The sequence below is a fragment of the Pongo pygmaeus genome, chromosome 23, assembly GCF_028885625.2.
Source record: "Pongo pygmaeus isolate AG05252 chromosome 23, NHGRI_mPonPyg2-v2.0_pri, whole genome shotgun sequence".
Taxonomy (NCBI): domain Eukaryota; kingdom Metazoa; phylum Chordata; class Mammalia; order Primates; family Hominidae; genus Pongo; species Pongo pygmaeus.
The window spans coordinates 31,069,641-31,202,416 of NC_085931.1; the positions used below are offsets into that span (position 1 = coordinate 31,069,641).

At 44.6% G+C, this 132,776-nt stretch overlaps 1 protein-coding gene across 1 annotated transcript; it reads left to right on the top strand.

The window, feature by feature from the left end:
* The first annotated feature begins 1,706 nt into the window (after positions 1–1,706).
* Positions 1,707–108,533, top strand: MAPK1 (mitogen-activated protein kinase 1). The gene is made up of 9 exons (XM_054469062.2): positions 1,707–2,071; positions 60,383–60,565; positions 62,170–62,359; positions 69,076–69,192; positions 78,826–78,940; positions 79,244–79,375; positions 94,674–94,783; positions 98,377–98,502; positions 104,618–108,533. Exons 1-8 carry the CDS (start codon positions 1,941–1,943, stop codon positions 98,491–98,493), a joined length of 1,095 nt encoding a protein of 364 aa, XP_054325037.2. The 5' UTR covers positions 1,707–1,940; the 3' UTR covers positions 98,494–98,502; positions 104,618–108,533.
* Positions 108,534–132,776: the final 24,243 nt, after the last annotated feature.

Sequence of the window (132,776 nt, forward strand, 5' to 3'; positions counted from 1 at the left end):
TCTCCTTTGAGATTGACTAATTAATCTTTGTTGATGTCTAGAAGTCAAAAGTTGATGGTTTTAAACTTGGAAGTGTTGAACAAAGAGGATATAGGGTCTGTCGCTCTTCCTTCTCCCTCCAAAGATGGCAGGGGAAATGGTTCACAAGCAGTGCCTGGGTCATTGTCCGTCTCGTTGTCTTAGCTTTCCTTGGTATCCACCTGCTTCAGGACTCTAATTTTTATTTTTTCAACCTCTGTTGTTTGTGACTGTTTCTCAGCCTAGTGTGTCTCTTTTTCTCTAAATCTCGATGTTTTGGTTTTAGTGACTCCATCTTTGCATTTCTATTTCAGTACCTGCTCTGTCAGCATTTCTGCCTATCTGTACCAATCTGGGTCTGTCTCTGAACGCAAATGTATCTCTCGTGTTTCGACCCACCACCCCTTAATCCCTTACTCTCTGCTTTATATTTCTTTTTTTTTTTGGAAACGGAGTCTTGCTCTGTTGCCCAGGCTGGAGTGCAGTGGCGTGGCTCACTGCAACCTCCTCCTCCCCGGTTCAAGCGATTCTCCTGCCTCAGCCTCCCGTGTAGCTGGGATTACAGGTGCCCGCCACCACGCCTAGCTAATTTTTGTATTATTATTATTTTTTTTTGAGACGGAGTCTTGCTCTGTCACCCAGGCTGGAGTTCAGTGGGGCGATCTCGGCTCACTGCAACCACCGCCTCCCGGGTTCAAGCAGTCCTCCTGCCTCAGCCTCCCAAGTAGCTGGGATGACAGGAGCCCGCCACTGCGCCCGGCTAATTTTTGTATTTTTAGTAGAGACAGGGTTTCACCATGTTGGCCAGGCTGGTCTTGAACTCCTGACCTCGTGATCCGCCCGCCTCGGCCTCCCAAAGTGCTGGGATTACAGGCGTGAGCCACCTCGCCCGGACTTAATTTTTGTATTTTTAGTAAAGACCTGGTCTCAAACTCCTGACCTCAGGTGATCCGCCCGCCTCGGCCTCCCAAAGTGCTGGGATGATAGGCGTGAGACACCGCGCCCTCCCTTCTGCTTTGTACTTCTTCATCGTACTTATCACAACTTGAGTATTACACGTATTTGTCCGTCCCCTCTCTCTAAAAAGTAACTTCTATGAGGTTGGATCCCCAGGAACATGGAGTGTGCTTAAGAAACATCTAAACTAACCTGATTCGCGTATCTTCTCAGTGTCTCCTTTTAGTCTCGACAATGTGTTTCACACTTTCTCAGTATGCAAATATCTTTCTCGGTCTGGGTCATGCCTTTCGGTTTCTGCCCCAGTGCCGAGGCCTCTAAATTTATCAGCGTGTGGACCACAGATTCGCAGAGGCCTGAGCTGTGGCGCTGCCGGGCTATGGCGCGTTGTCGGGCCTCAAGCACAGCCCGGGGTCCCTCGCTGGCTCTGTCCGGACCCTGCTCGGGCGCTCGCCCGGGCCCCAGCCATCTCTCACTTCAGCCCATGGGTTCTCCCCCACGTCTGTCTCCCTGGGTGTCTCAAGAGACGCGACCCGCGCCGACGCCCCCGCGAATGCACGTGACCGCGCCTGGTGGCGCCCCCTCAGTAAAAGCCGCCGCAGTGCCCCTCCCGAAACCCGCCGCTTCCTCCGGCCCGCGCGGCCCCGCCCCCAGCCGCGAGGAACCAATCCGCATGCACGCTGCTTGCCCCCGCCCCGGCACCCTCCTCGGCGCGCGCCCCTCCCTCCGCCCGCCCGCCAGCCCGCCGGCCCGCCCGTCAGTCTGGCAGGCAGGCAGGCAATCGGTCCGAGTGGCTGTTGGCTCTTCAGCTCTCCCGCTCGGCATCTTCCTTCCTCCTCCCGGTCAGCGTCGGGCGGCTGCACCGGCGGCGGCGCAGTCCCTGCGGGAGGGGCGACAAGAGCTGAGCGGCGGCCGCCGAGCGTCGAGCTCAGCGCGGCGGAGGCGGCGGCGGCCCGGCAGCCAACATGGCGGCGGCGGCGGCGGCGGCGGCGGCGGCGGGCGCGGGCCCGGAGATGGTCCGCGGGCAGGTGTTCGACGTGGGGCCGCGCTACACCAACCTCTCGTACATCGGCGAAGGCGCCTACGGCATGGTGTGGTGAGTGTCCGCGACCGGCCACGCCCGCCCCCGCCCCCACCGCCCGGGGCCGCAGCGGACGCAGCCTCGGCCTCGCCCGCGCCTCGGCCTCAGGCGCCGCGGCGACCTCGAACCCGGACTTCACCGCGGTCCGCGCGGCAGGACTCGGGCGCGGCCCCGGGCAGGTTGAGGTTTAGGTGTTGTTGCTCTCGCGCTTCCCGGGCCGGCGATCGCTCGGGAAGAAGCGCAGGGAGTAGTGCGGGGGGCGTAGGCCGGGACTAGTGGACCCTTGGCCCCGGGCGCAGCGCGGCCTTTAAAGTCTGGACCATCGGGAAGGCAACGGAAGCGTCCCCACCCCTCAATTTGCTAGTATCATGGCCTTCTTTTGGACTTTCGATTGTAAAACCGGGAATTCCATCAGATGCTTGTCGGTGTTGGCGGCAGTAGCTGCTGAGGTCCTGAAAGCGGTTCGCCTCCGCGTGTGTGCAGAACACCGAAATAATCGTTTTTCTCTCCTTGCCTCTGTTTGCAGCTAACGGCTTTCATTAAATGTCCTCAGCGGTGCTAATGGTGGTCTCCGCGCAGGCTTTCTAAAATGGATTACTGACGCCAGTGTTGGTGGAATATTTCCGTCTTGAAGTTTTTACTTTTAAGTGGATTTTAATATCGTACTGCTGGCGTTTCAGGAAGGATAAACTAACATTACTCTCTTGATTTATTAAAGATCCGTTTAGAGTTGGGCCTAATTTGACTTTTTTTTTTTGGCCCCCAAGTGAGCTCTTTTACCAGCATAAATGCTCCCAGATGTTTTAGCCCAATTGCTATGGACTCCTGTTAATGATTTAGTGGTCATTATGTATGCAGCCTTAATGGAGTTCTTGCGGAATCACATGTAGGCTCCCTCATCTTGAATCAGGTCCCTTTGAAAAGTGAAATGATAGTGATGGTTTTTTTTTGTTTTGTTTTGTTTTGTTTTGTTTTTTTTTTTTCTTGACGGTGTCTCGCTCTGTCTCCAGGCTGAAGTGCAGTGGCGCGACCTTGGTTCACTTCAACCTCCGCCTCCTGGGTTCAAGCGATTCTCCTTCCTCAGCCTCCCCAGTAGCTGGGACTACAGGCGCGCGCCACCACGCCCGGCTCATTTTTGTATTTTTTAGTAGAGACAGGGTTTCACCATGTTGGCCAGGATGGTCTCGATCTATTGACCTCGTGATTCGCCCATCTCGGCCTCCCAAAGTGCTGGGATTACAGGCGTGAGCCACCGCGCCCGGCTGACAGTATTGTTTTTATTAGAGCAAACTAATGGTAGCATTTTGTGCTGGTGAAGACTTGTGGAGATAGATTTCCTTAAATCTGAATCTTGTGAATGTGTCTTTTGTGTTGACTGAAGAAAGTAAACTAATAATTTATTGAGCCCTTCGTGGCAGGTACTGTGCTACATATATTATTTCATTTTATTTGAACAGCCACATTGAGGGAGGAAAAGATGGTGTTATTCCTTTTTTCAGGTGAGAAAGTATTTCGAGGTGAAGCCAATTCTTGAGGTCATAGAACTAGAGCTATTAAGATTGTAGACTGAGATTCTACTAGACACACAGCTCTTTTCAGCTGTTTTTAGGAAAACACTCTGCGTTCCTTAGTGTAATTAATACTTGCAGAGTTTTCTGTGTCTTACTGTTATAAAGTAAATATAAGTCTGTTTTGGAAATGCATTCAAATTGCAATCATCATAATTTTAGAAATGCCATAGAAGGCATGTTTTACCAAGTATTGTAGCTAGATAGAAAGATTAGTTAAAATTCTTTTTAAAGGGACTTTAATTGAATCTTTAATGTTTTCACTTTCTTTAGGAGCAAAATGCTGAATACAACTGTGAAAATTAGTATGAACTCACAGGCTTAGGAGCCAAGACAGAATTTAAATTAGGTCGAGCCTAAAAGAAATAAGGCCCTAAAAAGTAATGGAGAGAAAGTATTGCCAGTAGCATCATTTCTCCACCACACATCTCATTGCTGTTGCACTCACTGGGAAGTGTGCCAGTGAACATGTCTCATTATGAGAGGCTCAGAATTTCCCGTCACATCCTTGGCCCTTTTAACAAGATTAGCTTATCTAAAATGTGGACTGAAAAAAGTGTTTTATGTTTAGGACATGTCAATTGAAAAGCTACCCCCATCTGATAAGATTTCTCCTGTCTGATAAGGTTTTTACTAGTCTGAAGTTGTTTAGATGTGGGAACTACTTCTGTCACTGCTGTAGGCTTGTTTGACCTTCTGACTCTCCATTTGAAATGCTAAGTCCTCTTTTTGTGATTTTCCTTTCCTAAGTGAAATACAAATATAATTGGAATTTGAATCCAAGATCCAGATTATAGCCTTTTATCAGGTTGATGACATATCCTGCTATTAGCCTTCTCCATTGCACATTATTAGCATTTAATAAATATTGGCTAACGGTGCTGGGTTTATGGAGGGCTTGTTGAAATATTCACTAATACTTGAATGGTGATCTTTAAAAAATGCTTCCAGAAGGATTTATGGATTTCTAGCCATTTTTTAGATTTACCCCCCTCTGTTTCCTTATCAGTTCATTAGGAATTGTGACTATTTTGTTTAGAGTCCTTTCCTAATGATTATGTAGAGGATGTAAAGATGAAGAGTGGGGTTTGAGTTGGGCCTTTAAGAGTGGGTGTGATTTTGATATGCAGATAATAGGAGCAAGTGACAGCTTGAGCTGTGGAATCTAATCTTGGAAATGTACTTAGGTGGCAAACTGTAGAGGACTCCAAAGGCAAAACTAAGTGACTGTATATTTGTTCAGTGGAGGAAGCATCTTTTTATTTATTTATATATATATTTTTTTGAGATGGAGTCTCACTCTTGTTGCCTAGGCTGTAGTGCAGTGGCATGATCTCGGCTCACTGCAACCTCTGCCTCCTAGGTTCAAGCGATTCTCCTGCCTCAGCCTCCTGAGTAGCTGGGACTACAGGCGCGTGCCACCATGCTCAGCTAATTTTTTTTGTATTTTTATAGAGACGGGATTTTGCCATGTTGGCCAAGATGGTCTCAAACTCCTGACCTCAGGTGGTCCCCCTGACCTCAACCTCCCAAAGTGCTGTGATTACAGTCTTGAGTCACCGTGCCTGGCCTTTTTTTGAAAGAGGCAGTCATACATGGTCAATTTTGAAATTTTTTGGGAAGACAAATCAACACTAGTGGGAATGAAGGAAGAAGAACTGGAGTGGAGGAATAAATTAGGAAAGCCTAACCACCTAGAGGTGCAGTAATACAGTGGCAGTGGAAGGTAGCAGATGGAGGTGAGGAGTTTTGTATTGACAGAAATAGTAACAGGGACCCTTGTGGGAAGAGTGGTAAAAAGACTTTTAATCATGGCAAGTCTGGGTGGAATCAAAGGATTATGAGACCTTAAAGGGTAAGAGACCAAGAGAGGTGGGATTTGGATTTGGAGGGATTTCTGAGGTAGAACAAGGCTTGCTGGTTGATTGGCCATGGGCGGTTGTTCATTCTGAGGCTTCTAGGTTGGGAGCCTGGGAGATGGTGGTGCCATTATTGAATTAAAGGAATACTGTTAGGCAGAGCAGATTTGTCAGGGGGAAATAGTTCTGGTTTGAACTTGTTTGTAATGCCTGTAGGCCATTCAGGCTATATCCAGAAGCCATCTTAAAATTTGTAAGAGGGGAGCAGGAGCTGGAGATGAAAATTTGTGTAAATGGTAGTTAAAATCTTGAGTGGATGAGCACAGATTCTTATTTGGGTCATTGATTAGGTGAAATTGCAATCATGGCCAGGTGCAGTGGCTCACGCCTGTAATCCCAGCACTTTGGGAGGCCGAGGCGGGCGGATCACGAGGTTAGGAGATCGAGACCATCCTGGCTAACATGGTGAAACCCTATCTCTACTAAAAATACAAAAAAAAAAAAAAAGTAGCCGGGTGTGGCGGGCGCCTGTAGTCCCAGCTGCTGGGGAGGCTGAGGCAGTAGAATGGCGTGAACCCGGGAGGCGAAGCTTGCAGTGAGCCAAGATCGCGCCACTGTACTCCAGCCTGGGTGACAGAGCAAGACTGGGTCTCAAAAAAAGAAAAAAAAAAGAAATTGCAATCATGTTTTCTATATTTATCTTTTTGGTTAAAAAATACATAGCATTTGATAGATTTTCAAAGGAGTCCATTATCCCGGAAACATTAAGAACCACTGAAGTAGAACAGAGGACCAACCAGGTAACTCTGGCAAAGAAGAGGAAACTGATGACTGGTCAGATGTTTAAGAGAACAGTGTAGACGGGGAGGAAGGAGAGGAGGAGAGATTGAAACACTCTTAGTATGCTTGGTCATCTTAGACTAAGATAGCAAGTGTCTATTTTGGATAAATTGAGTTTGAAATGCTGTTTCTGAATGCAACCAGAGAGCTCATGGGGTCATCTTCATAGAGATATTAATTGAAGCCTTAAGAGTGGATAAGACATCTGAGAACTGAGAACTAAGCCAAAGGAATGCCTGCCTTTACTGTGTCAATAAAGGTCAAGTTATGGAAGAGGACAGAGGAAATGTGGCCAGAGAGACTAAAGAACTGGGAGTGCGCATTATCAAAGGAGCCAAGGGAGATGGTACTCCGTAAGGGATTGGTATCGAGTACTATAGAAGGGAAACAGAATGCAGCTGACAAGCCATTATATTTGTTGACTTTCAGCTCTTTTTTTTTTTTTTTTTTGAAACAGAGTCTCGTTCTGTCCCCCAGGCTGGAGTGCAGTTGCACAATCTCGGCTCACTGCAACCTCCGCCTCCTGAGTTCAAGTGATTCTCTTGCCTCAGCCTCCCGAGTAGCTGGGATTACAGGTGTGTGCCACCATACCCGGCTAATTTTTGTATTTTTATTTTATTTATTTATTTATTTATTTATTTATTTATTTATTTTTAGTAGAGACAGGGTATTGCCATGTTGGCCAGGCTGGTCTCAAACCCCTGACCTCAGGTGATCCCCCCGCCTCAGCCTCCCAAAGTGCTGGGATTACAGTGTGAGCCACTGTGCCTGGCCTTTTTTTTTTTTTAAAGCGGGGATGTTCAACTTGGGAAAGCTGAATGAATAAAAGAAAAAAGAGGGGTATGGTTTCAACTAAAATTTCATCGTGATCACATTCCTGATGGTACAATGTCCTGTCTTGTTAAGGTTATTGTGATTATAGCAGACTAGTAGAACTACCACTTTTTCAGCACTCTTGTTTTGTATTTTACGTACATTAATGCTAAGCCATATAACTGTACAGCAAAGTGGTAACTTCTGTTTGTTTTTTACCTCACAAGTGAAGAAACTTGAGGCACACAGAGGTTAGTTAACTTGCCCAATGACACACAGTTAGGAACTGATGAAGCAACCCCAGTTTGTCTGGTTCCTAAATAGTGCTCCACCAAAGATCAGAGTTGAGAAAATAGATTATTTCAGTAACAAGAAATATCTGTTGTCTGCTTTTGCTTGTATCACTTTTTAGCCTTTAAAACCTTTCATGTAGAGTTATTTACTCAGAAAATGTTTATTGAACTCTTCATCCAAATAATGGGATGGAATTGGGGAATAATACAGAGAAGATACCAGTGTTATCCAGGAGTTTGTGAAGTGCTGAGAGAAAGAGAAGAGCTGAGTGACTTGGAGCTGTCTTTCTATGGCTTCCCAGAGTTCTGAGCTAGGTGTTGATGTGTGAGTAGGAGTTTGCCTTGAGAAGTGCCTTCTAGGCAAAGCAAAGTGTGCATGTAATTTGGCACAGAGCATGAACACAGTGCATCAGGACAGGAAAACCACAAATTACTCGGGATGGCTGGAGTATAGGGTGCCTTAGTCAGAAGGTGGGAGTTGAGACAGCTGGGGGTAGGCAGGACCAAATCCTGAAGGGCATTATTGGTAAGGACTTTGGATTTGATCTTGTAGGTGACAGAGTCATTAAAGAATGGCCCTCTTTCTGTCTGCCAGTTCCACCCCCACTTTGTCTCTTACGCTTTCTGCCCATTGTGCCTACTTTCTTTCTTTCTTTTTTTTTTGAGACGGAATTTTGCTTGGAGGCTCACTGCAACCTCGCCTCCTGGGTTCAAGCAATTCTGCCTCAGCCACCTGAGTGGCTGGGATTACAGGTGTGTGCTGCATGCCTGGCTAATTTTTGTATTTTTAGTAGAGACAGGATTTCACCATGTCGGCCAGGCTGGTCTCAAACTTCTGACCTCAGGTGATCCACCCGCCTCGGCCTCCCAAAGTGCTGGGATTACAGGTGTGAGCCATTGCACCTGGCCGCATTGTGCCTACTTTATCTCGTGGTACTCAGTGGGGGTGACTTTATCTCCCTGCTACAGAGGCATTTGGAAATGTATGGGGGGCAGCTTTTTGTTGTGTTGTCACGTTGATTAGGGGGTGTTATTGGCCGTCAGTAGGCATGTCAAGGGCAGACATGCTAAATGGTCTGGATTGCACGGTACACTCCCTCCACTGGAGAATCATCCTACCAAGATGCCCATAGTACAGCACCCCAGCCCGCCCCAAGAAACAGCAGGCTCTATTTAAGTCCCGCTTTTCTCTAAAGATCATCTCTATGAACTTTGCCCTATTGCTTCCTGTTAATGCGCTCTCTTCATGGATCTCTGCTGGGTGTTTGTACCACCTGTTTGAAAGGCAGGAACGGCAATAACATATCATATATAAAAACTCTAGACCTGGAGACAGAGATCTTGACTGAGATTCTTAATTTTGCTTGCTCATTGTTTACTTAACTTTTAATCAAGAAGTCTCTTGTACACTTTTGGAGCTCAAAGATGCAAGGAGAGCAGCTTACATGAGTAACAGAAGAATCTAGTGTTTCTGAGCAGAGTTTAGAGTAAAAGGATAACTCAAAACAAAATTAATTTTTATATTAATAGCATCCCTAATGATGTATTCCTGGTAGTTAGCTATAACCATTACACCATTCCCATAATTTGATTTGTATAAATTCAAGTTGACTTTTCTCAAAAACTGTATGTAATTTATTCCTCACCTTGCTCACAATTTATATACCTATTAATTGAAAAACACCTGATTCCCCAACAAACATCCAGAGCTCCTTGCCTCCAGCCTACTCCACCCACCCTCTTACCTAATCCTGAGATGCTGTTTTGCTCCCCTTTAGATTTGCTTTTTTTCTTTCACTTCTTGAGGCTCCCACACTGAAAGGTGCCTAGGAGCTCATCCAGTAGCTGCGCTGCCTCTGCTCCCTCTAGGAAAGGCCACCTACCTGAGCTTTGAAATGGCCCACACCGTACCAGAAGGAAGAAGAGAGATTCCAGGAGGATTCAGACGTTACCCAGACTTTTTGGAAACTGAGCAGAACCACAGGAGGAGAAAGCTATAGGCAGCTGAACAAAATTTATGTGTTTCTATTTCCCCTGCTATAAAATGGAAGGATTGGGCTCTGTCTGTGGTTTTCAAATCTCCTCCTCTCTTAGGGGCTTCAGGCCTCACCCCAAATAGGGAAACTTCACATACAGCATTCTCTCCCCAATCCCTGTTTTTTCTGTTCTTTGCTCTTCTCTTATCTACCTCCTTCCCCTCCCCTTTCCCTTTTTCCTCTGCCCTTAGTCTTTTTTCTTTTTCTTAATTTCCTTTTAGTCATTATCATCTTCAGTTCACATAGGTAGTAACTATTAGGGTTAGCAGGGTAAGATTCCATTTGGAAAAAGGATTTGATTGCTTTGAAAATGATGTTGGGCAACTCACAGGATAGATGCTCTCCAAGGTCCCTCCCAGATTCTCAGACTCAAGGCAGGCCCTGGGGTTTGAACCTATGGCCAGTAGGAGCTGGATAGCAGGTGTCTGCATGGGATATGCCATGATCGACTGACTAATGTTAGTTGCAAGCCTGCCTTGCTGGTTTAAGCTTCATTCTCATTCTTTTTTTTTTTTTTTTTTTTTTTTTTTGAGACAGAGTCTCACTCTGTCACCCAGGCTGGAGTACAGTGGCGCAATCTTGGCTCACTGCAACCTCTGCCCCCAGGTTCAAGCAGTTCTCCTGCCTCAGCCTCCTGAGTAGCTGGGATTACAGGCGCCTGCCACTGTGCCCGGCTATTTTTTTTTTTTTTTTTTTTTTTTTTTTTTTTTGTAGTTTTTAGTAGAGATGGGCTTTCACCGTGTTGCCCAGGCTGGTCTTGAACTCCTGACCTCGTGATCCATTTGCCTTGGCCTCCCAAAATGCTGGGATTACAGGTGTGAGCCACCACACCTGACCGTCATCCTTGTCTTTGAGGTATTATATTTTGCACTTTACACATAAGAGAACTGGGTGTCAGGTAACTCGTTCAGGGTTCACAGCCAGTAAGTATATTGCAGAACTGAGATGTAAATTGAGATTTATGTAGACCCCAAATCCTGTGACCTTTTTTCTTTTAACTACTATAGGCTTTTCTCTGTTATACCGAGTTACCTAGAAACGTTCTTCCTACAGCCTGGATTCCTGAATGGATTAGCCCTAAAGTATAAAATGATTATGCCATTGCAGACAGACCTGAAGAAGAGGCTAGAAAGGATTAGAGTTAAAATAACTTTGTTTTTTGTTTTTGTTTTTTCTTTATCTCCAAAGGCTCTGTCATTAAGCAACTTAATTTTTATCAGGAAGCAGTGTTGATTTCTTCCCATTCCTTCTAGTTACCTCTACCAGTTTCTTGATTTTCATTCATTTAATATTATTAAACACGTACCAGATTATGTGCTAGGCAGTAGGAACAAAGTAGTGAACAAAAGTTGTTCTTACTCTTTGGTGTTTACAGTCCAACAGGGCAGTAATAACATTTAGTGAGTGTGGTGAGGTGTGGAGTGCCACTGGATGATATAAGATATTCTGAGTAGTCATAAAGGGTTTCCGGGAGGAAGTGGTGTTTAAGCTGGGACCTGAAGGAAGACTTAGAGCTAGCTGGGTAAAAGGTAGGGTAGAGTGCTGAAATGTTTTAGGCACTACCTTGTAGAGACTGCATTATAGAAAATGAAAAGTTTATGATTAAGATCTGGGGGCCTTTGTCATATTACTGCAAGGATAGAAAGTGCAGTTAAAGCTTTAGGAAAGTAGACCAACGTAGCTACCTCCCTCCCTCTTTACAGTTACAAAAGCTTCTTGTGCCCTACATCTCTCAGCAGCTGGGGTTTTTTTCCCCTCTTTTCTCTTTTGTCACTTCCCCATGCACTCAGCAGAGGAGAGCTGACCCTAGCTCCCTGAAGGTGTGTGTCTTCAGGTTTTTTGATGACCAGAGGCTGACAACACTCTGAATCCAATTCCAAGTGAAACAGAATGTGTAAAAAACACTGTTAGGGAGATCATTCTGCACAGAACAGCTAACTCCACCTGTCGTTTCCAGCCTGGGAGAGTGTCTGCCTCTGGTCTAGTCAGCTGAGGCCCAAGGTGGGGTCATTTATTAAATAAAACTGCATATCTCGGAAGGTCTGAAGGGCAAGGTGGGAATTGTCAAAAGGGGTCTCTCATTGATTTCTGACTTGTTAGGTTAAAGTTCTTGGTACTGTTTTCCCTGCCATTCTCCAGGGAGTGTGTATCACTCTCCAGTTTTTACAGATGAGGAAAATAAAACAAAAGTTGGATAACTTGCCAGTCACAAGTAAGGGGTCAAAGGATTGTCATGAGTATTAAATAAAACAGTATAGTTGAAGTCCTGAGCACTTGGTACCTAGTTAATGCTCTGTTATTCTTTTGAAGTAAACAGGGTTGACAAGATGTGAATCCCCCTTTGCCTCAGTCTCTATGTAAAGCAGCATGTGCAGAAGTACAAATATTCGGCTTGGTGGTCAGATGACTTTACAATGGTATGGAAGTGATACACATTCAGTAGAAACCTTACTTCCGAGTACCCACGCAACTGTTCTGTTTTTCATTTTCAGTATAGTATTTCATATATCATATGAGTTATTCAACACTTTTATTATAAAATGGGCTTTGCGTTAGATGATTTTGCCCAACTGTAGGCTAATGTAAGTGTTCTGAACATGTTTAAGGTAGGCTAAGCTAAGCTGTGATGTTTGGTAGGTTAGGTGTATTAAATGTATTTTCAGCTAGGCTGGGCGCAGGACTCATGCGTATAATCCCAGGACTTTGGGAGACCGAGGTGTGAGGATTCCTTGAGCTTAGGAGTTTGAGACCAATCTAGGCAACATAGTGAGGCCTTGTCTGTACTAAAGGTACTAAAAATTAAAAAAAAAAAAAAATTAGCCAGGTGTGGTGGTATGTGCCTATAGTCCCAGCTACTTGGGAGCCTGAGGCTGAGGATCACTTGAACCTGAGTGGTCAAGGCTACAGTGAGCTGTCGTCGTGTCACCGCATTCCCGCCTGGCAACAGAGCAAGAAACTTTCCAAAAAAAAAAAAAAAAGCATTTCACTTTATGAGGTTTTCCATTTATGATGGGTTTATTGGGATGTAAGTCCATAGTAAGTCGAGGAACATCTTTATGTAGTTAGAATAGGGACAGTCAGGTGTTCCGTGCATAATCCAAATCTTCAGGAGGCAACATCAGGGTAACCCAAGTTTAGGAATATTCTGCAAAATAACTGGTCTGTAAACCTCAAAATTAAGTCAAGATCATGGAACCAAGAAAACACTGAGGAATTGTTCCACACTAAAGAAGTGTACAGAAACATGGCAACTCCGTGTGGTTCATGATTCTGAATCGGCATGATTGGCAAAACTAGAATGAGGTCTGAAGATTAGATTGTAGTCGTGTATCTGTGTTAATGATTTTATTTTTATCTTCTTTTTTTTTTTAACTCTTCTTTTTTTTGGTATTTTCTTTTTTATTTTGATTTGTCCTTCTTTTTTTTGTTGTTTTTTGTTTTTTGTTTTTTGTTACAAACCCTTGTGTCGATAGCTGACTGCTCTGCTGTATACAAAACCCTGACCCAGAAACAGGTTGTCTGTGAATGGTTTAGCACAGGTCCCCCGTGAATGTGCATTGTGTGTCAGGCGAAAGTGTGGCCGCCTTTCTACTGTGCCAGGTTTTCCAGCATGAGAGGCTTTCCATAGCTGGTCCTCAGATATGTGATGTGAATGAAGGGGGACCAGCTATCCAAGGCCAACTGAGGCTCCACAGTTGGCTGCCCTATCATTTTGCCTGGGCGGGATTCTGACTTAGAGGCCTTTGGTCATAATCTGACAGATGAGCGTTGATGATTTTGATGGTAGCATTTTGTTTGTATGGGAGAATGGTCTTGTTTTGTTTGTAGGAAATAGTCACTAAAGTATTGGGGGATAATGAGAGAAATACTGGCAAACTTACTCTCACATGCTTCTGAGACTAAAAGTTTGATAAGCTAGATGTAGAACTTTTTCTATGGTTTGAGATATAGTTCCTTTTCTCTAAAGAGTTGTTGGTGAGTCCCTTTCAGAAACGTACTTGAGTGAGGATGTGTTGAAATTTGTGGGAAGCTGTGAAAGGCAGCTTTTAGCCTACCGAAAGAGGACTGGCCTGGAAGGCAAGAGACCTGAGTCTTGGTCCCTGCTTCTGATGACATGTCACATGGGCATGTGCTCGTCACTCTGCTTCTGCAAGTTTTTGTTTTTCTCATCTGTGGAGTTAAGGGATTGGGATGGTCTCTAGGGTCTCGTACAGCTCTAATGTTGTCACCGCCCTCAGGAACATTACATGAAATTAGCATATATACAGTATATTAAGAAGATTCATGTGTGGATTGTTTCCCAGTTACTAGAGCTGTCTTTAATGTAACTTACCTCAGAAATCTCTGGATAATCATTATTGAGATATAATGAAATAGGAAAAAACTTGAGGTTAAAAACTAGTAAATTGATTTACTTCAACATTAAAAGCCCACAGTTAAACCCTTGAGGAAAATGACTTTTTATTTTTTATTTTTTGCTCTGCAAGTAAGGTTGGAACTTCGTAATACTGTATGACAGTAGTCGTTTACCTCACGAATTAGATTATTCATGTGTGTTTGACTGAAGAAAGTTTTTACCTAGTGACTGGAATGAATGTTAATGCTGCTATTTTGGCATTGGAAAAAAAAAGATGTAATGAAAAATGTCAAGTTTGAGAGATAGAGAAATACTTAAATAGAACTGATTTGAAAGCAATTCTGAAAAAGAAAGAACTTCGTACAATCTTTCTATGAAAGAAAGACTTTACTGCACAGCTAAAGAAAATAAAGCAACAACAATACATTGCCCCAATTAATGTTTGAATTCACTGAACACAAGGCAGGCTAGCAAAGTAGAGAGTAATATCTTTGCCTAACCTTGGCCACAAGGATTTATTTTGTCAGTAACCAAGTTCAGTGTACTGCTATTTAGCTTTTTCACTACAGATGTGAAAATATTTCTTTTTGGGGTTTGTTTGAAATTTTCTTTCCCTTTTCAATTTAGCAGTGTTGAACCTATCCTCAAATTACATTTTTCCCAGTAAATCAACTTTGTTTCTGTTCCATGGTTGAAGCAAATACTTTATAAGGAAAAAAATCAGTGTGGACCTTTCACAAGTTAATTATTACTGCAGGGCTATATAGGCATATAAAAATATTAGATGTTATGTTTTAGACCAGTGAAAAAACAGTTGGTAGTAATGCTAGATTAAGACTTGCCAGAATGTTCATCCCCTTAGTGAGCCATTCTGCTTATGATAACATTTTGTAATGTTTTCAGGCATTCTTTTGGGACAGCCCTGATCACTTATCATTCAAGGGGATGATAAAAGTCACAGTCTTTAGACGTGTTGTAAATTCTTTCTCTCTTTCGTTCAAAGGGAGCTAGAAAGAAAAGACATTTGTGATTCTCTGTCTACTTGAACACAACTGCTAGAAAGAGCTATTTGATTATTGCCAACAAGGCAGTGTGAGAGTTTATAGTAACATTAGGAGTGTTTCCAGTTATCCCAGCAGGGCAGGATTCAGCATTCAAGAACTGGTAAATTTTGGCCGGACGCAGTGGCTCACACCTGTAATCCCAGCACTTTTGGGAGTCCAAGGCAGGCGGATCACCTGAGGTCAGGAGTTCGAGACCAGCCTGACCAACATGGAGAAACCCCGTCTCTACTAAAAATACAAAATTAGCTGGGTGTGGTGGCACATGCCTGTAATCCCAGCTACTTGAGAGGCTGAAGCAGGAGAATTGCTTGAACCTGGGAGGCGGAGCTTGTGGTGAGACGAGATTGCGCGCCATTGCACTCCAGCCTGAGCAATAAGAGTGAAACTCTATCACAAAAAAAAAAAAAAGATCTGGTAAATGTTTGTCTGGCATCATAGAATTTAATGCTTACCTCTAAAAATGTAAATTGGAAAATATTTTAGCCTTATGTGGTGTGTGATGTTAGCAGGGAAGTCTCTAATGTTTTCACGTGAAGTTAGATGCTGGCTTTGGACTGAGGTGTATTTTGTTTACTTAAGGCAGTATCCGTCACTTCCTATTTTAGTTTTTTGTTTCTTTTTGTTTATTTGTTTGTTGAGATGGAGTTTTGCTCTGTCTCTCAGGCTGGAGTGCACTGGTGCCATCTCAGCTCACTGCTACCTCCACCTCCTGGTTTCAAGCAATTCTTCTGCCTCAGCCTCCCAAGTAGCTGGGGCTACAAGTGCACATTGCCACCCCCAGGTAATTTTTTGTATTTTAGTAGAGACAGGGTTTCACCCTGTTGCCCATGCTGGTCACGAACTCCTGAGCTCAGGCAGTCCACCTGCCTCGGCCTCCCAAAGTGCTGGGATTACAAGCGTGAGCCACCGCACCCAGCTGTCAAATGTCTTTACTGCCTCCGTGAAGATTATATGATATTGTCACATTTAACATTGTTAATGTGAAGATAATGTCAATAGATTTCCTTATATGGAACCTCTCTCATACCTGGGATAAACTGTGCTTGTTTATTTGTATTCCTTTTTATAATGTGCCATTGGATTCTGTTTGCTAATATTCAGAGATTTTGTGTTGATATGCATAAGTAGTATTCATCTGTAGTATCTTTAGTGCAGTCTTTGTCAGGTTGGGGTTACCATTACACTTGCTTCATAAAATGAGTGTGAAAGTTTTCTTTCCTTTTCTGTGTTCTGAAATAGCATTAGGACTACTTTGTCTTTTTTTTTTTTTTTTTTTTTTTTTTTGACACAGAGTCTTACTCTGTCACCCAGGCTGGAATGCAGTGGCATGATCTCGGTTGACTGCAACCTCCTCCTCCCAGGTTCAAGTGATTCTCCTGCCTCAGCCTCCCAAGTAGTTGGGACTACAGGTGCACACCACCACGTGTAACTAATTTTTATATTTTTAGTAGAGATGCAGTTTCACTATGTTGGCCAGACTGGTCTCAAACTCCTGACCTCAGGTGATCTACCCACCTCGGCCTCCCAAAGTGCTGGGATTACAGGCGCCAGCCACCCCTTATCTTAAAAATGGTAGAATTTTCCTTTGAAACTATTTGCCTGGTATTTTTTTGGTTTTCCTTAGACTGGTTTCTGCCACCACTCTTATTCCCCTCCAGTTGTTCTCTGCAACCACCACCGTGACTGCCATTTCCTTGAGCACTTATTATCCATTAAGCACCTTTACATGTGGTAATTAATGACTATTATGTGTTTTGATACAAAGTCTCACTGTCGCCCAGGCTGGACTGCAGTGGCACTGTCACTTGAATCCAACCTCCACCTCCCGGGTTCAAGCAGTTCTCCAGCCTCAGCCTCCCAAGTAGCTGGGATTACAGGCATGTGCCACCACACCTGGCTAATTTTTGTATTTTTAGTAGAGACAGGGTTTCACCACCTTGGCCAGGGTGGTCTCTAAGTCCTGAGCCCCGCCTGTTATGTGTTTTTGTCTTTTGTTTTCTTTAAGACAGGGTGTCAGTCTGTCACTCAGGCTTGAGTGCAGTGGCATGATCACGGCTCGATGTGTTTATTCTTGTTTTTCTGTTTTTTTTTTTTTTTTTTTGAGATGAAGTTTCACTCTTGTTGCCCAGGCTGGAGTGCAGTGGTGCGATCTTGACTCACTGCAACCTCCACCTTCCAGATTCAAGCGGTTCTCCTGCCTCAGCCTCCCAAGTAGCTGGAATTACAGGCATGTGCCACTACACCCAGCTAGTTTTGTATTTTTAGTAGAGATGGGGTTTCTCCATGTTGGTCAGGCTGGTCTCAAACTCCCGACCTCAGGTGATCCGCCCGCCTCAGCCTCCCAAAGTGCTGGGATTACAGGCTTGAGTCACCGCACCCGGGCTGGACTATTATCTTTCTATTAAACAATACAGTACTTAGTATTTCCAGGTTTTGAATTTCATATAAGTGAAATCATACTGTGTGTATTCTTCAACTAGCTTTTTTCATTCATCATTATGTTTTTGAGTATAGTATAGTTACTTGTTTTCACTGCTTTATATACCATTGTATAAATATACCACAATTTATCCATTCTAGTATTAATAACTGTTGTTATTACAGTGTTCCTGCAAGTAACCTTGTACATTTCTCCTGATACACAGGAGTTTCACAGATCTTTAGACAGATCCCCAGTAGTGGAATTGCTGGATGGTAGGGCATATGTACATTCACTGGGTATTCCACATTATTTTCCCAGTAAAGTTTTGTGTTATTATTCTTGCACATCATGTGTTTAATTGATTCCTTGATACTTTATGTTTGTTGTTGCTATTCTAAGTGATATCTTTTTTTTTTTTTTGAGACAGAGTCTCGCCCTGTGGCCCAGGCTGGAGTGCAGTGGCAATCTCAGCTCACTACAAGCTCCGCCTCCTGGGTTCACGCCATTCTCCTGCCTCAGCCTCCCTAGTAGCTGGGATTACAGGTGCCCACCACCACGCCCGGCTATTTTCTAAGTGATATTTGTAGATGGTTTATAGAAATGCATTTGACTTTTGTAAACTGATGAATTACTGGAATAAAAAGATTGTCCAACAAACTCTTATTCCAGTAATCCCTCTTTAAGTTTTTTTTAGGACAAACATATCATCTGAAAATCACGCTATTTTGTTTCTTTTCATGACTTAGATATATTTTATCTTGTCTTAACTGTGCTGGCCGGACTCTCCATTACAAAGTTGAAGAGCAGTGGTGATACAGGGGGCATCCCTGTCTTGTTCTGATGTTAAAAGGAAAGCTTTTATTGAGTGATAGGGGCTGCTGGTTTTTCATAAGGCTTACTTCCCGCCCACCCCCTCCCCGGAAACAGGGTCTTGCTGTGTTGCTCAGACTGGTCTCAAACTCCTGGGCTCAAGTGATCATCCCACCTCAGCCTCCTGAATAGCTGGGATCACAGGCACGTGCCACAGCACCTGGCTTCATAAAGCTTTCTTTGTCAAGATTTTTTAAACTTAAAGAAAAAAAGAATCCTGAATGATTGAATTTCTACAGATGCTTTTTAATTGCATATATAGAAATTTTCTTTTTTTTTTTTTTTTTTAAGTTTCATGTTACCCTAATAGATTTTCTAATATTGAACCAATTTTGCATTCCTGGGATTAAACCCAACTTGGTCATGATGTATTATTATTATATATTGCTGGATTTGGCTTGCTAATAAATAATAGGGTTTTTCTCATGTGGTTTGGTATGAAAATTAGACTACCCTTACAAAGTGAATTAGGAAGTGTTTCTTTTCCTATTCTTCTGTTTTTATTTCTGTAAAATTAGAATGATTCCTTCAAAGTTTGGTAGAACTTGCCTGTACAACTCTGGACCTGGGTGGTTTTTTGGTTTTGGTATGTGTTTGGTTTTTTGTTGAAAACATGTTAAGCTGATTCAAAATTATTTTTAAAATGGTTATACTACTGTTCCTACTTTGAATTTCTTCTTGGTAATTATATTTTTCTTGGCATTTATTCTTCTCAGTTATTTCTACATTTACTAGAGTATTGTATTTTCTTACCTCTTTAATCTTATTTTGAAATATCCATTTAAACATACGTAAGATACAAGTACTGTTTGTGGCTGGGCACGGTGGCTCATGCCTGTAATCCTAGCACTTTGGAAGGCCAAGGCGGGCAGATCACTTGAGGTCAGGAGTTCAAGACCAGCCTGGCCAACATGGCAAAATCCTGTCTCTACTAAAAATACAAAAATTAGCTGGGCATGGTGGCGCCTGCCTGTAATCTTAGCTACTCCAGAGGCTGAGGCGTGAGAATCACGTCACCCCAGGAGGCAGAGGCTGCAGTGAGCTGAGATCGCGCCACTGTGCTCTAGCCTGGGCGACAGAGCAAGACTCTGTCTCAAAAAAAAAAAAAAAAGTACTGTTTACAGAATAAGTTAAATACTTGTCATCACTGTGCAAATTGCAAAATGGAACATTGCTAGTACCTTAGAAACACCTTCTCAAATCTCCTTTAAGAGTTGAGTACGTTCCTTAATTTTGTGATAATTGTTCTTTTCAGACTTGTTATTCTTTACTTTTATTGATGTATAATGTACATAAAGAAAAGTGGCCAGATGTGGTGGCTCATGCCTGTAATCCCAACACTTTAGGAGGCCAAGGTGAGAGGATCACTTGAGCTCAGGAGTTCAAGACCAGCCTGGGCTGATTATAGACGTGAGCCACATTGTCCTGCTGGGTATATATTTAGTAGCAGAATGACTGTGTCAGTCTGTGCATAGATTCCACTTTAGTAGATGTGCCAAACAGTTTTCCAAAGTGGTAAAATATTTCCATTAGCAGTGTATTAGAGTTCAGACCAGTGTATATTCTCAACAACACTTGGTATCATTTTTAGCCTCTCTAGTGGGTATGAAGTGGTATGCATTGTGGATTTTGTTTGCATTTCTCTGATATTTTAGCTCTTTTTTGGTGGTTACCTCTTTTTTGTATGTTTATGAGACATTCGGCTATCTCGTGAAGTATTTAAGGGTTATTTTGCAAATTTTTCTGTGGAGATTTTTGTTTCATTAAATTATAGGAGTTCTTTGTAGATTTTGACGAGTCTTTTTTTAGATTCATGTGCTGCAGATATTTTCTCCTTTCCGAGAGTTACCTTTTTTTTTTTTTTTTTTTTTTTGAGACAGTCGCAATTTGTCACCCAGGCTGGAGGGCAATGGTGCGATCTCGGCTCACTGCAACCTCTGCTTCCTAGGTTCAAGTGATTCTCCTGCCTCAGCCTCCCAAGTAGCTGGGATTACAGGCACGCCCCGCCACGCCCAGCTAATTTTTGTATTTTTAGAGACGGGATTTCACCATGTTGGGTAGGCTGGTCTCGAACTCCTGACCTCAGCCTCGGCCTCCCAAAGTGCTGGGATTACAGGCGTGAGCCACTGCCCCCGGCCGAATTACAACTATTTTAAAGACCATCTTTAGTAACTAGTAACTGGGTCACTGTGGATATGTTTTTGTTGTCCCTTTTTTCTGGTTTCTGTTTCCTGTACACTTGGTAACGTTCAAGTGAATGCTGGATGCTGTGTATGAAAATTGTTGATGCTCTAGTTGACAATTTTCTCCAGAGAGAGCTCTCCCTACTCACTGATAGGCAGATACAGTGGTGACAGATAACCGTAATTCAGTCAGAGAATGAGCTGATTTGAGAGTTGGTTGCAGTTTTTATATGGCTTTGTCTACCTCTGATTTTTGCTCCCCTTTACTCCTAGAAGTGTAGCCGTCCATGGATTCTGAGAACCTGAGGTGTTTATGTTTACTAAGGCTCTTAAACCCCTTATTGATCTTAAGTTACTATTTTTGTCTCCTTAGCACTGTGAGACTGCAAGAAATTTATCTTCCTCTTTTCAGTAGCTTTTTGCTTAAAGCCTTGCCTGCAGTTTTTAGGTGTGCTGAATCTGGCAGGGTCTTTCTGAACTTCTAGGTTTCTAAATTACTGGAAACAAGTCAAGAGCATTTTCTTTATATTATTCTTAAACTTATCTTCCTGGCCAGACTTACATTATTTTAGTGATTGTATCCTCTGTAACCTAGAATTTTGCAACTGACTTACAGACTTTCTTCATGTCGTCCAGTGGTTCTCAAACATGGAGATACTGTAGAAACTAGAACATTGGAAGAGAAGTCGGACAGATAACTTATGTTTTTCCTGTATGCCCTCAGAGTCATTTGTATCCACAAATTGCCCATTTCAGGTGATGGTGAATTTTCTCTAGTGCTATTCCTTTTAGATTTGGAATTTCCAAAGGTGAGAGAAAATCAGATTTCCAGGCATGAGTAGATGTCTAGGAAATCGTTTATAGGGATTAATTCAGTGAATGCTTAATGGCCATCACAACATGAAGAACAGATACTGTATTAATGGGGCGGGGGAATGCAAGATTAGTAAGATGTGGTCCTGGTCTGTAGAGTTCTTACATCAGCCCCCTGCATCTGATCAGCAGTGGTCTCTGTAGATACTCTGTGTTCGTCATACATTTAGAGCTGTAGTTGGATGCTCTTCTGCTCTGCTGGGCTTCTCGAAAGCCTGAGTTTCTCTTTCAGGCCCCCCTTCATTGCTGTGGCTTCTTTGATTAGTTTCAGAAGGGCCTCAGATGCCACGGTAGCCCTGAAGTCTACCAGTTCCAGATGAACATGAAATAAGGAAAAAGAAAATGGAGGTGTGTTTGGCGGGGGTGGGGGGACTCTATTTGTGTGGAAGGTGACGGCCTTGCACGTTTGCTTACATATACTAGAGTTAGAACTGTGCTTGGGTAGGTACTTTGAGATCATTGGAATAAAGATAGCATGTGAAAACAGAATAATTATGAAAACGTCTTCTTTTATACAGCACTTTGTACTTTTTAAATTGCTTTCACCGCTGTCACGTCAAACCTCTTCACACTTCTGTAGGATAGATAAAGCACAATTATTTCTCTGTTATGCAGGTGAGGAAACAGACCTAGGCAGGGATATAGTGACCTGCCCACAGGTCTAACAGCATTTGAGTGATAATTAGAACTAAAGTGGAGGAATGTTTATTTGAGAAGTTTAGCAGTGAGTCAAAATCTTCTTAGGAGCTGTAGGTTTTTGTACCAATGGAGAGATCTCTTTTTCTGTTGGATATGATTGACAATGTTAGAAGAGATATTCACTGGAGGAAGGCCCCGGAGAAGGAATGAGGAACAGACCTGTGGCCTGTATTGTGCCTCCATTGTCTCTGGTGTAGTTGTGCATATTGTGAGATTACAGATGGGAAAGAAAGAGGAGATCTTGACCCAGAGCTCAAGAGAAGAAAGTAAGGGTGCTGTAGGAACAGATGTCACAGTAAAAGCATGCCAATCTAAGTGTGCTCAAGGGATTTTATGCCAGGTGGCCTTAGGTTCTGGTAAGAGATAAGGTGGGGCATCTGCCAAGAGTGCATGAGGGATCAGGGGCTGTTGTGTGCTTAAAATTAACTAAGGATGAATAAAAAGACTGGCGCCTTTCATTGAGAGTGGGGACTTTGTTCTCTGCTGTATCCCCAGCACCTAGTATACACATTTCACATAAGGTACTCAGTAAATATTTGTTGAATCAGGCAGATTCCTGCCTAGGTCTGTTTCCCCATCTGCATAACACAGAAATAAGGCTGGCTAACCCTGTGCCATCCCCGTAATAGTCTTCATCTTCTCTTCACTTTTCCATTCATTTCTCTATATTAGTTGAATACATGAAGACAGGAATAAGTTCCTCATTGAAGTTACAAGCCTTTTTAAGAACAGCAAGGTAACATATCTCATTTATCAAAATAGTAACTGCATTTGAAAATTCAGCTCTGGCACTAATGGCTGGGTGACTTGGAGCATGTCCTGTAACTTCTCAGAGTCTCATTTTACTCTGGTCAAACAAGGATCATGTCTTTTGAGTGTTGAAATGACTATATTAACTAAATCACTATGTAATCCTAAGAGCAATCTTTATGCATCCCAGGATGGGGTAGAGAATAAAGTATTGGAGTGAATGACTGTGGGATATAGGCTAGACACCTATGTACATAGATAACTTCATGGAGCCTTTTTAAAAAATTATGGCAATATACACATAACAAAATTTACCATCTTGGCTGGGTGCCCACACCTGTAATCCCAGCACTTTGGGAGGCCGAGGCGGGCGGATCACCTGAGGTCAGGAGTTCAAGACCAGCCTGACCAACGTGGAGAAACCCTGTCTCTACTGAAAATACAAAATTAGCCGGGCGTGGTGGTGCATGCCTGTAATCCCAGCTACTCAGGAGGCTGAGCCAGGAGAATCGCTTGAACCTGGCTGGCAGAGGTTGCGGCGAGCCGAGATCACACCATTGCACTCCAACCTGGGCAACAAGAGCGAAACTTCGTCTCAAAAAAAAAAAAAAAAAAATTTACTATCTTAACTATTTGTAGGTGTACTGTTCAGTAGCGTTAAGTAGATTCACATTGTGCAACCAATTTCCAGAGCTTTTTTTTTTTTTTTTTTTTTTTTTTTTGAGACGGAGTCTTGCTCTGTTTCCCAGGCTGGAGTGCCATGGTGCGATCTCACCCTCCCAGGTTCACGCCATTCTCCCGCCTCAGCCTCCCGAGTAGCGGGAACTACAGGCTCCCTCCACCACGCCTGGCTAATTTTTTGTGTTGTTAGTAGAGACGGGATTTCACCCTGTTAGCCAGGATGGTCTCCATCTGCTGACCTCGTGATCCACCCGCCTTGGCCTCCCAAAGTGCTGGGATTACAGGCGTGAGCCACCGCGCCTGGCCTCCAGAGCTGTTTACATCATTCAAAGCTGAAACTCTATAGCAATTAAATAACTCTCCATTTTCCTTTCTCCCAAGCCCCTGGCAGCCACCACTCTAGTTTCTGTCTCTATGAAATCTGATTGCTCTAGGTACCTCATGTAAATGGAATCATACAGTGTTTGTCTTTTTATGATTGGCTTATTTTACTTACTATAATGGCCTTAAGGCTCATCCATGTTGTAGCATGTGTCACAATTTCCTTTTTAAGGTGGAACAATACTCCATTGTAAATATACACACCACTTATCTGTTGATGAACACTTGGGTTGCTTTTGCCTCTTGTGAATAAGGCTGCTGTGAATATAAGTGTACAACTATCTCTTTGGGACCCTGCTTTCGATTCTTTTGGGTAGGAACCCAGAAGGGCACTACTGGATCATATGGTAATTCTGTGTTTAATTTTGAAGAACCACAAACTCCTGAGTTAAAGTGATCCTCACACCTCAGCCTCCCATACTGTTTCCAAAGTAGCTGCACCTTTTCACATTCCCACCAACAGGACAAAAGGGTTCCAGTTTCTCCACAACCTTGCCAACACACTGCCCAGGAGGCAGAGGTTGCAGTGAGCCGAGATCGCGCCACTGCACTCCAGCCTGGGTGACAGAGTGAGACTCCATCTCAGAAAGAAAAAAGAAAAAAAAAAAAAGACCTGATTTGGCCATGGGGGTTCTGCCCTCATGAATGGATTTAGGTCATTATCACAGAGTGGGTTGTTATAAAAGTGAGTTGGGCCCTCTCTGTCTCTTATGCTCCTGCCTTTGCTTGCCCTTCTGCCATGGGATGATACAGCAAGAAGGCCTCTGCCAGATGCAGGCCTCTTGACCTTGGACTTCCCAGCTTACGGAACTATAAGAAATACATTTCTTTTCCTATAAATTACCCAGTCTGTGGTATTCTGTTACGGCAACACAAAACAGACTAAGACAGAAGGGATTTTAATGGGATGGTTGGAAACTGTGGACTACCTAGAGTGGATACCACCTTGTTGATTGTAGCAAAGCCATGTTAAAAGGTAAGCCTGTTGCTACAATGTAAGGGTAGGTAATATTTTATTTACATACTGTATCATAAGTATCAACATTATAAAGGGGGTAAGTACACTGGAGCTTAATGTTAAGTGTTCCTGTCTTCTATAACCATTTGATCACTGTCTATTCCTAATAAATCTCACCTGTTCTTTAAAAATATCCTAGTAATTCTTTGGGTTTTGAATCTTTACTCTCCAATATAAGTATGTGTACATCTAAATTTTAAAAATATACATGCAGGCATTCTGACTAGATCTCCAAGGCTTGGCCCACCTGTTAAATGACATAACTCAAGTAAATTACCAGACATATCAGAAGTACAAACTTGATGGGCTTGGTTGAGATATAGTGATCCTCAGAGTGCTGTCTGGTGACCCCTGCACTCTCCCGTCTGACAAGAGAGCTCAGCCTTACCCTTCTCTGAAGAAGTGAGTTCTCTTTACCTGTTCTGCCTCTGATGTCTTCTCATCTCCAAATATGGTCTGTACCCCTCACACCACAAATAAAAGTGTTCTTACTTCAGCAAAACTATAGGGAGGGGCTCGTCACCACTGAAATTGGTTCTAATGGTTGAAACTCATTCCTCATTCAGGATCCTTCCACAGGTCCACAGTGCTTTATTTGCAGCTCAGGGTTTCAGACCTTTCTGGGTATCTTTTGTAAGCTCATTTGGGGCAAAACCTGACCTGGACTGCCCCGAGGCTATTCATAGTCTGTATTTTTCACATCTAGTGTGATTATTTGTATGTTTGCTGCGGAAATATCAGTGCTGGATTCCTGGGTACGCACCAGACCTCGCCAGGGATGTATGCACATATGTATGCACTGTATTACCTTTCTAAAATCTGAAAAACACTGAATTCTGAAACAGCTTTGTTCCAAGGGCTAATGAATCTGTGCTTCTCCTGAACTTGCTACAATTTGTAATCCCCAAATAATATAGTTTGATAATCATCTCAGTTTTTTTTTCTTTAGAGAAAATTTGGAAAATACAGAAAGGCACATTTATGCAAAAAGCATTCACCTGTAATGCTGCTATCCAGGGATATCTGCTGTTAACATCCTGGCACATTTTTTTCCTAGTAAAATTGGGATTACATTTTATATACATCATATCATTTGGTATTCTGAATCTTTGATCCAACACAGTAGTATAAGCATTTTCCAGACCACTAATCAGTCTTTGAAAACAGTAAACATTTTATTTTATTTTTTTGAGACAGGGTCTTACTCTGTCACCCAGGCTGGAGTACAGTGGCGCGATCTTGGCTCACTGCAACCTCTGCCTCACAGGTTCAAGTGATTCTCCCACCTCAGCCTCCTTAGTAGCTGGGACTACAGACGTGTGCCACAGCCAGCTAATTTTTGTAATTTTTATAGACAAGGTTTCACCATGTTGCCCAGGCTGCTCTCATACTCCTGGACTCAAGCGATCCACCCACCTCGGTCTCCCAAAGTGCTAGGATTATAGGCATGAGGCACCACACCTTAAAACCGGCTGGGCGCGGTGGCTCACGCCTGTAATTCTAGCACTTTGGGAGACCGAGGCGGGTGGATCATGAGGTCAAGAGATTGAGACCATCCTGGCCAACATGGTGAAACCCCATCTCTACTAAAAATACAAAAAATTAGCTGGGCGTGGCGGCACATGCCTGTAGTCCCAGCTACTCAGGAGGCTGAGGAAGGAGAATCGCTTGAACTTGGGAGGCGGAGGTTGCGGTGAGCTGAGATCGCACCACTGCACTCCAGCCTGGGCAACAGAGCAAGACTCCATCTCAAAAAAAAAAAAAAAAAATTAAAACCATATCATTATTCGTGCATTTTTTTGCTTGTTAGCAATATATTTAAATACTAAAAAGGGCTTAACTTTTTTAAAATAAATTTTTTATTTTATTTAAAAATTTTATTTTAGAGACAGGGTCTTACTCTGTCGCCCAGGCTGGAGTATAGTGGCATAATTATAGCTCACTGCAGCCTCAAGCTCCTATGCTCAAGTGATCTTCTTGCCTCAGTCTCCCAAGTAGCAGGGATTACAGGCACAATCCACCATGCCCAGCTTTGTTTAATGTTCTTCTCATGATTAAAGTGGGGTTGTGGGTTTGGAGGGAGGAAGACCACAAAGATAGTGCCATTCTCATCACATCACATCAAGGGCATATAGTATCAACAGAACACTCTTGTTGTTGACCTTGATCACCTGGCAAAAGTGGTGTTTGCCAGGTGTCTCACTGTTTTCTCCTTTTTGCATAATGTACTCAATGGAAGCAAGTCATTAAGTGTACCCCACACTGAAGGAGTAGGGAGTTATCTTCCACCTCCTTGATGGTGTAGTATCAACATAAATTATTTGGTATTCCTTTATTTGGGAGATTGTCTCTTCTCCCCATTTGTATATATCACTATGGACTTGTGAATATTAATTTTACATTTTGGGTTACAATCCCGGTGGCACTTCGATTTTGGTGCTTATGTTTTTCCAGCTTTGGGCATTGGGAGCTCTTTCAGCTTCTGTGTCCTTTTGACATACCTTAATTATTTACATGTAAAAAAAATTTTAGCACCTTACTTCCTGGCACTACAATATGTTCCAAGTTCATCTAGTATATTTCTTGCCCCAGGGACTTAACTTCAAAAGAACCAAGGCTTTATTGAGATGTAATTTATGGCCGGGCGCGGTGGCTCACGCCTGTAATCCTAGCACTTTGGGAGGCCAAGGCAGGCGGATCACAAGGTCAGGAGTTCAAGACCAGTCTGGCCAACATAGTGAAACCCTGTCTCTACTAAAAATAAAAAAAAAAATTAGCCGGGCATGGTGGTGTGTGCCTGTAATCCCAGCTACTCGGGAGGCTGAGGCAGGAGAATTGCGTGAACCCAGGAGGCAGAGGCTGCAGTGAGCCAAGATCGCACCACTGCACTCCAGTCTGGGTGACAGAACGAGACTCCATCTCAAAAAAAAAAAAAAAAAAAAAATATATATATATATATATATATATATAAAATTTACAAACATTTCATCCGTTTAAAGTGTACAATTCAGCGTGTTTTTTTGTTTTGTTTTGTTTTGTTTTTTCTTGAGATGGAGTCTCGCTCTGTCGCCAGGCTGGAGTGCAGTGGCGTGATCTTGGCTCACCGCAACCTCAGCCTCCTGGGTTCAAGCAATTCTCCTGCCTCAGCCTCCTGAGTAGCTGGGATTACAGACGCCTGCCACCACACCCGGCTAATTCTTGTGTTTTTAGTAGAGACAGGGTCTCACCATGTTGGCCAGGATGGTCTCAATCTCGACCTCGTGATCTGCCCGCCTCGGCCTCCCAAGGTAGCTTTTCAAAATATATACACAGATATGTTTAATAACCATCAAAGTCAATTTTTAGAATAATCACCTCAACAAAAAACCCTTGACTGGATACAGTGGCTCACACCTGTAATTTCAGCACTTTGGTAGGTATAGGCAGGAGTATCACTTGAGCCTAGGAGTTTGAGACCAGCCTGGGTAAAATAGTGAAACCCTGTTTCTGCAAAAAATTTAAAAGTTAGCCAGGAATTGTGGCATGGCCCTGAGGTTCCAGCTACTTGGGAGGCTGAGGCAGGAGAATTGCTTGAGCCTAAGGCTATAGTAACCTGTGACCACGCGACTGCACTCTATCCTGGGCAACAAAGCGAGACCCTGTGTCAAAAAAGAAAGAAACCAATCCTGTACCCTTTAGCTATTTACTCTCTCTCTCTCCCCTTCTTTTTCAGTGTAAAGTAACTACCAATCTTAATTTCTATCTGTATAGATTTGCCTACCTGGACATTTTGTATAAATGGCATCACACGTGTGGCTTCTTTCACTTAGCATAATGTTTCAAGGTTCATCCATGTTGTAGCATTTATCAGTACTTCATTCCATTTTTATGGCTGAATAATATTCCATTGTGTGGATACACCACCTTTTGCTTGTCTATCAGTTGATGGAGCTTTGGTTTGTTTCCACCTTTTGATTATTATGAATAATGCTGCTACGAACATTTGTGTACAAGTTTCTATGTGGTCATGGTTTTCATTTGCTAGGTCATATGGTAATTCTGTGTTTAACCATTTAAACATAAATTGAAGTATTGATCTTTTAATTATGTTTTGTTAGAGACAGGGTCTCACTCTGTCATCCAGGCTGCAGTGCAGTGGTGTGATCACGGCTCGTTGCAGCCTTGAACTCCTGGGCTCAATCAGTCCTCCTGCGTTAGCCTCCCAAGTAGCTGGGATCACAGGCATGCGCCACCATATCTGGCTAATTTTTAATTTTTTGTAGAGACAGGGACTCGCCGTGTTGCCCACACTGGTCTCAAACTCCTGGGCTCAAGCAGTCCTCCCACCTCGGCCTCTCAAAGTGCTAGGATTACAGGCACGAGCCACCATGCCTGGCCTATTATTAAGTTTGTTTGTTTGTTTGTTTTGTTTTTGTTTTTGAGACACAGTCTCACTCTGTTGCCCAGGCTGGAGTGCAGTGGTGCGATCTCAGCTCACCGCAACCTCTGCTTCCCAGGTTCAAGCGATTATCCTATTACAGGCACCCACCACCACGCCCAGCTAATTTTTGTATTTTTAGTAGAGATGGGGTTTCACCACATTGGCCAGGCTGGTCTCAAACTCCTGACTTCAGGTGATCCTTCCACTTCGGCCTCACAAAGTGCTGAGATTACAGGCGTGAGCCACCACACCCGGCTCCTATGATTGAGTTTTAAAAGTTCTTTATACATTCTAGATACAGATTCCTTATCAAATACATGATATGCAAATATTTTTCTTCCGTTCTGTGAGTTGTCTTTTCATTTTCTTTCTAGTGTCCTTTGAAGCACAAAGTTGATAAATTTTGGTCAAGTCCAATTTATCTATTTTTTCTTTTGTTGTTTATGCTTTTCATGTCATATATGTAAGAATCCATTGCCAGATTTTCAGGGTTTACCCTGAAGATTTATCCCTGTGTTTCTTCGTAGAGTTTTATTGTTCTAGCTCTTACATTTAAGTGTTTGAGCCATTGTATATTGTGAAGTGTAAGGATCCAGCTTTATTCATTTGCACATGGCTGTCTAGTTGTACCAGCATCATTTGTTGAAGGAAAAGGATAGCCTTTTCCTTTCCTCACTGAGTGATGTTGGCACGCTTGTCAAAAATCAGTTGACCATAGATGGGTTTATTTCTAGATTTTCATTTCTGTCCCATCAATCTATATCTTTTTTCTTTGTGCCATCACCACCCTTTTGATTATTTACCTTGCAGTAAGTTTTGGAACTTGAGATGATATGGGCTTAACTTTTAAATGACTTCCCAAGTAACTAAGGGCTTATACAGGATTTGCTTTTTTAGTTTAGTTATTATTTTTATTTAAAATCATATTCTAAGTTTTCTGAAGTTACACTAGCATTTTAAAAAATTAATTATTTTATTTTTTTGAGACCGAGTCTTGCTCTGTCACCCGGGCTGGAGTGCAGTGGTGTGATCTCAGCTCACTGCAACCTCCGCCTCCCGGGTTCAAGCAATTCTGTCTCCGCCTCCCAAGTAGCTGGAATTACAGGCATGAACCACCATGGCCTGGCTAATTTTTGTATTTTTAGTAGAGACGGGGTTTCACTATGTTGGCCAGGCTGGTCTTGAACTCCTCACCTCAGGTGATCCACCCGCCTCAGCCTCCCAAAGTGCTGGGATTACAGGTGTGAGCCACCACTCCCGGCCGTACTAGCTAATTTTATAGTGAAAGATTTTATTTTAATGCTGTATTTTTTTTTTTACCAGCATCTCTCCAATCTTCCGTGAAAGATTTTTAAAATCAACAAAAACAAGCCTTCTGCTGTACAACACTTACTGAAAACATCACTTTCGTTACTCTATCCAGTACTTTTAAATTGATACATAGTCCTAAATTTAATTTCCTGGGCACTGCCCCAGAGTCTGCAAGACAAGTCCCATTTGTTCTCTCCCCTTCATAGTCAGGCTCTCTCGGGAATGGTTCGTGCTGCTCGCTCTGCTTTCTGTGCCCACCTCTTCTGCCCACGACAGCCAGACTTTAGCCCCCTACCCCCACTCTTGCACTCTGAACTGATGGTATGCACACTCTATGTACAGTCTTTCTTGATTTTGATCTTTCTGGACTGGTTGCTTTTTCCTGAAGGTCTTCCTCACCAAAGATTCTTTTTCCCCTTTTTTTGCCATTCTCCCTGGAAAATCAAAAGATTTTGATTTTTTCTGGAGCACTTGATGTTATAAGCCATTTCCTTTTTAAAAAGTTACATCTACTACTTTGCTGAGACACCTCTGGTTTTCCCAAGTCTTTGACTCTTTGTTCTTAGTTCTTGGGCCCTTTGTGTTCCATACACTCTCTCTGGATGATCTCATCCAAATTCCTAGGGGCTGATCACTCTTCTGTCCTAAAAATAAAACAAAGCCAAAACTTCTGCTTCCCTTTGAAGCACTACCTCCTTCTTTCCTCCAGGGCCCTGCCCACTGTTTTACTTTCTCCCTCCCACTTCAGGCTAAAGCTCCCTTTGCTCTGCCAAACCTGTTCTCAGCAAGGATTGTTTTGTTTTTTTAAACCTACTTAATGATTATCCCATACTATTGTGTCCTATTTTTTCCTTTTTCTATGTATCTGACTCCAACATGTAACATCAACATAACGTTAAATTTTATTAAAAACAGGTTGTTTATATAACTGTTCCCCTCATTTGTTGGGCATTTATATTGCTTCATTTTTTCAGTTTTTAAAAATTTTTAAATTTTTTATTTTATTTTCAAGAGACAGGGTCTCACTATGTTGCCCAGGCTGGTCTTGAACTCCTGGACTCAAGCAATCCTCCCACCTTGGCCTCCCAGAGTGCTGGGACTACAGGCGTGAGCTACCACACCTGGCCCTCATTTTAGTTTTAATTTATTTTTAACTTTTTAGAGACAGCCTCACTTTGTTGCCCAGGCTAGAGTGCAATGGCATGATCATGGCTCACTGCAGCCTCAACCTCCTGGGCTCAGGTGATTCTACCACCTCAGCCTCCCAAGTGGCTGGGACCACAGGCGCACACCATCACCCCAGATAATTTTTTTTTTTTTTTTTGAGACGGAGTCTCGCTGTGTTGTCCAGGCAGGAATGCAGTCGCGTGATCTCGGTGCACTGCAACCTCTGCCTCCTGGGTTCAAGCGATTCTCCTGCCTCAGCCTCCTGAGTAGCTGGGATTACAGACGGGTGCCACCACACCCGGCTACAGATAATTTTTTTGTATTTTTTGTAGAGACTGGGTTTCTCCATATTGCCCAGGGCTGATCTCGAACTTCTAGGCTCAAGGGATCCACAGCCTCAGCTTCCCAAAGTGCTGGGATTACAGGCATGAGCCACCACGTCCACCCCTACAGTTTTTTTTCTCCCCACAGATGTATACTTTTAAGTTCTGTTTTTGTTTTTGTTTGTTTGTTTGTTTGTTAGAGTCTCACTCTGTCACCCAGGCTGGAGTATGGTGGCACAGTCTCGGCTTACTGCAATCTCCGCCTCCCGGGTTCAAGTGATTATCCTGCCTCAGCCTCCCAGGTAGCTGGGACTGTAGGCATGTACCACCACACCTGGCTAATTTTTGTATTTTTAGTAGAGACTGGGTTTTTCTGTGTTGGCCAGGCTGGTCTCGAACTCCTGACCTCAAGTGATCTGCCTGCCTCAGCCTCCCAAAGTGCTGGGATTACAGGTGCAAATTGCCACACCCGGCCTGTATACTTTTAAATTCTTTAGTGTAGGGCCTCTGTCTTGAGTGCTTATCAGCTTTTCGCTGGTAAAGTAGGTTGGCCAGGATAAAAAGTATCATCAAGATGCCATTTCTCTCTTCTTCCCCATCCCAACTCCCAGAGCTGATCTGTCTCCCTGCTCCAGGCTTTCATGCCCTGTTTTAGTTACTGTGAGCTTTCCAGAGTGAAGGGATCTCTCTTTTAAGTGTTAGCTCCTGAAATAATGATCTGAGAAAAGGGATTTTTATTTGAAGGGACCATGCTTTTTTTTTTTTTGGACACAGTTTAGCTACCAGAGAAAAGGAAAACTTCACCTTTGAAAAGTATATAATTTAGTTGTTTTCAGTACATATTCACAAAGTTTTGGAACCACCATCACTGTCTAATCCCAGAACATTTTATTACCTCAAAAAGCAACCCCATTCCCATTAGCAGTCACTCTCCATTTCTTTCCTCCCCCAGCGTGTAGCAACCAGCCTCTGTCTCCTTTAACAATGTAGAACCAGCCCTACTTGACTCTGAGTATGCAGGTATTCTTTTGCACTCTTGTTTGCTTACATTTCTGCATGCATTTTACTATTTTGTATCAGGATTTATTTATTTATGTATTACTGTTTGGCATTGATTTCATAACATCAATTTCGAGAGTAATCATTGTTGATTTTTATTTTTTTGGCTGGGTTCGGGTATGTGTCTTCTCATTCTCTTCCTACATTCTAGATCTTTCTTTTTACTTCTTCCTGCTATTTATTTCTTTAGTTAGTCTTAGAGACAGGGTCTCTGTTGCACAGGCTAGACTGCAGTGATCACAGCTGGGTGATCCTGGGTCCCTTCCTCCCTCAGTTCAGCCTCCCGAGTAGCTGGGACTACAGGCAGGAGCCATCATGCCAGCTAATTTTTAAAATGTTTCATGTTGATGGAGACTGCTTTCTGTGTTGCCCAGGCTGGTCTGAAACTTGTAGGGGCAAGCCATCCACCTGCCTCAACTTCCCCAAATGCTGGGATTACAGGTGCAAGCCATCATGCCTGACTTCTTGTGGATTTTTGATTCTGTGAAGCCGTCTCCTTTTCTCTTGAGCCGTGATGGTTTGTGCTTAACACTCTCAGCTCCTTCCTGGGCTGCCCTTTAAAATTTGCTTGCTGTGTTCCTTGCAGTTGAGTCTTATCTTTGTTCTTTGTTTATAATGTGTTTATTTTCTTGGGTTTTGAAGGCAGCATTCTGTACCATTTCTAGCTTAGCTCTTCCCAGAGTTCTGTTGTGTAGGATTTTCTGGGCACATTCTTGTATAATGGAAAGAACATAGAATTTAGAAGAATGAATAAGGGTTAATCCTAGCTCTGTTTTTGGGTGACTGGTGAAGTCACTTCGACTCTATGGTAGGACTTTTAACTATTTTAAAGTCCTATGTAGTTATCATGTTCTAAAAGTTAGCATGCATATATATATAGAGAGAGAGAGAGTGTGTTTTTTGTTTTTTTGAGACAGAGTCTCGCTCTGTCGCCCAGGCTGGAGTGCAGTAGCATGATCTTGGCTCACTGCAGCCTCTGCCTCCCTGGTTCAAGTGATTCTCCTGCCTCAGCCTCCCAAGTAACTGGAATTAAAGGCATGCGGCACCATGACTGGCTAATTTTGTATTTTTAGTAGAGGTGGGGTTTCACCATGTTGGTCAGGCGGGTCTCAAACTCCTGACCTCAGGTGATCCACCCGCCTCGGCCTCCCAAAGTGCTGGGATTACAGGTGTGAGCCACCGCACCCAGCTTCATAATTTTTATGTCTAATGAAATATAAGGAAAACTGGCCAGGCCTGGTGGCTCACGCCTGTAATCCCAGCATTTTGGGAGGCCAAAGCAGGTGGATCACCTGAGGACAGGGGTTCGAGACCAGCCTGACCAACGTGGTGAAACTCTGTCTCTACTGAAAAATATAAAAATTAGCTGAGTGTGGTGGCGGGCACCTGTAATCCCAGCTACTCAGGAGGCTGAGGTGGGAAAATCACTTGAACCCGGGAGGCAGAGGTTGCAATGAGCCAAGATTGCACCACTGCACTCCAGCCAAGGCGAGATTCTGTCTCAAAAAAAGGAAAAGAAATATAAGGAAAACTAATGCAGAGTTTACAGTTATCAACAAAAAGAATAAGAATGATAATGATTATTAAATTTAATTAAGGGCCAGGTGCGGTGGCTCACACCTATAATCCCAGCACTTTGGGTGGCCAAGGCAAGCAGATCACTTGAGGCAAGGAGTTTGAGACCAGCCTGCCCAACATGGTGAAACCCTGTCTCTACTAAAAATATGAAAAAATTGCGGGGTGCCTGTAATCCCAGCTACTTCGGTGGCTGAGACAGGAGAATCGCTTGAACCTGGGAGGCGGAGGTTGCAGTGACCCGAGATTGTGCCACTGCATTCCAGCCTGGGTGACAGAGCGAGACTCCGTCTCAAAAAAAAAAAGGTAATTATTTAAAATTATATTAAAATAATGAAAAAAATGAGATTGGAGATGAAAGTGATAAAAATCTAGATGGCAGTGACACTGTTTGTATTGGATTTATGAAACAAGTTCATGTACCTATTCATCCAAGTAACCTTATATGTGAGATAAGTATTCTTTACATTTTACAGAGGAAGATACTGAGGTTCAGTGAGGTTAAGATAATTGCCTGAGGTTACAAGCACAGAGCTGTGATACAATACAATACAAGAACTTGAATTCAGGTTTCAGGACTTCCAAGACCAAGGCTTTGTATCTTGACCGAAAATAAAAGTTGAATAGTTTTAAGGTTATTTCTTCAAATACACTCTATCACTTAAGTAGGTTTTCGGGAGTGAGCGAAGACAGCACAAGTTTGAACATTCGTCCTGGAGATCATCTGTTACTCTGAATGTATCGTGGGTTAGTGTTGTGGGCATGGCTGCTATCTGGGGGCAGGTTGAAAAGCTGCTACATTGCCACTGTCATCCTACGGAATACTAGTCAAGCAGAATTATGAGTTCTTGTGAAATTACTCGAATTTTTTATTTCTCAAGTTACAGTGGAAATCTTATTTCTGAAATTTTTCTTTTCTTCCCATATTGTCTCCTCATTTGCACTCTTAAGCAGTAAATACATCTGTTCCAAACACAAGCAAAGACCTAGACAGAGAAATAACTGCCAGAGTCAGTGGCAATGTTGCAGCTTTTCAACCTGCCCCCAGATAACAGCCACGCCCACAACACTAACCCACTGCATATTCAGAGTAACAGATGATCTGCAGGACGACTGCTGAAACTCCTGCTGCCTTCACTCACTCCAGAAAACCTGCTGAAGACCTGAGGAATGGAGGACTAGATTGAAGAATTGGGAAGTCACTGAGAACCAAGGCAGTGCCTCTGTCATTCTCTGTGGAGCAGCAGGCCTTGTTTCTGCAGTCCAGATCTGTCTACTACTTGGCTCCTCTCTCTCTGCAGAATGAAGTCTGGGTGCATGTGGCCCATCCCAGCATTCCCAGTTACGCAACCGGATACTCTTCTGCCAGCCAGCCTGGCCCCTCGGAGTCTCTGTGCTCCAGCTCCAGGCATGTCCAAGAAGAGGAGCTAGTTGGCCCAGCTCTGCCTTAGAATGGATTCTTGTCTGGGCTGGGTAGTACCTCATCAGCTGTGGCCAGGAGCAATACTCTCAACAGCACAGACAAAAGGGGACAGATCCCTATTGGGTAAAGGTGATGTGGGGTGGGGTAAGTACCCTGAAAGGTGTCTGTCACAGAAAACTGCCTGGGAGAACTTTGTCAAGTTCCAGGCTCCACTCCCCAGGGGTTTTGTTCAGTCAATAGGTATAAAATAGAAACTAAGTGTCCACGTGTTTAAAAAGCTCCCTGGATGAGTCTGATGCCTCCTCAGATTTAGAAATCACTTTACTCTAATACGTGTAAATAAATTAATATGTATTTGTGTTTACATGAGGAAATAATGGAAAGATAAGCAACTAATAAAAATGGTAATGGGTAGAGATTGATGAGGCTGGCGAGGATGAGGGAGCAAGATCTTTAACACACACACACACACACACACACACATTTTAACCAACTTAAAAATTTAAAGAAACACTTCAGCTTAACAATTAGAAATCAGATTCAAAACAATGATTTTAAAATTGAAGATACTGAGGTCCAGAAGGTGCACTGTATCTGGGACCAGGTTTCTCATCTGTGAAGTAATTCCAGTTTTTGGTATCAGTCACTTAAATGTAATTTATTTTTCCTCATCACCATAATCCCATAGAAGTTCATACTGGTAGGCAGGAGAAGAAGGGAATAGATCCCAAAGGGAATTGGAAGAATTTGGGTTCTATTGCTTTGTCTTTGTTCTGTAGAGAAGGTACTTCCACAGTAGACCCAAAACCATGAGATATGGACCCAGGACAAAGTGAGCTGAGAAGAAAAGGGTTGGTGCAGTGACTCTCCATCTTAATTGAACTTTAGAATCACCTGGGGTCCTTTAAAAAATAAAATCCCAATTCATACACACATATACACACAGTCTAGGACAGTTATTCTTAGGGGTTTTTTTTGTTGTTTCGAGACAGGGTCTTCCTCAAACTCCTGGGCTAAAGCAGTGCCTTAGCTCCCATATAGCTGGGATTACAGGTGTGAGCCACTGCATTTGGCTCGTCTGATTTTTTGTTTTTGTTTGTTTGTTTGTTTGCTTGAGATGGAGTTTTGCCCTTGTTGCCCATGCTGGAGTGCAGTGGCGTGATCTTGGCTCACTGCAACCTCCGTCTCCCAGGTTCAAGCGATTCTCCTGCCTCAGCCTCCCAAATAACTGGGATTACAGGCGCTCACCATCGTGCCCGGCTAGTTTTTTGTATTTTTAATAGAGATGGGGTTTCATCATGTTGGCCAGGCTGGTCTCCTGACCTCAGGTGATCCATCCGCCTCAGCCTCCCAAAGCGCTGGGATTACAGATGTGAGCCACTGAGCCTGGCCTTGTCTGATTTTTTTCATGATTAGAATGAGATTATGCATTTTTAAGTGTGCTGTGCTCTTCTCAGCACAACATATCTGAGAATTCATGATGTTGCTGTGTCTTAGATGTTAATCACTTGGTTAAGGTGGTATCTGCCTGTTTATCCTTTTACGACTATTATCATAGACATCTTAGGGGATGTACTCTGAGACTGTGATCAATTTTACTCACTGATTTTAGCATCCATCCATGGGTCTTGTCTGAAACTATTATTATTGTGGTTTTTGCCTAATTCTGATTTTTTTCCCCAATTTCCTTCATTCCTTCTGTATTAATTGGAGTGCATCTGTAAGGAAGAGCTATCCTCCCTCTCATTTATTCACTTATTTATATAGGTGTGGATGCATGGATATATGTTTTATTCTTTGGATTTAGTCTAATACTGTGATTTATTTTGTTGCTCAGATTGTTACAATTTCAACTTTAGTAGTTTGCTCTTTCAGGTTGGCCTCTAGGCCCTTTCAATATGCTTTTTGTATTTTTTTTTTTTTTTTTTTTGAAATGGAGTTTCACTCTTGTTGCCCAGGCTGGAGTGCAATGGTGCAGTCTTGGCTCACTGCAACCTCTGCCTCCCGGGTTCAAGCGATTCTTCTACCTCAGCCTCCTGAGTAGCTAGGATTACAGGTGCCCGCCACCGCGCCCGGCTAATTTTTTTATTTAGTAAAGGAATTTATTTAGTAAAAGAGGAGTTTCACCATGTTGGCCAGGCTGGTCTCAAACTCCTGACCTCAAATGATCCACCCACCTCGGCCTTCCAAAGTGGGATTACAGCCTGGCTGTCAATATGCTTTTAAGTGTGCTCATTGCTACTGGATATCACTGCTTCTAAGTCTTCTCAGCAGACAGAACTAGGAAAATAGGCTTATGTATACTCAGCTACATATTACACATGTATCTATGTTAATTTCTGTGTATGTCTGTGTATATGTTAGAAATTATGAATTCATACTGATATCTCATTCTAATCCAACACTGTGTGGTTTATTTTAGCTTTCCCCCTTATTTGTAATTATTTTGCCAACCTGGCTGTCATTATCCTTCATTTTTTTAAACTTACTTTTTCAGTCAGTACCACTGTCTACATGAATTAGTGTCAGAATTGCTAACCCACATCTTTGTGAGAAATGAATTTACTTACTAGGTAGCAGGGTTTGTGTTACAGTTCTTTATGGCTTTAGCTTTACAATATCCAGTCAAAATAGGTTTTCAAAGTTTTTTCCTCATGCCCTTCAGTGTGGTTATGTTATTCCTTTGTAATGCAGTTAGATTCACTTGTTACTGTTTGTATCCTGGGTTCTTTAATTTTTTTTAGTATGTGCTACATTACTCTGGTTTTGAGTCATCTATACACAAAGATATACTCAGAGAAGTATCACTCCTTCCTTATCCCTACCATCCATTCCCATTTCCTTTTATCCCTTTCCCACCTATCCTCTGTAGGTAGCTGATCTCTTTAGTTTCTAGTTTATCCTTCCTATATTTCTTTTGTACAAATAAGCAGATATATGTATATGTTCTTATTGCCCATTTCTTATATGAAGGATAGCATAGTCTAAATCTTTTACTTTGCCTTTTTCACTTAACAGTATATCTTGGAATTCATTTTGTGTCAGTTCTTAGACATCTTAGAATGATTTTCATTCATTTTTACTGCTGCATAGTACTCCATGTGGATATACCATAGTGTCTTCAGTCTCCTCCAATGTGTGGGCATTTAGATTGTTTCCAGTATTTTGCAGTTACAAATAGTGCTACTGTGAATAACCTTGTACATATGTTTTTTCATATCATTGGAGGTGTACCTTCAGAGTAGATTCTTTAAAGTAGGATTGCTGGGTTAAAAGATGTACACATATATAATTTTGTTAGGTATTGCCCAATTCCCCTCCAGAAGAGTTGTACAGTTTGCATTCCCACCAACCATATATGAAAACTACCTGCATATATTTTAAAACACATACAGATGAATGATTATCAGTTTTGTTTAGGATCTTCCTTTCTTTCTGCAATTCCTCTTCTATCATGACAGGTTGCAAAAGAAACTAACTGCAACTTTTTCATGAAAAGAAGTAAAATTAGTTTTCCAGAGCTGACTGAAGATTTTCTTACTGGCATTTTAAAGTTATAATTATGTATTACATTTTTCCACTTTACCTAGTTTAGCATCTGTTATGTAACATCTCACCACCTGCTTAGTTGTGCAGGCAGTTCTTTTCAGTTTAGATAATAATACTGGATACTGCAAGTTTAAACATTTTCCCCATCTTAGAGAGTCATTTTCCACATTTCTGAGACATGTGTTTGATATTTCCAAAAGTGAGGCAGTTCAGAAAATATTTGCATTTCTTCACTCTTATATTTCAGTGACGGAGGTGGTCATCTGAGCTTCTTTTACTTTGACTTGACTCGTTGGGGTACAGCTTACAAAAGCATGCCAGGATCACCATGACAAAGTAGATCATCCTCTTTTCTAGACCATGGCGCCCTATCCTGCCCTCTCTCCTTGAGGACCCCTGGCTTGAGACCCTCACCTTTATGTTTTCCCGGTGTGCTGGTCCTCTCTGGCCTCGCTCTGGATTCTGTCTGCTGACCTCCTCACTCTGACCAGATTCTCAGTTCTCCTGATCTCTCCACTCCCACTCTATAGGAACCCTACTGTTTATTTTGTCTGATTTTGCTCAGACTGCTGATACATGCTGGAGAAAATCACTTAATTGTCATGATTGGCAGCACTAAACATCTCTGGATTCTTTCTGCTGAGTCTTCATTGTCTTCTTTTAACTTGTCCCCATTCGGGTCCCTTTCTCACCTTCCCTGTGCCTGGTTTGCTTTCACATCTTCTGCCTTCCAGCCTGCTCTCCCATACTCCCGCACCTCATTTACAGCACATACTCACCTTATTTCAGGAGAGACAGGTTTTGACTTATCCTGAGGAAATAGATCTAAATAGCCAGAACCTTCCAAATGGATAGGCTACTTTGGGAAGCAGTACATTTTCTGTATCATGATCATTATGATTATTTTTCTTGTCCTTACTGCCTGCCTTCTTCAGCTTCTTTTCAATTGACCTGTCTGAATCTGTCTCAATGATGAACCTGAACTTGGTTGATCACCACAAGCGGCTGTGGCCAAGGCCTATTGGCCTATATAAAGTGTCATTGTTCAGAACATGGGTTTTGGGGGTCAGCACACCTGGATTTGAATCTCAGTTCTGTTAACTACTAGGTATGTAATCATGGACAAGTTAATTGACCCTCCACTCTGCCTCAGTTTCTTCATCTATAAAGTAGGGGTTATGTTTCATAGGGTTGTGGTGAAGATAATATATAAGGATTTTTCTTAAGTTCTTAGCACGGTGCTAGTGACTATGATCATTATGGTTAAATGCGGTCCTTCCTTATTTTCTCACTCTACCTCAGGGGTCACTTAATGCTCTTGGTTTGTGTTGATACTACTTCTAGCTGTTGTCATAACTCACTGCCAGCCAGCCTCACCCAGACCATTGTAAAGTTCTTTTCCAGTGAAAGTGGGAGGAAATAATTGAGAAAGGAAATGTAGGGAAATGATCAAGAAGTGGGTACTCCATCTATTTCATCAGGGTCTCCCTTTCTTTCTCATGGCAAGTTCAGAACACTTCTAAGCAGTAACTGCTTTGCATTAGAGAGTATCTGTTACCAAGTCTCACTTTGGGCTACCCTAGCATACTTTAAGTAAAACAAAGCTGCTTGGTTATGGATTTTTAAGATGATGGATAGTCGCAATACTAAATCCTGATAGTATATCTTAGATCAAGTAAAATAGACTTATTTTTCCTATTCATGAAGAGAGAAATGTTTTTCATACTTTAATAATTTGGGTACTACAGTTCACCAAAAATTTGTGGAACCTTTTCTGAATATAAGTCACTACAAGTCTTCATCTATGTCAGTGTCTGCGCATGCACCTGTATAACTGAGTGTGTCTGTTCATCCATATTTTTTGTTTTGTGCTGCTTATGTTTGGATGTAGCCTGAATATGAAATAATGGAATCTTCTTTTTGTAACTTGGCCAACATTATCAAAGCATATATGTAGGGCATAGCTGAGTTAGGACTAAAACTCAGACCTCCTGATTTGAAGCCCAGTGTTCTTTTCTGATGTTACTTCCTTTTTAGGGTATCACATGATAAATGTAATGAATAATAATAAGTAAAATAATTTTTTTTTTTTTTGAGACGGAGTCTTGCTCTGTCGCCCAGGCTGGAGTTCAGTAGCATGATCTCAGCTCACTGCAACCTCCACCTCCCGGGTTCGTGCCATTCTCCTGCCTCAGCCTCCCAAATAGCTGGGACCACAGGCGCCTGCCACCACGCTCGGCTGATTTTTTGTATTTTTAGTAGAGATGGGGCTTCACCGTGTCAGCCAGGATGGTCTTGATCTCCTGACCTCGTGATCCGCCCGCCTTGGCCTCCTAAAGTGCTGGGATTACAGGCATGAGCCACCGCGCCCGGCCAAGTAAAATAATTTTTAAAAGACCATACAACTTTTTTTTGAAGGCCTACTATCTTTTAGGCTGCATCTGCTTTTTCTATAATCTTCACAATCCCCGGGCTTTCCTCATTTTCTAGCCAAGCAAGTGGTTACTCAGAGATATTAAGTAATTCAGCCAGTGTCTCTCAGCTAGTGAGGGATAGGACCAGAATTGAAACCTTTTCTGGGTCTTTTAGCCTGTTTTATTACCGAAGAAATTGACAAATGCATATGTAACCAACAAAACTTGTTCAAGCTCTGGGCTTTCCAGAGCACCTTTTCTAGAGAAGTTGCATACTTGTTAATGACTAGATTTTAAGCCATGGTACCTATAGTACATTGGAACATTGGCTCCTAAAATAATAAAAAATTATGAATAAATGCTAAGCATTTGCTATTACTGGTTTTATTGCTAAAATAACCTTAGACTAGCTTTTAATTGTCACTTAATGATTTGCAGCATCTGAAAAAAAAAACAAAAAAAAAAAACCTTTGCACTGTTTTTCTTGGTTAGTGAATTGTCAGAGAACCAAGCTAAAGTAAGGAATACATTTTCTTTTAAAGCAATCATTAGTATTATCTACCCATTTATTTTTGGAACATTAGTTTGGCCCAGTCTAACTTACTTAGCATCTGAAGACAAGATAATTTTTATCTGTGAAACAAAGTGCTGTAGTTTCGTGTTCAGATAATTAAAGTTCACCAAAATGGGTGGCTTAGAGAACAGCTTAATAGCTTTCCCTAAAAATAACCCATTCACAGTTGATAGGTAGCATTTTAGTTGCTACAGTATATGGTGCTTGTGCATGATAATAACGTTTGTCTAGATAAGGTGGATATATTATCCACAAATATTGAGCCTCTGCTATGAGACATGACTATAATGACAGGGGATGGAGAGGATGGGAAGAAAACCTAAAAATATTAGAAATTTGATGTCAAAGCCTTTGAAATGATTGTGGAAGGCTGGGCATTTCTTCTAATGATACTGTCATTACTCAAAACCTGTTTGGAGCATTTCCCTTGGAATTTCCTTGAATATGAGCTTATGAACCATGAAAGAGAATCAACCCCTTAATTTTGTAGCACAGCTAAATTTTTAAAAAATCACCTTTTGAGATATAATTTATATGCAATAAAATGTATCTTTTTATGTGTACTGTTCAGTGAAATCTTGACAAATGTATGTAGTTGTGTAACTGCCACCACAATAAAGATACAGAATATTTACATCACTTCAAAAAGCTTTCTTGGGCACCTTTGCAGTCAGTTTGTGCCTCAGGCAAGCACGGCTTTCTTTCCTTTTGTTTTTGAGACAGAGTCCAGCTCTGTCACCCAGGCTGGAGTGCAATGGCGCAATCTCGGCTCATTGCAACCTCCTGTCTCTCAGGTTCAACCGATTCTCCTGCCTCAGCCTCCTGACTAGCTGGGATTACAGGTGCGCACCACCACGCCCAGCTAATTTTTGTATTTTTAGTAGAGATGGGGTTTCACCATGTTGGCCAAGCTGGTCTCGAACTCCTGACCTCGTCATCCGCCCACCTCAGCCTCCCAAAGTCATAGGATTACAGGTGTGAGCCAGTGCACCCAGCCACGGCTTCCTATCACTATAGATTAGCTTCAGCTTTTCTAGAATCTCATAAATGGGATTTAAAAGTTTGTTCTCTTTGTGTTTGGCTTCTTTCATTTAGTATAGTGTTTTTCAGATTTTTCCTTGTTGCATGGATTAGTAGTAATTCCTTTTATTGCTGAGTACTGTCCTGTTGTATGGATGTACCACAGTTTGTTTACCCTTTCCTTGTTAATTAACATTTGGGTCGTACCCAGTTCGGGGCTGTTAGGAATAAAGCTTCTACAGACATCTGTATATGAGAGTTTCAACTTTGCTGCATCCTCACCAACACTTGGTATTGGTCAGTTATTTTAGCTATTCTAGTGGGTATTTGGTTTTAATTTACATTTCCTTTATGACTCATCAGTCATATTTTCATATTTGTTGTCACAAAGGAAGTGTTTATACTTTTGCCTATTTGTAATATTGCGTTGTTTGTAGTCTTGTTTTGAAGTTTTAAGAGTTCTTTATGTATTCCAAATACAAGTCCTACATATTGCAAATTTTTTCTCCTATTTGCACAATTCATTTTTGACCCTGATGATCTTATCTGGCCTGCTCTGCTCACCATCTCATTCATGAATCCCACTCAGCAGCCTTTCCCTTTCAGTCTTGGCTGTCTCTTTCCATTTCCACTGTCACTGCTCTTACGCATTCCAAGGACTTTACTACTCCCTTCAGAGATGTAGTGGGTGTTTTTTTTTTTTTTTTTTTTAATTATTATTTTACTGACTTGAGAGTGCTACTGGCTTGGTAGTGCACTTGGGTCTGGGTTGCTAGATGTCCTGCAGTGGGTGGTATGATTTCACACTGAACACTGAACTGACCTGCTTAACATGCCAATTACATCCTTGTTGCTTAGTCCACGCCACTGTCAGTCACCTCTTGCTGGTATTATGGCAGTGCTTGGAATGGTTTCCTTTTTTTTTTTTTTTTTTTTTTTTTTTAACTTTTTCCCTTTTTATTTTTATTTTCTTCTTTTGAAATAGAGACAGGATCTCACTATGTTGCCCAACCTGATCTCGAACTTCTGGGTTCAAGCAGTCCACCTGCCTTGGCCTCCCAAAGCGCTGGGATTACAGGCATGAGCCACCGCCCCCAGCCACTATTTCCTTTTTACAGTTCAGTTTTTCTTATTTGGAAAGATCATTTACAAAATATAAGTTGGATACTTTTATTCCCCAGCTTAAAGTGAAAGGACACTTAAAAGATAAATCCTTAGCATAACTGCTGGGTCACTGCCCATTTCTTCTGCCTCATCGTGAGCCATGCTCTCTCTGTTTGGTACACTCCAGCCACAGTGGCCTTCTTAGGGCTTCTGGTCTACTTCTGGTCTACTTCTTCTGGTCTACCCTCTCCCTGCTTGTAAAATACTTGCTGCCTTTGCCACCCGGCAACCTGGCTAATTCCGGCTCATCCTTCAGTTCTCTGTTTAAATGCCTTCCCTAATTTCTTTAGAGAAGAAGAGCTTTCTGTAAGCTTCTAATTTAAACTAAGTTTTCTAGTTATCCTTAATAACATTAATTATATAACTTGCATTTTCCTTAGCAATTATCATAATTTATAATATAGTCATGTTTATGACAAATATGTTTATTAATACCTATGTCTCTCTCTCTTATTTTTTTTTTTTGTGATGGAGTCTCCCTCTGTCACCCAGGCTGGAGTGCAGTGGCGCGATCTCAGCTCACTGCAACCTCTGCCTCCCAGGTTCAAGCAATTCTCCTGTCTCAGCCTCCCAAGTAGCTGGGACTACAGATGCACGGCACCACACCCATCTAATTTTTGTATTTTCAGTAGAGACAGAGTTTCACCATATTGATCAGGCAGGTCTCGAACTCCTGACCTCAGGTGATCCACTCGCCGCAGCCTCCCAAAGTGCTGGGATTACAGGCATGAGCCACCCCGCCCAGCCTCTATGTCTCTCTGTCTCCTCTCATATAGTTTATGAGGGCAGAGAGCTTTATATTTTTACTGCTTTATCCACAGTGCTTAACATAATGTAGATGATTATTTGATAAATAAAATTGACTTTAATATTCAAATGTTTTTAAAGTTATTTGATGCACATCCTTTAAGATCCCAAACTGACGTTTTTTTCTCTTGAATACAAACTTCTAGTTTCCGGTCTCTGCCATTTCTACTGAATCTATAAATTGCCCTTATAATAAGAGTTCTCATTTTTTTTTTTTAATGCCGTGAATCCTTTAGGCAGTTGGTGAAACTTGTGGCTCCTTTTCAGATTAATATTTTAAATGAATAAAATAAAATGTGAGATTACAAAGGGAATCAGTTATGCTGAAATACCACTTTTGAAAAATTAAGAAGTCTTTATATATGCTTCTTTACTAATGCCGTAAATATTAGCAAGATCAGGCAGCAGGTCTAACAAGCACTGTAATTTCAGAGTGTTGATGGGTATAGATATTTCAGGAATTATAACTGGTCTCCCTGTGTCTAGTTTTAGCCTCTCTAGTCAGTTTTTTTTTTCCTTTTGAAACAGAGTTTTGCTCTGTTGCCCAGGCTGGAGTGCAGTGGCATGATCTCGGTTCACTGCACCCTCCACCTCCTGGGTTCAAGCAATTCTCCTGCCTCAGCCTCCCAGGTAGCTAGAATTACAGGAGCCTGCCACTACGCCTGGCTAATTTTTGTATTTTTGGTAGAGACAGGGTTTTACCATGTTGGTCAGGCTGGTCTTAAACTCCTGACTCCAGGGGATCCACCCGCCTCAGCCTCCCAAAGTGCTGGGATTACAGGCGTGAGCCACCACGCCTGGCCTTCAGTCAGTTCTATACCTGTGTTTCTGATTCCCCTCCCCTCCCCTGCCCTCCCTCCCCTCCCTTCCCCTGCCCTCCCTCCCCTCCCCTGCCTTCCCTGAGACAGAGTCTCACTCTGTCACCCAGGCTGAAGTGCAATGGCATGTTCTTGGTTCACTGCAACCACCGCCTCCTGGGTTCAAGTGATGCTCCTGCCTCAGCCTCCCAAGTAGCTGGGATTACAGGCACGCACAACCATGCCTAATTTTTGTGTTTTTAGTAGATACAGGATTTCACCATGTTGGCCAGGCTGGTCTTGAACTCCTGACCTCAGGTGGTCCACCCGCCTCAGCCTCCCAAAGTGCTGGGATTACGGGCATGAGCCACCACATCCAGACTCTTCATCTTCTATTATCCAAGTAAAGTACAGATTTCTCAGCTTCCTAGTAACATCACCTTTTGTTCTTCCCCTGGACAGGTGTAAACTCCAGCCATATTGAACTATCCAGCACCTGGTACCCAGCCTTCCGTGCTTCAGCTCCTGTAGCTCCTTCTTCCTTAAGTGCTTTTTCGTGTGCTGCCTATTAAAATCCTACCTGCTTTTCAAGGCACCATTAAATACCACCTTCTTAGAGAGGTCCGCAGATGCTAACATAGAGCAGAGCCTGACAGATAATAAACACTCAATAAATTGTAGGTATTATTAAGTGAGAATTGTTGATAACTTCTTTTCAATACCATCATTACCTGGTTCTCAGTAAATAAACTGTAAATGTTTTGAGTAATATACATCTATAAACTAAGACAAAGCAGTATTATCAATAAGTGTAAGCAAGTTTAAAGTGAATGCGTAAATGATTAATATGTAGAATTTAGTTTTAATCTCAGTTTGATTGTTTATCAGTTTTAATCAGAGCATAGTGAGAAAATGATTTCCTGGGCAGACATGGACATTTCTTATTCTTCATACTTAATCACAAACCCCACCAATCTATAATAAGATTGATTTCCAGTACTATCAGTCTTTTTTTGTGAAACAGAATCCTCAAGCTCCTAAGAATTCTGTTTTTTAATACCTTTAATGTACTTAAATTGCTACTGAGTATATGTCTGCCTCATATAAAATACACCAAAAACGGAAGTCTTCACATAGGAAGAAACGAGACTTATTGCATTAACCATATTAACATTTGTTGCTTTTCACACAGTAGTAAATATGGTGTTGAAAGGAGGAGATGGGCGGGCGCAGTGGCTCATGCCTGTAATCCCAGCACTTTGGGAGGCTGAGGCGGGCGAATCACAAGGTCAGGAGTTCAAGACCAGCCTGACCAACATGGTGAAACCCCGTCTCTACTAAAAATACAAAAATTAACCGGGCATGGTGGCACGCGCCTGCTACTCAGTAGGCTGAGGCAGGAGAATCGCTTGAACCTGGGAGGCGGAGGTTGCAGTGAGCCAAGATCGCGCCACTGTACTCCAGCCTGGGCAAGAGAGCGAGACTCTGTCTCCAAAAAAAAAAAAAAAAAAAAAAAAAAAAGTGGTAGCCATATTGGAAGTGGTATAGCTGTGGGGATCAGGTTGGTTCATTGCTTTCTGACCTTCTGTGGGCATTGGAGAACAATAGTAATGCCGAGTGCCCTATTTACAGGGTTAGGGCCATGGACAGACCTAAGTATTTCTACAAGAAAGCAAGTACCTTCAGGATGTGGGGGTGGGGGGGTTATGAGAAATGATAGAACAAGTAAACATCAATGAAAGGAACTGTACCTTACCACAAAAGGGAAGCTTTCAAATGAATAAAGTATTAAGAATAAAGAATAGGCTGGGCACAGTGGCTCATGCTTGTAATCCCAGCACTTTGGGAGGCCGAGGTGGGTGGATCACATGAGGTCTGGAGTTTGAGACCAGCCTGGCCAACATGGTGAAACTCTGTCTCTACTTAAAAAAAAAAAAAAAATTAGCTGGGCTTGGTGGCTTGTGCCTGTAGGTTGTCCCAGCTACTTGGGAGGCTGAGGCAGGAGAATCACTTGAACCTGGGAGGGGGAGATTGCAGTGAGCCGAGATCGCGCCAGTGCACTCCAGCCTGGATGACAGAGCAAGATTCTGTCTTTAAAAAAAAAAAAAGAAAAAAGAAAAGAAAAAGACATTTGAAATATCCTTGGGTCAATTGAGCCTGGGGCCCATTGGTATTTCATGTATCTTGGGGCTAGGACAGGTGGAAGCTGAGTTGTCAAGACCAAAGTACTTCTGGCTAACAGCTTGTTCCTTATGGCATTTGTGGCCACCTGTAGGATTTTTGTTAGCATATCTTCATTGAGAGGCGTCAGATAAGGATACTGTTTTTTCCCGCCCTGCAAATTGGGTTACAACTGCAGTAAAGAAGACATGAGCTATTTAGAACATACAGTTGTGTCCTTGAGGAATTTCATCTAATTGGATGGAGACTGCTTGAACAGGACTGTGCTGGGACATGTGAGGTTTGTGAAATAAGCACCCATTTCTTGTGAGCCTGCTCTTTGCCCATTTATCCAGAGCTGTGGCTCTCCCTCATTCTGAGTTGGCTGCAAGGGCTCCTTGCCTCCAGGTGACCCAGTGCACCATCCTCCCCATTCCATTCTTTCAACAAACTGCTACCTGAGGAAAAGTTATAAAAATATAAATGTTGGCATGCTTAAAGTCTGTGCTTAGCATCCTTTGGTGGCTTCCCAGGATAAAATTACGAAAATATAAATATGGCCTGGCTCTTGCTCACCCTCCAGCTTCCCCTGTCATATCCCTGTGTGTCCCCCTCTCTGCAGGCACTCTGTCGCCCCAGGTTTCCACAGGCCTCTGCACCACTGCCCCACGTCTCCTCTGCTTGGAATTTACTCTCCCTTCTCTTCCCCCTGGTTAGCCATTGGAGCCTTCTCTTTCACTCTACCCGGTCCTGCAGCCTTCAGCCTCCCCTCCCCCCGCCCCCAACCATGGCTTTCATAACATCCTGTGCCTCTCAGTTTTTCACCTGGATTTAAGTTTTTTTCCTTATCCTTGCCTTATGATCACTCTTTAAAAAGTAGTCAGCTGTACTCTTTCTGCTCCTCTTCCCATCCTCTCCATTTCCTTACTTGAACCAAAGTTACCACACATCGTCTGGTTGCATGCAGATTCAGTGAATGCTTTCCAGTTCTTACCTTTCTCAATCTCTTCTGTTTGAAACGCCTTCCTTCTTTGTCTTGGGAAACACCACCCTTTTCTGGTTCTGCTACATGGTTAAGCAGAACTACATGGCCTTTGGAGTTGGACAACAAAGGTTCGTTTTTTTTTGAGATGAGTCTCGCTCTTTCACCCAGGCTGGAGTGCAGTGGCACAATTTCGGCTCACTGCAAGCTCCGCCTCCTGGGTTCACCCCATTCTCCTTCCTCAGCCTCCCAAGTAGCGGGGACTACAGGCGCCCGCCACCATGGCCGGCTAATTTTTTTTGTATTTTTAGTAGAGACACGGTTTCACCGTGTTAGCCAGGATGGTCTCGATCTCCTGACCTCATGATCCGCCTGCCTCGGCCTCCCAGAGTGCTGGGATTACAGGCGTGAGCCACGGCGCCTGGCCTAAAGGTTCTTACTCCATTATCATTTCTTTCCACTTTCTTTAACTGATTCGTCATCCTCATGCTGCTCCTGAGTTCTGTCCTCTGACTTCTTTTCTTGAAATTCTCTCTCTGCAGGAGTGCTAACCACTGTGGCTTCTGTTAAGAATTCCCAACTTGATCTCTCTCCTGATGCTGCTGGAAGGATGGAACCGTCATCTCCTCCATCTGAATCACCGACAGGCATTCTTAGATTTTTAAATCAGGATGCTGAAAACTATCTTTGTCCCTCACCTCCACCTTCTTTTTGTACCTCCCAGACCCAGGCCCACCTCTCACGTTTACAAGGCCTAGGTCAAGAATACAAATGGAGCCCTATATACCATTTAAAAAAAAAAAAAAAATCAACCTAAGAAACATTAAGCAGACTTTGCTCTCTCCTCCTGCCATGACAGATATGCCTTCTTTTCCTTTTTTTTTTTTTTTTTTGAGATAGGGTCTCACTTTGTCACCCAGGCTGGAGTGCAGTGGCACAATCATGGCTCACTGCAGCCTCAACCTCCCTGGCTCAAGTGATCCTCCTGCCTAGTCCCCCAAATAGCTGGGACTACAGGCGAGTGCCACCATGCCCAGCTAATTTTTGTATTTTTTGTAGAGACAGGGTTTCATCATGTTGTCCACACTGATCTCAAACACCTGGATTCAAGTGATCTGCCCTCCTCACTCTCCCAAAGTGCTGGGATTACAAGCATGCATCACCATGCCCACCAGGCCTAATATACCTTCTTAATGACCTGGAAGGTTGGGTTCAAATAGAAAATACTCAGGCTCCTTAGAGTTCTATGTCAGTAGTTCTGGCAGAGCAGACCTTCAGCATAGTGCTCTTCCCTTCTCAGCCACAGCACTGTCCACGTGTTGTGAGTTTGAGCACGTGTGTGGCCTCCTGCCTGCACAGTGTAGGCGCAATACACGTCAGTGAGCAGCTGCCCCTTTGACCACCACCTCAAGTGCACCTGCTGGGTACGGACCTACGCTTTTCCAGAAGCAGGGAATTCTCGGGCACCTGAGGAGCATGTTCCTCTGACCCCAAAAACTTTCTCTCATGGGCATGGGCATGTCTGGGTGAGGGTTAGTGGCCAGTGACCACAGATGTCTCGGTCACTTACCTCGCGACCTGCTTCCTCTTTCTTTTCTTTGCGGTCTTGCTTTTCTGTCAGAAGCCTACTCATCCTTCAGGATATGGCTTTTGTGGGCCTCATCTTCTTTTAATCCTTCCCTTAGTATTTGAAATTAACCCAGCTCCTCCTTGCGTTTCAGAAGTGCTTTAATGTGATAAAAGGCAAAGTATGTTCTCTGTTCCTGTCTCCTTCTCTTACAAAATTGCAAGTTTCTTAAGAGCAGGATCATTGTTTGTTTTTGCCACCAGTCCTAACATGAAGCCTCACAAATGGGAAGTTCTTGACAAGCGTGGCTTGAATTCACCAAAACTCTTTTCATTTCGTGTTGTTGTGGTAACCCTATCAAAACAGGAAATAAAGCTAGTTTAGCATGACTTGTTCATAATTGACTCATGCTGGTTCCCTTTCCTTCCCTAAGCGATCACAAAACATCTGTTAAATAATCTACTTCAGAATTTCATGGATTTCTACGTTTATTGATCAGTACACTTCTAGAATCTGTTTCCCACTTGCCCCAGCACTGGAATGGATCATGTGGCCAAAGAACCCTGGTTCTTTTTTTTTTTTTTAACTGCTTTACTAAGAAGTAATTGATATACAAAATATTGCACACATTTAAAGCATAAAGTTGGATAAGTTTTAATACATTATACAGCTATGAAACCATCAACACAATTAGGATAAGGAACATACTCATTGCCTCCAAAAGTTACCTCGTTTCCATTTGCAATCTTCTTCCTCCCATTCCCAGACAACCCTGGAGGTAAATCCAAAGTAAACCCAGGATTACTTTGTATTTTCTATAAATGGAAATACGTTTCTTTTGGTCTGGCTTCACTCACCATAATTACTTGAGATTCATCTGTGTTGCGTATATCAATAGTTCATTTCCTGTTATTATCAAATAGGAATCTCATTTCCTTTTATTATCAAATAGCAGGAATCTATCTGTTTTGAGACTTGAGATGGATGTGCTCACTTCAGACCTTAATGTCCTCCCATTCTCCATAATTTATGGGTCTTAGGATAGAATTCATCTGTGACTTGAGGTTGTGTTCTTTTAAGATGACTAGACATTCACAATATCTTGGGTTCCTCAAGGGAAGAGTATTATTATTATTATTATTATTTTTTTTTTTTTTTTTTTTTGAGATGGAGTCTAGCTCTGTCGCCCAGGCTGGAGAACAGTGGTGCAGTCTCGGCTCACTGCAGCCTCTGCCTCCCGGGTTCAAGTGATTCTCCTGCCTCAGCCTCCCAAGTAGCTGGAATTACAGGCGCATGCCACCATGCCCGGCTAATTTTTTTTTTTATCTTTAGTAGAGACGGGGTTTCACCATGTTGGCCAGGCTAGTCTCAAACTCCTGACCTCATGATCTGCCTGCCTGGGCCTCCCAAAGTGCTGGGAGTACAGATGTGAAAACCACCCCCGGCCCAGAGTATTATTTATAATTTTTGCATCCTAATGTTAGAATAGTTCTTGATATATAGAAGGTACTAACCCAAAGCTGGATAAAAGTTTCCCCCTTTATTGGCCAGGTGTGGTGGTTCACGCCTATAATCCTAGCACTTTGGGAGGCCAAGGCAAGAGGATCACTTGAGTTCAGGAGTGAACTCAGTATTCAAGATCAGCCTGGGCAACATTGTAGAACCCTGTCTTTACAAAAAAACTTCTTTTAATTAGCCAGGCATGGTGGTGCTCACCTGTGGTCTCCACTATGCTATTCGGGAGGTTGGGGCTGCAATCAGCCATAATTGTGCCAGTACACTCTAGCATGGGTGACAGAGTAGCCCATCTCAAAAGAAATGAAGAAAAAGGCCAGGTGCAGTGGCTCACGCCTGTAATCCCAGCACTTTGGGAGGCCAAGGCTGAGGATCATGAGGTCAGGAGATCGAGACCATCCTGGCCAACATGGTGAAACCCTATCTCTACTAAAATACAAAAAATTAGCTGTGCGTGGTGACAGGCGCCGGTAGTCCCAGCTACTCAGGAGGCTGAGGCAAGAGAATCGCTTGAACCCAGGAGGCGGAGGTTGCAGTGAGCCGAGATTGCACCACTGCACTCCAGCCTGGGCAACACAGCGAGACTCCATCAAAAAAAAAAAAATTAATATTTAATTTTTTCCCCTCTTTAACATGTTTCTTTCCCCCTTAAAAAAATTTTTTTTAAGCTAGGTGCCATGGCATGTGCGTGTAGTCCCAACTACTCTGAAGCCTGAGGAAGTGACCTCGGGAGTTCAGGGCAGCATAGTGAGACTTCATCTCTCTCTCTCTTTCTCTCTGTCTCTCTCGTCTCTCTCTCTCTAGCTTTTTTTCCCCGAGACGGAGTCTTGCGCTGTCACCCAGAGCTGGAGTACAATGGCGCGATCTCGGCTCACTCAACCTTTGCTTCCCGGATTCAAGCAATTCTCCTGCCTCAACCTCCTGAGTCGCTGGGATTACAGGCGTGTGCCACCACACCCTATTAATTTTTGTATTTTTAGTAGAGACGGTGTTTCACCATGTTAGCCAGGCTGGTCTCGATCTGCTGACCTCGTGATCCACCCACCTCGGCTTCCCAAAGTGCTGGGATTACAGGCGTGAGCCACCGTGCCCAGCCGAGACTTTATCTCTTTGCAAAGAAAAATTGTTTTGGTTAATTATATGTTTTGGTAAAAAAACATACAATTTGCCATCTTAATCATTTTTAAGTACACAGTTCAGTAAAGTATATTCACATTGTTGCACAACAGATCTAGAACTTTTTCATCTTGGAAAATTGAAAACCTGTACTCTTGAACACATCTCCCCATTTCTCCCTCTCCTCAGCCATTTGTAACCACCATTCTCCTTTCTGATTCTATGGGTTTGTTAATATTCGATACCTCATATAAGTGAAATTATACAGTATTTGTTTTTTGTGACTTATTTCTGTTGATATAATGTCCTCAAGCTTCATCCATGTTATAGCATGTGATAGAATGACCTTTTTGGTTTTTCCCCCTCCTTTATTGGGGCATAATTGACAAATAAAAGTTGTATATATTTACTGTGTTAAATGTGATGTTTTGATATATGTATACCTTGCGAAATGATCCCCACAGTAAAGCAAATTAAGATACCCATCACCTCACATAGTTAACGTTTGTGTGTGGTGGGGGCAAGAACATTTAAGTTGTTTTTTTTTTTTCTTCTTTGGAGACAGAGTTTCACTCTTGTTGTCCAGGCCATCTTGGCTCACTGCAGCCTCCGCCTCTTGGGTTCAAGTGATTCTCCTGACTCAGCCTCCCAAGTAGCCGGGATTACAGGCACCTGCCACCACGCCTGGCTAACTTTGGTATTTTTAGTAGAGACAGGGTTTCACCATGTTGGCCAGGCTGGTGTCAAACTCCTGACCTCAGGTGATCCGCCTGTCTTGGCCTCCCAAAGTGCTGGGATTACAGACGTGAGCCACCGCACGTGGCTGATAATAGCCATTCTAATAGCTGTGAGGTGATATCTCATTGTGGTTTTGATTGGCATTTTTCTGATTAGTGATGTTGAGCCTTTTTTCATATACCTGTTGGCCATTTGTATGTCTTATTTTGAGAAATGTCTATTCAGGTTCTTTGCCCCCACTCCCTACCACCTGCACCTGCTTTTTTTCCATTTTTGAGACAGGGTCTCTCTATGTTGCCCAGGCTGGTCTTGAACTCTTGGTCTCAAGCAATCTTCCTACCTCAGCCTCCTGAATAGCTAGGACTACAAGCAGCTGCCACTGCGCCTGGCCTTTGCCCATTTTTAAATATTTTGTTTCCTGCTGTTGAATTGTTTGAATTTCTTATATATTTAAATATTAGCCCCTTATCAGATATGTGGTTTGTAAATATTTTCTCTCATTCGTTAGGTTGTCTCTTCACTCTGTTGATTGCTGCTTGTGCTGTGCAGAAGCTTTTTAGTTTGATGCAATTCCATTTGTCTATTTTTGCTTTTGTTGCCTGTGCTTTGGGGGTCACAATCAAAAAATAATTGCCCAGACCAATGTCAAGAAGCTTTCCCCCTGTATTTTTTTCTAGTAGTTTTTGTTTGCTTTTTTTTTTTTTTTTTTTTTTTTTTTTTTTTTTTTGAGACGGAGTCTCTCTCTGTCACCCAGGCTGGAGTGCAGTGGCATGATCTCAGCTCACTGCAAGCTCTGCCTCCCAGGTTCATGCCATTCTCCTGCCTCAGCCTCCCGAGTAGCTGGGACTACAGGCGCCTGCCACCATGCCTGGCTAATTTTTTTTTTTTTTTTTTTTTTTTGTATTTTTAGTAGAGACAGGGTTTCACCGTGTTAGCCAGGATGGTCTCGATCTCCTGACCTCGTGATCCACCCGCCTTGGCCTCCCAAAGTGCTGGGATTACAGGGTGAGCCACCACGCCCAGCCTTTTGTAGTAGTTTTATGATTTCAGGTTTTACAATTTTTGTCTTTAATCTGTCTTGATTTGATTTTTGTATAGGGTGTGAAATAAGTATCCATTTTATTCTTTTGCAAGTAGATATCCAATTTTCCCAGCACCATTTATTGAAGAGACTATCCTTTATGTTTGGACTCTTTATTCTGTTCCATTTGTCTATTTGTCTGTTTTTATGCCAGTACCATGCCGATTCCCTGCCCCCCACCCAGCTTTATTAAGGTATAATTGACAAATACAAATTAGTATATGAAACTGAGGTGGAAGTGCTGGAAAAATAATTAGTGTATATTCATGATGTACAACATGATGTTTTGATACATGTGTATATTGTGAAATGATTAAATCAAGGTAATTAACATATCTGTTATCTCACATACTTTTTGTGGTGAGAATGTTTAAGATCTAATCTTTTAGTAATTTGCAAGTATATAGTACATTATTATTAACTGTAGTCCCCATGCTGTAGGATAGAGCTCTAGAACTTACTCATCCTGGTTAACTGAAACTTTATACTCTAACAAATTATCTGCACATTTCACCCTGTCCCTGCAGTGTCATGCTGTTTTGGTTACTATAGCTTTGTAGTGTATTTTGAAATCAGGTGATGTGAAGCCACCACTTTGTTCTTGCTCAAGATTGCTTTGGCTGTATGGGATCTTTTGTAGTTCCATATATGAATTTAAAGATTACATTTTCTGTTTCTGTGAAAAATGTCATTGGAACTTTGATAGGGATTACACTGACTCTGCAGACTACACTGAGTAGTGTAGACATTTTAAGAATATTAATTCAGGCCAGGCACAATGGCTCATGGCTGTAATCCCAGCACTTTGGGAGGCTGAGGTGGGAGGATCACTTACGACCAGGAGTTCAAGACCAGCCTGGATAACATAGTGAGACCCCATCTCTACCAAAAAGTTTTTAAATTAAAAACAATTGGCCGGGTGTGGTGGCTCACACCTGTAATCCCAGCACTTTGAGAGGCCAGGGCGGGCAGATCACGAGGTCAGGAGATCGAGACCATCCTGGCTAACACGGTGAAACCCCATCTCTACCAAAAATACAAAAAAAAAAGGAAATTAGCCGGGTGTGGTGGTGGGCGCCTGTAGTCCCAGCTACTCGGGAAGCTGAGGCGGGAGAATGGCGAGAACCCAGGAGGCAGAGCTTGCAGTGAGCCAAGATGCGATACTGCACTCCAGCCTGGGCGACAGAGCAAGACTCTGTCTCAAAAAAATAAATAAATAAATAAATAAATAAAAACAATTAGGCATAGTGTTTGGATGCTGAATTGAATTTCTTTGTGTGTGTGTGTTTTTTTTTAAGACTGAATAATATTCCACTCTATGTATATGCTACATTTTCTTTATCCATTCATCCATAGTGGACATTTTGGTTGCTTCCACATCTTGGGTATTGTGCATAATGCTGCAGTAAACATGAACCTGCCAATAGCTCTTAGAGATTCTGCTTTGAATTGTTTTGGATATATGCTCAGAAGTGGGATTGCTGGACCATATGGGAATTCTGTTTTTAATTTTTTGAGGAATTTCCAAGTGGTTACACCATTTTACACACTCAACAATAGAGTATGAAGGTTCGAATTTATCCACATCACACGGTTTTCTGTTTGTTTGTCTGTTTGTTTTTAAATAGTGGCAGTCCTGGCTGGTCGTGGTGGGTGGCTCATGCCTGTAATTCCAGCACTTTGGGAGGCCAAGGCAGGCGGGTCACGAGGTCAGGAGATCCTGTAATTCCAGCTACTCAGGAGGCTGAGGCAGGAGAATCGCACAAACCCAGGAGGCAGAGAGGTTGCAGTAAGCCGTGATTGAGCCACTGCAGCCCAGCCTGGCGACATAGCGAGACTCTGTCTCAAAAAAAAAAAAAAAAGGCATAACGTTGAATACACGTTTCAAAAGAAGACATAAGGAAAGATGGTCATCATCATAAATCATTAGAGAAATGCAAATCAAAACCACAATGAGCTATCACCACACACCCATTAGGACTGCCCCCCCCCCCCGTTTTGTTTTGTTTTTTTTTTTTTGAGACTGAGTCTCACTCTGTCACCAGGCTGGAGTGCAGTGGCGCGATCTTGGCTCACTGCAGCCTCCACCGCCTGGGTTCCAGCCATTCTTCTGCCTCAGCCTCCCAAGTAGCTGGGACTATGGGCGCGCACCACCCCACCCAGCTAATTTTTGTATTTTTAGTAGAGATGGGGTTTCACCATTTTGGCCAGGATGGTCTCAATCTCCTGACCTCATGATCCTCCTGCCTTGGCCTCCCAAAGTGCTGGGATTACAGACATGAGCCACTGCGCCCGGCCTTCTTTTTTAATGTTCCTTTTTAATGAACCATTTTTGGATTCCTGTGGTAAGAGACACATTTATAGTAAAAACCTGTAGTGTGGTGGTAGTTAGGGACAAAAGGGGTTGAGCAAAACAAGATACAGTTGGTAATGTCAAAGTGATTTTAAAGCATAAACTCTTTATAGACACCTGAAAGTTCATGGTATGCCTTATTTACCCAAGTATCAACAATAAAATATATAAAACAAAACCGAGAAATCCAAGGAGAAACTAGCAAGTATGGAGTTGTTATGGAAGAGGGTAACCCTCTTTGTCATCAGTTCTATGAAAGATAGATTGCATAAACCAAAAAGGCAGCAGAATGGTTAAGCGGAGTAGACAAGAACAGACCAAACTCCTTTTTTTCAAGTGGGACCAGATGAGGATGATCTCATGTTTTCTTACTTAAAAGGAGGCAGTTGGCCAGGCGTGGTGGCTCACCCTGTAATCCCAGCCCTTTGGGAGGCCAAGGCGGGCCTATCACGAGGTCAGGAGATTCGAGACCATCCTGGCTAACACGGTGAAACCCCATCTCTACTAAAAATACAAAAAATTAGCCAGGCATGGTGGCGGGGCCTGTAGTCCCAGCTACTCGGGAGACTGAGGCAGGAGAATGGCCTGAACCCAGGAGGGGGAGTTTTCAGTGAGCCAAGATCGCACCACTGCACTCCAGCCTGGGCAACAGAGTGAGACTGCTTCCCCAAAAAAATTTTAAAAAGGCCGGGGGGGAGGGCAGTTATTTCGTCACTGAGTGTTGATATAGTAGAGGGGCACACTGACCATAAGCTCCTCTCTCCAAAAATTTTGTTGGATTATAATTTTGCAGAACAAATTATGACCATATTTGACTTATAACACTAGAAATTTATAATATTAACGCTAGAAAATTGTAATGTTGAGTTTAAACCAGTATTTTGTAACTAATCCGTGCTGTTGTTGAACTCTTGTTCTATGATTTGAATGACCAAAATAGAATTTTTATTTCTAAAAATATTCCCAATATTGAATAAGCTTGCTTATTATATATGCTTTTTAATACTATGTTAAATTACTACTATTATATATGCTGTTGCCTAACTGAGAATCACTGGCTTAGGGCCTCATGTACCAAACCAAAGCAAAATAAGATTTGAGTAGTGGTTATTTTACTTAAGAAAATATACTTCATTTCAAAGCATTTGGGGCCACCTGTGTACTGTATGTTAATGGTGTTGTAGGATAATTGGATCCTAGTAAGACAAAGTTCCACTCCAGAGCGTTATCTTGTCATAGAATCAGACAAATGTATCAATAATTCTCAGGATTAGTAGACTGATAAATATTATAGAAGCATAAACTTTATTTAATTTAGAGACAGAGTCTCACTCCGTCGCCCAGGCTGGAGTGCAGTGGTACAGTCTTGGCTCACTGCCACCTCCATCTCCCAGGTTCGGGTGATTCTTGTGCCTCAGCCTCCCAAGTAGGTGTGATTGCAGGCACTTGCCACCATGCCTGGCTAATTTTTTTGTATTTTTAGTAGAGGCAGGGTTTCACCGTGTTGTCCAGGCTGGTCTCAAAACTCCTGTCCTCAAGTGATCAGCCGCCCCAGCTTCCCAAAGTGCTGGGATTGCAGGCGTGAGCCACTGCACCCGGCCCTAGAAGCATAAACTTTAGAATAAAGTTATTTTACTGTTTTCTATTCTAGCACTTACCCCAAGGAAACAAGAAATGTTGTCTTATTGCCTGTCAGTGTTATTTGATTGCTTTGGTCAGTGGGCCAGATGTTGACATTTATTAATATGAAAATTTCTTATACACAAGATTGTAATAGAATGTTTATCATAAAGATAGTAGTAATACTCAAGACTCAAATTCATAAAATTGAAGGTATAATTTTTATTATTGCTTTTGCTTAGAATTCTGGTTTATCAGACATTAAGGACAACTAGGAAAGAACTGGGCCCCATGTTATTGCCACAAATGTGTTTTTCGAAAAATACTTTTCTAGGTTTTGTTATAAAACTACCCAAACATCTTGATTCAGTTTCTTGGGGGAAGAAATGGTCATGTCGTTTTGCAAGTGAAAGAAACAAAGTTAATAGAAGTAATCAAGGTGTTCTCTTGGGTCCATTTTTGTTAGGGATAAAGATGTACGGTTGTAGGTTATTTGAATGTTTCTTCTGTGTCAGAGGAATTTGATACAACAGTAAGAAGGTGTTTTGGAGACAGAAGTGATTACTCTCACTAGAATGCAATTGCTGTTTAAGACAATGGGAGAATGCTTGTTTGTGTGTTTCTGGGTTTATAAAGGCAAGACAGTCACCCAGTTAACAGGGCTAGGTTCTCTGTTAGTTTTGAGAGTCACTGTGTGTTCTCTCGTGTCAGTTGCATCCATCGTCCCTAGCTTGAGGCCTTTTTGTGGATAATATACATGCTGCCTTCACGGGTATGAAACAGGTGTTTACATAGAGTGTTAAAAATATAATACTTTACCAACTTGCCTTCTTCAAATATTCTGAGGGCTGTTTTTAATGCCATCTGTCTCTCTCTTTTTTAAGCTCTGCTTATGATAATGTCAACAAAGTTCGAGTAGCTATCAAGAAAATCAGCCCCTTTGAGCACCAGACCTACTGCCAGAGAACCCTGAGGGAGATAAAAATCTTACTGCGCTTCAGACATGAGAACATCATTGGAATCAATGACATTATTCGAGCACCAACCATCGAGCAAATGAAAGATGTGTATCCTTTTTAGGCAACTGGCCAATTCCACTGCTTGGTAACCTTGTTGAGTAAATAGAACTTGAAATTTCCTGAACTTAAAGGAAAAGTGCATTAAACATGCTAAAGGGAAAATTGTAATCTGTTTGCCATTTACTCCCTAAGTCATGGAAAATCTTGGTTAACTCCGTTTGCAGGCATGTTTTTTCTGTCCAAGGGATGGTTTGTTGTGATGATGAAAAGGTAAAGGGAAGATCAGTAGTAGACCAAGAAAGAGGGTGCCCTGGCTATCTACCTGGTGAAATCAGAACTGTCCTTATCTTAGAGTCAGGTTACCACTTTAGGTCTCAGTTTCCCCACCTTTAAAATGAAGGAACTGGTTGTCATGATCTTTAAGGTCAACTGAGCTCTGAAATTATGTGATTAGCTCTGACCAACATTTAGAAATCTGGACTGAACAGATCTAGAGGATGCTGCCTGGGTAAAGGCTCCATTTGAAAGATAGAGAGGTTAAGTATACTGAAGAGGATCTGCCAGAGGGAGAGGGTTATACAGCACTCCTACCAGTTTACCCAATTTGTATTCCGCCCCTCCAGGGTGCGGGAGCTTGCTGTTTCTAGGCAGCCCTTTCCATTTTTAAACAACTCTGTTAATAAGTTGTAGTGATATTTGAAGTGAAATGCCTCCTGCCACTACCACCTGTTGGTCCTGCTTTACTTCTTGCCATGAAAATAAGCCTCTGTCAGATGACAGATTTTTAAATCATATTTCCCTTGAATCCCATGCTGCGCCTCCTATAGCATAAATCTGTAAGAAACAGAGAATAGTGTTTACACAGAAGTGAGTAAAAGAAATGCAGAAATACTGCTAATGAAGTAATACTATGATGAAGTTAAAGGCTAAATGCTTTAATAATTTAATTTCTGTAAGAAAGAAAGTAGCCATAGCTAAAGTTTTAGGTAGTTAAATACGTGACCAGGCAAGAAAGCATGAGGAGCAAAACTAGCACAAACCCCTTCTTAGAACGACTTGCCCATAGTCTTATTTATTTAGGATCTTAACAGTAATGGAAGAGTCAAGAAAATAGACTTAGGGTTGGATTTACTAGCAAGAGTATGTTTCTAGACCTGTATTTCTGGAAGTTTTATGTTTGGCTTTTGAGGAGCTTGGGAGAGGAGGGGAGCGGCAACAAGTAAAAAGAATAGTGACATTACAGGTTACTGGACCAAACAGAGGAGGGAGTATGTGCTACTTACAGGCTACCAGTGTTTCCAGCAAACCTTGGAGGGGGTTAGTTAATGGTGGAAAATTTAGAGAGCAAACAGGTTTGAGACTTCAAGATTGACCAGAATTTCCCTAACAGCCTGTTTCAGATCTCAGTCTAGGCCCATAGCTGCATCAGTCAGATGTAATGCCTGCCATCTCACAGGACCTAAAAGGAGTTAACGACTTCAGATTCCTTCCATGAAGGATACCAAGTTTTCCTCAGTTTCTTTCCTTTAAGGCCCTCGTGGTGTAATGATGGACTGTTTGGGAAGAGAGTCAAGAGAGGATGCGTTTTTGTTTTCAATGCTTTGCTAAATGTGACCAGCTAAATGGTGTTTTACCTTAACCTGTGCAAACAGATATATAGTACAGGACCTCATGGAAACAGATCTTTACAAGCTCTTGAAGACACAACACCTCAGCAACGACCATATCTGCTATTTTCTTTACCAGATCCTCAGAGGGTTAAAATATATCCATTCAGCTAATGTTCTGCACCGTGACCTCAAGCCTTCCAACCTGCTGCTCAATACCACCTGTGATCTCAAGGTCAGCCAGGTTATTTACTATTAAGGTGATAAATATTGAAAAACCCTTTCACTGAAGCATAGTTATATTTGTCATTATTCATATTTTAAATTACACCAGAAATACCCAAAAACATTTTTATGGCAAAAATGCTAGTAAAGTGTGGTAGTCCTCTTCTTCTTCCTTATCCCATTGCTCCTTTCTCCCCAGAGATACCTTTTTTTTTTTTTCCTTAAGGACAGAGTCTTAGTATGTTGCCCAGGCTGGTCTGGAACTCCTGGGCTCAAGCACTCCTCCTTTCTTGGCCTCCCAAAGTGCTGGGATATTAACGTATGTGGGCCACAGCACCAAGCCGAGATAACTAACTACTATAACAAATTGGTGGCCGGTTGCAGTGGCTCACGCCTGTTATCCTAGCACCTTGGGAGGCCAAGGTGGGCGTATCACCTGAGGTCAGGAGTTCAAGACCAGCCTGGCCAACATGGCGAAACCCCATCTCTACTAAAAATACAAAAATCAGCCGGGCGTGGTGGCACGCGCCTGTAATCCCAGCTACATGGGAGCTGAGGTAGGAGAACCGCTTGAACCTGGGAGGCAGAGGTTGCAGTGAGCCAAGATCACACCACTGCATGCCAGCCTGGGTGACAGAGCAAAACTCTGTCCCCAAAAAACAAATTGGTGTATTTTCTCCCAAAGTATTTTCTATGCTCTTGCATACATGTGTACTTTTATACTTTATATAGATAAACAGGATCATGTACATTATGTGTCAGTTTTTTGTTCGTTTGTTTTTTGAGACGGAGTCTCGCTCTGTCGCCCAGGCTGGAGTGCAGTGGCATGGTCTCAGCTCACTGCAAGCTCTGCCTCCCGGGTTCCCGCCATTCTCCTGCCTCAGCCTCCTGAGTAGCTGGGACTACAGGCGCCCGCCACCACGCCCGGCTAATTTTTTTTTTTTTTTTTTTTTTTGTATTTTTGGTAGAGATGGGGTTTCACCGTGTTAGCCAGGATGGTCTCGATCTCCTGACCTCGTGATCCGCCCACCTTGGCCTCCCAAAGTGCTGGTATTACAGGTGTGAGCCACCGCGCCTGGCCTTATGTGTTAGTTTTAAGATCATCTGTTTTGTTGGTGACATTTTTCTTCAATAAATTTTATTCCAAAGATAGCAGCAGAAAACTTAACCTCACTGACTTTAATACCTAGTAAGGCATTCCAACTAAATAAGAAAACCCCAAATTCTTTACAGTCCTCAGAGTTCTGAAAATATGCAGCATTTACATATTTCTGTTTTAATGGGTGTCACAGGTAAACGAGGGAAATTTATGGATATCTTAGATGTGACAGAGCGATGTCAATTCAGTCTAAAAAAATGCACAGGAATTCAAGAAGACGTAAATAAATGGGAAGACATCCTATGTCCGTGGATCATAAGACTTAATACTGTTAAGATGGCAGTATTCTCCAAATTGATTTGCAGATTTAGTGCAATCCCTATCAAAGCCCCAGTTGTTTTTTCAGTTGTTTTTTGATAGAAATTGACAGGCTGATCCTAAAATTCATATGGAAATTCATATGGAGAACTGATACACTTCCTGATTTCAAAACTTACTGCAAAATACAGTAATCAAGACAGTGTGCTACTGGCATAAGAATAGACATATAGGTCAGTGGAATAGAAGTGAGAGTCAGTAAATAAACCCATGTATCTCTGGTCAACTGATTTTTGGCAAGGATGCCAGGGCCATTCACTGGGGAAAGAACAGTCTTTTCAGCAAATGAATCTGGGACAACGGAATAGCCAAAGATGAAAAAATTAACTCAAAATGGCTGGGTGCAGTGGTTCGCGCCTGTAATCCCAGCACTTTGGGAGGCCAAGGCCTGTGGATTGCCTGAGCTCCGGAGCAAGACCAGCCTGGGCAACATGGCAAAACCCCATCTCTACCAAAAATACGAAAAAATTAATCTGGGCGTGGTGGCATGTGCCTGTGGTCCCAGCTACTCAGGAGGCTGAGTGGGAGGACTGCTTGAGCCTGGGAGGTGGAAGTTGCAGTGAGCAGAGATTGCGCCACTGCACCCCATCTGGGGTGACAGAGCGAGACCTTGTCTCAAAAGGGAAAAAAAAATTCAAAATGGATTGAAGAACTCAATTAAAAGCTAAAACTTTAATACTCTTAAAAAACATAGAAGTAAATCTTTGCAATCTTATGTTAGGCAAAGCCTCTTAGACATGACACCAAAAGCACAAGCAACAAAAGAAAAAAAGTAAGTGGATTCCATCAAGATTAGAAACTTGTGCTGCAAAGCAAACCATCAAAAAAGTGAAAAGGCAAGCCACAGAATGAGAGAAGGTATTTGCAAATCATACATCTGATAAGGGACTTACAACTAGAATATATGAAGAACTCTTATAACTCAATAATGAAAAGATAAATAGCCTAGTTTAAAAAATGGACAAAGGATCTGAATAGACATTTCTCTAAAGAAGATATACAGATGGCAATAAGCACATGGAATGGTAGATGCTTGACATCATTAGTCAGTAGAAAAATGCAAATCAAAATTACATTGAAACAACTTCATGCTAACTAGGATGGCTGTAATTAAAAAGTCAGATAATAAGTGTTGGTGAGGATTCCACTCCTTAGTGAAAATGAAAACATGCATCTACACAAAAACTTGAACACAAATCTTCATAGTGGTATCGTTCACTATAGCCAGTAAGTAGAAACAATCCAAATATCCAGCTGATGATGAATAAATAGAATGTGGTGGATCCACACAGTAGAAGAGAAAGGAGTGCAGTACTGATAATGCTACAACATGGATGAATCTTGCAAACATGTCTGTGAAGGAAGGCAGCCACAAAAGACACATATTGTATGATTCTGTTTACATGAAATGTCTAGAATAGGCAAATCCATAGAGGCAAAAATTAGATTAGTGGATTACTGATTGCCTAGGGCTAGAGGAGTTGGGAGAATAATGAAGGAAGGAATACTAACTCACTGGAATTTCTTTTTGAGGTTATAAAAATATTTTCAAATTGGATGGTGGTAATGGTTAATTCCACCATTATAATACTAAAACCATTGAATTATACACTTTAAGTGAGCAAATTGTATGGTGTGTGAATTATAGGTTAATAAAGCTACTTAAGTACGTATAGATGTATAGCAATAATCATTTATTGGATTTCCGTTCAACAGACACTCCTATGAGAAGCCCTGTGAGATACAGCAGACAAGAGAGATGAGGGTCTGCCCTTGAAATCTGAAAACTGATAGATCAGAAATCTGGTAGACAGTAGGTGATTATAATGAGATGTTCTGTAACTGAGATGGAGAAAAAGATGGTGTACAAATGCAAAGGAGAGAGGTGGGCTAGCTCTGGCTGGGGCTGGGAGGCAGCAGGAAGAAGGTGGTATCTGTGCCGGCCCTCGAGGATGGGTAGCTTTTCTTGTGGGAGGCCAGCGGCTGTATTGGACATAGGATATCGTAGGCACGTAGGCAGAGAGTACAGAAATAAAATAAGAAGGGAGGGACTACTACCGAAAACACTGAGTCTTCCTCCCTGTGGCTGCAACATTGGATGAGTAATAGGGAGTCATCGACACTAAGCTAGAAAGGTTGGTTGCAAGTAGATCATGGGGAACCTTCTAGAACTGTGTGTAAAAAGCAGTGTGTTTTGTCACAGTGGGTGAACACGGTGGCCAATGTCCAGTGAGATGTTGTAGAGGACAGCTTCCTTCATCAGATATTGTGTGGATTGGACTCTGTCACCTCTTAGGATCCTTCTGATACAGGTTTATGTCCTTTCCACATGGGACGGAACCAGCTCCTTTCCCTGGATCAGTGCAACCAAGAGTCAGGTGGGCACAAAACGAATAAAGCTATGTTTAGGATGGCTGTACTACTTCTTTGGCACTTAATGATTTTCTTGAAAATTTGCAGTGAATATTTTTATGTCTCCTCGTGTTTTTTTTTTTCTTTTGGTTATCATCACAGCCCTGTTATGGCAGATTGCTTTTGTTTTTGGAGAGACATTCTCAATCAATATTTTAAGCATATAACATTTCTGGGAAGAATTGGCTCTTATTTTTGCTTGAAAGCGTTCATCCTTAAGAATAAAACAAATAGAACCAGACTACTTTCTCTGTTGTCTCTTCCCAGTTTGTGGACTTGTCTTTAAGGCCATTCTGTTCACCTACTCTCACTCACACACACGAGTTGTTGGCCGTGGCATAATTTAGGCGTCGTCTTGAAAACCCAAGTTAACACAAAGAATCAGAAGCATAACAGTATTTTTTTGATATTTAAAGTGGTACAATTGACTAATATTTTATTTTATTTACTTTTTCGAGACAGAGTCTTGCTCTGTTGCCCAGGCTGGAGTGCAGTGGCGTGATCTCAGCTCACTGCAGTCTTCACCTCCTGGGTTCAAGCAATTCTCCTGCCGAAGCTTCCTGAGTAGCTGGGTGGTGGGTGCCCACCACCATGCCTGGCTAATTTTTGTATTTTCAGTAGATAACGGGGTTTCACCATATTGGCCAGGCTGGTCTTGAACTTCTGATCTCGTGATCTGCCCACCTTGACCTCCCAAAGTGCTGGGACTCTACAGGCGTTTGCCACTGTACCCGGCCTTTACTAATATTTTAAAAGTATACAGCAGTCAGGTGCCATGGCTCACGCCTGTAATCCCAACACATTGAGTGGCTGAGGCAGGTGGATCACCTGAGGTCAGGAGTTCAAGTCCAGTCTGGCCACCTTGGTGAAACCCTGTCTCTACTGAAAATACAAACAAATTAGCTGGGTGTGGTGGCGCACGCCTGTAATCCCAGCTACTTGGGAGGCTAAGGCACGAGAATCGCTGGGAGCCAGAAGTTGCAGTAAGCCAAGATGGCACCACTGCACTCCATCTCAGAAAAAAAAAAAAAAAAGTATACAGCAATGTGTGTGCATCATTCTCATGGGTATAAATGTGAGAAGAGAGAATCTAATTCAAAGATGAGTATGGTATGTCACTGATTTGTTACAGTGAGCGTGTCGAAGCAGGGCAAGAGGCAGGGGCAGTTGAGTGTGCATATGACAGTTGAGAACACCACATGAGGAGAGGACTTGTGTTTGCTGGAGCTCTGGGATCACTGCACATTTATCACATCCTCAGTGCCTTGTGGTGACCGTGATGCCCATTCCCACAGGTTCCTTGGCCTAGGAAGTTTGTAACTTGCAGCGTCACTGACCTCCTGTTATTTAGGTCCTTTCGAATTTTCAAGAGGATTTCTTCAACCTTCATCCAATGGCTTCTATGTTACAAAGTGTTTTTTACTCTTGAACCCTTACAAAATATCTTGTACCCTTATCGATATCAGCTATTATCAGTGTCTTAGACCTTTAACTTTTGGCTCTGGTATCAGTCAAGGCCGACAGAAATAAGCTTACTTTTTGATTTCCGTAAACATGCTTTGCACTTATTTTCTGAAGCTTAAGACCCAGCAGACGTTGACATCTTAGGACCCTTCTGGGATCCTCTCTTGTAGACTTTATTCTTCAGGACCACGGGAACTCACCAGGGTTACAGACCCTATTTGGAGGCTCTGCTAGCACATTTCTAGTGTAACTACCAGGGAACGTGAGCTATACTAGTCTGTGCCCTTGTTTACTAGACTGATCCCACAGAAATCCCAGTAGGAGTCATAAGATGCTGGGATCACAACATGTGAAAATTCTGGCTATGCCTGTGAAAGACTCTGATAGATACAAATGAAACACGTCTTTGGGGCATCCTTTGTTTTTGAAAATCTGAATTTACACAGCCCAAAAGGTATATTTTCTTGTACCATATTTTCCTTTGTATGGAATTATACTGAGTACTACTGCTTTTTTATTTTGTAGCCTTGGCATTGTATTGATTAGTGTCAAGTAAATTTGGTTAGTCTTTGATATTATAGTGTTGACAGATCTTAAAAAAAAAATCATGGCCGGGCATGGTGGCTCACGCCTGTAATCCCAACACTTTGGGAGGCTGAGGTGGTTGAATCACCTAAGGTGAGGAGTTCGAGACCAGCCTGGCCAACATGGTGAAACTCCATCTCTACTAAAAATAGAAAATAAGCCACTCCATGGTATTGGAGGGCCAGATGATGAAAGGCCAGTAGATGCTTGAGACCGGAGAAAATGAGAAACTATGTATTTTTAAAAAATAAAATATTCTTTAGTATATGAAACTTTAAAAAAAAAAAAAAGCTTTGGGAGTAGGTTTGACTACCTGGAAGAAGGAAGTGGGAAGAATCTTTGGAAATACTTATATTTATAGACTAAGTAGAAGACTAGCAGAAAGTAGAGTCTGAGAAATAGAAGGCCAGTGCAGATCTTCACAGCAGTCCTGAGAGCTCCAGCAGGACAGGCTGAGAAAAGGGTACTGGTTGGTTTTGGTGACTTTACCCAGAACAGTTTTTGTCAGTTCACCGAATTGAGATTGCTTTGTGCTAAGCAGATAATGAAAGGTAGGGATGCTTCTTAAAGTGTGCTCTGTAAAGACTTCTTCAGCCTGCGTCCTGGTCTCTAACATGTTGATTGCTTTTCAGGTTGTTGGGAAAATTAAATCATGATTTTCTAGAATGCCCAGAAAGTATCTGCCACTTAGTAGCATTATTATTGCTATTGCCTTTTTTATTTTTGTGATGTTTTGATATGAAAGGTTAGAATTTCTAAGAAGTTATCCTGTTTTTTTTCTCTCTTAGATCTGTGACTTTGGCCTGGCCCGTGTTGCAGATCCAGACCATGATCACACAGGGTTCCTGACAGAATATGTGGCCACACGTTGGTACAGGGCTCCAGAAATTATGTTGAATTCCAAGGTAAGGACTAAGTTTGCATAAAAAGAAATCCAGTAAGTAAGAGAACTTTCTGAATGCATTGCAGTAAGCCGTAAGTCTCCCTCTGTGTTGAGAGTTGGCCTATCTGGCCAGAGCCAAGGTACTGTCTTTTTTGAGACAGGTTGTTACTCTGTCACCCAGGCTGGAGTGCAGTGGCACCATCACGGCTTACAGTCTCAACCTCCTGGGCTCAAGTGACCCCCCTCACCTCAATCTCCAGAGTTACTGGGACTACAGAGTGCACCGCTACACCTGGCTAATTTTTTTTTTTTTTTTTTTTTTCGAGATGGAGTCTCCGTCTGTCGCCCAGGCCGGAGTGCAGTAGCACAGTCTCGGCTCACTGCAAGCTCTGCCTCCTGGGTTCACGCCATTCTCCTGCCTCGGCCTCCCAAGTAGATGGGACTACAGGCTCCCGCCACCACGCCCGGCTAATTTTTTGTATTTTTTAGTAGAGATGGGGTTTCACCGTGTTAGCCAGGATGGTCTCTTTCTCCTGACCTCATGATCCACCCACTTCAGCCTCCCAAAGTGCTGGGATTACAGGCGTGAGCCACTGTGCCCGGCCACATCTGGCTAATTTTTAAATTTTTTTTGTAAAAGTAGAGCGTCTTCCTATATTACATGTTGCCCAGGCTGGTCTTGAACTCCTGAGCTCAAGGGATCCGCCCACCTCAGCGCCCCCCCCCCTCCCGCCCCCCGCAAAGTGCTGGGGTTACAGGGATGAGCCACCACACCTGGCCCCAAGGTGCTGTCTAAATTTTGTTCGGCATTGAACTTCTGGGCCCTAGGGCTCAGCCTCTCTGCCTCAGCTGGTATAGTGCTGACGGTTGTAGAGTAGGAGGGAGTGTGCCTCTCCAGTCACTGTTAGCATAAGTGGTCTGTGTTTCACTCCTTGGACAGCTGTCCTGAAGTCCTGCCTATCGCTGTCACTGTTAGGTGCAGGCTGGGTTTGTTGTAGAGGTTATTCAGTAATGTGTATTTCTGTGAACATGGGCCAGGGCTATTCTATAAAGGTCAAATTTATCTGATCATGAAGAATGTCTCTTTGGCAGAATTATATTGTAATTTGTTGTACTTGAAGAAAACATAAATGTGGACAGAGTAGGAACTGCCGTGGATTCTTTTGAAATTACATGATTTCCTGCTTCCAAATGAAGTGCTTTCCTCTGCATCTGTGAGTGGCTATAGAGAGTGCATCCAGGTCTCATCCACACTCTACTAGCAAGGTCTGTGTCTTGGTCATAAGAAATGGTTGAATAAGTTTACAAAAGCCCAGAAAAGTGAAGTCTGACATTTTTTCTTGGGTTTATGAGCCAGGAGGCAAAAATTGAGGGCTGCTATGGAGATTGAGATTCAGTATTTTTCTGTTATTTGCAAATAATATATGAATAAGGTGTGAAAATTGAGTAGTTAAGTAGGCCTGACATACTACCTGTATCTAGTATCTCAGGATTATAAGATTCTTAAACACAGTTCCCTCTGCTGTCATGTAAAGATACTTGAAGAAAAGCAATAAAAATAGACATTGGATCTTGTATCTAGGGCCCAGGAACCAGAAATAGTCCTGAGAGGCTTAGTGAAAATGAAAGAACAGGTCTAATTAGCTTATAGGCTTCTTTTTCTTCCTCCATCCTTTATTACTAGTACAGATAAGCTATTAGATTTTTTCATAAGGAAATGGAATTTGTTTAAAGCATTTAGTTTTTCTTGATATTCTACATTTGTTCAGTTTAGTTATAAAAGTAAAATCTCATTAACATAAATTCCATTATAGAGAAGGATTTGGTGTAACAGATGTTTCAGAGAAGAAAATGCCATGTTGATTCTCTGTAATTCTATATCACAAATAATCCCACACAACAGGTTCTTTCTCTGACTGGCCACGTGACAGCCATTCTAAACAAGGAGCACTGGCATGCCAGTGTTCAGTGCCAGTTGTAAAGGGAGCTGTTGGTGTGCCTTTGTCCTGGTGTGGCTTCTTGGTCTTGCAGTCTCCGTTCTGACTTAGATGTCCCCACTGTCTCCACTTCTCGATTACCCTCCAGGGAGAAGTAGCCAGAGAGGGTGTTCTTCAAGATGACCAGCTTTTCCTTCTACTTGCAGGGTCACCAAAGTGAAAATTGAGTGTTCATTTTTTTCTTATTTGCAATACCTGTAGCCTGAGAATGTTACTTCTAGCAATTGTCTTCATTTTGTTTATTTTTATTAATGTAGAAAATTATCAAACCCATAGAAAAATTGAGAGTAGAGTGAACACCCATATGCCCCTGTCCTTGGTTCTCCAGCTATTAACATCTTGTCATATTTCTTATCCCTCCTTCCCTCTCTTACTCTTTGCTTTCTCTCTCTCTTTCTTCTTCTGTCTCTTCTCTTTTGTTAGACCATGTGACACTTCACCAACATAAAACACTTCACTCCTAGACCCTTTGGTACATACTAATGCTCCTTACAAGGAAGGTGTTCTTCCCACAGCTAGAGTACCCTTACCCTTTCATAAAATGATCAGCATTAATTCCATGACATCCCATCCTCCCAAAAAAGTCTAAGTAACTCTGTTTTCAACACATGATTTAATTGTTTCTTGCATTATTCTTAGTCTAGAACAGTCTTGCCCTTCCTCTCTTCTTCAAGACATTCAGTGCTTTGCAATGTACAGATCAGTTTCTCAGAGTGGTTCACATTGTGGATTCTTCCAGTGAGTTCTTCCTGATGAGATGTAGCTTGCACGTTTCTGACACGACCACTACAGATTCCTGAAGACGGTGCAGAAGTAGCTGGGACTACAGGCGCCCGCCACCAGGCCCGGCTAATTTTTTTGTATTTTTAGTAGAGACAGGGTTTTACCATGTTACCCAGGATGGCCATCCTTGTTTCCCAGCAGCCTTCCCCCAGTGGTTCAGCACTTACTTCTGTCAGTTATCATACTGGGGGTTATAAAATGGTAATTTTCTAAATTTATTCTTCCTTTTACTTGTATTAGCTAGAATTCTTCTATGAAGATTTTTCCCATTTACCCTTTCTCTTCCTCTGTATCCTACCTTTGTTTTTAAGACACTATTACAGACCCAGGATTTTTTTTACGTGTTCTCCATTTTAATTTTCTTTCTTTTTTTTTTTTTTAAACTCATATTGTCCCAGTTTTGAGACGCTAGAGCACTCTGTGTACATATTTGTAACGTTTTATAGAATTTCAGCTTTCAGAAAACTTGCTCTGTTTTAGCTTGTTTAGGAAAGAAAAAAAAATTTTTAAAAAGAAAAGTTGCCGGGTGCGGTGGCTCACACTTGTAATCCCAGCACTTTGGGAGGCTGCGGTGGGTGGATTACTCGCCAGGAGTTCGATACCAGCCTAGCCAACTTGGTGAAACCCCATCTCTACTAAAAATACAAAAAATTAGCCAGGCATGATGGTGGACACCTGTAATCTCAGCTACTCAGGAGGCTGAGGCATGAGAATCATTTGAACCCGGGAGGCAGAGGTTGCAGTGAGGTGAGATCACACCACTATACTCCAGCCTGGGCGGCAGAGTGAGACTCTGTCTAAAAACATAAAAGTTGCAAGAAAAGTATAAGGTAGCCATTCTCAAACCTTCTCGTCTCAGGATACCTTTACATTTCTTTCTTTCATTGGTTCGTTCTTTCTTTTGTTCTTTCTGGTTTTTTTTGAGACCGAGTCTCACTCTGTCACCCAGGCTGGAGTGCAGTGGTATGATCTCGGCTCACTGCAACCTCTGCTTCCCAGGTTCAAGCGATTCTCATGCCTCAGCCTCCCAAGTAGCTGGGATTACAGACGCATGCCACCAAGCCCAGCTAATTTTTGTATTTTTAGTAGAGACGGGGTTTCACCATGTTGGTCAGGCTGGTCTCAAACTGCTGACCTCAAGTGATCCACCCCCCTCAGCCTCCCAAAGTGCTGGGATTACAGGTGTGAGCCACTGCGCCCAGCCTCTTTTTTTTTTTTTGAGACAGTCTTGTGCTGTTGCCCGGATGGAGTGCAACGGTGCCATCTCGGCTCACTGCAACCTCGGCCTCCCAGGTTCAAGCAGTTCTCCCTGCCTTAGCCTCCCAAGTAGCTGGGATTACAGGCACCCGCCACCACGCCTGCCTAATTTTTGTATTTTTAATAGAGACGGGGTTTCACCACATTGGCTGGTCTTGAACTCCTGACCTCAGATGATCCACCCACCTCAGCCTCCCAAAGTGCTGGGATTATAGGCATGAGCCACCGCGCCTGGCTTTTTTTTTTTTTTTTGAGACGGGATTTCTCTCTGTCACCCAGGCTGGTAGCTACCCCCTCCTCAAGCGATCCTCCAGCCTCGCCTCCCGTGTAGCTGGGACTACAAGCGTGTACCACCATGCCTGGCTAATTTTTGTATGTTTTTGTAGGGACAGGGTTTTGCCATGTTGGCCAGGCTGGTCTCAGACTCCTGGGCTCAACTGATCCACCCACCTCGGCCTCCCAAATTGCTGGGATTGCAGGCATGAGCCACTGTGCCCAGCCAAGATCCCTTTACATTTGTTAAAAATTATCAAGGACCAGCTGGGCATGGTGGCTCACACTTGTAATCCTAGCACTTTGGGAGGCCGAGGCGGGTGGATCAGTTGAGCCCAGGAGTTCAAGACCAGCCTGGCCAACATGGAGAAACCCTGTCTCTACTAAAAATACAAAAAATGCACTGGGCATGGTGGCACACGCCTGTAATCCCAGCTACTTGGAGGCTGAGGCAGGAGAATCTCTTGAACCCGGGAGGTGGAGGTTGCAGTGAGCCGAGATTGTGCCACAGTACTCCAGCCTGGGTGAGAGAGTGAGACTCTGTCTAAAAAAAAAAGTCAAGGACCCACACACATTTTTTTATTTATATAGGTTATATCTATTGTTATTTACAATATGAAACTTTTTTTTTTTTTTTTTTTTTTTTGTAGAGAGGTCTGGCTCTTGTCCCCCAGGCTTGAGTGCAATGGCTCAATCTTGGCTCACTGAGACCTCCGCCTCCCGGGTTCAAATGATTCTCCAGCCTCGCCTCCCGTGTAGCTGGGACTACAGGCGTGTACCACCATGCCCAGCTAATTTTTGTATTTTTTAGTAGAGATGGGGTTTCACCATGTTGGCCAGGCTGGTCTTTAACTTCTGACTTCAGGTGATCCACCTGCCGCGGCTTCCCAAAGTGCTGGGATTACAGGCATGAGCCACCACGCCCAGCCTACAATATGAAACTTTAAAATGTATTAATTGATTTTTAAATAGTAAACCCACTACATGTTAAGATAAATTATATGTTTTTCTTAAGAATAAGTTTATTTTCTACAATAAAAACATTTTAGTGAGGCCAGGCATGATGGCTCTCACCTATAATCCCAACACTTTGGGAGGCCAATGCAGGAGGATCACCAGGAGTTTGGAACCAGCCCTGGTGACATAGTGAGACTCTGTACAAAAAAGAAATTTATTTATTTATTTTTTTTGAGACAGAGTCTTGCTCTGTCATCCAAGCTGGAGTGCAGTGCTGTGATCTCAGCTCACTGCAAGGTCCGCCTCCCAGGTTCACGCCATTCTCCTGCCTCAGCCTCCCGAGTAGCTGGGACTACAGGCGTCCGCCACCACGCCTGGCTAATTTTTTTGTATTTTTAGTAGAGACAGGGTTTTAACCATGTTAGCCAGGATGGGTTCGATCTCCTGACCTTGTGGTCCGCCTGCCTTGGCCTTCCAAAGTGCTGGGATTACAGGCGTGAGCCTCCGCGCCCTGCCATCTGTACAAAAAATTTTAAAATCAACTGGGCGTGGTGGTGTGCACCTATAGTTCCAGCCACTCAAGAGGCTGAGATGGGAGGATTTCTTGAGCCCAGGAAATTGAGGCTGCGGTGTACCGTGATCACGCCACTGCACTCCAGCCTGGGCAACAGGGTGAAACCCTGTCTTTAAAAAAAGCAAAACAAAAAAACAACCTTTTAGTGAGAAGAGTGGCATTGTTTTCATTTTTGCAAGTCTCTTTAATGTCTGGCTTAATAGAAGACAGTTGGATTCTCATCTGGTTCTGCATTCAGTCTGTCAAATATGTTGTTTTGGTTTAAGTTCATGAGGAAAACTCTTCACACAGGTATGTAGCTGGAAAAAGGAGGGAAATTTTAGTAGTCTTTTCAGCCACTTGTGGCTGCTCTTTGATACTACCCCCAGTTTGAACAAGTGGTGGTTTCTTAAGGGTTAATTGCAGTGTGGAATCTGAAATTATATCAGTGAACTCTTGATACTATTTTGTTAAAATCCATTAGTCTACCTTGCACTCATACTCATGCGTGATTTTTTAACGTATTTGGAAAATACTGGTTCACTGAGTTACACAGATACTCCAAGTGTCACATTTCATGTACAAAACATCACTCATCATACTGCATCTGGAAAAATCTTTTCACTCGTGACTGAAAAGGATGAAAATGTCATAGTAGTATAATAAATGTACTGTGACCGCTCAGATCCTCTAGAGGGAACCCATAGGAGTCTCTGGAACACTCTTGTAGAACCGCCAAATAGAACTAAATACCCTTTACCCCAGATTCAGGCTCATCGATTTTTTATCTTTTGCCCCATTTGCTTTATGATTCTTTGTGTGCATGTGTGTGGGCACTCCCACGCACTCTGAGTCATTTGAGAGTAAATTGTAGATACACCCTTTTACCTTGTTTCAGTATGTCTTTACTTCAAACCATGGTCCTGTTGTTCCCTGGGGACATGTGGCAGGGTTGTCACAATGAGGGGTAGGGGGTGCTCCCTGCATCAAGAGGCCAGAGATGCTGCTAAAAATCCTACGATGTACAGAACAGCCCTCCCAACAGAAACTTCCTCAGCCCAAAACGTTAGTCATACCGAGGTTGAAAAACCCTGCCTTAAGAGTATTCTCTAACATGACCACAGTACAGTTTTCAAAATCAGGAAACTTAATACTGATTCAGTATCTAACGCACAGTTTATATTCACATTTAGATATTATCCCAATAACCTTTGAACTATACCCCACCCAAACCACCCCCCGACCTGGGCACAGGTTCACATGTTGTACGGTCATGGGTTTTGTTTGTTTGTTTGTTTGCTTGTTTGCTTGCTTGTTTGTTTTAAGACCAGGTTCTCAGGCCAGGCATAGTGGCTAACACCTGTAATCCCAGCACTTTGGGAGGCCGAGGTGGGTGAATCACATGAGGTCAGGAGTTCGAGATCAGCGTGGCCAACATGGCGAAACCCTGTCTCTGCTAAAAATACAAAAAATTTAGCTGGACATAGTGGCAGGCGCCTGTGATCCCAGCTACTCAGGAGGCTGAGGCAGAAGAATCGCTTGAACCCAGGAGACAGAGGTTGCATGAGCTGAGATTGTGCCATTGCACTCCAGCCTGGGTGACAAAGCAAGATTCTGTCTCAAAAAAAAAAGAGAACGGGTTCTCATTCTGTCACCCAGGCTGGGGTACCGTGGCACTATCTCGGCTCACTGCAACCTCCGCCTCCTGGGCTCAAGGCCATCCTCCCACCTCAGCCTCCCAAGTATCTGAGACTATAGGCACGTGCTACTGCTCCTGGCTAATTTACTTATTTTTGTACTTTTCATAGAGACAGGTTGTTGTGTTTCTTTAGTCTCCTTTAAGAGTGCAGATGAGATATTTTGTAGAATGCCCCTCAGTTTTGTGTCATGCATTTTTAACATGAATACCAGAAAAGCACTTTGTTGTATTAGAAGGCACATCTGGAGCCAGGTATGGTGCCTCATGCCATAATCCCAGCTCTTTGGGAGGCTGAGGCAGGAGGATCATTTGAGCCCAGGAGTTTGAAACCAGCCTGGGCGGATAGTGGGACCCCTTCTCTATAAAAAGTTTAAAAATCAACCAGGTGTGATGGTGTATGCCTGTGGCCCCAGCTACTCAGGAGGCTGAGGTGAGAGGATCACCTGAGACAAGGAAGTTGAATTTGCAGTGAGGCATGATTACACCATTGCACTTCAGCCTGAGTGACAGAGTGATGACACCATCTCTTAATTTTAAAAGAGTCAGCTTATATTCCTTGGAGAAACATCTTTTTTGCACCATTGTTATGATTCAGACAGAATCCTTCCATGAATTTTTTTTTTTTAAATTTTTAGAGACAGGGTCTCAACTCTGTCACCCAGGCTGGAATCCATTGGCTCAGTCATAGCTCACTGCAGCCTCCAATCCCTGGGCTTAAGTGATCCTCCCACCCCAGCCTCCCGAGGTAGCTGGGACTGCAGGTGTGAGCCACCATGTGTGGCAAAATAATAATAATAATAATAATAAAATAATTAGATAATACCCAGTGTTGTTGAGGACGTGAGGAAATGCATTTTCTTTCACATGCTGCTATTAGGAGTGTAACAATGCAACTGCAGTCATAGTTCACTGCAGCCTCAAACTCCTGGCCTCAAGCAGTGCTCCCACCTCAGCCTCCCAAAGTATTCTCCCACGACTTCTAACAGGATTCCTTTAAAAGAAAACATATTCCTGAAAAATGAATAGGAAAAGAAGATGAGAATTCTTTTATTTATTTTATTTATGTTATGTTATGTTATGTTATGTTACGTTATGTCATGTTACGTTATGTTATGTTATTTTTGGAGATGGAGTCTCCCTGTGTTGCCCAGGCTGGAGTGCAGTGGTGCAATCTCGGCTCACTGCAGCCTCTGCCTCCTGGGTTCAAGCAATTCTCCTGCCTCTGCCTCCCGAGAAGCTGGAACTATGGGTGCCCACCACCACGCCCGGCTAATTTTTGTAGTTTTAGTAGAGACGGGGTTTCATTATGTTGGCCAGGCTGGTCTTGAACTCCTGACATCAGGTGATTCGCCCGTCTCGGCCTCCCAAAGTGGTGGGATTACAGATGTGAGCCACCGTGCCCAGCCGAGAATATTTTAGAAGAGATTGTAAAATATGATGAAGCTAGCACACACTCCCCCAAACCCAGAAAAGGTTTTTAGACCTTTTTTCTTTTTCCAGCTCCAATTTTTGACAATTCTAAATGTGTCTCTCAAATTGTTTCAAAAAAGGACGGATGTATACCTTGGAAATTCTAATTTAATAAGTTAATCAACTTTGTGGATTCGTTGTTGTTTTGAGACAGAGTCTCGCTCTGTCACCCAGGCTGGAGTGCAGTGGCGCGATCTTGGCTCACTGCAACCTCTGCCTCCTGGGTTCAAGCAATTCTCCTGCCTTAGCCTCCCACGTAGCTGGGATTACGGGCACTCACTACCATGCCCGGTTAATTTTTTTGTATTTTTAGTAGAAATGGGGTTTCACCATGTTGGCCAGGCTAGTCTCAAACTCCTGGCCTCAAGTGATCCGCCCGCCTCGGCCTCCCAAAGTGCTGAGATTACAGGCATTAGCCACCGTGCCCAGCCCAAGTTAATCAACTATGAAGAGAAAAATAAAATCACATAATCTTGGTGGTTCAGCCTCTCATAAGAAAGCCAAATTTTTTTTTGCTTTTCCATGCTGTTTACTTGTATTTCTGAATTGTAGAGTCAAAGGAGAAGTTCAGAGTCCCATCAGCAATGCACCTGTCATACAGGAAGATCTCATCGTGTCCTGTAACACCAGATACCATTTTCAGTCTTTTCTCTCTTTCTCCTGCAGGGCTACACCAAGTCCATTGATATTTGGTCTGTAGGCTGCATTCTGGCAGAAATGCTTTCTAACAGGCCCATCTTTCCAGGGAAGCATTATCTTGACCAGCTGAACCACATTCTGGGTAAGGTTCCCGAGCCCTTCAGGAACTAGATTTACTCAAGTTTGTACAGCTTACATCAAAGTCACTTCATTAAATTAAGAGTTCTAATATACTCTTTAACTTGTGGTAGGTGTGAATTTTTAACCTTCTCTGACTTAAAATGTTAAGGACTTTTGTGTAAAAACATATGAAAGGTAAACATCAGGAGTGGTGATAAGCAACGGCTCATATCAATTATCAGGGTTCATTCCGACTCAGAGTTGATGGTGTGTAGTCATTTACCTTGGTCTTGATAACTAATAACTAATTTTTTTTATCTGATAGGTATTCTTGGATCCCCATCACAAGAAGACCTGAACTGTATAATAAATTTAAAAGCTAGGAACTATTTGCTTTCTCTTCCACACAAAAATAAGGTGCCATGGAACAGGCTGTTCCCAAATGCTGACTCCAAAGGTAAATGTTATTTCGTTGATTAGTTTTTTCTTAGGCTTAGCTTCGCGTTTATTTGTTAAATTGTTAGGTCACTAGCCTGAAAAGTGAGCCTATGGCTATTGGATAATGCTTTGTTTAGTGCTCACTCTGAATTGTTGTCTTCCCTTTTTTTTTTTTTTGGAAACAGTGGCAATGCAGTAAGGGAGCCTGGTAATGACGGTCTAGTTCTCCACCTTTTGGTTTCTTTGCTAATTTTAACTTGTATTAAGGTCACTTTTGTTTTGTTTTGTTTTGTTTTGTTTTGTTTTGTTTTTGTTTTTGTTTGAGACAGAGTCTCACTCTGTCGTCCAGGCTGGAGTGTAGTGGCCCGATCTCGGCTCACTGCAACCTCCTCCTCCCGGGTTCAAGCGATTCTTCTGCCTCAGCTTCCCAAGTAACTGGGACTACAGACGCATACCACCACGCCTGGCTCATTTTTGTATTTTTAGTAGCGACAGGGTTTCACCATGCTGGCCAGGCTAGTCTCGAACTCCTGACCTTTTGATCTGCCCGCCTCAGCCTCCCAAAACTGGGATTACAGGCGTGAGCCACAGCGTCAGCCTAAGGTCACATTTTTAGGTCTCAGGAAGTCTAGGACCCTGCAAACAAATTACACCTTTTCATCTTGTCACTTGATAATTTTTAAAATCAGGTTTATTGAAGAATAATTTACACAGAATAAAATTCACACTTTTTAGTTGTGTGGGCCTCTGAGTTTTAACAAACGTAAACTGTCATGTAACAGCCACCGCAATGGAGATGTGGAATATTCCCATCATCCCCAAAAGTTGCCTTGTGCCGTTTGTAGTCGGTCATCCCTCTGCAACCCCAGTCTCTGGCAATCATTGATCTGATTTCTATCCCTATAGTTTTGCCTTTTCCGGCATGTCATGTTAATGGAATCATGGAGTATGTAGCCTTTTTATGTCTAGATTCTCCCATTCAGCATAATGCATTTGAGATTCATAAAAATCCATGTCATTGCTTGTGTCAGTCTCTTCAGCAAATGGTGCTGGAACAATTAGACACCCATATGCAAAATTTACAAAACTCAAAATGGAACATAAACCTAAATATAAGGCCTACAGTTATTAACCTTCAAGAAGAAAACGGGAGAGAATCTTCATGACCTTATGTTAGGCAAAGATTTTTTAGAGTACCCATAAAAGAAAAAAGTGATACATTTGATATTTTATCCTTTTTTTTTTTAGGTTAGTTTCGTTTAATAATTGTATTATCCTTTATTCCCATTTAACGTGTACCTGTTAAATATATTAGGCAGCTAGTTTTTAAAACTTCATGCTGTTATAAAACCATGATAGGCAGAATAATGACCCCCCACCCACCCCCATGGCTGTATTCTAATTTCTAGAGCCTATAACTGTGTTAGGTTACCTGGCAAACGAATTACGGTTGCAGATACAATCAAGATTGTTTACCAGCTGACCTTTTTTTTTTTTTTAAACTGCTCCTTACAGAGCAGGGCTAATCCACGGGCAGTGTGGTATGCCCAGAATAGGCCCATCAGCTGACTTTAAAGATAGGAAGGTTGTCCTGGATTGTCTATCTAGCTAGGTGGATTATCTAGGTGGGCCCATTTATAAAAACAGGGTTCCTTAAAAGTTGAGGAGGGAATCTGAATAGGGTGCTTGTCCTTCCATATCTTTATCTACATACATGTGCATATTTTCTCTATAATTTATTTTTTAAAAATAATTATAAAGGTTAACTTTTTTAAAAATTCAGAAATTGTAGAAATATTTAAGAAGGTAAAATTCTTTTATAATTATTCCCTAAATGTCATTGTTAATAGAATTGTGTCTTGAATATCTTTTCCATGTCAGTGCATAGATCTAGCTTATCGTTAATGATTTTATAGCATTTTTATCCAGTCTTCTGTTAGAAATTTAGCTATTTCTAACTTCCTATTTTATCTGTATATGTTTATCTATACATGCATATGAATATATGTGTATATGTATATTTAACAACTGTCTACTTAAATGTTGAATTGGTTTTATGTATTGACCTAAGTGAAGGTTGAGAAATACTTGGTTGTTTAGAAATGAATTTCTTTTGAAAATGGGAGAAATTTTCTTTTAATCTTTCATATAAAGGTAGAAGAATTTCATCATTGTAGACAGTTAAGAAGTATGGGAGGAATGGTAAGGGAGTAAGATACTGATCACCAGGATCCCACAGTAACCTTTCACTATTTTTGCACTAATGTGTGCAAGCTTCTGTGTAGTTGTAATTATATAATGTATTTTGGTTTTGGGGTGTTTTTTTTGTTTGTTTGTTTGTTTGTTTGTTTGTTTGTTGAGACAGAGTCTCGCTCTGTCGCCCAGGCTGGATGGAGTACAGTGGCGTGATCTTGGCTCACTGCAAGCTCCGCCTCCCAGGTTCACACTATTCTCCTGCCTCAGCCTCCCAAGTAGCTGGGACTACAGGCGCTCGCCACCACCCCCGGCTAATTTTTTGTATTTTTAGTAGAGACAGGGTTTCACCGTGATAGCCAGGATGGTCTCGATCTCCTGACCTTGTGATCTGCCCACCTCGGCCTCCCAAAGTGTTGGGATTACAGGCGTGAGCCACCGCACCCGACCGGTTTTGGGGGGTTTTTGGGGGTTGGGTTTGTTTTTTTTGTTTTGTTTTGTTTTTTTTGGAGACGGGTTTGGCTCTATCACCCAGGCTGGAGCACAGTGGTACAATCTCGGCTCACTGTGGCCTCCACCTCCCAGGCTCAAGCCATCCTCCCACCTCAGCCACCTGAGTAGCTGAGGCTACAGCTAGGTAGTCCCACCTCAGCCATCTGAGTAGCTGGGACAACCTGTGCCACCATGCCCAGCTAATTTTTGTATTCTTTGTAGGGACAGGATTTCGCCATGTTGCCCAGGATCGTCCCGAAATCTTGAGCTCAAGCTATCTGCTCACCCTGGGCTTCTGAAGAGTTAGGATTACAGGTGTGAGCAACCACACCCGGCCTGTAATGTATTTTGATGGTAGGATATTTTAGCTAGAATGTCACATGCATAATAACATGTTACTGATTAGATTGGCTTGTATATTATACCTCTTAAGCATGTTACCTAAATGTTACTAAATGTTATTTCCTGAGTCACTTTTTTAAAGAGGTGCCTAAGCAACAAGCTGCATCATTAGGCCTGGTAATGTGGCTCATGCTTGTGATCCTAGCCCATTGGGAGGTCAACACAGGAGGATCGCTTGAGGCCAGGAATTTGAGACCTGCCTGGACAACATAGTAAGACCCCATCTCTACAAGATTAAAAACTTAAAATTCAGCCGAGTGTAGTAGTACCTGCCTGTAGTCTGAACTACCTGGGGAACTGAGGAGGGAGGATTGCATGAGCCCAAGGAGGTCAAAGCTGCTGTTAGCCGTGATTGCATCATTGCACTCCACGCTGACGGTGACACTCTTATCTCTTAAAAAAAAAAAAAAAAAAACTATAATAAATAGGCCTACTCCCAGACGTTCCTCTCCTGTTTGTTTCCTTACTCTTGTCTGTAGTTAATCATGATTTGCATCAAACTATTTCTGATTCTTTTTTTATGCTTATTTTCATTTTCTTTTTTTTTTTCTTTCTTTCTTTTTCTTCTGAGACGGCGTCTCACTCTGGCACCCAGGCTAGAGTGCAGTGGTGTGATCTTGGCTCACTGCAACCTCTGCCTCCCAGGTTCAAGCAATTTTCTGCCTCAGCCTCCCGAGTAGCTGGGATTACAGGCGCCCGCCACCACGCCTGGCTAATTTTTGTATTTTTAGTAGAGGCGGGGTTTCACCATCTTGGCCAGGCTGGTCTTGAACTCCTGACCTCATGATCCACCTGCCTCAGCCTGAGCCACCGTGCCTAGCTGCTTATTTTCATTTTCTTTTTTCTCCCCTCCCCTCTCCTCCTTTCTTTCTTCCTTTCTTTCTTTCAGGTTTCGCTTCTATTGCCCAGCAGGCTGGAGTGCAATGGCGTGATCTTGGCTCACTGCAACCTCTGCCTCCCGAGTTCAAGTGATTCTCCTGCCTCAGCCTCCCAAGTAGCTGGGATTACAGGCATGCGCCACCACACCCAGCTAATTTTGTATTTTTAATAGAGATGGGGTTTTACCATGTTGGTCAGGCTGGTCTCAAACTCCTGATCTCAGGTGATCCACCTGCCTCAGCCTCTCAAAGTGCTGGGATTACAGGCGTGAGCCACAGTGCCCAGCCTTCATTTTGTTTTTTGTTTTTATTTTACTTTTTTTTGAGACAGAATTTCACTCTTGTTGCCCAGGCTGGAGTGCAATGGTGCAATCATGTCTCACTGCAACCTCCACCTCCCAGGTTCAAGCGATTCTCCTGCCTCAACCTCCCAAGTAGCTGGGATTATAGGCACATGCCACCATGCCTGGCTAATTTTTTGTATTTTTAGTAGGGATGGGGTTTCGTCACATTGGCCAGGCCGTTCTCAATCTCCTGATCTCAGGTGATCTGCCTCGGCCTCCCAAAGTGTTGGGATTAACAGGCGTGAGCCACCGCACCTGGCCTTACTTTTTTTCTTTTGAGATGGGGTCTTACTCTGTTGCCCAGGCTGGAGTACAATGGCGTGATCACGGCTCACTTCAGCCTCGACCTCCCTGGGCTCAAGTGATCTGCCCACCTCAGCCTCCTGAGTAGCTGGGACCACAGGCGCGTGTCACCACGCCCAGCTAATTTTTTGTATTTTTCATAGAGACAGCATTGCGTCACGTTGCCAGACTGGTCTTGAATTCCTGGGCTCAAGCAATCTACCCTCCTTGGCCTCCCAAAGTATTGGGATTACAGGCCGAGCATAGTGGCTCACTCCTATAATCCCAGCACTTTTGGAGGCCGAGGCAGGCGGATCAGGAGGTCAGGAGATCGAGACCATGGTGAAACCCCATCTCTACTAAAAATACAAAATAATTAGATGGGCGTGGTGGTGGGCGCCTGTAGTCCCAGCTACTCGGGAGGCTGAGGCAGGAGAATGGCATGAACCCGGGAGGCGGAGCTTGCAGTGAGCCGAGATGGTGCCACTGCACTCCAGCCTGGGCGACAGAGCGAGACTCCATCTCTAAATAAATAAATACATAAATAAATAAATAAAATTTTTAAAAAATTAGCTGGGTGTGGTGGCGAGTGCCTGTAATCCCAGCTACACAGGAGGCTGAAGCAGGAGAATCGCTGGAACCCAGGAGGTGGAGGTTGCAGTGAGGCAAGATTGCACCATTGCACTCCAGCCTGGGCAACAGAGCAAGATATGGAAAGATGTTAGACCTACAAATGCCAGTGGTATGAACATTCACACAATCCTGTGACGCAGGTACTATCAACAATCATCCAAAAAAGAAAACTGACTGGGTGCAGTGGCGCATGCCTATAATCCGAGCACTTTGGGAGGCCGAGGCAGGAGGACTGCTTGAGCCTAGGAGTTCAAGACCAGCCTGGGTACCATAGTGAGAACCCATCTCTACAAAAAATACAAAAATTGGCCAGATGTGGTGGTGCATGCCTATAGTCCCAGCTACTTAGGAGGCTGAAGTGGGAGGACTGCTTGAGCCCGGGAGTTTGAGGTTGCAGTGAGCTATGATCATGCCACTGCACTCCAGCCTGGGTGACAGAGCAGGACTCCATCTCAAAACGAAACCAAACAAAAACACAATCTAAAAGTAGAGACGGGGTTTCACCATGTTAGCCAGGATGGTCTTGATCTCCTGACCTCGTGATCTGCCCGCCTCGGCCTCCCAAAGTGCTAGGATTACAGGCGTGAGCCACTGCGCCCGGCCTAATTTTTTTTTTATTTTTAGTAGAGACGGGGTTTCATCATGTTGGTCAGGCTGGTCACGAACTCCTGACCTCAGTTGATCCACCCGCCTTGGCCTCCCAAAGTGCTGGGATCACAGGTGTGAGCCACTGCGCCCGGCCTCTAGTTGTTAAAAGAGTGACTACGTAGTGTTCCCTTGTAGGGATGACCCATAAGTGTCCTTCAGCCAGACTCACATTGTACATTAAAGTTTACATCAGTTACCTATTGCTGCATTAAAAAAACACTCCAAAACTCAGGCTTGAAATAACAGCCATGCATTTGTTCCTGAGTCCATTGGGCTGGCACAGCTGGGTAGTTCTGCTGAGCCCGCCTGGGTTCAGCCGTGCACTGCAGTCATCTGCTGGCTCCCTCCACCACCCCTCAATTGTGGTGGTTTAACATCTTAACAGTTGGTCCTTCCTGCAGTTGCCTCTTTATCCTAAAGTAGACTAGACTCGGTGGCTTCTCATGATGGCAGAAATATTCCAAAAGAGCAAGAGCCTATGCTGCAAGGTCTCTTGGGACCAAATCTCAGAACAGCACTTCAACAGTTCTACCATGTTTTTTTGTTGTTGTTTTGAGACAAGGTCTCACTCTGCCACTCAGGCTGGAGTGCGGTGGCACAGTCTCAGCTCACTGCAACCTCCGCCGCCTGGGCTCAAGCAATCCTCCACCTCAGTCTCTTGAGTAGGTGAGACCGCAAGTACGTGCCACCATGCGTGGCTAATTTTTTGTTTTGTTTTGTTTTGAGACAGCGTCTTGCTCTGTCTCCCAGGCTGGAGTGCAGTGTCACGATCTTGGCTCACTGCAACCTCTGCCTCCCAGGTTCAACCGATTCTCCCACCTCAGCCTCCTGAATAGCTGGGATTACAGGTGCGTGCCACCACACCTGGCTAATTTTTGCTTTTTATGTATGTATGTATTTATTTATTTTCGAGACGGAGTCTTACTCTGTCACACAGGCTGGAGTGCAATGGCGCGATCTCGGCTCACTGCAACCTCCGCTTCCCAGGTTCAAGCAATTCTCCTGCTTCAGCCTCCCGAGTAGCTGGGATTACAGGCACACATCACCATGCCCAGCTAATTTTTGTATTCTTAATAGAGACGGGGTTTCACCATGTTGGCCAGGCTGGTCTCAAACTCTTGACCTCGTGATCTGCCCACCTTGGCCTCCCAAAGTGCTGGGATTACAGGGTGAGCCACCGTGCCCAGCACTATTACTTTTCTTTTCTTTTTTTTTTTTTTTTTTGAGAGGGAGTCTCACTCTGTCGCCCAGGCTGGAGTGCGGTGGCGCAGTCTCGGCTCACTGCAGCCTCTGCCTCCCAGGTTCAAGTAATTCTCCTGCCTCAGCCTCCCTAGTAGCTGGGGCTACAGGCGCGCACCGCCACACCTGGCTAATTTTTTGTATTTTTAGCCAGGATGTTGGCCAGGAAGGTCTTGATCCCCTGACCTCGGGATCCACCTGCCTTGGCCTCCCAAAGTGCTGGGATTACAGGCATGAGCCACCACATCTAGCCAGTTGTTTTTATATTTTTAAGAAAACATACATAAATTTATTCATTCAGTGAATAAAGTATCTGTTCTGTGCCATCAAGGCTTCTAAGGCCCTGGACATACATAGTACCAGCAATAAGAGGGATTAAGAACCTGTTTGGAGATGGGAAGTCTGAGGACTCATTAAAAAAAAGAGAGAGAGAGCTTTCTTACAGAACTGATAGTCTAGATTTGTCAGGAAATGAATGGAAGACCTCAGGGAACTCAAGAGATTAAAAAACTTACAAGCTAGAATTTTTAATGAGAGTTCACAGAAAAGGAAGTTGAAACAGCTCTTAAATATATAAAAGGTACTCATGTTTAGTCATTATACAAGATACAAACATTGAAAAGTCAGTAATTCTTTTTTTTTTTTCTTTTTAACACCCTCCTCAACAGAGTAGCAAACATCAAAGTTTGACACCCTACTGTGTGGTCAAGGCTGTGGGGAAAAGGGTGTTTTCAGAGAGAGCTGGTGGAGTGTAAATTGGTTGAGTCTCTGTAGAGGACAGTCTGGCAATTCTGTCAAATGTCTTTTGTTCCAGCAATTCTGGGTATTGAACTTTTAGGTCTGCCAACCAAATGGGGGAGTGGCATTTAATTTGTTTTTCTGTAATTAAGAGTGAGATTGAAATTTTTTCATGTTTGTTGGAAATTTTTGATTGCTGTATCCCTTAAACCAGCAGTATTGTAGATTTTTCTTTAAAGGAGTCTTAGCTTACGATTCTCTCAAATGACTTCAGTGAGGGGGAAGAAATTATTATTCAGCAGATAGTACTGGGCTAGTTGAATAGCTATTTGGAGAAAAATCAATTTAAATCATTATACATCAAAATGAATTCTAAAAGAATTGATACTTATTTAAAATTTATATCATGAGAAACTAACAATAGAGTATTCAGTATTTTTCTGATCTCTGCATGGAGAAAGACTCCCTATGTTTTAAAACAAACATCAAGGAAAGAGAGACATATAAAAGTTTAAAAGCTAAATAAAATTAAATTAGGTGTGGACAATAGGTCTAAAATGTTCTAAATTGAGTAACACTTGACCTTCTCCTAACTGTTCTGTAGAAGGCAGCAAAGTACAGCGGTTATACCCGGTGCTCTGGAGTCAGCCTCCTGAGTTCAAACTAGGGTTCTGCTACTTGGATTTTTGACTTTGGACAAGTTATTTAAGCTGTTGCATGATTTCCTCAACCCAAAATTGAGACAATTTGTAGTTCCCACCTCATAGGATAATTAAAAGAGTTAAGGAATTATTGTTAACTTTAGATTCATTATTAATATTATTAGTATCTAAAGAGCAGAGACAAATCTAAGACCACAGTGTATAAATAAATGAGCAAAGGACAAGAACACACAGTCTACAGGAAATACTGAGATGAGGAAAACTATAGGAGGAGCAGTTTGGGTGACAGCTGTTGAGAATTTGGTTTAGTCTATGTTTAATTTAAGGCACCTGTTAGGCATTAGAAACAACCTAAGTGCCAAATGTTAATCAAATGGCTGAGTAAATTATGAGACATCTACTTAAAGGAATATTTTAAGGCCGCTAAAAGTGATTTTTTTACAAAGTTTTGATAGTGGGGGAAAATGCTAATGAGCAATATTTACTAAGGGAAAATAAAACAGCATTTGTCATACATAATGTGATTTCAGCCTTCTACAAGAAAATGCATAGAAAAGAATTCAACAACATATGTGAAAAGATAAGCAGTGGTTACCATTGAATGATGGTGCTTGGGGAGCAAGGGAATGTGTGTGAGTCATTCACACAGACCAGAAGGCCAGGTTTGGTGGGTCAGCCGTCTGAGATCTTTTCAGTTCCACATAACAAGAACTTACTGGCCCGAGAAAGAGCTTTATTGGCTCTGATAACTGAAAAGTTCAGTCACATGTGGATTGATGGGCACAGACACTGTGTCTAGAATCTGGACTTCTTTATCATCCAGCTTTGCCTTCCTCTGGGCTGTCTGTCAGTCAGCCTCTCTTTTCATGATGACAGTAAGACACTTGACCTGATCACTGCAGCCAAGACTTAGGCTGACTCTCATCACCTCTTTGTGCTCAGCTTGGATGCCATGCCTATCCCTGAGCAGTCACTGTGGCCAAGGGGACTCAGGTGAATATGGCCCAGTGAGTGTCACCATTCCCACAGCACAGCCCAGGAGCATGGGCAAGCCTGAGCGCTCCCCTATAGCAAACACAGTTGGATGGATTAGAGGGGCAGTGGATGCTGGTGGGCACAACCAGCAGGTGATCCCGAGAGTGAAGGAAGATAAGGAATTCTATTTTCTCCCCCCACTCCCTCCTTTTTTTTTTTTTTTTTCCGGAAGAGACAGGGTTCTCCCTCTGTTGCCCAGGCTGGAAGGCTAGAGTACAGTGGCACAATCACAGCTCACTGCAGCCTCGAACTCCTGGGCTCGGGCAAGCACCATGCCTGGCTAATTTAAATAAATTTTGTAGAGATGGGGTCTCGCTATGTTCCCCAGTCCTGTCTTAAACTCCTGGGCTCAAGGGATCCTCCTGCCACTGCCACACCAAGACCCCCCCCCCCTTTTTTTTTTTTTGAGATGGAATCTCGCTCTGTCGCCCAGGCTGCCGTGCAGTGGTGAGATCTCGGCTCACTACAAGCTCCACCTCCCAGGTTCACGCCATTCTCCTGCCTCAGCCTCTGGAGTAGCTGGGACTACAGGCACCCACCACTATGCCCAGCTAATTTTTTGTATTTTTTAGTAGAGATGGGGTTTCACCGTGTTAGCCAGGATGGTCTCGATCTCCTGACCTCGTGATCCACCTGCTTCAGCCTCCCAAAGTGCTGGGATTACAGGCGTGAGCCACCGCTCCTGGACCCCACTTTTTTTTTTTTAATTAAAAAATGCAATTTCTATAAGAAGTCTGTCTCTATTTCTCAGATAACGTAATGTTTGAAAAGCTTGCAGACTTTGTTATTACCCATATATTTGTTATTACCCATACATACATTGATTGTAAATGGAATCATAGGCTGTATATTATTTTATTACCTACACAGGCTTGGATTTATTGACCTACAGCTTGGTCACCCTCAGTTCAAGATAGCTTTGGGAGGTATTTAACCTGTGGTCTTTCAAATCTTGGAAGAGATTGAAAAGATAGAAGAATGAGATTGTGGCCGGGTGCGGTCGCTCATGCCTGTAATCCCAGCATTTTGGGAGGCCTAGGTGGGTAGATCACTTGAGCCCAGGAGTTCGACACCAGCCTGAGCAACATGACGAAACCCCATCTCTGCCAGAAATACAAAAATAAACCTGATGTGGTGACACACACCTGTAATCCCAGCTACTCGGGAGGCTGAAGTAGGAGGATTGCTTGAACCTGGGAGGCAGAGATTTCAGTGATCCGAGATCAGGCCACTGGATTCCATCCTGGGCAACAAAGTGAGACCCTGTCTCAAAAAAAAATAGAAGAAGAAGAAGAAGAAGAGTGAGATTGTGAGAAGTTGGAGAACACAAACCTTCAGCCAGTGATGGAATAGGGACAAAGAAAAGAAACTAGCTCCATGTGATATCACAGAAGCAGAAGATGGCATTTTGAGAAAGCAGGCATGCACAGCGGTGGCCATGCAGCAGAGAGGTCTAGCAAGATACAGATTGGAAAATGTGGGTTGATTTTCCAATGAGGGGCTTGTTGGTGACCATGCAAGAGGAGTTGAAACAGTGAATGGAAGTGGGAAGTTTGAAATGGAAAGTGGAGACAGAAACGACTGGTCCACGTGAGGGGAAGGGGTTGTGGACCAGGCCACAAGTTGGGGAGAACTGACTTTGAGTAGAGAGAGGATATCTTTCTTGGCAGTGTCAGTAAGGATGTGTGTGAATCTGGCTAGGAGGGAATTCCGGGAAGATCACTCTTGGGCTCCTCAGTTTTCTCTGTAGCACCCTCAAGAAGATATGCTGAGAGTAATGAGGGTCAGTTAGCAAGAAGGTCATGATTCAAGCCGTGCAAGTTGGGTGAAATCTGAGAGTAGAGGAGGGGACTGATCAAGGCTTTCCAGAAGCTGTTGAGGGCCTTGATGAGATTGAAAATCTTGAGTTTTTGTAGCACAGTAGTTACTGATAGTGTGCTCCTTAAACACCTGAGATCCCCGGGATCCTTTCAGGGTGTCCACAAGGTTAAAGCTGTTTTAATAATCCTCTTAAGGAGTTACCCACACTGCTCTCTATGTTGCCATCAGCACTTGTGGCACAGGAGCAATGGTGAGCAGAGTCCCCAGCACCATAGCCAGGTCAAGGCGTGGAACTAGAGAGATTACTGAGCTCTGCACTGCCACACCCCACTGCTCAAAACCAGTGCCAGTAAAAAGTACTCACCATATTAAATCCATCCTTAATACGTGTCATCACAATGTCTGTGTGACAAACACATATAGCATTTCTGCTGCATACTGAATGCAGTGGTTTTCTCAGGGAAAAGCACTTATGTAACTATTTGAGCTGTGAGCAGAATTAACTGGTTTTCAAATCGTCCCTCAGTTTTTATGAGTATAAAGAGTTTCTGAGATCAGAAAGTTTGAGAAGCACTGTCGCACTGGCACACTTTGCACAGTTCAGTCTTTTCTCTGGCCCTGCACAGAAACATGAGTTGAGGATGGAAGTGACAGGTTGCAGCATTGATTCAGGGTCAGAGTTTCAAGAGGCAGGCAAGATGGACACGAAGAGGCACTGTGGAGAGCCAGTCGACTGCTTTCCCCAGGTCCAGGACAGGGCAAGAAGGAAAAAAGGATGATGGATTAGAAGAAAGGGTTGGAATCAGGTGGTTATATACTATTTGAGATTAAAGAGAAGGGCCAGGCTGGCCAGGTGCGGTGGCTCACACTTGTAATCCCAGCACTTTGGGAGGCCAAGGCAGGTGGATCACGAGGTCAGGAGTTTGAGAACACCCTGGCCAACATGGTGAAACCCTGTCTCTACTAAAAATACAAAAAATTAGCCTGGCGTGGTGGCAGGCACCTGTAATCCCAGCTACTCAGGAGGCTGAGGCAGGAGAATCGCTTGAACCCAGGAGGTGGAGGTTGCAGTGAGCCAAGACGGCGCCACTGCACTCCAGCCTGAGCAACAGAGCGTGACTCCGTTTCAAAAAAAAAAAAGGCAAGGGCCAGGCACAGTGGCTCACGCCTGTAATCTCAGCACTTTGGGAGGCTTAGGCAGGAGGATAACTTGAGCCCAGGAGTTCAAGACCAGCCTGGGTAACATAGTGACTCCCCATCTCTACAGAAAAATTAATTTTAAAAAATTAGCTGAGTGTGGTAACATGTGCCTGCAGTACCAGCTGCTCGAGAGGCTGAGGCAGGAGGATTGCTTGAGCCCAGGAGTTCAAGGCTGCAGTAAGCTATGATCATGCCACTGCACTCCAGCCTGGGCCATAGAACAAAATCCAAACTCTGTTTTAAAAAACACAGAAAGAGAAAATGTGGCATTCTGGAAGGCACTAGGAAGTCAGGATTTGTGGTCAGGTGTAATACTAGCCTCAAAGGGACTTCCAGTCTTTTAGGGGAAATAAAACCTGTATCCAAGTAAGCATCCACACAGGCAGCCATGATTCACACCATCTGAGTGTTACCAATGAATGCCCATGTGGCGTGGGAGGAGGGAGTCCGGACACTCTTGACTGTGGGATCCGCACTTGCTAGCTGCTTCCCAGTTCTCTCCTTTTCTCCTTCTGTAGCTATGAATAATGTAGAAATAGCACTTGCAGTAAAAGAAGGCTGGAGATCTAGCTACTTTTCAAGTAGCAAATCTTTTTTTAAAAAGCTGTCTTCCTTTGAAATTTATGCCTGGAGGTTTAAGGGCCTAGAATTTATTTAACTTGAAGGAACTAACGGATCTGTTTTAGAAATGCTTAAGATGCAAAACATCCAGTTGGCTTGGAGTGCCTCTCTACTTAATACTAACAAGTTTGAGTAGGACCCTCCTGCCCCCAGTGGTTTAGAAGTAATACTGTTAGAATCTCATTGTGGTCCAGGCCTCCTGGACTTTTCTTAGCACAGACAGTATCTAACTAGGTGAAAAGCCAAATGACTTAATCTAGTTTCAAGAAAGTCCTTGAGAAAATGTCTGTGAGTTCTATGTGGGGAGGGCTGTTCGGGAGCAGGAAGCAAAGTGGGATTTATTACCTGTATTATAGACCACAGGAATCTTTTTTTTTTTTTTTTTCTTTTTTTTGAGACAGAGTCTCGCTCTGTCGCCCAGGCTGGAGTGCAGTGGCGCGATCTCGGCTCACTACAAGCTCCGCCTCTTGGGTTCACGCCATTCTCCTGCCTCAGCCTCCCAAGTAGCCAGGACTACAGGCGTCCACCACCATGCCCGGCTAATTTTTTTTTGCATTTTTGGTAGAGACGGGGTTTCACCGTGTTAGCCAGGATGGTCTCGATCTCCTGACCTCATGATCCACCTGCCTCGGCCTCCCAAAATGCTGGGATTACAGGCGTGAGCCCCCGCGCCCAGCCAACCACAGGAATCTTAAGATTCGGCAAGGGTTATGTGTCTTGTACACATATCTACAAGTGTTCCTTGGAAGTAGGATTTGAACCAGAGATGCCTGGGTTCTTTGTCCTGACCCTTGAGAGGGCCACTTCCTAAACCTAGCCAGTTTGTGTGCCCACAGACCCAGGGTCACAGCTGCAGGCATGACCACATCTTCTACTGCGCAGACACTCCTTCAGTCACAGCAAAACCTGTCTGGATTCTCTACTCTGAAAAGTTATCTAGGCTATAAAACAAAATATCATTATTCCATAATTTCCTAAAGTGCACTTGTATGTATTGAAAAGATTATAGATAGAAACATACATAACTTTTAAATGTTTTCTATGCGGAATTTCTCATTATGTCCAGCATGTGGTTTACCATGTTTATCGTCTCCTGTTGTCTTAAGGTCAGGGGTTGCAACAAGGTAGGTCAAAATTGGGGGCCGGGGCTAAGCACAGATACACACCCACAGCCCTTCAATGACCTCAGGCGGCAAGATGCCTCCCACCTCCCCCCAACACCCAAGCAATCCCTTCGGAAGGTCTACTGACTGTTCTTAAGGGTTAGGAAATATTTTCTTAGTAAATAGTGAAAACTAACTTCTTGAAAGTAGTGGCTAGAAGTGATTCCTTAAACTGATCATGAGTATTAAATTGTGCCAAATTTTACGTGATTGTTTATCATTCTAGGAATGGTGAGAAGGGACATACAATTAAATTTTTAAATGTTTTAAGAAGAAATAATGATATTTTATCATTCTACTTTGAGGGCTTAATAGTATGTGCTAATTTGCAGATGGATGAAGTTGACCTTTGCCTACAAATAACCTAATAAGAAATGATCATTGCCGGCCAGGCGCGATGGCTCAAGCCTGTAATCCCAGCACTTTGGGAGGCTGAGGCGGGCAGATCACGAGGTCAGGAGATCGAGACCATCCTGGCTAACACGGTGAAACCCCATCTCTACTAAAAATACAAAAAATTAGCTGGGTGTGGTGGCGGGCGCCTGTAGTCCCAGCTACTCACTCCGGAGGCTCAGGCAGGAGAATGGCGTGAACCTGGGAGGCGGAGTTTGCAGTGAGCTGAGATTGCACCACTGCACTCCAGCCTGAGCGACAGAGCGAGACTCCTTCTCAAAAAAAAAAAAAAGAAAGAAATGATCATTGTCAGAAAAGACACTTCATTAAGTAGTGCCAGTGTTTTTGTTTTCGTTTTTGTTTGCGGTCTGCAGTTGTCAGATGGTCGGTCCCTATGTTCACAGTCTCAGGAGGCTTGGAGATAGAGTCAGCACCCTTTGTGCTGGCTGCTCTCTCCGTCGTCATGCTTATTAGCTCAGCTGTTTTGTGGGTAAGTTTACTTAAACAGGAAATTGAAGTATTTCTGTGATTACTCCTTCTGCTCTCACTACTGCAAAACCTTTCTCTTTATAGCTCTGGACTTACTGGACAAAATGTTGACATTCAACCCACACAAGAGGATTGAAGTAGAACAGGCTCTGGCCCACCCATATCTGGAGCAGTATTACGACCCGAGTGACGAGGTAAGAGCTCATGTTCCTGGCTGCTGCTTCAGGGACATAGATCAGCCCAGCAGTGGACCAACCATATCTTGCTTAGATTTTCCTGAGATGTACCTGTTGCCATACCCAGTTCTTCCAATAAGCCCACCTTTGCCTTGAGGACGAGTGCTGTGGGGCACAGCTTGAAACCTCCTCCCCCTGTAACTCTCTGTCTATCTCAGAAGACTTTCTCCAGGCCACCTGCAACAGGTAGGGGCGGGGGAAACACATGTATAAAGGGGACAGCTGCACCAGTGTGGAGCACAGAGGGCATGGGTCTGAGACTGGAGGCCATTTTCATGGTGTGACAGGAAGAGGCACCTGAAGCGAAGTGCTGGCCCTGAGGATGGCCGGGGTGGAGAGGAGGTGGGTGGCCTGCTGACAGGGACAGCACACAGAGTGAGGAGGGAAGTCAACTTGGACAGTTTCCACTGTGGCTTGGCGACTCCATGTCGGATGTGCTATTCCCTAGAGACAAGGACACGAGAGCCTGTTGTAAGAAGTGACAAGGCCAGAGTGGATGTGGCAGCTCTTCAGAGCAGGCGGGGGCATTCAAGTAGAAGATGCTGCATGTCATGTTCTCCCCAAGACAGTCCTAGTGCCTTGGCTCTCTGGTTCCTCTGGGGTTCAGTTTTAACTTTATTCTCTGGAGGATAACAAAGAAAAATGCAATATGAACCAAAAGTTTGGATTGTTCTAGTTGAGGCTCATATGCACAGAGAATAGTCTTTACCCTCCTATTTTTGAAAGAATCAGCTTTCCCTTCCACATCCATCTCCCTACCTCCAGCAACAAGTGAGGCAGCTTGTGAAATACCTACAACGTAGCCAGTAACACAGAATAGGTGAGAATATGGGTTTGGGGCTCTTACAAGCTTAGTGAGCTGGAGATTTCCCAAGCTTCTGAGTCCAAATGAGCTGGCTGGGGTGGTGGGTGATACGTGTAGGACACCTTCTGTGATCCCAGATGCATAGCCCTCCTTTGGGCTGAGCTATTTATTCTTCTGGACATGAGTCCTTCTCCCCTTTCAGATGGCCAAAGCTTAGTGCAGAGTTTGGGGTCTGTGCTTCCTCCCCCTAAAGGCATCATGTGAGGATTACATGGGTGAGAAGTGAGATTCTAGGCATTCACTGATTGACAGCTGGTATTATCATCAGCTTAGTTGTATAACATTGCATTAGTTCACAGGCATTTAAAAATCAAAATGTGGCCAGGCATGGTGGCTCACACCTGTAGTCCCAGCTATTCAGAAGGCTGAGGTGGGAAGATCTCTTGAGCCCAGGAGATCGAGGTTTCAGTGAGCTGTGATCACACCACTGCACTCCAGCTTGGGTGACAGAGCAAAACTCTTTCTCTAAAAAATAATAATCATTGTTTGTCACTGAGTGTGTATGGGGTTCTTTGATCTAAATAGACAGTTAATATTTTACTTAAATAGCTTTCTGGAGTATGGTTAAAAATTAAAATGGGGGCTGGGCGCAGTGGCTCACGCCTGTAATCCCAGCACTTTGGGAGGCCGAGGCAGGAGGATCACTTGAGGTCAGGAGTTTGAGCCCAGCCTGGCCAACATGGGGAAACCCCGTCTCTACTAAAAATACAAAAATAGCTGGGCGTGGTAGTGCATGTTTGTAATCCCAACTACTCTGGAGGCTGAGGCATAAGAATCGCTTGAACCCGGGAGGCGGAGGTTGCAGTGAGCCAAGATCATGCCACTGCACACCAGCCTGGGCAATAGAATGAGACTCAGTCTCAAAAAAAAAATGAGGCCAGGTATGGTGGCTCACACTTGTAATCACAGCACTTTGGGAGGCCAAGGTGGGTGGATCACCTGAGGTTAGGCGTTCGAGACCAGCCTGGCCAACATGGTGAAACCCTGTCTCTACTAAAAATACAAAAATTAGCCAAGTGTGGTGGCAGGCGCCTATAATCCCAGCTACTCTGGAGGCTAAGGCAGGAGAATCGCCTGAACCCAGGAGGCAGAGGTTGCAGTGAGCTGGGATCGTACCACTGCACTCCAGCCTGGGCAACAAAGCGAGGTTTTGTATCAAAAAAAAAAAAAAAAAAAAAAAAAAGAATACTTGTAAGAAAATACAAGAGAGATTTTTTTCATACTACAAAGATGTAGCTCTATAATCTTGTTACAGTTACTAACATTTTGGAGTATTTCCTTCTCAGTCTTATATTTCTGTATCTAAATTTTAAAAATAAAATAGTTTTCATTCTCTTGATACAACATAGGCATTTTCCTATTAATCTTCCTTGCAGCTTAATTTTTTTTTCTTTTTTGAGATGGAGTCTTGCTCTGTCACCAGGCCAGGCTGGAGTACAGTGGTGTGATCTCGGCTCACTGCAACCTCCACCTCCCAGGTTCAAGCAATTCTCCCGCCTCAGCCTCCCGAGTAGCTGGGACTACAGGCACGTGCCACCACACCCAGCTAATTTTTGTATTTTTAGTAGAGACGGAGTTTCACTATGTTGGCCAGGATGGTCTCGATCTCTTGACCTCATGATCCACCTGCCTCGGTCTCCCGAAGTGCTGGGATTACAGGTGTGAGCCACCGTGCCTGGCCAGTTGTTTTTTTTTTTATTTTTCTTTGAGACGAATCTTGCTCTGTCGCCTCGGCCAGAGTGCAGTGGCACAATCTCAGCTCACTGCAACCTCCGCCTCCCGGATTCAAGCAATTCTCCTTCCTCAGCCTCCCGAGTAGCTGGGACGACAGGGGCCCTGCCACCATGCCTAGCTAATTTTTGTGTATTTTTAGTAGAAATGGGAGTTTCACTATGTTGGTCAGGCTGGTCTCATGATCCTCCCACCTTGGCCTCCCAAAGTGCTGGGATTACAGGTGTGAGCCACTGCGCCTGGCCTTGCAGCTTAATTTTTAACAGCTCTAAGATGTTTTTTCATATAAAGATACCATGATTTATTTAATGAAATGCAGGTATTTTAGTATTATGGGTGTTGATTTGATAAACGTACCACCACCCCCACAGCAGCACATTTCTCTTATTTTGACATTCACTGCCTTAAAACATTTAAAAATTATTCTGGGATTTGTGGTAAGTTCAGAAAAACACTTTAAACAGATTCAGTTGCTCCCAGTCTAAGTGTTTATGAGACCTTCAGGAGTGTGGGCACAACTCTTAGTCTCCCTCTGTCACCCAGACTGGAGTGCAGTGGCACGATCCCAGCTCACTGCAACCTCTGCCTCCTGGGTTCAAGTGATTCTCCTGCCTCAGCCTCCTGAGTAGCTGAAATTACAGGCGTGCACCACCGCACTTGGCTAATTTTTTGTAATTTTGGTAGAGATGGGGTTTTACCATGTTGGGCCAGGCTGGTCTCGAACTCCTGACCTCAAGTGATCCACCCGCCTCAGCCTCCCAAAGTGCTGGGATTACAGGTGTGAGCCACTGCACCCAGCCTAAGCCACTGCGCCCGGCCAGCAACTCTTAAGTTTTTGTGAGACATCAGTCCTGTTGTAAATTCAGAATCTGAGCAGTGGTCATTTTATGAATCAGTAAATTACTGCCTTACCCATAACAACTTCGACTGTTAAATGTTTTGTTTTCTCTTAAAGCCCATCGCCGAAGCACCATTCAAGTTCGACATGGAATTGGATGACTTGCCTAAGGAAAAGCTCAAAGAACTAATTTTTGAAGAGACTGCTAGATTCCAGCCAGGATACAGATCTTAAATTTGTCAGGTACCTGGAGTTTAATACAGTGAACTCTAGCAAGGGAGGCACTGCCTTTTGTTTCTAGAATATTATGTTCCTCAAGGTCCATTATTTTGTATTCTTTTCCAAGCTCCTTATTGAAAGGTATTTTTTTTAATTTAGAATTAAAAATTATTTAGAAAGTTACATATATTCTTTTAGGAATCTCTCTCTTGTTTATTAGAAACTCCAAGTACCTCCTTTACTCTCAAGGGTAGTGAATGTGATTATTTGGAAACAACTTTTTCATATTCTAGATTGTTCATCTTTGGGTTCTCATCCATTCCTTGCTGCCTGTCCAGAGCAGTTTCACAGTTTACATGAGCATCTCTCTGGAAAGGGTTCTCCTCAGAACTCCCTCCCATGGAAAGCAGAGCCACCAGTTAAATAAATTTAGTGTTAGAGTCCTCTGTGCCTGCCCCTTCAGAAACTCCTAGCTGGGACCTGGTTCTACAGTTGATGTTACATGCAAGGGGCCCAGACCCTGTTACTGGTTCAGACTAGCAGTGTAGGCTGGAGAGCTGGAGAAACTTCATCCCGGAGATGGAGGCTGGGCTGGCCAGTCAGGGGGATTTACATGGGCCTGCACAGAAGCTACATGTGCTTAGGTCATAAGGGGAGGTGAACAATGTGACAATATTGGTAGATTTTAAAAATTGAGCAGGCCCAACACAATGGCTCATGCCTATAATCCCAGCACTTTGAAAGGCTGAGAGGAGAGGATCGCTTGAATCTCAGAGTTCAAGGCTGCAATGAGCTATGATTGTATCACTGCACTCCATCCTGGGTGAACCCTGTCTCAAAAAAAAAAAAAGTATACAGGAAAAGAATGCAAATCTTGATTTTAGAGAGTATGTGACAAGAGGAGAGAGAACTGGACTTGTGTTTAGAACTCTGTAGAAAGGAGCAGTGAATAAAGAATTGTGGGCCGGGCGCGGTGGCTCACGCCTGTAATCCCAGCACTTTGGGAGGCCGAGGCGGGTGGATCACAAGGTCAGGAGATCGAGACCACGGTGAAACCCCGTTTCTACTAAAAATACAAAAAATTAGCTGGGCATGGTGGCGGGCGCCTGTAGTCCCAGCTACTCGGGAGGCTGAGGCAGGAGAATGGCGTGAACCCGGGAGGCGGAGCTTGCAGTGAGCCGAGATTGCGCCACTGCACTCCAGCCTGGGCGACAGAGCAAGACTCCGTCTCAGGGAAAAAAAAAAAAGAATTGTGAGCCAAGGTAGAAGCAGTTGCTGGGGAGATGCTTTGGACAAAACCTTGTTGCAGTTACAGGCATCCATTCCCCATCACTAAGAACAAAGAACCAAGTAGACATGAGCTGAGGACTGACATGACCAGCTCAGCCTCCAAGCAGATAGCCCTGAAAGCCAGGCAGGGCAACAGAGCGGGAAATTGGTAGGGAGTAGACACTAGTAGTTTGGGGGCCAGAAAATGGTGTTTTCAAAAGTCTGACATCAAAGCAGGAGGGATTGAAATGAGGGAATACTGGGTAGGAGATCAGCTAAGAACAAATGCCTGGTCTTCCATACCAAAGGGGCCGTAGCCTTGGACTAGAAATGAAGTGGTGAGAAGCGGCAAATTCAAGAGGAGGAGGAAAGGCAAAGTCTGAAAGACTCCAAGTTTTCTAAACCTACCAACTTGAGGGAGGCAGGGCTGCTGGCACTGTTAAGCCCTCACTTAGCCTGCTGTTAGTTAACACCAGACGCACCCCAAAAGACGATCTCTCAAACCCAAGGGAAATGTGGAGTCACGCGAACAGGACGTGCAGTGGACTGCTAGCCATAAGCCCTGCGGAGTGACTGAGAAAGAAGCCTGTTACCAGCAGGGGGCTGAGCTGGTTCATGTCTTCTGTTGCCCCATACACATGTGGCTCTCTAGTGGAGGAGGTGTTAGCCACAGTGATTTGCACAATCACTCACTGACAGAAAGCTGGGCCCCAGGATCCAACCATTTTCACACCTGCAGTCCCCACAGAACTTCCTTCCTGGCTCCTCTGTGAGGTGCTCACAGTGGAGCAATTGTCTCTTGTTTCTCAAGAGTCCGTCCCTCTCCCTCTGTGAGGCTCCAGGACACACTCCCAGTGTCTGTACAAGGTCAGGTTAACTAGACTTTGGTCAGCCCACTGCCTTTCCTCTACAGCAGCAGAGTGGGGTAGTCATAACAGACCTGGATGGCCTGTGAGGCCTGAGAGGTTCACTCTCTTGCCCTTTACAGAACCTAGAAGATTGAGCTGAGCAACTTCTGTTGCTTTTCTTCCTTCACAATTCCTTTCACAGTCATTTTCCCTCAGCCAGGTGGTGGCCTGTGAGCATCTCATCTTCTCTGTCGCCTCAGGTCAGGCGGCAGTGCTGCCTGCGTAGTCTGAGTTAGACACTAAGAGCAAGCGGAGCAAGCAGGACCTAAACACAGCCTCAGAGGGGCCCACGTGGTAGGGGAGAAAGACACACACACACAACTGTGCACATTTTCAGTATAAAAGAACTTCTGGGGTTGACGTGATAATTCGTTTTTCATCATTTAATCAGCATTGAGCATTTCCCTTTGCCAGTTAGGAAAGGAACAAAGATGAATAAAACCCAGGTTTTGCTTTCCAGCAGCCTCATAGCAGGAAATGTAAACAACAGGGAGTATACAGAGTCCCAGAGGTGGACACAGGCATGGTGGGCCCCAGAGAGTAAGGCAGACATTAAAGCCTTGCAGAGTGTGTCCGACTCGCGGCAGTTGTGCTGCAGCTGAAACCTGACAGTTGGGTTCTTTGCTGGTTGGGGAGGGGCACAGCTGTGTGGAACCTGGAAGGCGGACATGCCAGACAGCTGGGCAAGAGGGGGCTGCAGAGAAAGAGGCCAGCCCAGGCTGTGGCCCTTGCTTCCCCAGGAGGCCAGCTCTCCCTCACAGGTAGCTGCCTGACCTGAAGCAGTGGCTCAGGTGACTCTGGCGGCAGTAAGGATGCAGGAGGACCTCTGAGAGCAGGGACTTGGGGGAACGACTTGGCCAGGCCACTGAAGAGACAGGCAGCACCGCAGGCACAAGGATGGCAAGACAGAGGCAGGGTTGCTCCTGGGGCCACAGGACGCAATTGCTGGCAGAACGCCTCCTGAAGCCAGCATTGCAAGGCAGGGGACCAGTATCCCTGTCAGGTCCACCACCACTCTGAGAGTCCCAGCGTGGCAAGGACAGTCACCTCTGTGTGTTGTTCATTTGCTCCAGACACAGAAGACACACAGATGATCCCTGTGTGCTTATAGCATGATTTTTTTTCCCAACATTCTTTTAGTGACAGTTTTCAACTATTCTGAAAAGGTGAAGGAATTTAAAGTAGACACCCATATTCCCACCACCTAGATTATACAGTTAACATTAACATCTTACTTGTTTTCTCACAGATCTGTCCATCTGTTCCTCTATCCACCCATCAATCCATCTCATTTTATCCATTCATTGCAAAGGAAGTTGCCAACATCTAGACTGACTTACAATTTAATCATCTAGAATATCACATGAATCCAGGGGAAGCTGGGGCTGGGTTGGCTGATTAAACTATGGGATAGGTTCTTTCATAAACATTTCATTTTGGTGATCACAACAGAATTTTGGGAAGTCAGCATGCATCCATGTTTATAATTGAGGAAACTGAAGACAGGAGCCTTTGAGCACTTTGCTCAAAATTGTACATCAAGTGGCAAAACTAGGCAGAGAATCCGGGTATTTTGGTCCCAGAATGCCATTTTCTTGAAATGTTTGCCAGCATGAAACGGTGGCAGGCTGCACACTGCCTGTGATTAGCCTTGCTCCTTGGGAAAGTTCTCAGGACTCATTCACAATACTAAGGAGCATTGTCTCTGAGTTCCCAGCCCACACACCGGAGATCAGGAGCTCTGAATTGGAGAGCTCAGGAGGTAAAGGTGTAATAAAACATGGGAACACTGGGAGGGCACGGTTGACCATTTGGCTGCAGCAGGAAAGGCCTAGAAACATACACCCCAGGACCACAGAGCACAGCTGTGGGGCCCCTCTGGTAGAGGAAGCAATCAAGTGATGTTTGTAGTGGTGGGCGAAAGTTCTTAAAGGGTCAAATTATATTCATTATATTTTGCTTAAGGGGGTCAATTTTAGAAATGTTTCCATGGGCAAGTTTAAAAGCTGAACATGCCTACTACCTGTGACAAGCTTCATTCCTGCCCAGCCCATGTCCTCAGTCTCCTACCCTGTGAGGCGGGTGAAGGTAAAGGTTAGTGCTCAACTTCCTTCTTCATCTGCCTGATTGTGAATTTTCTCAGGTGGATTGATCACTAGGGGCATGAACCGCATTTCCCTTTGGTTTATTGAAGATGAAAGTATTTTAGGGCAGCTTTAACTTCCTGCCAACCCATAGGTTTGGCTGCAGTTCACTTCTCCCTCTTAGCCCATCTCCAAGTCCACAGTTTGGCTATAGTTAGCCCATTCTTCTTGCCCCAACTCCTGAGTGGCAGATGAAAACCAGAGCTCTGAAAGTGCTCTGTGAAATAGTAAGTGATACTCTGCTAGGTTTTCATGCTGGAAAACATTTCACACCAATGAGAATCTCCAAAGGGAAAAGTCTGTTTTGTTTGCATTTTGAGACACTTGGTTGCCCCACTGGCCTTCTCCACCAGGCTTCTTCATCCGAACCACGGAATGCAGAACATGATTTGAGTGGCAGTTTTCACTTTTAAGGATGGGGCAGGCTGGGTACAGTGGCTCATGCCTGTAATCCCAGCACTTTGGGAGGCCTAGGTGAGTGGATCATTTGAGGTCAGGAGTTTGAAACCAGCCTGGCCAATATGATGAAACCCTGCCTCTACTAAAAATACAAAAATGAGCTGGGTGTAGGTAGCGGGTGCCTGTAGTCCCAGCTACTCGGGAGGCTGCAGCAGGAGAATTGCTTGAACCTGGGAGGCGGAGGTTGCAGTGAGCTGAGATTGCACCACTGCACTCCAGCCTGGGCAACAGAGTGAGACTCTGTCTCAAAAAAAAAAAAAAAAAAAAAAAAAGGGATGGGACAAAGTGATCAATAGCTGGGAGTGAAGTTCACTCATTACTTACAGTGGAGGCCAGGAGGCAGTGGCTCTGCAGGTGTGGCTGCTCTGTGCTCACCCCTACCAATCTGTTCTAGCAAGCCCTCCAGGGGCTTTCCAGGCTAGCATCTGAGAACCACTAGCCTGTAAACAGTTGGAGTAGATTTGGTTTGGAATAGAATTTCTCCAAGTAAAAGTAGGGACATTGGAAAAACAGGGAAAGCGCCGCTGCTCATGCTTTCCTGGTGTGATGCTCCAGGTGGGCCCCGGCCAGGCATAGAGAGTGAGGGAAATGCTGCCTTTCAGGGTGCTGGTTCAGAGGCCTCGTGGGAACATAGCTGTCAGGTCACCTCTGACCTGCGTGATCAGCACCTCTCCTGCCCGTGGGAACCAGTCACAGCTCCTTGCCTTTCCAAAACCCCAGCCCATTATCCTCACTCACACTTACCACCAGGACTGTTTTGCCCTCAATCAAAGAAAATGTGAGCATTATTAACAATGCACTGTCCCCTGCCTGTGCAGTTAACTCTGTCCTAGCTGGTCATTTAGAGAGAGAGACTTGCTAAGAATAGGAGGTGGCAGAAGACCCTTTTGCATAAAGATGTATTATTTTACAAAGGCCCTTAAACTCTTAATTTTGACCATGGAGTAGTGTTGGATATCTTAGTATATGTGCTGCTGAAGCAAGCACTAGTGTTGGATATCTTTCGGTAAATAAAGGGCATTTTAGGAACACTGCATTCAGCGTAGGCTGGGGGAGGTGGCGTCTTTCCTATGAGTGTTGTGGAAACCACCTCAGAACTGTCTGAGAGGAGGTGCCTGTGGAGTGAGGGCTGACCCTGGCCCCTTCAGAACTGCCATGTGTTATCCTTGCCCAAGTGTGTCCAAAGAAATGGCCATTTTGCAGGAGTCTTTTTTCCCTTTTCTATTTTCATAATGCTATTGCTGCTGCTGCTGTTTTAATGGGGTTCACTGTTGTCACTTTTGTGTTTTGTGATGCTGATGACGATGCTGTTTTCACGTGGCTCACTCTTAACTCAGTGGTCTGTTTGTGTTTCTATAGGACAAGGGCTCAGAGGACTGGACGTGCTCAGACATCGGTGTTCTTCTTCCCAGTTCTTGACCCCTGGTCCTGTCTCCAGCCCGTCTTGGCTTATCCACTTTGACTCCTTTGAGCCGTTTGGAGGGGCGGTTTCTGGTAGTTGTGGCTTTTATGCTTTCAAAGAATTTCTTCAGTCCAGAGAATTCCTCCTGGCAGCCCTGTGTGTGTCACCCATTGGTGACCTGCGGCAGTACGTACTTCAGTGCACCTACTGCTTACTGTTGCTTTAGTCACTAATCGCTTTCTGGTTTGAAAGATGCAGTGGTTCCTCCCTCTCCTGAATCCTTTTCTACATGATGCCCTGCTGACCATGCAGCCGCACCAGAGAGAGATTCTTCCCCAATTGGCTCTAGTCACTGGCATCTCACTTTATGATAGGGAAGGCTACTACCTAGGGCACTTTAAGTCAGTGACAGCCCCTTATTTGCACTTCACCTTTTGACCATAACTGTTTCCCCAGAGCAGGAGCTTGTGGAAATACCTTGGCTGATGTTGCAGTCTGCAGCAAGTGCTTCCGTCTCCAGAATCCTTGGGGAGCACTTGTCCACGTCTTTTCTCATATCATGGTAGTCACTAACATATATAAGGTATGTGCTATTGGCCCAGCTTTTAGAAAATGCAGTCATTTTTCTAAATAAAAAGGAAGTACTGCACCCAGCAGTGTCACTCTGTAGACTTACTGTGGTCACTTGTACCACATAGAGGTGTAACACTTGCCAAGAAGCATTATGTGCAGTACTTAATGTTTGTAAGACTTACAAAAAAAGATTTAAAGTGGCAGCTTCACTTGACATTTGGTGAGAGAAGTACAAAGGTTGCAGTGCTGAGCTGTGGGCGGTTTCTGGGGATGTCCCAGGGTGGAACTCCACATGCTGGTGCATATACGCCCTTGAGCTACTTCAAATGTGCGTGTTTCAGTAACCACGTTCCATGCCTGAGGATTTACCAGAGAGGAACACTGCGTCTTTAAATGAGAAAGTATACAATTATTTTTCCTTCTACAGCATGTCAGCATCTCAAGTTCATTTTTCAACCTACAATATAACAATTTGTAATAAAGCCTCCAGGAGCTCATGACATGAAGCACTGTTCTGTCCTCAAGTACTCAAATATTTCTGATACTTCTGAGTCAGACCGTCAGAAAAAGCTAGCACTAACTCGTGTTTGGAGCTCTATCCATATTTTACTGATCTCTTTAAGTATTTGTTCCTGCCACTGTGTACTGTGGAGTTGACTCGGTGTTCTGTCCCAGTGCGGTGCCTCCTCTTGACTTCCCCACTGCTCTCTGTGGTGAGAAATTTGCCTTGTTCAATAATTACTGTACCCTCGCATGACTGTTACAGCTTTCTGTGCAGAGATGACTGTCCAAGTGCCACATGCCTACGATTGAAATGAAAACTCTATTGTTACCTCTGAGTTGTGTTCCACGGAAAATGCTATCCAGCAGATCATTTAGGAAAAATAATTCTATTTTTAGCTTTTCATTTCTCAGCTGTCCTTTTTTCTTGTTTGATTTTTGACAGCAATGGAGAATGGGTTATATAAAGACTGCCTGCTAATATGAACAGAAATGCATTTGTAATTCATGAAAATAAATGTACATCTTCTATCTTCACATTCATGTTAAGATTCAGTGTTGCTTTCCTCTGGATCAGCGTGTCTGAATGGACAGTCAGGTTCAGGTTGTGCTGAACACAGAAATGCTCACAGGCCTCACTTTGCCGCCCAGGCATTGGCCCAGTACTTGGATTTACATAAGATGAGTTAGAAAGGTACTTCTGTAGGGTCCTTTTTACCTCTGCTCAGCAGAGAATCGATTCTGTCATGTTCCTTTATTCGCAATCTTAGGTCTGAAATATTCTGTTAAACCCTAACAAAGAAGCCCCAACATCTCAGGTTGGACTCCCTGGTTCTCTCTAAAGAGGGCCTGCCCTTGTGCCCCAGAGCTGCTGCTGGGCACAGCCAAGAGTTGGGAAGGGCCGCCCCGCAGTACGCAGTCCTCACCACCCAGCCCAGGGTGCTCACGCTCACCACTCCTGTGGCTGAGGAAGGATAGCTGGCTCATCCTCGGAAAACAGACCCACATCTCTATTCTTGCCCTGAAATACGCGCTTTTCACTTGTGTGCTCAGAGCTGCCATCGGAAGGTCCACACAGCATTGACAGGACACAGAAATTTGACTGTTACCGGATAACACTGATAAGTCAGTTTTCATTTTTAAAAAAGCATTGACGGTTTTATTACTCTTGTTTCTTTCTAAATGGAAAGTTACTATTAAGAGGTTAATTTGCAGTCCTCTTCTAAATAGAAAACCATAGCCTTGGCTACTAACATCTGGAGACTGAGCTCCTTCCCATTCCCCTTCCTGGTACTGTGGAGTCAGATTGGCATGAAACCACTAACTTCATTCTAGAATCATTGTAGCCATAAGTTGTGTGCTTTTTATTAATCATGCCAAACATAATGTAACTGGGCAGAGAATGGTCCTAACCAAGGTACCTATGAAAAGCGCTAGCTATCATATGTAGTAGATGCATCATTTTGGCTCTTCTTACATTTGTAAAAATGTACAGATCAGGTCATCTTAATTCATATTAGTGACACTGAACAGCACCTCCACTATTAGTATGTTCAAATAAGCTTTCAGACTAACAGCTTTTTTGGTGTCTAAAATGTAAGCAAAAAATTCTTGTTGAAACATTCCAGTCCTTTCATTTAGTATAAAAGAAATACTGAACAGCCAGTGGGATGGAATTGAAAGAACTAATCATGAGGACTCTGTCCTGACACAGGTCCTCAAAGCTAGCAGAGATACGCAGACATTGTGGCATCTGGGTAGAAGAATACTGTATTCTGTGTGCAGTGCACAGTGTGTGGTGTGTGCACACTCATTCCTTCTGCTCTTGGGCACAGGCAGTGGGTGTAGAGGTAACCGGTAGCTTTGAGAAGCTACATGTGGCTCACCAGTGGTTTTCTCTAAGGAATCACAAAGGTAAACTACCCACACCGCATGCCACGTAATATTTCAGCCATTCAGAAGAGACTGTTTTCTCTTTATTTGCTTATATGTTAATATGGTTTTTAAATTGGTAACTTTTATATAGTATGGTAACAGTATGTTAATACACACATACATATGCACACATGCTTTGGGTCCTTCCATAATACTTTTATATTTGTAAATCAATGTTTTGGAGCAATCCCAAGTTTAAGGGAAATATTTTTGTAAATGTAATGGTTTTGAAAATCTGAGCAATCCTTTTGCTTATACATTTTTAAAGCATTTGTGCTTTAAAATTGTTACGCTGGTGTTTGAAACATGATACTCTTGTAGTGCAGATGAGAAGCTATAACAGTGAATATGTTCTCTTACGTCATCCACCTTGACATGATGGGTCAGAAACAAATGGAAACCCAGAGCAAGTCCTCCAGAGTTGCACCAGGTTTACCTAAAGCTTGTTGCCTTTTTTTGTGCTGTTTATCCGTGTAGAGCACTCAAGAAAGTTCTGAAACTGCTTTGTATCTGCTTTGTACTGTTGGTGCCTTCTTGGTATTGTACCCCAAAATTCTGCATAGATTATTTAGTATAATGGTAAGTTAAAAAATGTTAAAGGAAGATTTTATTAAGAATCCGAATGTTTATTCATTATATTGTTACAATTTAACATTAACATTTATTTGTGGTATTTGTGATTTGGTTAATCTGTATAAAAATTGTAAGTAGAAAGGTTTATATTTCATCTTAATTCTTTTGATGTTGTAAACGTACTTTTTAAAAGATGGATTATTTGAATGTTTATGGCACCTGACTTGTAAAAAAAAAAAAACTACAAAAAAATCCTTAGAATCATTAAATTGTGTCCCTGTATTACCAAAATAACACAGCACCGTGTATGTATAGTTTAATTGCAGTTTCATCTGTGAAAGTGTGAAATTGTCTAGTCCTTCATTATGTTCCCCAGATGTCTTCCAGTTTTGCTCTGCATGTGGTAACTTGTGTTAGGGCTGTGAGCTGTTCCTCGAGTTGAATGGGGATGTCAGTGCTCCTAGGGTTCTCCGGGTGGTTCTTCAGACCTTCAGCTATGGGGAGAGGTAGGCGGTGCCCACGCCTATCTCCTCATCCTCCTGAACTTCTGCAACCCCACTGCTGGGCAGACATCCTGGGCAACCCCTTTTTTCAGAGCAAGAAGTCGTAAAGATAGGGGTTCTTGGACATTTGGTTCTTATCAGTATTGGGCATTATGTAATTACTTATTTACACAACAAAGATACTGGAAAATGTTTTGGATGTGGTGTTGTGGAAAGAGCACAGGCCTTGGACCCATCCAGCTGGGTTCAGAACTACCCCCTGCTTATAACTGCAGCTGGCTGTGGGCCAGTCATTCTACGTCTCTGCTTTCTCCCTCTGCTTCACACTGTCAGCTGTAAAGTGGAAGCAATATTACTTGCCTTGTATATGGTAAAGATTATAAAAATACATTTCAACTGTTTAGCATAGTACTTCAAAGCAAGCACTCAGTAAATAGCAAGTCTTTTTAAATGCTGCTTTATTTCATTAAATTTTGTTGTAAGGTGTCACTAAAATGCCTGCAAACAGATGTAACTGCTAATCTGAGAGGAAACCCTCTTACTAATCAGAGAAGAAACCCTTCTGTCAGAAACCTTCAGGGAAATGAGCTGATTGCACCTAAACTGGGAGTTTGCAATGGGGTATTTGAAGCACCGTGGGAGTATTCCACTGGCCCTCTCCCTGAGAGACTTAACAGTCTTCCCTGTTGTCCAGATTCTGTAGAAGGCAATCAGAATAATCATCTTCCTTGTTCAGCAGAGGAGCCTGGTCCCATTTTCCCCACTTTGTGATGGGCTTCTCCTCTCAGCGGTAACTCAGCAGTTCCAGATGGCAGTTTGGACTAGCATCTAGGCTGGCCAGTTCGCTGTATTTACTTAGAACCAACACGTTCAGAACTGGCCTGGACCATCTGAGGGGAACAGGAAACACCCCTAGGCTGTGGAAGCAAGTGCAGACCCCCACGCCTGGTCCTGAAGCCAAGGGGGCAGGGTTTGGGAGTGGCCAAAGAGGAGCAGTGCAGGGATGGGTTTTCCTATGGACAGGCTTAGCATCCCTGACTCTAGGAAGAAGGAGCAGTGAGGTGGAGAAACAGTGGAGGGGATGGTGGCACCGGGCCCCATGGGGCCAAGATGGACACAGGGCTCGTTCTCTTGAGTCTGGTGCCAAGGACAGCTGAAGATGACATCATTTTCAGGTGGAGAGGAGAGAATGGAGGGAGGTCATGCCCTGTGACGTGTCTTTTGCAGGGGAAGGTGGGAGACAAGGTCTCTGCTGACGATGAGGCAGAGCCGCCGTGAAAGTTGTAATAGGAGGACTGCCCGCCGCTGGAAGGGCCTGCAGTGACGCTAGGACACCCTCTGCCTGCATGTCATGTTAGCTGGGCTGGGCGAAGTAGAAGACCAAGGGGAAGAGGTGCAGTGGGGAGACCATGTGGGATGCAACCACAGGGCCGGTGGAGGGGCTGTGGCATGGGGGTGGAGACTGCGTGGCCGGGCATCTGCTGTGGCTGAGCATGTGGTGTGGGCAGTGGTCCTAGACCCCGCCATGTCTGGACAATGATACAGAGCGCCTCAGCATCGCCAGTCTAGACTGTGTCTGTGGAGAGCAGAAAGTTGTCTAGGGCTGCCTGGGGAACTGTGAGGCCAGCTATATCACCCTCGCTGATGGTGACATTACGGTGGTGGCAGGAGCAAGGAGGGAGGGAAGAAGGACCCCATCCAGCTTTAGTCACAAAATACCCAATGGAAGATGCCAGTGCCAATTCTGTGGGTTTCCTTGGGACTTCACACTGGCTTTCTTATCTGCTCCAGATCCATTCAGTAGTCACTGAGTTCCTGCCAGATACTTTGTAGCACCAGAGGCCAGGAGCGGGGTCTGCAGCAGGACAGTCCCCATTTTCAGGAAATGCCTGGAGCTGCCGGTCCCTGAGAGAAAGGAAAACACCTTTCAGCCATACGCAGGCCAAGAAGGCCAATGTCCAGTAGCTTTGTGATTTTTTTAATATATATTTTTATTTATTTATTTTTGAGACAGAGTCTTGCTCTGTCGCTCGGGCTGGAGTGCAGTGGCGTGATCTCTGCTCACTGCAACCTCCGCCTCCTGGGATCAAGCAGTTCTCCTGCCTCAGCCTCCCAAGTAGCTGGGATTACAGGCACGAGCCACCACACCCAGCTAATTTTTGTGTTTTTAGTAGAGACGGTTTCACCATGTCGGCCAGGCTGGTCTCAAACTCCTGACCTCAGATGATTCAGCCTCCCAAAGTGCTGGGATTACAGGTGTGAGCCACCGTACCCGGCTTGTGATATTTCTGTGGGGTTCCACAAATGTGTGTGTGTGTAAAAGCTGATGATTACAGCAAGAATGTGAACAGTAGCAGTTTTCCATTTGAAAGCAAGTTTTGTCTTTTATCGGTATCAGAAGGACCCTCTGGGCCATTGTCACTCCCTGTACTCAGAGCCACCCTAGTACTACGGGCACACACAGAAAACAGCAGCCTGCCTACTTTCAAAGGAAAGGCATCTTTAATCACCAATGCCTGGAAAAATTATTGTTTCCTTCCTTCCATCTTGTTTCCTAACTACTTCTTACCAAAGTTTAGAGTCTTGAGTTTTTCGTATATGTCCCACATCCACACATTGGGCCTACGGATGCTCTCCCTTGAATCGACTGGAAGCATGACACCGGTTCCATGCTCTGGAACTGTCACCTGTGATGTGCTTGGCTATGTCCCAGCACAGGAATCCCAGCAGTTTCAGCTCGATGCAGAACCACCATGCTCCAGACACAGGCTTGGGAAAGACATCAAAATTAAAATACTAGGTAAGAGAAGCACCTGATTAAGTAGAAGCTGGAGAGGAATCCTTGAGTTTCGTGGCCAGAAGGAGCCACTGCCCCTTTTGTTTAGTAAGACCAGACAGTAACAGAAGCCAGTTGTCAGCTATGAAAGTGGTGGGTGAAGCAGGGGAGGCTCCTCTATGGTGGGACCCTGGACAAGGGTAGCCGAATGTGTGAAGAAGGGGTGCAAGGGGTGTGCAGTGCCCTAGGACACTAGGGCAAAGCTTTCAAACCTGGAACAAGGCACTGGAGGAACATCTGCTGCCAGTCAGCAGTGCGGGCCCTCGAGTTAGCAGTCCATGTGCAGAGGGGCCAGTTCTGAGACCAGTTTGGAGAGTCAGGCAGTGACCCAGTGGCCATGTCGTCATTCCTTCAGCCTGCCTCTTCTTTAATCCCAGAGAGTGCTCTTTCTTCATACTTCCTTTAAAATACTAAATTGTTCCCATGGGGAGCTGGCTAGGCTTTACAGGCTAGGAAATGTAGGTTTTCTGAGATGGAACCAACTACACGAGGAAGAGGAAGGCACTAAGACTACAGGATGAGACCCATGACAGGGCTGAGCATTTGGAAGCCAACCCTGGTTGGTTTTCAAGAATTGCTTTGTGGCTGGGTGCAGTGGTTCACACCTGTAATTGCAGCACTTTGGGAGGCTGAGGCAGGTGGATTGCTTGAACCCAGGAGTTCAAGACCAGCCTGGGCAACATATGGGACCCCCCAGCTCTGCAAAAAAATTAAAAATTAGCCAGGCGTGGTGTCATGAGCCTGTGGTCTCAGCTCCTCAGGAGTCTGAGGCTGGAGGATCGCTTGAACCTGGGAGGTCAAGGCTCCAGGGAACCAATGATAATGCCACTGCACTGCAACCTGGGCGACAATTTGTTTTCTAAATTGCTTTTGAAAGTCTACTGCATTACACATTCCAAAAAGCAGTGGTTTTCAAATACTTTTATCACCGGTATCCTTTTATGAAATGAAATCAGTAGAACTTTCCCTGCTCTGAATAAGCAAGGGTGGGAACCTGTCTACCTCCCACAGATAGCATAATGTGCCTGCCATAGAGGAGCCAAAAAAAGGTGATGGGAACTGAGAGAGGAGAGCAAATGTCACAAAAGACTGAGCAATTGAGAAAACAAAACAAGACCACAGATGACTGTTAACGCCTCCACAGTGGACCAAGAAAGGACAGAGAGCTGGCAGCATGGGCATCACCATCAGGTCAGCAGCAGGAAGGCCTCGCTAGGGAATTGAGTACAGTCATCTAACTAGTTTAAAAGTACAGGAAGGATGATTAAGGCTACTGGAGAGGTCATACAAATAGGGGAGGGGCAGGCAATGGCTGATAAGACATGAATTTGCAGTCAGCAAAACAAACGAGACTGCCCTCCCAACACTGATAGCAGGGAGGCCAGGCATTAGTTTAACCATTTAATATAAAGAAGTTAAAATTACAAATGCGGTAAGCGCCTAAAGAAGAATAAGTGCAGGAATGAGAGCAGCATGGACTCCCACAGTTTTAGAATAAGCACTGTCACTGCTAGATTGGAAACAAAAATCCATAAATTTGGCCGGGCGTGGTGGCGGACGCCTATAGTCCCAGCTACTTGGAGGCTGAGGCGTGAGAATCGCTTGAACCCGGGAGGCGGAGGTTGCAGTGAGCCGAGATGGAGCCACTGCACTCCAGCCTGGGCGTCAGAGTGAGAACTCTCTCTCAAAAAAAAATAAATAAAATAATTCCATAAATCTGCAATGTCTCTGTTAAGAAAGAAAGGCTGGGCCAATGCAGATTTCAAACGGGAGAAAGTCATACTGTCAGTGAAGGCCGCCTGTGGCCGGAAGGCGCCAGGGGATTAGCACCCTGGACTCAGTGTTGCTGGGAAACCGGGCCCCAAGGCTGGGAGCACAGTGTTTAAAGGGCATCTACCAAAGAAGGGAGCACAGGGCAAGGAGGAGCTGCAGGGGGGCTTGGCTGCCAAAGTGAATTCTGAGAAGAGAGCTATTGCTGCCTGCAATATGCGGGCTGCACAGAACACAAGTGGAATCAGCAGGCAGGAGAGGCAGCTAACGACGCAGCCCCTTATTTCTGTTTTCTCCCAAGCGATGAAAGCGGAAAAGAGGGTGAGCAGGTGGCCCGCACATGTGCCTCCAGTGCTGCGGCCCCTCTGGGGACCATCAGCCAGGCCCTGGGCAGGGAGCCAGCCACAGTGTGACCGGCTCTTCTCTGAAGGGAAGAGAGCCTTGGATAGACTGAAGTGAAGACAGTTCTGCAAGGACAAGGCAGACCGACGGCATTGGGTTTTTTTTCAGATAAGGAGAATTAGACTCCCAAGTAGACGCCAGAGTCACTGTTTGGTTGGTGGGTGATAGTGGGGTCACAGTGGCTGCCTGTCCTCCCCCAGGGTGAGTGTGACTGTGCTAACCTGGGTGGGGCAGCATGCACACCCCTCTGGCAGCCCTTTGTTGCTCGCTGATGACGAGTTTGGATGATCCCGCCAAAAAGCTTGCTGAGATGTAGTCCCCAGTGTTGGAGGTGGGGCCTGGTGGGAGGTGCTACCCTTGTGAGATGCGGTTGTGTAAAAGCCTGTGGCACCTCCCCTCACTCACGCTCTCATCTGTGCTCTGGCCATGTGCCAGCGCCTGCTCCCACTTCCCCTTCTGCCAGGAGTAAAAGCCCCCTGAGGCTTCCCAGAAGCCAAGCAGATGCTAGTGCCATGCTTCCTGTGCAGCCTGCAGAACTGTGAGCCAATTAAACCTCTTTTCTCTATAAATTACCCAGTCTCAGGTATTCTTTTATACCAACACAAGAACAGCCTAACACTCACATATCCGACATTGACACGAAACCAACTCAGGGTTAAGTGTATACACAAGCTCCCCTGTTCTAAGAACGTGCTATTATTGGCAGGGCGCAGTGGCTCACACCTGTAATCCCATCACTTTGGGAGGCCGAGGCAGGCAGATCACAAGGTCAGGAGTTTGAGACCAGCCTGGCCAATATGGTGAAACCCCACTTCTACTAAAAATACAAAAATTAGCCGGGCATGGTGGCTTGTGCCTGTGGTCCCAGCTGCTCGGGAGGCTGAGGCAGGAGAATTGCTTGAACCCAGGAGGTGGAGGTTGCGGTGAGCTGAGGTTGCGCCACTGCACTCCAGCCTGGGTGACAGAGCGAGACTCCATCTCAAAAAAAAAACAAAAACGTGCTGTCATCAAAATAGGCACCACCTGAGATCAGAGAACACAGAGTTTCCCCTGGCAAAAGGAGCTCCAAAGGCAAGACAGACACCCCCAGCCACCCAGGCTGGCCACATCTGGGCACTGGAGGAAGTGTCCCGGCAGCAAGGGCTCTGGTGACTGCTCTGTGAGGATTCCTCGTGGCTGAGACGTTGGCCCGGCCCCACCTTGGCACAATCTAGTGGGAGCATCCACTGGATGCTCCCGTGAGCTGCGCAGCCCAAGGTTGAGGTCAGAGATAGCAAGGCCACCTGGGTGATAGTGTGGTCTGCTGCATGCCACGCCCCTCCCCTCTTTGTCTTTGCTTTGTGCTTTCTTTTCCTTGGAGGTGGCAGGTGTACATTTCTGGCTCTGAGCCCATGTCGGACCCCCGAAGGAGCCCCCACTGTCCTGATCCCCTGCACGGCACCCCACCACAAGCAGCAGGCACATGCGGTAGGAATCAGGTAACGCAGTTCCCCCAGGAAGCCCCTTCCATGGAAGACCACTCTCTGCTGCTGCTGCAGCCTGCTGGCCCTGTGCCCTTTCAGGATCAGCCCTTCCACCCCAGCCTAGGGCCCTGGCCAGGCCTCCACTGCCAGCCCCAAGGCTTAATGCACAGCATGTGCCTGCCAGATCTGACTCCAGAGGATGGAGGAAAGGCCCGAGACCACACAGCCCCGGGCCACAGCAGAGAGCAGCACGCTCCTGGTGTGCAGGAGAATTTCTAAGGTGCAGCACCCTCTTGACAGGTACACCAGGAGGTTTAATACTTTGTATTACCTTGGTAACCAGAGAAGAGGAATCATTAAAACTCAAAAATAGTGCTGTGTGCTGTGCAGTGGCTTACACCTGTAATCCCTGCGCTTCGACAGGCCAAGGTAAGAGGATCTCTTGAAACTAGGTGTTCAAAGCCAGCCTGGACAACACAGGTTGTATTTACCTCTACAAAAAATAATTTTTAAAAAAATTCGCCAGGCATAGTGGCGCATGCCTGTGGTCCCAGCTACTGGAGAGGTTGAGGCAGGAGGATCACTTGAACCCAGTAGTTCAAGGCTGCAGTGAGCTATGATCGCACCACTGCACTCCTCCTGGGCAACAGAGCAAGACCCACTCTCTTCAAAAGAAAAAATGCCGTGTCAGCCAGCGGTGGGGAGGCTACATGCAGGTGCCGAGAACTCCAGGACGTTTCTATCCACAGAAATCTTTCATTTTACCTCCTGCCATTGATGCTTTCATCTGTTCACTCTGCACAAGAAGTAGACCTTGCACTGCATTTATGAATGTTTGGCTCTCCAGGACTCTAATGTTAAATCTTGAAGGTCATAATTAACATTCCATTGTCAAGATCGTCTCAGATCACTGGAAGCCCATACTTCTCCTTGGCCATGGTTATCAAACTCCTCTTAGACAAGTCCTGACCCCTGTGAGGCCCCCGAAGCCTCTCTCTTCAGCAAACCTGGTCATTCCTCCCCTCTTGCTCATCTCTCTATTTTTAAAGTAGATTTTACTCTTTTAGTACCGCTTTTTACAGAGTAATTAAGCAGATAGTACATGGAGTCCCACACACCCACCCCTGCACCATCAGCACACCTATCCCCCGCCAACCCTTGACAACCACGGGGCTTTTTACTGTTGCTGTGGTTTTGCCTTTCCAAAATGTCATGTAGTTAGAACAGAATGTGTCATTTTCAGACATCTTTCAGCCATACGCAGTCAATATTCCTCCATGTCTCTTTGTGGCTACATAGCTCATTTCTTCTTATCACTGAATAATATTCCATTGTATGGATACACCACTGATTGTGTCTCCATTCGGCTATCAAAGAACGTCTCACTTGCTTCCAAGTTTTGGCAATTATAGATAAAGCTGCTGTAAACATCCATGTGCAGGTTTTTGTGTGGACTTAAGTTTTCAACTCATTCGACATGACTCTACCAGGCCCAGATGTTTTAAAGAAATATCAGCCAGGCACCGGGGCTCACGCCTGTAATCCCAGCACTTTGGGAGGCCCAGAGGGGCAGATCACAAGATGGTGAAACCCCGTCTCTACTAAAAATACAAAAATTAGCCGGGCGTGGTGGCGGGCACCTGCCATCCCAGCTACTCAGGAGGCTGAGGCAGTAGAATCGCTTGAACCCAGGAGGCAGAGGTTGCAGTGAACTGAGATGGCACCACTGCACTCCAGCCTGGGTGACAGAGTGAGACTCCGTCTCAAAAAAAAAAAAAAAAAAAAAAATCAATTCTCTACAATCTCTTCCAGAAAATAGAAACAGCGGAATCACTCATAACTCATTCTATGATTGCCAGCATTACCTTAATCCCAAAACCAGATAAAGATGTTATATAGGCTGGGCGCAGTGACTCACGCCTGTAATCCCAGCACTTTGGGAGGCCGGGGCAGGTGGATCACTTGAGGTCAGGAGTTCAAGACCAGCCTGGCCAACATGGTGAAACCCCGTTTCTACTAAAAAGTACCAAAAAATTAGCTGGGCGTGGTGGCACGTGCCTGTAATCCCAGCTACTTGGGAGGCTGAGACAGGACAATCTGTTGGACCCGGGAGGTGGAGGTTGCAGTGAGCCAAGATCACGCCATTGCACTCCAGCCTGGGTGACAGAGCAAGAGACTCTGTCTCAAAAACTAAATAAATAAGGAAACTATGGAGCAATATCTTTTCATGATCATAGATGCAAAAACGCTTGGTAAAATACGAGCAAATAGAACCCAACAATGTATAAAAAGAAGTATACGTCTTGATCAGGTGGGATTGATTCCTGGTATGCAAATCTGGCTCAACAATCAAAAATAAGGCCAATTTTACAGGCTCACACCTGTAATCCCAGCATGTTAGGGCCGAGGCAGGCGGATCACTTGAACCCAGGAGTTTAAGACCAGTCTGGTCAATGTGGCAAAACCCCATCTCTACAAAAAAATATACAAACAGCCGGGCATGGTGGCGAGTGCCTGTGGTCCCAGCTCCTCGGGAGGCTGAGGTGGGAGCAACACCTAGGCCCAGGAAGTCAAAGCTGCAGTGAGCGGTGACGGCAAAACTCCACTTCTGCCTGGGAGACAGAGTGAAATCCTGCCTAAAAAAAAAATCAGGGCCGGGCACAGTGGTGAGTGCCTGTAATCCCAGCACTTTGGGAAGCCAAGGCTGGTGGATCACCTGAGGTCAGGAGTTCAAGACCAGCCTGGCCAACATGGCAAAACCTCGTCTCTACTAAAAATACAAAAATTAGCTGGGCATGGTGGCACGCGCCTGTAATCCCAGCTACTCGGGAGGCTGAGGCAAGAGAATCACTTGAACCCAGGAGGTGGAGGTTGCAGTGAGCCAAGATGGCGCCATTGCACTCCAGTCTCAGTGACAAAGCAAGACTCTGCCTCAAAAAAAAAAAAAAAAAATCAACTATGATCATCACATCAACAGGCAAAAAAAGAAAAATCATATATGATCAGATAGATTCAGAAAGAAGCCAGGCATGGTGGCTTGCAACTGTGCTCCCTGCTACTCAGAAGGCTGAGACAGGAGGATCACCTAAGCCCGGGAACTTCAGACCAGACTCAGCAACAAAATCTGACATCCATTCATGGTAAAAACTCCCAGCAAATTATAATAGAGAGGAACTTTCTTAGCTTGATAAAGAACATCTACAAAACACCCACAGCTAACATACTTAATGGTGAAAAACAAGAAGTTCACCCTCTACAATTGGGTGTCCCCTCCCACCACTCCGATTATACATAGTATTGAAAGAGAAAAACCACCATCCTAGTGTATTGTGTCCAGTGAAACTGTTTTTCATAATGGAGATAAAATAGCTGGGCATAGTGGTTAATGCCTGTAATCCCAGCACTTTGGGAGGCCAAGGCAGGAGGATTTCTTGAGGCCAGCAGTTTGAGACCAGCCTGGGCAACAAAGTGAGACCCTGCCTCTACAAAAAAAAAAGAAAAAGGAAAAAAAATTCTCAGCTTGGTTCCACAAGCCTGTAGTCCCATCTACTTAGGAGGCTGAGGCAGGAGGATCACTTAAATCTAAGAGTTCAAGATTGCAGTGAGCTATGATGGCACCACTGTACTCCAGCTTGAGTGACAGAGGAAGAGCCTGTCTCAAAAACAAAACAAGGCCGGGTGTGGTGGCTCACACTTGTAATCCCAGCACTTTGGGAGGCCGAGGCGGATGGATCACCTGAGGTCAGGAGTTCAAGACCATCCTGGACAACATGGTGAGACCCCGTCTCTACTAAAAATACAAAAATTAGCTGGGTGTGGTGGTGGGCACCTGTAATCCCAGCTTCTTGAGAGACTGAGGCAGGAGAATCGCTAGAACCCAGAGGCGGAGGTTGCAGTCAGCCAAGATCATGCCATTGCGCTCTAGCCTGGGAGACAAAGCGAGATTTTGTCTCAAAAACAAAACAAAATGCCAGGCACAGTGGCTCACTCCTATAATCCCAGCATTTTGGGAGGCCAAGATGGGAGGATTGCTTGAGTCTAGGAGTTCAAAGTTGCAGTGAGCTAGGCTCGTACCACTGCACTCCACCCTAAGCCACAGAGCAAGCCCCTGCCTCTAAAATATAAGTACTTTATTAGACAAGCAAAAACAGAGGGAATTTGTTGCCAGTAGCACTGCTTTATAAGAAATGTTAAAATAAGATCTTCACCAGCCTGGGCAACATTGTGAAACCCCATCTCTACAAAAAATACAAAAATTGTCTGGGCATGGTGGCTCACGCCTGTAGTCATAGCTACTTTGGGGGCTGAGGCGGGAGGATCACTTGAGCCCTGGAGGCGGAGGTTGTAGTGAGCCGTGATTACACCACTGCACTCCAGCCTGGGTAATAGAGTGAGGCCCTGTTTCAAAAAAAAAGTTCTTGAGAGGGAAGGAGAATGATATAAGTTGGAAGCACAGATCTACATAAACATTTTAAATCCCTGCTCCTCTCTTAAGGCTTCCATTTCTCTGCTTACATCACCCATCTGTTCTTGCTTGTCCCACTTTTTCCATTAGAGCCCTTAGCATACTAATCCTAGGTATTTTAAATTCTCAGTCTGATCATTCCAAAGTCTCTGACATCTGAGTCTGGCTCTGTCGCTTGCTTTGTCTCTTCAGACTGTGTTTTTTTCTTATCTTTTAGCATGCCTTACAATTTTTTGTTGAAAGATATGATCTTTTGGGTAATAACACTGAGGTGGATAGGCCTTTAGTGTGCAGTTTTTCTGTTTTTCTGGCTAAGAATGAGGCTGTGTTTTGCTGTAGGTGTCAGAGACTAAAATGTTCTTCAGTGTCTTTGTTTCTGTTTCCCCTGTTGTCTTTGTTTTTTCCCTGGAGACTTTTTCTTAAGTGGAGCCTGAGCCTTCGGTTCTTTCAGCAGTGACCCTCTGTATTTTGTAGGAGCCTTGCAGTTGGGGTGGCAAGGTGTGGATGGAGGGGAAGCGCTCTGGAATCCCATGATTAGCTCTCAGTCTTTTAGTGAGCCTGTGTCCCTGGGCTGTGACCTTCACAGGTGCATCTCAGCCTTTTTTGCCCTCTTGGGTAAGTCACAAGGGCCAGCAAGAACCGGAGGGTGTATCCCTTCCTCCGTGTTGGGTAAGGCTCTGGGAGGTCTTCTCTCCTGCCGGCTGGTCTTTGTTGTTGAGAACACTCTAGGAACAATTCAAAATGGTTGCTTTTCCCTTCTCCCTGGTCAAACACAAGGGATTTTCCTCCATTCTTCACTATGAGAACCTGGTGAGGCCCCTTGGAGGTAAAACCAACAAAAGTGTGGGAGTCCCCCTTAGACTGGATCCCCATGAGGTTGTTGGAGACAGAGTCTCCATCGCGGTGCAGTGGCACAATCTCGGCTCACTGCAACCTCCGCCTCCCGGGCTCAAGCAATTCTCCTGCCTCAGCCTCCCAAGTAACTAGGATTACAGGCACCTGCCACCACACCTGGCTAATTTTTGTATTTTCAGTAGAAACGGGGTTTCATCATGTTGGCCTGGCTGGTCTCGAACTCCTGACCTGAAGTGATCCACCCACCTCAGCTTCCCAAAGTGCTGGGATTACTGGCGTAAGCCACAGCGCCTGGCCCCCGCAATGAGTTTTGTTTTTGTTTTTGTTTGAGACAGAATCTTGCTCTGTCGCCCAGGCTGGAGTGCAGTGGTGCTATCTCGGCTCACTGCAAGCTCCACCTCCCGGGTTCACACCATTCTCCTGCCTCAGCCTCCGGAGTGGCTGGGACTACACGTGCCTGCCACCATGCCCAGCTAATTTTTTTGTATTTTTAGTAGAGACGGGATTTCACCATGTTAGCCAGGATGGTCTCGATCTCCTGACCTCATGATCCACCAGCCTCGGCCTCCCAAAGTGCTGGAATTACAGGCGTGAGCCACCGCGCCCGATCCCAATGAGTTTTTAACTCTCAAACTCATACAAAATCCGGCCGTTCATCTAAGTTGCCACTTAAGGGGTCCTTTAAGTCTTCCTGCCAGCTCCTGGCCCTGGTGGTGTCTGCTTCCAGCAAACTGTGATTTCTGGCCTTTGCCTGTCTCTCTGGCTTTTGGGGTGGTGGCTTGTCCTGTGGCTTCAGTTCTCTGATGGATCTAAGAAAACCATTGACTTTTCACTTTATTCAGTTATGTTCTTGTTGTAAGGGCAGGAGCGAGGACTTGACATGTTGGAACTGAAACTGGAAGTCACCCCCATTCCCATACCTGTTACCCAATGCGTTTCCTAACAGATGAATCCAGAAGGTCAGGGTATTCGCTCACCAGGTGTGGTTGGAGAAACTGTTAATCCAGTGTCTTGGACAAACCAGAGGACTAGAGGAATATCTCGTATCTGATTTCACATATGCCAACAATGACCACAGTACAGAGGGCCGGGGGGCTGGGGACATATCTGTTGTGAGTGGCCAATAAGAAAAGTCCATTCCAAAACATGTAAAGAATCACGAAACTACAGACACCTTGCCTCCTCCCCAACTGATGGTCAGTGAAAGAAAACTGTCTGCTTACATGAGGAAAGCATCCACTGTTAGTAAACAGGGAAACGCAAATTAAAGATGAAGTGCCATTTTGTGTATACCTTACTTTGGTTTTCAGCAAAAGAGAACTTATAAAAGCTAAATGTCCAGCACTTTGGGAGGCCAAGGCAGGAGGATCACTTGAGATCAGGAGTTCGAGACCAGCCTGGGCAACATGGCAAGCCCCATTCTACCAAAAAAAAAAATTTGTTTTAAATTAGCCAGGCATGGTGGCACACACCTATAGTCCTAGCTACTTGGGAAGCTGAGGCGGGAGGATCGCATGACCCAGGATGTCAATGCTGCAGTGAGCCATGATCGAGCCACTGCACTTCAGGCTGGGTGACAGAGTGACACCCCATCTCTAAAAGTAAAAAATAATAATAAAATAAAAATAACAGCCAAATGCCATAAAGGTATAAAGAAATCCGTCCCCTTTAGCGTTGTTAACAGCACCGTAGAGGAATACAGTGGGATCTGGAAGATGCAACTGGAGCTAACAAGATGAGTTTGGCTCCGTCATTCCATTCCTGAGATTTTTTTTCTCTTGACAAAAATTCAAGAGAAAACAGCCACACATACAAAGATGTTTATACCGCCATTATTTATAATAGCAAAAATAAGGTGAGTAGCCTTCAGTGCCCAACATGCCAGCATGAGGGAGTGGTCCAGCAAACTTAGCAAGTAAATGTGGCAGTCACCGAGTGTCTCCACATTACCACCCATGCTTCCATCCTCCCTGCGCCATGCAAATGCTAGTCACATGTGTGAATGAGGTAGCCTGTCCACTCCTCTGAAGTTTCGTCACCCCGTGTCTTGCCCCACTTGCCAGGAAGTTCCTGGGAAGCACAGTGTATGGCCTGCTCACTCTGGCCTGCCTGGCACCTACCTCAGCCCCGGTACCAAGAAAGGCTCCAAAGGACAGCTGACACTTAAAATGTCGGCCACAGACCAGCACCATTGTCATCACATGGTCATAAATGCAGACTCTCTGTGGGGAGGGGGACGTGAGGAGTTGTTATTTAATAGTTACAGTTTCCATTTTGCCACATGGAAAGTGTTTTGGAGATTGGATGCGCACAGTGTGAACACATTTAACGCTGCTGAACTGTACACTTAAAAAAGGCTTAACATGGGGCCGGGTGCAGTGGCTCACGCCTATAATCCCAGCACTTTGGGAGGCCAAGGCAGGACGATTGCTTGAGCCCAGGAGTTTGAGACCAGCCTGGGCAACATAGGGAGACCCCATTTCTACAAAAATAAAAATAGAAAATTAGCTGGGCATAGTGGCACAGACCTGTAGTCCCAGCTACCTGGGTGGCTGAGATGGGAGGATTGCTTGAGCCTGGGAGGTCGAGGCTGCAGTGAGCAGTGATTGCACCTCTGCACTCTGGCCACAGAATGGAACTTCATCCCTTAAAAAAAAAAAAAAAGTCTAAGATGGTAAATTTTATGCTATGTGTATTTTACCACAATTTAAAATAATGGGCTGGATACAGTGGCTCACACCTGTAGTCCCAGCACTTTGGGCAGGTGGATCGCTTGAGTCCAGGAGTTTGAGAAAAGCCTGGCCAACATGGCAAAACTCCATCTCTACAAAAAATGCAAAATAGCCAGGTGTGGTGGTGCACACCTGTGGTCCCAGCTACTCAGGAGGCTGAGGCAGGAGGATCACTTGAGCCTGGGAGGCGAAGGTTGCAGTGAGCGGTGATTGTGCCACTGCACTCCAGCCTGGGCAACAGAGTGAAACCCTGTCTCAAAAATAAATAAATAATACAATACAATACAATGCAGAATCTTTTTTTTTTTTTTTTGAGACAGAGCCAAGATTGCACCACCCAGGCTGGCATGCAGTGGCGCAATCTCCACTCACTGCAACCTTTGCCTCCCAGGTTCAAGCAATCCTCATGTCTCAACCTCCTGAGTAGCTGAGACCACAGGTATGTGGCACCATGCCTGGCTAATTTTTTTGTATTTTAGTAGAGACAGGGCTTCGTCATACTGGCCAGGCTGGTCTCGAACTCCTGACCTCAAGTGATCTGCCCACCTCGGCCTCCCAAAGTGCTGGGATTACAGGCGTGAGCCACCGTGCCCGGCCTAAAATGCAGAATCTCAGGCCAAACCCCAGACTTAGCAACCACCCCAATTTTAGCAACCATATTTTAACAAAATCCCCAGGTGATTCACTTAAGTTTTGAGAAGGCCTGCACATTAGGTGCATAGCTACTCTGTTTTTTGTTTGTTTGTTTGCTTTTTGAGATGGAGTCTGGCTTTGTTGCCCAGGCTGGAGTGCAATGGCACAATCTCAGCTCACTGCAACCTCTGCCTCCTGGGTTCAAGGGACTCACCTGCCTCAGCCTCCTGAGTAGCTGGGATTACAGGCATGCACCACCAAGCCCGGCTAATTTTTGTATTTTTAGTAGAGATGGGGTTTCACCATGTTGGCCAGGCTGGTCTTGAACTCCTGACCTCATGATCTGCTCACCTCAGCCTCCCAAAGTGCTGGGATTACAGGTGTGAGCCACTGCGCCTGGCCGCTCGCTACTCTTAAAATATTGTTTAGGTTCCCATCATGAGTCAACTCTTTCTAATGAACACATACGTTTTGTTTTTCTCCCTCACTGTGGGAGGCTGGTCCTTATCTTCTCTTGGACTCCTTCGTTCGCACGAAAAATGGAGAAATCAAGTGGCAGCTGGCAGACTCCAAGGACAGCACGGTGCCATGGCAACCGCTTCCATCAATAACTTAATTTCATCTCTGCTCTTACATCTTTCTCTCCTCAGTTCTAAAGCTGGAAAATTTTTAATTTGGAAAGAACATAAGATGGCTTGTGGTTGCTATGCCAACAGCACCTGCCTGTTTCCTAATGGGCTTTCCTATCATAAAGGAAAGTCTTAGCAAGTCACAGAACTTTAGACTCCAGGGGCTCTGGAGGGGACTCCGCACAGCACGGCCTCTCACTTGGCCAAGGAGAACACTGGCGCCCGGGAGGTTAAGTTCCCTGTCTGTCCACAGCAATTCTACTAGCCCGCGCTGAAGTTACACCAAGGCAGGCAGCTTAATTTTGGCCAACCCGAAGGATTTAGGCAGGATTTGGGTGGAAGGCAGGCTGGGCGACCCTTGAGGAGAGTTGCTGTAAGTATCTTTCTACCCCCAAAATCCAGTATATTAGTCAGCTTGGGCTGCAGTAACAAAGTACCACAGACTGGGCGGCTTGAACAGCCGGAATTTATTTTCTCATAGTCCTGGAGGCTGGAAGTGCAAGGTGAAGGCGTCAGAAGGGTTTGTTTCTTCTGCGGCCACTCTCCCTGGCTTGTTGATGGCGTCTTCTCCCTGTGTGCTCACGTGGTCATCCCTCTGTGCGTGTCTGTGTCCTAATCTCTCTCTCTCTCTTTTTTTTTTTTTTAAGATGGAGTCTCACTCTGTCATCCAGGCTGGAGTGCAGTGGCGCGCTCTCGGTTCACTGCAGCCTCTGCCTCCTGGGTTCAAGCAATCCTCCTGCCTCAGCCTCCTGAGTCGCTGGAACTACAGATGCAAGCCACCACGCCCAGCTAATTTTTGTATTTTTAGTAGAGACAGGGTTTCACCATGTTGGCCAGAATGGTCTCAATCTCCTGACCTTGTGATCCACGCACCTCAGCCTCCCAAAGTGCTGGGATTACAGGCATGAGCCACTGCATCCAGCCAATCTCTCTCTCTTTTTTTTAAGAGACAGGTCTTGCTCTGTTGCCCAGGCTGGAATGCAGTGGCACAATCATAGATCACTACAGCCTCGAACTCCTGGACTGAAGCCATCTTTCCAACTTAGCCTCCCAAGTAGCTGGGACTACAGGCATGTGCTACCACAACCAGCTAATTAAGAAAAAAAAAAAAAAGCCAGGCATAGTGGCTCACACCTGTAATCCTAGTGCTTTGGGAGGCTGAGGTGGGAGGATCACTTGAGCCCAAGAGTTCAAGACCAGCTTGGGCAACACAGAAACTTTTTTTTTTTTTTTGAGACAGAGCCTCCCTCTGTTGCCCAGGCTGGAGTGCAATGGCACTATCTGGGCTCACTGCAACCTCTGCCTCCCAGGTTCAAGCAATTCTCGTGCCTCAGCCCCCTCGGTAGCTGGGATTACAGATGTGCACCACCACACCCGGCTAATTTTTGTATTTTTAATAGAGAGAGGGTTTCACCATGTTGGTCAGGTTGGTCTCAAACTCTCTACCTCAGGTGATCCGCCCACCTTGGCCTCCCAAAGTGCTGGGATTACAGGTGTGGGGCATGGTGGTGCCTGCCTGTAGTCCCAGCTACTTGGTAGGGTGAGGTGGGAGGATCGCTTGAGCCCAGAAGGCTGAAGCTGCAGTGAGCCATGATCGCGCCACTGCACACCAGCCTGAGCAACAGAGCAAGACCCTGTGTCCAAAAAAAATAATTTGTTTTAGAGATGGGGGTCTCCTGACTGGGCCTCTCAAAGAGCTGGGATTATAGGTATAAACCACCATGTCTTGCCTAATCTCTCTCTCTTTTTTTTATCTGGAGTCTCGCTCTGTTGCCCAGGCTGGAGTGCAGTGGCACAATCTCGGCTCACTGCAACCTCCGCCTCCTGGGTTCAAGCGATTCTCCTGCCTCAGCCTCCCAAGTAGCTGGGATTATAGGTGCCCACCACTACACCCGGCTAATTTTTGTATTTTTAGTAGAGACAGGGTTTCACCATGTTAGTCAGGCTGGTCTCAAACTCCTGATCTCAGGTGATCCGCCAGCCTCAGCCTCTCAAAGTGCTGGAATTACAGGCGTGAGCCACCACGCCCAGCCACCTAATCTCTTTTTATAAGGACACTAGTCATATTGGTTAAGGTCCACCCTCATGACCTTAATGTTTTCTTTAAATACTCTCTCTCCAAATGCAGTCACATGTGAGAGACACAGTCAGCCTGTAACACCCAGTCAGACGGGATCCCCTGAGGAGGCTTCAGCCTCCACTGTGTCTCAGCCCTCAGGTGGGTCTGGCTCCACCTCATCAGTCAACACATGCTATCATTCTGTGCAGGGCTGCAGAGCCTGTGATGGGCACCGACCCGGCAGCAATTTCATAGGCTCCATATCCCTATCCATGCCTGGAATAGGTAGCCTGGTCTGTTCACCCATGTTGGGCTTCGAGTGGATAACCACACAGCCTGCTGGCTGGTGGCTGTTTTTCGATACCGAGGAGCACTATGGGGCAACCCCCTGGTACAAATCTATTTTCTCAACTCTGGACTCTCACTGAGCCACTGCTGCTATCCCTCAGTCCTGCCTCTTCCCAAGAAATCCTGCCCTGGAAGGAGCTGGGCACCTGGAGGAAGGCTGGCATTTCCTAAGCATGGACCGTGCCTGGCGTCTTGGGTCTTAGTTAATCCTCAGCCATCCTGCCCTGTGGCTCTCAGTGACGCTCTCAGCACCAGCGATCAGCCAAGAACACACCAAGGCCTCTGCCCAACCCCTGCTCGCATCCTGGGGAAGGGAGGAGAGACAACAATACCCAAGCGAAGGGGAAATATACAGACCAGTGCAAGGAGAAGAGAGCGCGGAGGGTGCAGTCCTGAGTGTGCAGAGAGAGGGCCCCTGGGACCAGGATGCTGACAGAAGAGGAGCCTTGCAGGGAAGGGAACAGCAAGGGCGTGGGAGCGTCCTGAGAGCAGTCCACGGGGGGACGACAGAGCAAAGGGTTTCTCCTTGCCCAGGGAGAGGGATGGCCTGCGCACCTGCTTCTGGGAGCTGATCACCAAGCCCTGGAGGTGTCTTGCCAGAGGGAAGTGGCGCTCCGGGTCACACCGAGAGGCTGGGGTCTGAGCTCCTCCTCCTGGGCCATTACCCATGCCTATTGATGGAGACCCAGTACAAACTCTGGGCCCAGCGCAGTGGCTCACACCTGTAATCCCAGCACTTTGGGAGGTCGAGGTGGCAGGATCACTTGAGGTCAGGAGTTTGAGACCAGCCTCGGCGACATGGTGAAACCCCTGTTTCTACTTAAAAAAAAAAAAAAAAAAAAATACAAAATTAAGGGGGCGTGGTGGTGGGCACCTGTAACTCCAGCTACTTGGGAGGCCGAGGCAGGAGAATTGTTTGAACCCAGGAGGTGGAGGTTGCAGTGAGCCGAGAGCACACCATTGCATTCTAGCCTGGGCAACAGAGCAACTCTGTCTCAACAAAAACAAAACAAAAAACTTTGTACTTTGTAGTTGGCTAAACTCTTGCAGGGGCAGTAATAGGAAATGGAGGAGGAGAGAGAGGAAGGAGCCAAATCGCTTCAGCCAATTAATGAACTCTAGCTTTTACCTGGGGCTTTTCAGGAGGTATACACCTGGCTTTTGTTCTAAAAGAATCAATCAGTGAAGAATAGAGTTAAGGAGGCAAAGTTTGTAATTTGGAGGCCACTTGAGCAATAACAATCTAGACAAGAGATGAGAGTGGCTCAGGCCCTGGGTGCTGGTGACAGGAGTGGGAGCCTGGGGACTTGCTGAGGGGTTGGACCTGGGATGTGAGGGAAAGAGAGGGGTCCAGGAGGACTCTGAGGATTTGGCCTGTGCCTGAAAAATGGCCATGCCCTTAATTGAGCTGGTGGAGACAGAGGCTTGGTTTGGTTTGTGTTGAGTTTAAAGTGTAGACCTCCAAGTGAGACTGCGAGTGGGCAGCTGTAGGTGAGAGCCTGGGGGTCAGGGGAGGGTTTGTGCTGAGGAACACACTTTTTTTTTTGAGACAGGGCCTTGTTCTATTGCCCAGGCTGGAGTGCTCACTGCAGCCTCAACTTCCCAGGTTTAAGCGATCCTCCCTCCTGAGCCCCCCAAGTACCTGGGACTACAGGCGTGTGGCCACCACACCTGGCTAATTTTTGTATATATATATATATATATATATATATATATAGAGAGAGAGAGAGAGAGAGAGAGAGAGAGGAGGTTTTACCACATTGCCTAGTCTGGTCTTGAGCTCCTGGGCTCAAGTGATCCACCTGCCTCGGCCTCCGAAAGTACTGGGATTATAGGCAAGAGCCATTGTGGTTGGTGAGGATCACATTTGATCAGTAGCAGGCTCCACGTGGTCTTCCACTGCCAATGAGCTTGGTGGAGATCACCCGTCAGGCCAGTGGAGGGAAGGGAGGAGACCTAAGGGCTGAACTTTTGGGGCCTCCAACATCAGGAGGGTGAGGGCAGGTGGGGAAACGGAGGCCGGTGAGGAAGAGAGTGGAGCCCCCAGAATCTAAGTGAAGAAAGTGTTTTTAAAAAGCACCCCACTGTAGGAAATGCTAGTAGGACCATCCAGTAAGGTATAGGCTGAGCCCAGATGTGATGACGTGATGTTTCGCGACATGATGTTGGAGCGGTTGGGATGGAACCCTGAGATTGGGAGGTGGGCATGGCAGGCGCCCAGACCAGGCCCTTCTGCGTCATCTTGCCCTGAAGAGTTGCAGAGCAGGTGGGCATAGCCAAATAGAGTACGTGGAGCCGAAAGCACGGCTCCTACCCTGATGGGGCAGCCCAGTAAGCCGTGGGGGTCAGGACTAAGGGCGAGCCACGTGTTCATGGCAGCAGGCAGGGAAGATGTTTAGGATGTTTAGCAGTGGGGGTGGGGAGGAGTCCTCTCCCATCTCTATGTTCTCTGTAAAGTTGGACACAGAGTTAGCAGAGGGGAGGAGGCGTGAGATCATCTTCCAGGATGGTAGAACCTGCACAGACCCGGAAGTGGAGCAGGCGGAGGGTTTTCAGGAGGACTAGGCTTCCCTAGAAACTGGTGTCCCCAAAGTAAGCAGCCAGCTGCAGTGGTGCATTTCCCAGTTGGGGGAGGGGGCTGAATTTCTCCAGGACAGGCAAGGGTGGGGTGTGGGAAAGAGGTCAGGGAGGAAGTGCGCATGGGGCAGGGCAGCCCCCAGTGGGAGGGCATGCTGAGGCATGGAGCTGGGACGCTAAAGGGAGGGAGCCCTGGAGCTTGAAGGTGGTATTCCTGAGTGGGCTATGGGAAAGTGGATTATAAATGGTGCAACCACGAGGCAGGCGGGGGTGGCAGGCTGCAGGCCTGGCTGATGGTGCTGCCCGAGGCCACCCAGAAGGTCATGCCTGGGATTTTGTTAATAAAAACAGAGGAGGATAGAAATGTTAGGGCATTGCCCAAAATAAATAAGAGTATGTATTAAATCATGAAACTTTTTGTTCATACAGATGTGTACTAGATCACAATGTAGACTTTCTTTTACTACTTTTGTTGTGGTAAAATATACATAACATAAAATTCACCATTTTAACTTTTTTTTTTTTTTTTTTGAGACGGAGTCTCGCTGTGTTGCCCAGGCTGGAGTGCAGCGGCTCCATCTCGGCTCACTGCAACCTCCACCTCTTGGGTTCAAGCGATTCTCTTGCCTCAGCCTCCTGAGTAGCTGGGACTACAGGCACGCACCACCACGCCCAGCTAAATTTTTTTGCATTTTTTGTTTTAGCAGAGACGGGGTTTTCACCATGTTGGCCAGACTTGTCCTGAACTCCTGACCTCAGGTGATCTGCCCACTTCGGCCTCTCAAAGTGCTGGGATTACAGGCATAGCCACCACACCCGGCCCATTTTAACAATTTTAAGGGTGCAATTCAGTGGCATTCACACTGTTGTACAGCCATTCCCACTACCAATTCCAAATTTGTTTATCACCCCAAACAGAAACGTTGTACAGATAAAATGAAATGGGTCATGTGGTCACGTGGTCATAGTTAATAACACTTGACGCCACCAAGTCCGCAGAAAGATGCTCAACACCACTAATCACGAGGGAAGTGTAAACCAAACCCATCACGAGCCCCAATCTCACATGCACCAGGCTGGCCATTGTCAAAAAACAGAAGATAACAGTTGGTGAAGATGTGCAGAAACTGGAAGCCTTGTACACTGTTGGAGAGAATGTGAAATGGTGCAGCCACGCTGGGAAACAGTATGTAATTGCCTTAAAAAATTCAACATAGAACTACCATATGATCCAGCAACTTCACTTCTGGGTATATACCCAAAATAATTGAAACCAGGAGTTCCAAGGGATGTTTGTACCATCAAATTCATAGTGGCATTATTTACAATAGCTAAAGTATGGAAGCAGCAAGCCGGGTGTCCACTGACAGATGCATGGAGAAACAAAATGTGGTATCTACATACAATAGAATATTATTCAGCCTAAAAAAGGAAGGAAACTGTGACAGTGCTACACCATCGGTGAACCTTGCAGGCATTATGCTAAGTGAAATGAGTCACAAAAGTCACAGTAAGACACAAAAAGACAAATACTAGATGATTTAACTTATGTGAGGTACTTAGAGTAGTCAAGCTCATAGGGACAGAAAGTAGAATGGGGGTGGTGCGGGGCATGGAGTAGAAGGAAAACGGGAGTCATTGTTTAATGAGTTCAGAGCTTTACTTAGGCAAGATGAGTTCCGGAGAGGGATGATGATGATGGTTGCACATTATGAATGTATTTAATACCAGTGAACTGTACACTTTAAAACAGTTAAATGGGGCCGGGCGCGTGGGCTCACGCCTGTAATCCCAGCACTTTGGGAGGCCGAGGCAGGCGGATCACTTGAGGTCAGGAATTCGAGACCAGCCTGGCTAATATGGTGAAACCCCGTCTCTACTAAAAATACAAAAATTAGCCGGGCGTAGCGGCGGGCAACTGTAGTCTCAGCTACTCAGGAGGCTGAGGCAGGAGAATCGCTTGAGCCCGGGAGGAGGAGGTTGCAGTGAGCCAAGATCGCACCACTGCTCTCCAGCCTGGGCGACAGAGCGAGACTCCCGTCTCAAGAAAAAAAAAAGAGGTAACATCCAGCCACAATCTAAGTTATGAGTCAGGTGTACATTTAGCGACTTGAAGAGATCTTTACATACACAGTGGGTTGCAGAAAACAAGAGAACACGTCCAGAGGACCCTGATAACAATGTTATATACATTGTGACCTCAGTAGAGGTTTTGTTGTTTTCTTGTTTTTTTTTCTTTTTTTCTTTTTTGTTCAAGAGGAAGGGTCTCGCTCTGTCACCCAGTCTGGAGTACAGCAGCGCGATCACGGCTCACTGAAGCCTCGACCTCCTGGGCTCAAGTGATCCTCCCACCTCAGCCTCCCAGGTAGCTGGGACTACAGGCGTGCACCACCATGCCTAATTTCTTTTTTTTTTTTTTGGTACAGACAGGGTCTCACTATGTTGCCCAGGCTGGTCTTGAACTCCTGGGCTCAAATGATCCTCCTGCCTCGGCCTCCCAAAGTACTGGAATTACAGGCGTGAGCCACCACACCCAGCCTTCAAATATATATATATATATATATTTTTTTTTTTTTCAAATAATACATATCAATTTTCAAATAATATATATTTTTTTAAAGAAGGGATACGGAACCAAGAAAACAGTGACATTAGAGGCGTGGGGGTGGCGCAGGCTGCCGGGGCGTCGGGAGCACTACCCAGAGGAAGGGGCTTTCTCTAAGGTCTGACGCGGCAGGCCTGGAGCAGAGCGAGGCGCCAGACGGAGACTCGGGGGCGGGGGGTCCTCCGTGGCGAGGGGGTCCTAGGGGGTTAGGTCCTTGGGTTCAGAGAGGGTGGTGGGGACGGGACAGCACGGACGACCGCACTCTGGGGACCCGGCCGCGGAGGGGTCCGGCCAAGGCGGGCCCTGGTCAGGCGCACACGAGCTCGCCTCGGCCTCCATGTCCGCCCCCTCAACGCGGCCGACCGCGCGGACGGGCGGTACGTGCACGGCGCTGGCCGAGGAGGCTGCGCGCAAGCTCGCCTCAGCCTCTGGAGCTGCGGGCCCTGCACGCCCTCGGCCCATCCCCGCGAGCTGGAGGAGCGGGTGACCAGTGGGCTTCCCAGTGCGCGCGTCCACCACCACCGGCTCCGCCGGCCGAGAGTCCCTGCCCAGCCAGCCTGCGCCCGCGCGCTGCGCTCCTCGCGGAACCCGCCCCCGCTCTCGCCCCGCCCCGCGCGGCCCCGCCCCCGCATCCCTCGGCCCTTACAGGCTGGCTCC

Coding starts and splice junctions, on each gene's coding strand:
- MAPK1 (XM_054469062.2), top strand. CDS start 1,941: ATGGCGGCGGCGGCGGCGGCGGCGGCGGCGGCGGGCGCGGGCCCGGAG. Junction 2,072..60,382: donor GGCGCCTACGGCATGGTGTG/GTGAGTGTCCGC, acceptor CTCTTTTTTAAG/CTCTGCTTATGATAATGTCA. Junction 60,566..62,169: donor ATCGAGCAAATGAAAGATGT/GTATCCTTTTTA, acceptor CTGTGCAAACAG/ATATATAGTACAGGACCTCA.